This window comes from Delphinus delphis, chromosome 13 (assembly GCF_949987515.2).
Source record: "Delphinus delphis chromosome 13, mDelDel1.2, whole genome shotgun sequence".
NCBI lineage: Eukaryota > Metazoa > Chordata > Mammalia > Artiodactyla > Delphinidae > Delphinus > Delphinus delphis.
Window position 1 is genome coordinate 14,840,122 of NC_082695.1, and position 138,934 is coordinate 14,979,055.

General features: G+C 53.0%; 6 protein-coding genes and 1 pseudogene across 16 annotated transcripts; 4 read left to right on the forward strand and 3 right to left on the reverse strand.

The window, feature by feature from the left end:
* The first annotated feature begins 7,165 nt into the window (after nucleotides 1–7,165).
* On the forward strand, nucleotides 7,166–7,539 carry LOC132436482 (small ribosomal subunit protein uS8 pseudogene; annotated as a pseudogene).
* Nucleotides 7,540–9,836: 2,297 nt separating this feature from the next.
* Nucleotides 9,837–46,713, forward strand: DTX1 (deltex E3 ubiquitin ligase 1). The gene is made up of 10 exons (XM_060028133.1): nucleotides 9,837–10,039; nucleotides 10,536–11,488; nucleotides 28,696–29,374; nucleotides 42,984–43,045; nucleotides 43,404–43,565; nucleotides 43,868–43,929; nucleotides 44,557–44,715; nucleotides 44,810–44,971; nucleotides 45,062–45,151; nucleotides 45,880–46,713. Exons 2-10 carry the CDS (start codon nucleotides 11,230–11,232, stop codon nucleotides 46,102–46,104), a joined length of 1,860 nt encoding a protein of 619 aa, XP_059884116.1. The 5' UTR covers nucleotides 9,837–10,039; nucleotides 10,536–11,229; the 3' UTR covers nucleotides 46,105–46,713.
* A 736-nt stretch (nucleotides 46,714–47,449) lies between these two features.
* Nucleotides 47,450–78,160, reverse strand: RASAL1 (RAS protein activator like 1). Of its 7 annotated transcripts, none has more exons than XM_060028130.1 (21): nucleotides 77,828–78,160; nucleotides 73,691–73,747; nucleotides 71,132–71,245; nucleotides 70,912–70,973; nucleotides 65,786–65,915; nucleotides 63,416–63,497; nucleotides 63,141–63,272; nucleotides 61,263–61,351; nucleotides 60,886–61,003; nucleotides 60,599–60,752; nucleotides 60,157–60,221; nucleotides 59,751–59,863; nucleotides 57,497–57,689; nucleotides 54,672–54,809; nucleotides 53,966–54,110; nucleotides 52,588–52,760; nucleotides 51,351–51,488; nucleotides 51,128–51,263; nucleotides 50,272–50,392; nucleotides 49,217–49,293; nucleotides 47,450–48,956 (listed from the first exon to the last, which is right to left on the reverse strand). In XM_060028130.1, exons 1-21 carry the CDS (start codon nucleotides 77,890–77,892, stop codon nucleotides 48,817–48,819), a joined length of 2,442 nt encoding a protein of 813 aa, XP_059884113.1. In that variant the 5' UTR covers nucleotides 77,893–78,160; the 3' UTR covers nucleotides 47,450–48,816. The 7 variants fall into 7 exon arrangements, 5 of the variants coding, with proteins under 5 accessions (XP_059884113.1, XP_069397410.1, XP_069397409.1 ...); XR_009521677.2 differs by lacking the exon at nucleotides 47,450–48,956 and adding an exon at nucleotides 49,505–49,559 and having other exon boundaries at nucleotides 49,239–49,293; XM_069541309.1 differs by lacking the exons at nucleotides 47,450–48,956; nucleotides 49,217–49,293 and adding an exon at nucleotides 49,295–49,559.
* A 10,109-nt stretch (nucleotides 78,161–88,269) lies between these two features.
* On the forward strand, nucleotides 88,270–97,801 carry CFAP73 (cilia and flagella associated protein 73). Its single transcript, XM_060029387.1, has 7 exons — nucleotides 88,270–88,325; nucleotides 89,886–89,994; nucleotides 90,910–91,014; nucleotides 91,334–91,534; nucleotides 92,053–92,274; nucleotides 92,558–92,716; nucleotides 97,453–97,801. The coding sequence occupies exons 1-7, from the start codon at nucleotides 88,270–88,272 to the stop codon at nucleotides 97,528–97,530; spliced, it is 930 nt and encodes a 309-aa protein (XP_059885370.1). The 3' UTR covers nucleotides 97,531–97,801.
* A 949-nt stretch (nucleotides 97,802–98,750) lies between these two features.
* DDX54 (DEAD-box helicase 54) lies at nucleotides 98,751–119,952 on the reverse strand. 2 transcript variants are annotated; one of them, XM_060028135.1, is made up of 20 exons: nucleotides 119,751–119,952; nucleotides 116,953–117,082; nucleotides 113,633–113,703; nucleotides 112,843–113,031; nucleotides 112,673–112,722; nucleotides 111,531–111,572; nucleotides 111,310–111,405; nucleotides 110,500–110,621; nucleotides 110,329–110,390; nucleotides 110,120–110,251; nucleotides 108,748–108,958; nucleotides 106,215–106,349; nucleotides 105,010–105,240; nucleotides 104,850–104,923; nucleotides 104,035–104,247; nucleotides 102,763–102,902; nucleotides 102,561–102,674; nucleotides 101,841–101,945; nucleotides 101,451–101,542; nucleotides 98,751–99,363 (listed from the first exon to the last, which is right to left on the reverse strand). In XM_060028135.1, exons 1-20 carry the CDS (start codon nucleotides 119,922–119,924, stop codon nucleotides 99,131–99,133), a joined length of 2,616 nt encoding a protein of 871 aa, XP_059884118.1. In that variant the 5' UTR covers nucleotides 119,925–119,952; the 3' UTR covers nucleotides 98,751–99,130. The 2 variants fall into 2 exon arrangements, with proteins under 2 accessions (XP_059884118.1, XP_059884117.1); XM_060028134.1 differs by having other exon boundaries at nucleotides 101,430–101,542; nucleotides 119,751–119,951.
* A 158-nt stretch (nucleotides 119,953–120,110) lies between these two features.
* Nucleotides 120,111–134,486, forward strand: RITA1 (RBPJ interacting and tubulin associated 1). 4 transcript variants are annotated; one of them, XM_060028140.1, is made up of 4 exons: nucleotides 120,111–120,475; nucleotides 120,649–120,788; nucleotides 121,204–121,569; nucleotides 124,314–125,377. In XM_060028140.1, the coding sequence occupies exons 3-4, from the start codon at nucleotides 121,259–121,261 to the stop codon at nucleotides 124,819–124,821; spliced, it is 819 nt and encodes a 272-aa protein (XP_059884123.1). In that variant the 5' UTR covers nucleotides 120,111–120,475; nucleotides 120,649–120,788; nucleotides 121,204–121,258; the 3' UTR covers nucleotides 124,822–125,377. The 4 variants fall into 4 exon arrangements, with proteins under 4 accessions (XP_059884123.1, XP_059884124.1, XP_059884122.1 ...); XM_060028141.1 differs by lacking the exons at nucleotides 120,649–120,788; nucleotides 124,314–125,377 and adding an exon at nucleotides 134,372–134,486; XM_060028139.1 differs by lacking the exon at nucleotides 120,649–120,788.
* Nucleotides 127,153–134,732, reverse strand: IQCD (IQ motif containing D). The gene is made up of 2 exons (XM_060028137.1): nucleotides 133,964–134,732; nucleotides 127,153–127,560 (listed from the first exon to the last, which is right to left on the reverse strand). Exons 1-2 carry the CDS (start codon nucleotides 134,690–134,692, stop codon nucleotides 127,243–127,245), a joined length of 1,047 nt encoding a protein of 348 aa, XP_059884120.1. The 5' UTR covers nucleotides 134,693–134,732; the 3' UTR covers nucleotides 127,153–127,242.
* Nucleotides 134,733–138,934: the final 4,202 nt, after the last annotated feature.

Here is a 138,934-nt window from a genome sequence, read left to right on the forward strand (position 1 = left end):
ATCCTGTGTCCCCTTTCCAGTGATTGGTCTAGAGGTGGACATGTGACCTTATTCGGTCCAATTAAACCTAGAGAGAAGTCTGCTAAGGGATTCTGGGAAGACTGTCTTCCAGTCTATTCCCAGACTGTCTATTAAGAGAGAGATGGGCAAAGAAAAGACTTCCACTGCTCTGGACAGTATTGTTGTCTGAGATTGTGATTTCTGGAGTTCAGCAGCCATCTTGTAACCTTGAGGTGACAATGCTAAGGCTGAAATGTCAACACATCCAGGACAGAAAAGCAGAAGGATGAAAGAAACTTGATAGCTGGGATGGGTAATTTTATGTGTTCCCTTGGCCTGGCTATAGTGCCCACATGTTTGGTTATACACCAGTTGAGATGTTGCTGTGAAGGTATTTTTAGACGTGATTAGCATTTAAATTGGAAGACTTTGAGTAAAGCAGATTACTTTCTGTAATGAGGGTGGGCCTCATCCAATCAACTGGAGAGAGAGAGATAAAGAAAGTAAATACGGTAAAATGGTAATATTTGAAGACTCTGAGTGAAGGATATACAATAATTCATTGAATTCTTTGCAACTTCTCTTTAAGTCCAAAATGAATTTTTTAAAATAATTTTCTTTTAATCTATTTATTATTTATTTATTTTTGGCTGCATTGGGTCTTCGTTGCTGCACATGGGCTTTCTCTAGTTGCAGTGAGCAAGGGCTACTCTTCGTTGCAGTACGTGGGCTTCTTATTGCGGTGGCTTCTCTTGTTGCAGAGCACAGGCTCTAGGCGTGCGGGCTTCAGTAGTTGTGGCACACGGGCTCAGTAGTTGTGGCTCGCGGGCTCTAGAGCGCAGGCTCAGTAGTTGTGGCTCACAGGCTTAGTTGCTCCGCAGCATGTGGGATCTTCCCGGACCAGGGCTCGAACCCGTGTCCCCTGCATTTGCAAGTGGATTCTTAACCACTGTGCCACCAGGGAAGCCCCCCAAAATGAATTTAAAATAAAAATTTAAACAAAAAAGAAAAAGGGAGCCAGGTACAAACTTGATTTGTTTGATACAAATGCCTGAGCTTTCCTTGGGAGCCCAGGGTTGGAGTACCAGCTCCCAGAAACCCAGAGATGATCTCAGATCAGTCACGGCCCCTTTCATACTCAAAACCAGTCCTTTTTCAACAAAGGTGGCATGAGGATTAATCCCTCTGAGCCGTGAGAATCCTTTGCAAACTGTACAGCATCACATACACACCAGGAGGGAGAGTTGTGGTAGTGATGCTTTTATTACAGCAAATACTCCTTCCCTCATTTTTACTCTGGGAGGATTTGGATTTTCATAAACAGGATTTGCTGGAAGCTATGTGTGCCCATAGGAAGGCAGAATAGGACACTGGCTTCAAATCCTGGCCACTATTTAGTGGCCATCTGACATTGAGCATGCAACTTGAGTTTTCTGTGCTTCCGTTTCACCATCTGTTAAATGGGGATAGTAATATATCTCATAGTATTGTTGTAAAACTTAAATGGGTTAAAATATATGTTAAAAAGTGGAGGACAGCACCTGGCACAGGCATAATGCTCTGTGACCACTAGCTGTCATCATCACCACCATCATCACCAAGATGAATAGGATTGCTGTCAAGATCCTGGGCTGTAGAGAGACACACAACTAAGTTTGAGGCCTTGATGTAAATATTACTGGCTGGTGACATTAAAGTTAGTTACTTGTCCCTTCAACCTCTGTGCCTCAGTTTCCTCATCTGTAAATGTGGACGATGCTAACACTTTCACTTGCTAACATGAGGATTAAATGACAGCAAACATGGAACCCACTTGGTCCGGTACTGGGCACATGTAAGCCTTCACTGAATGGTCAGGAGGAAAATTACCTGGAACACCCATGAGGATGGTTACTATCAACAAAATAGGAAATAACAAGTGTTGGGGAGGATGCAGAGAAATTGGAACCCTTTTGCACTGTTGGTGGAAGTGTAAAATGGTGCAGCTGCGCTTCCTCAAAAACTGAAAGTAGATTTACCAAACTGTAATAGTCAGTCCAGGCTGCCATAACAAAATACCATAGACTGGGGGGCTTAAACAACAGAAATGTATGCCTGGAAATCTAAGATCAGGGTGCCAGTTTGGTGAGGTTCTGGTGAGAGCTCTCTTCCTGGCTTGTAAATGACCACTTTCCCTGGTGGCGCAGTGGTTGAGAGTCCGCCTGCCGATGCAGGGGACGCGGGTTCGTGCCCTGGTCCAGGAAGATCCCACATGCCACGGAGCAGCTGGGCCCGTGAGCCGTGGCCGCTGAGCCTGCGCGTCTGGAGCCTGTGCTCCGCAACGGAAGAGGCCACAACAGTGAGAGACCCGCGTACCACAAAAAAAAAAAAAAAGACCGTTTTCTCGCTGTGTCCTCATGGCCTTTCCTCAATGTGTGAATGAAGACCGGGAAAAGAGAGAGAGAACTCTGTCTCTTCCTCTTTTTATAAGGCCGCCCGTCCTATCAGATCAGGACCCCAATATGACCTTGTTCAACCTTAATTACCTCCTAAAAGCCATGTCTCCAAATAGAGTCACATTGTGGGGTTAGGGCTTCAGCAAATGCATTGGGGGAGGGGAAGGAGACACAAGTCAGTCCATAGCACGTATGATCCAGCAATTCCACTTCCGGGTATAGATTGGAAAGAATTGAAAGTTTGATCTCAGATATTTGCACACGCTTGTTCATGGCAGTACTATTTACAATAACCAAGAGGTGGAAGCAAACAAAATGTGGTGTGTACATACAGTGGACTATTACTCAGCCTTAAAAAGGAAGGAGATTCTGACACAGGCTACAGTATGAAAGAATCCTGGGGAAGTTATGCTAAGTGAAATAAGCCAATCACAGAAAGACAAATACTGTATGAGGCCATTTATAGGAGGTCCCTAGAGCAGTCAAATTCATAGAGACAAAGTAAAAAGGTGATTGCCAGGGCCTGGGGGGAGGGAGGAATGGGGAGTTGTTTAATGGGTATAGAATTTCAGTTTTATGAAATTTCAGTTTTATGAGATGAAAACGTTCTGAAGATTGGTTGAACAACAATTTGAATATGCTTAACACTACTGAGCTGTATGCTTACAAGTGGTTAAGGCGATAAATTTTATGTTATGCGTTTTTACCACGACAAAAATAAAACGAATTACCTGGAAATCCCTCCAGCATTAGCGCAATGGCCCAAAATAGGCCACCAGGGGGCGCTATGCTTCCATTTCAATTCGCAGCCCTCCCCGCCCTTCCCTCCCCTGGACGAAACTGGCCGTTTCTAGAGGGGGAAAAAATGCACTAGGATCCTGGAGAAAGTCAGAGCTCCTCTCTGCTCCCCGGCTTCCTCAGATGGACCAGCTTTGCATAAACCCCAGAGCTGCACCGCATCCCTGCCACATGCCCGCCACAGCCGACTCTGAACTCTGTTCTTTCTCTGGGTCCCTTCCCTCCCTCCGTGCTGGAGACACAGCGGGTCCTGGGATGGCCTGCGCCCACCACGCCTAGCTGCCCGCGGGCCTCCAGATTGCCCAGGGGCTGGAGAAGAGGGAGAAGTGACAAGGACTCACCTGCCCCCAAGTTACCCAAAGATGAGGGGACACACCAATGGAAAAGAGTCAGAAACCTCGTATCCCAGGTGCAGGGGCTTCACCGTCAAACAGACATGGGGTTTTCCCACTCGGCTGCTCACTTTGTATGTCATAACCTCCCTGGGTCTCAGTCTCCTCACCTGTAAAATCTATATTAATACCCAGGAGGCTGGAAAGAAGTTAATAAAATCCCTGATGCTTAAAAAGCACTCAGTGGATGGGCTAATCACCATTCCATGCCCCGTATCTGATGCTGGCCTGGGTCTCCTCCCATCTCCGGGTGGTTTTCTACTGCACAGCATCCACTCTCGAGTTTGCACTTATCTCTTGAGAAACCTCTCCCGAAGTAACCCGCACCACAGTCTTCTGGACCAGACAGGGTCAGTGATTTAACCAAGTAGGACTCACTGGGTTGCAAGTAACAGAAACTCAGTTAAACTACCTCAAGGAAACTGAAGTGTCTCATGGAATCCAAGAAAAAAAATCGAAAGGCAAATTGCTGAGAAGAGCAGATCCAGGATCTGGGCTCTTCGGGGAACTCTGGACCATGCTCCCTGTCCCCTCCCCGAAGCCTGCTTTATTCTCTCCTCCATGCAGGACAAGTGCCCACACTCCCTCCCTCCAGCCCACGGACCCCGCTGCCATGCCTAGAGCATGCCAAGCACACTCCCACCTCAGGGCGTTTGCACCTGCTTTGTCCTCTGCCTAGGACACCCTTCCCTACATCTCTCCTGTGGTTCACTACCCCCTCCCTCAAGTCTCGGCTCAGATGTCACCCCATGGCGCCTTCCTTGATTAACTGATTGAAAATTGCAAACTGGGACTTCCCTGACGGTCCAGTGGTTAAGATTCTGCACTTCCACTGCAAGGGGCTCCACTGTAAGGGGCGCGGGTTCGATCCCTGGTTGGGGAACTAAGATCCCACATGCCAAAAAAAGAAAGAAAATTGCAATCCACCTCCCACCAGCAGCGTGCTCTAGCCCCTCCTGCTTGCTTGCTTTTTTTTCTTTAACCCAAGTTCACAAAAAATAAAGAGGGGGTAATCATAACCCTTGATTCACAGCCTACTCTCATCAGCATTTAATTATTAAATTTAATAATACAATAAACACCTGTGAAACCACCACTCGAAACAAAAACTATAGCCTTGACAATAACCTGCATCTAACCAGATGGTTCCCCCCCACCATGATAATCCCCTCACCACAATCTTCATCCTGAATCCTATAGTGATACTTCCCTTGTTTCCTCTTTATAGTTTATTATTACATATGTGTGTGTATGCTTTTAGTTGCTTTTAACTTGATAGGAAGGATATCGTGTTTACGTAATGGGACGTTTTTCATTGGCTATTCTATCTCAGAGATCCATCCACATTGCAATGTGTGGCTATAGTTCCTGTGTTTTGACTGCCGAGTAATATTTCATCATGGGAATTTATTCATTTGCTCTCCCATAGATGGGCATGTGGGTGTTTCCCAATTTTGGACACTTAGTGGACAGCGCCCCTATGAATATTCTTCCAGGTGATTCCTGGTGTAGATGGGCCAGCATTTCCCCACGGTGCCTACTTCGGAGTAGGATTGCTGGGTCGTAGGATACGTACATGCTCGGCTTTAGGAGATAAAGCCAGACTGTTTTCCAACACGGTAGCACCAATTCACATCCCCACCAGCAATGTTAAGAAGGTTTTATTTTTCTCCACAGCACTTACACTTTCTGATATACTATGTATTTTACTTATGTCTTTGTTTACTGTCTATCTCTGCCCTCCACCCCACTAGAATGTCAGCACCAGGAGGGCAGAGGTTTTTGACTCTTTTGTTTATTATTGTATTCCCAGTGCCTAGATCAGTGTGTGGCACATAGTAGATGCTCGATAAACATCTTCTGATTGGACGAACAAGCGGATGGCCCAGAACGAGAGCTGAGAGCTCATACTCTGTATTATCGGCCCAGTTACCTGGGCTGATTTAACCCTCTCTCAGTTCCAATCACCCCAATCCAGGAAAGGACCACTGGCCAAAAACTACTGATGCCAGGACCCCCAGTCCAGCTAACTCAGAGTTCCTGAAGGTGGGGCTTGGGACATGGACAGTTTTTAACCACTCCCCAGGAGATTCTCCTATGCATCCGGAGTGAGGCCCAGAGCTCTAAGGTAAGCCATTTGTCTCACTGAGAGATACTCAAGCCCCACGCAAGTCCCGCTGGATCCAAATGTTAGGGTGAGGCTCAGGGATCTGTGTTCACCCGGCAGCAACCCCACGACCTGGACGTGCGGCCATCAGAGCAGCTCCCACCCTGGCCGCTGTGCCCGTGGACGCTCCTCGCCCACCAGGGCCGGCTGTGTATGTTACCATTCTGGGGTTTCTCTAATTCCACCACCGGTTCTCGGCTGGCAGCAAATGACCTTGTACCACTCGCCACCCCACCTGCATCCTGCAAGCCGGAGGAAGTCCCCTGTTTTCAGCAGAACGCTCTGAGTTCCAGGGGCCCTGTTTCAGTCCCCAAGACACCCAAACAATCTTTCTTGCTCTGTTTCTTATTTCCCACTTAAACTTTCCCCCCGCTGCTGTAGGAAAGGTCACAGCTGGTCCACGCACCAGGATGTAGGGAGCTGGAGAGAAGAATTCGGAAAAGTCTGAACTCACTTGGCCCTTCGGGGTGCAGGGCAGGGGTGCCATCTGCCTCGCAGGACTCATGCCCCGATTATACCTGACCTTGGTATGGTCTTCAGGGTCACCCATCCTGTTCTGTGTCCCAGAGAAAACGGTTCCCACATCTTCACTTCCCCCTCTGGGGCACTTAGCCCAGCACTGGGCATACAGTAGGTGCTCAATAAAGTCTAGTTACTGTCGGGCTCTTTCAGACACAACTCAGATTGCATTAAATCCCCTTCAGTAACTCCCCATGGCTCTCAGGATAAAAATCCCAAACCCATGCTAGGCTCTGCATGGTGGCCCTGCCCACCTCGATTTGCCCCACGCTCACCCCTGATCCATTCTCAGTGGCCACTCCAGCCTCCTCTCTGTTGCTTTAACACACCAAGCTCTTTCCCACCTCTGGGCCTTCGCACATTCCTGCTCCTCCTCCCACTGGCTTAGCCACATTAAGACTATGGATCCTTCAGGGAGTAGCTGAAATGTCACCTCCTCTGAGAAGCCCTCCCTGACTCCCTAGACCTGGTAGGACCCCTGGTAGAGGCCCTCATGATATCCTGAACTTCTTCATGGCTCTTGCAAATTTTTAATCATACTTTATGTGATTCTTTGATTCACAGCTCACTCTCCCACTAGAGTCTGAGAAACAGGAGAGCAAGAACCATGCTATTTGGGTTAGATAGCCTAGTGCCTGGCTCATGGGCTGGGTCTGGTATTTTTTGGATGGATAGATGGACAGATAGATGAGTGGATAGATGGACGGAGGGATGGGTAGGTAGGAGAAAGGGAGGGAGGGAGGGTACTTGTACAGATGAATGGATGGATGGATGGCTGGATGGTTGGATGGACAGATGGATGGACAGGAGAACAAAAAGTGAGTCATCTCTTTCTGCCGTACTCCCATGCTGCTATAATGGTGCACATGAACATCCTGGCCAATGCTCTTAAGAGCATCAACAATGCTGAGAAGAAAGAAAAACTCCAAGTTCCTTTAGGTCATGCTCCAGAGTCATCGTCTGGTTTCTAATTGTGATGATGAAGCATGGCTACATCAGCAAATTTGAAATCACTGATGATCACAGAGCAAGAAAGTCAGTGTGAAACTCACACACAGGTTAAATAAGTGGGATCAGCCTCGGATTTGACGTGTCACTCAAAGATCTGGAAAAGTGGCAGAATCATCTTTTCCCAACTCACTGTACTGATGACCTCAGCTAGTATCATGGCCTCAAGGAAGCAAGACAGAAACACACAGAAGACAAAATCCTGGGATTCTTCTACTAGGGATGTCATACATACACACAATACATTTTTAAAAGAGTTCATGATGGATTGCTTCTCCTCTGTTGGCTTCCCCACTGGTGTCTGAGTATCTCCCCAGTGGACTGTGAGCTCCTTGAAGGCCAGATTCCTTTCCCCTCCTTGGAATCCCTTTCTCCCAGGATGCCTGGGGAGCAGGGCTTTGTACTTCCAGATGCTCCACAATCTAGCTGAGAGGGGCCATGAGGGCCACGCTGCACCAGATCCTCAGGTGGTTGCCATTCATTCGTCACTGAACAGACACCATGGCAGTATGGTGATGTGGGTGGTGCCAAAGGGTTTGGGATTCAAATCCCAGCTCTGCCACTCACTCCCTGTGGGACTTGGGCAAGCCACTTAACCCCTTTGAGCTCCAGGAGAGTTTTTCTACCTGTAAAATGAGGACAATATTACCTACCTTGCAGGACAACTGTGAAGAGGAGTGAGCATTATGTAAGTGCCTTGGCACATAATAGGCACTCAATAAACGACAATGCTTATGTAATACACACCAGCCACACCACACAAAGATGAATAAGACACAGTCTCTGATCTCATGGCTGTCTCACCCTAGCAGGGACAGATTCCACTGAAGCGGCTAGTTGTGATATAGGGTGTCACATCAAGGTATGTGCAAAGGAACACAGAGGAAGATGGGATGAGTTCAGAGAAGGTTTCCTGGAGGAGGTGACATTTAGTCAGACCTTAAATAGCATTATACAGTCTGGAGTCTTGGCTTCTTCTTTCCAACTTGCTGCTAAATTTCCATGTGACCTTGAGCCAGTCTCTTCTCTACCCTGAGGTCCAGATCCCCTTCTGTAACATAAGGTTGTTTAGCATCAGCTCCAAATCTTTTGGGTCACAGCCTCCTTTGAGAAAAATCTGATGAAAGCCAGAGCCCTTCTAGAAAAAATGCACAGACATCTAAGTTTGCCTGTAAATGGGAGGACAGGGCTCGTGGACCCCTGCAAAGCCATCGGTGAGCCCTAGACTAAAATCCCAGAGCTCAGCCATCCTGTTGGAGCGGTAGCACTGCAGAGCTGGCTCTATACAGAGCCTCTGTCTTTAGCCTGCAGCAGGCAGAAGCAAACAGAATCATGCCCAACCGGGAAAAGCCCCTTGAGCACTGGACAGCAGGAGATAGCAGGGGCCCCGGGGCGCGGTGTCGGGGGGAGATCCCTCCAGCTGTCTGGGGAGCCAGAACTCGGTTCTGGGAAAGCTCCCCTGAGCAATCTGCCCCTGACCTTTTCTAGTTTATCACCAGCTGCCCTGGAGAGGAAGAGGAGCGTGGGCTGCTCTGGACAGACTCCCAAACAGGCCGCTGACCTCTGTCTGCCACCCAGGCTGGAGTTCCCGGACGCATCCTTCATCTTCCCTAATCTAAACACCCGCGGGCCCCGGGTGGTCCATCCCCCTCCAAGATGATGTGTGTTCTCAGTTGCATTCAGCCTGCCAGAGGAGGGAGAGCTGGTCATCCCATTAACACTTGAGCTGCTGCCACCACCTGCCTCCTTTTCCATCCAGCCAACCCTCACCAAGCATTTATCGAGCACCTGTTGTTTGCAGGCATCCCTTAATGAGATGACGGAGGGCCTACCCTTACCTTCCTCCAAGTTCTCTGCCTCCTGGCCTAGGTCCACCCCACCCTCCTGGAGGCAAGATGTTGTTGCCATCACACTTACCTGGAGTGGGTTTGTTGCCTTGGGGAAGTGGGCTCTCGGCTGGCTAATTGGGTACTGGGAGGAGAATCAGTGCTGCGTGCTGTCTGGGCACTGCCCCAAGCTGCGGTGTGATCCTGGGCCTATTTCTTACCCTCTATGGGCCTCAGTTGTCCCATACTTACACTTCAGATTCTATGATTCCCTCTGCCAGCCCCTCCTCACTCCCCTCCCCCAGAATAGCGGAAGAAGAAAAGAAGCCTACCCTAGAAGGCTTTAAGATCTTTCTTCAAACAATCTCTGGATCGTATTCCATTCATTCAAGCATTTATTGAGCATCTATTCTGTACCAGGCCCTGGACTGGGCAACTAGAATGTAAAGATGACTAAGATTCAAGCAGGCGTTCCAGTGGACACCCCACTCCATGCCTTGCATCCTGCTTGGGTCAGGAGGCCTCGCGGGGTCCCAGGTGGGCCTAGCCGAGGATATGGGGCGCCCGGCGACTCGCGTGTCAGCGCCGCTGGCGCTTAGGGCCGCGATCTGTCTCCTCCCCTTCCTCCTTCTCCGCCCCCTCCCCCTTCCCTCCTCTGAGCACTGCCGAGGCCGCCTCCCACCCGCGGGATCCCGGCGGCCGGCAGCAGGCTCACGCGTCCGTCGGTCGGCGGGGTAGTCTGTAAGCGTGCGGAAAGCCCAGCGCCCCGGCGCGCGGCCTGGGAGGCAAAGGGCACGGAGGGGGGACAGCGGCTCCCTCCCACTCCGGGGGGAGCCCAGGAGGCGGCGGTGCTGAAGCGTGAACCGGAGAACGAGGCAGAGCAGAGGAGAGGCGGTGAGAGCGCGGGGCGCTTAGGGACCCCACCCCCGGCTCCTTTGGGAGGCCCGCGCGCGCTCTGGGGAGGTCTGGGCTGGGGAAGGAGGGCTGTTCCCCCAGGGAGGGAGGCATAGACGATCCAGCTCCCGGCTTCGCCTCCTCGGTGACGCGACCCCCGAGGGGCCCTGGGCCGAGCCTGCAGCGCGGCGCATCCTGGCACATCCCCGCGCACCCTGCATCCCTCGGCCAGGAGCGGGCCCCGGGGGAGGGGAGCGCTCAGGGAACTGAGGAGGGGGCGCAGCAGGCGAGGAGTTTCGGGAAATCGCGCCCCCGGCCCCAGCCCTCCCTTCAGGCCTGCCCCAAGGGAGCGCGACCAGGCGACCCCCTTTAGCCCCCCTTGCTGCCCCCCCCATCTGTTCCCCATTGTTCTCAACCCATCGCTCTCCCGGGAAGGGGGGAGGGGGTGCCGCGCTCTATTCTTAAAGGGCCCTCTCCCCTTCTTGTCTCCTGGCAGGTCGCGAGCACGAGTGGGGTGGGGCGTGCCCACGGGCCCCCGCCCCCCTCTTCCCCCAGCCCAGCTCCGGAGCCGTAGCCCCGGCCGGAGGGCAGGGAGTACGCGCCGCATCCCTCCCCCGTGCGTTCTTCAGCCACCCAGGCCTTCCAGGACGCCGTGGATCGGGGACAACGGGGACAGGGACGCCCCCTTCAGCGGGAGCCGTCGGGGGGCGCGGACCTGAGACAAGGCAAGCAGCCCCACTGGAGCCAGGCGCAGGGTCTGGGACGCAGTGGGGAGCGCAGAGGGCCGGGGCCGGGCCGCCTGGTGACAGGCCCTGCTCGGCCAGGAAGAACGGGAGACCAGCAGTACAGAGCCCGGACCTAGAGTAGAGGCGGCTGCTTCACTCCCCTATCGGAGCCCAGGGAACCGAGGAATCTAGAGCACCGTTTCCCATCGTAAGAAAGACACTCGCTCCCCGGAGCAGCACCTTTACCTGAGACGGCTCTGCGGGAAGGGGTCTTGGCGCCCGGAACACCAGCCCACACGCCTTTAACTGAGGCCTCTGGGCCTCAGAGAGGGCCGGCAGTTAGAAAGGAGGCCGGAGAGTCCTTGCTGCCGCCCTGGGGAGAGAGGAAGTTCCCCACCTGCTCCCAGGCCCAGGAGGAGCTGAGCCAGTAACAGTAGGGTCCTGGCCCCTGAGGCAGCAGCGGCCATGTCACGACCAGGCCAGGGTGTGATGATGCCCGTGAACGGGCTGGGCTTCCCACCGCAGAATGTAGCCCGGGTGGTGGTGTGGGAGTGGCTGAATGAGCACAGCCGCTGGCGGCCCTACACAGCCACCGTGTGCCACCACATCGAGAACGTGCTCAAGGAGGATGCCCGTGGTTCTGTGGTCCTGGGGCAAGTGGATGCCCAGCTGGTGCCCTACATCATCGACCTGCAGTCCATGCACCAGTTTCGCCAGGACACAGGTGAGTGGACTCGCTACCCTCCCCACCCCACCACCACCATCACCACCACAATACCGCCTTTCATGGCGGGATGCTGAAATGCCCCCCGGCATCCCTGAAGAGGGAGCACAGAACTGCGGAAGGCCAATCTGTTAATCCGACCCCCTCCCCCGAAAAGGGACAGTCTAGCAAAGTCCTGTTGAAGACCTGGGTTCCAGTCCAGCCTCTCATATTAGGAGTGGGGCTGTTGGCAAGTTACATCACCTCTCTGAGCCTCAGTTTCCTCATCTGCAAGATGGATGGGTCAGTGTCTCTCACAGCTGTGTGAGGGTTCAATAAAATTGTGCTCACTGAGCAAAGAACCTAGAAGATCATTAGCGCTCAATCATCATAGTAAAAAGGCTTTTCATGCACTTCCTCATTTGATTTTTTCCAACTGTTACAGCCAGTCTCACTATTATGTTAGTGGTAGTAGTGGTAGTAGTAGCCATCCCATTTTACAGATGAAGAAACTGAGTCTCACAGAAGTTGAGTGATTTAAACTTAAAGCTGGGATTTAAGCCCAATTGATTTCCAGAACCGAAACTCTTTAACTGGCATCTTATATTGGCTCTAAGTATTGGTATTGTTGGGGTGATGTGATGGTGGTTGTAATGATGGGGGGGTGAGGGTGTTGGTGGTGTTGATGGTGGGGGGCGGGTAATGTTGGAGAAGATAGTGTCAGTGGTAGTATTGATTGTGAAATTTGTGGTGGTGGTGTTGATGGCTGTGTTGGTGGTGGTCTTGGGAGTGGTGTGATGGTAATGATGGAGAGGATAAGGTTGGTGGCAGTCTTGGTGCTGTGTGACAGGTGATGATGGTGGTAAAAATGGGGATGTCCCACTCTCAGCATTTCTGTTTGCCACCACTGCGGAGATCTCCCTAGTCATTGTTGCCTGGTGGTCTCTACGACAAGCTCGGTGGGCAGTGGGGAATGGTGAGGTCCTGCCTCATGGAAGCTACCAAGGAATCCTTGGCATGTTCACCCCCAAGGACCAGCTGATGGAGGTTTGAGGGAATTACAGTGAATCCCTAGATGACAAAACTGCATGTAGCAACCTTGGGGACAGGAGGACACTTTCCTTCTCTCTTAGAGCTGGGCTGTCCAATATGGTAGCCACTAAGCCCACGTGGCAATTTAAATTTACATTTAATTAAAATTAAGTAAAATTTAATTCCTCGGTCCCACTAGCCACATTTCAAGTGCTCAATAGCTGCGTGTGTCTCGTGGCTACTGTATTGGACAGCATAGATCCAGAACATCACCATCACCAAAGAAAGCTCTAGTAGATAGCTCTGCTCTAGAACATTGCTTGGTGCCTACAGGGTGGTCACCAAGTGTGGAAACACAGGCAAAATCATAACAGATGGTTTGTTGATGTTACTTTTCAGTACGTCTGTGTTCCAAAACACCAGGTATTGGCAGCAGTCACTGGTGGTACCAATCGTTCATTCATGCCATCATCGATTTACTGACCTCCTGTTGTGTGTTCGACCCCGTGCTAAGCCCTAGAATACTGCAAGGAGCAAGACAGCCAAGGTCAGGGAATTCCCTGGTGGTCCAGCGGTTAGGACTTGGTGCTTTCACTGCCGTGGCCCCGGTTCGATCCCTGGTCAAGGAACTAAGATCCTGCAAGCCACGCAGCACGGCCAAAAGAAAAAAGAAAAAAAAAAGACAGCCAGGGTCCTTAGTAGAGGTCTATTTGTGGAGGACTTATGCTGGAGATTCCAATGTAGTCGGTAAGCAGGCAAACACATAACCACATAGATAATCAGTTGCAGGTCTGAGAACATGAAATGAACTTGGTCTAGGAGTGGTCAGAAAGGCTAATCTGAGGAAGTCAGGTTTGAATAGAAATCTAAGGAATGAGTGTGGGAGACAGTGCTCCCAGCAGAGGGAACAGTCAGTGCAAAGGCCCTGTGGTGGGAAGGAGCAGAGTACGTTCAAATCCATTGCGTTTGGAGTGCAGTGGATGAGGGAAAGGTGGTACAAGATGAGGCTGGGGCAGGGACCAGACGTACAGCACTGGACAGCCGTGAAAAGGGCTTTGGATTTTATCCTGAGAGTAGAGGAAGTCACCATTGAATCCTGGTGCCAATCCTTCCAGAGAGGCAGAGTCCCTGGTGGCGAATTGCTAGGCGTCCCCTGCCCCATTCTCTCTGGTTTATCCTGGAACCGTCTCTGGTGGAGGGCAGGGGTCTGACAGCAGAAGGAGTGTGTCTTCTCCTTGGCTCGGTGGTCTGCGTTCTGTAGGTTCAAAGCTATTGGGGGGGTGGGGGCGGATTTTCCAGGGCGTGACTTATGGTCCCTCAGAAGCAGCGAAAGCCCCACCCAAGGTTGCCAACTTGGCCACTTTGCCTTTGATCTCCACACTCCTGTTCGGGGCTCCTTTTCTATCCCCACACCCCCACTTGGGCTCCTAACGCCCCAAACTCCCTCCATTCCCCCTTTCAGCAGGTCCCTTACTCTCAATGGCACCCCTCTTATGGGTCAGCCTCGCCGGATCCCCCAGAAGTTCAGCTTCAGTCGTCTTCCCACTGCCCCCTCCGGGAGCTGCTCACTCCACACCTGCCCCCTGTTTGCCGGAAAAGGGAAAAAAAAATACTCATCCCTCCACAGGCCCCTGGGAGCCTGCCAAGACCCCCAACAAGGGAGGAAGGCCTGGAAACCTACGGGGCCGGCAGGGGACCTAGGATGCCTGGAAAACTGCTAGAGGGAGGGGCAAGATGTCTCCCACCAGACGTGTAATAACATGATCGCCCAGTTCTCCCAGGAGCAATACAAAGTCAAGGAAGGACATCTTGTCCTCATAATTAATGGTCCAGGAAAGAGCCTCAAGCAGGTGTTGTCACCTGTCCAGACCTCAGTTTCCACATCTGTGAAATGGGCAAGAGTATCGCTTTGCTAGCAGGACTGTTGAGTTGATGGAGAGAACCACACGTTATTTTATCCCACAGACCTTAACTAATTACCCACCATGAGCCTAGCATGTGCTGAACACTACGGATGCGTGAAAGATGAGTCGGAGATCCTGCATCTTGAAGATCATGGTACACAGACACACACACGCACAAACAATATAACGTTGTAAAACCCAAAGCTCACATGCATGTACTGAAATGGACACAACCTCTCTCTAGATTTTCTAATTGTAAAATTCTCGATAGGTTCATTGAAGCCAAACTTTAAGTTTTTGTGGGAGGTAGCAGCATGCCCCAGTGCCCTGACTTCGGAGCTGCAGACTTTCTGATAAGGTCAGATAGTAAATAGTTTAGCCTCTGTGGGCCCTACAGTCTCTATTGTAACTGCTGCTATAGCTTAACTCTCCTGCTGTAGTTTGAAAGCAGCCAGACAGTATGCAAATGAATGAATGTGTCTGTGTCCTGATAAAACTAGTTGCAGCCGCTGACATTTGAATTTCATATCATTTTCACGGGTCATGAACTCTTTTTTTTTTTCCCCAAACATTTGAAAATGTAAAAACCACTCAGCTCGTGAGCTGTGCAAAGGCAGGCAGCGGGTGGATTTGACCCGCGGGCTGCAGTTCACCAACCCCTGCCCTAATACATTTTTAAGCTGCCCATAGGGTAGGACAGCAGTGGTCCCACGGCATGCCCAGCGTGGCCTGTACAGAAATACTCGCCTCGTGGCGTGTGCCGAGGTGCACACGTGTGTGCATACACGCACACAGCACCAATCTGCTTGACCCACAAATGCCCTGTCTATATGCCTGTCATGCGGCCAGCGGAAGAAAGCCCAGATGTCAGGCTTGGACCACAAGGGAAGGGCCAGGCCTGCTCCCATGGGGGCTGCTGTTTGTTCAGCTGGTGCCCCGTCACCTCTCCCCTGCTGGGCTGTTTTCATCACTCTCTACACGGGGTGAGGTTCCCTTTGAAGCCCAGCAGGTCTGGAACCCAAGTGGCAGGGATGCTGTGACCCTGGTGTTCCTTTCACAGGCATATGACCTAACCAATTCCTAGGCAATTTCCAGATTTCTCCCTGAGCTCACACGGCTGGGGGCAGAGGGAGGGCCACCTTTCCGACTGACTGGCGACGCCCATTCTCTTCTCCCACTGCCGCTGGGGGCACTTATGGCAGCCTTCTGCCCATTCTGTAGATGGGACAGCTGAGGCTGGGTGAGGCCAGGCTGGGGACCATCCACAACTACTGTCCCCACGACTCAAAGCACAGCTGTGCCTGGCACTCCCAAGCTGTCAGGCTGGAGTCACAGGTGGCGGCTGGTTTCAGCATCTTCCAAGCCTACATCATCCCTTCTCTGGGTAGCTGGAGTACCACTCAGCCCTGGTGCCCTTATGGGAACATCCTGTCTGAAGACACACTTAGGCTGCTGGAGACCAGGTGGGGCCACCCAGTGGGAAGAGCAGCCATCACTGGGGAAGGCACCGCCAGAACTGAGACTCCTAGGCAGGTCGTTGTATCGATGGAGAGATAGAGGCCCAGAGAGGGTGAGTGACTTGCCCAAAGTCACACAGTCGATCACTCTTCTGGAACCCAGGCCTCTCAGACAGGTCTCAAGGTGGAGAATAAGGTGACATTCAACGAGCCAGCTGAGAGAGTCCCCTCCCCCTTCTCCCTTGAGAGCTCTGGCTTGTTGCCGGATTCTGTACCAAAGCAGAAACAGCCTGTGCAACCCCAGAGGCCTCCAGGGCCCAGCTACCCGGTTACAGGACCCCTTGGGACTCTCTCGCAGACAACCTGGAGGGCCCCAGGGGGCCGGGCCTGACACCAGGGGCAAGAAGGATGTGCGTTTGGACTAGGAAGGGTCCGTCCACTGGTGGCCGCAGGTCCAACTAGTCCGTACGGGGGTGTCTCCCACCACCACCTGTCACACTGCCTGCACCTCCACCCTTACAGGCCCATCCTGTTGCCTCTGGCTGCTTGTCTGGCTCCTGGAGTCTCTTCTGGTACCATAAATTCATCATCACTTTTATTTGACAGTCACTGGTGCCTGCTCAGTACCAGGCCCTGGGCTGGTTCCTAGGAACTCAGAAAGAAGGACAAGGCCGCTGCCAAACTGATTTCAGGGTCTAGTGAAGGCAAAGACAAATATCAATACATATCATGGGAACGGCAGTTGAACTCTTGGATTCAGATATAGATCTGAATTCCAGCCTGGCCCCTTGCTGGCTGTGTGACCATGCGCAAGCCCCTTAACCTCTCTGAGCCTCAGATTCCTGCTCTGTAAAATGGGAATAAGAATAGTTCCTACCTGAGAGGATTATTACCGTGAGGACTGAATGAGGTAATGTAGGTAAAAGCATGGGGAATATTGCTTTGCTCGTAGTACTCATGCTGAAGTAGGAAAAAGATCTAAGTACCTCATAGGAGAGGTACAGGTTACCCTTGGCCAAGTGATGTGGGCAGTGTGTGCCTGGGGCCTCTGATAGGGAGGACTTCCTGGAGGAGGACTCCTCCAAGACTTTGTATGGTTTGAGGAACACTTCTGGCTAGAGGAAACCCAGGCCTGAGTGGAAAACGGAGGCAGTGACAGAAGTGGGAAGAGGTAAGGAGCGGAAGGGAGGCCTCTTGAGTCCCACCGGGCATGGCCGGGCTGCCAGCTGTCACCCTTTAGCGGCCAGGCCCCAGGGGACCCAGAGTCACACTGCAGGACCAGCCTCGTTAATCAAGGGCCCTTGGAGGCCAGAGCTGAAGCAGGCTGGGCAGGGGCTGACGTAGGCCCTTCCTGACCCATTTTATACATAGCAAAGGTGAGGCTCAGCGGGTGGGGAGCCACCTGCCCAAGCTAGGAAGAGATGGATCAGAGATTCAGATCTAGGTGGTCTGCAGCGCCCACTGCGCCAGGCCTGGCTGCCCCAGCACCTTGGACAGCGCCCACCCACGGCTGGACCAGTCCTGTGGGGTGTGGGTGTGAGAGATCCCGGGTCAAATCCTCCCCATAGCCTCTTCTCTCTCCTCTCATGTACCCTGCCTCCCCTCTCCATCCTTTCCTGCTCTCTCCAACGCCCCCGCCCCCCCACCCCCACATCCGTCCAAGGGAGCTAGGGTCTGACCTAGAGATGAAGGAGGTGACGGAAGCTGTGATGCGGAAGTGTGGGGCTGGAGTAGGCGAGGTGATAGGGAAGGTGATGAGAGCCGTGGAGGGGGGAGGGGCCGGGGAGGCGTTGGGGACCATGACTGGGGCTATTGATGGTGGGGTGGAGTTGGGGGTGTGATAAAGGGGACCGTGATGGGGAGGGTAATAACGGCTGTGATGGAGGGGAGTGAAGGGGGAGGCATGGGGGTTCTACAGAGGGGGTGATGGGGGATGTGATGGGAGGGTAATGAGGAGGGGACAGGATGGGGAGGTGATGGGGCAGGACTGGTCACAGTGGAGCTGCCCATTCAGGCTGTGGGCAGTGGGATCCCTAGCTCCCTCCTCAGGGTGGTATTCTCAGGGTATGGAAGGTGCCCAGAGCCCTCCCACGCCTCCCTCCCCGCACACCTGTGTCTCCCTGGGCCTCCCTCCTTCCTCTCACTCCTGCATCACACCCAGTGGTAGCCACTCTGCAGGACAGACTCCAGGTCCCAAGACAGTTGCCCCCACCATGAGTCCCCCTGGCCTCCCAGTCCACAGAGGCACCCCACCAGCTGCCAGCTGCCCTTGCTGATACCAGCTGAAAACAGGGGGCCCCAAATCTGGAACTGGCTGCCTCAGGGAGCCTTGTTGGTGCGGCCCAGGCTCTAGATTCCCTCCTTCGCAGCCCTCTGGTAACTGTGGGGTGGGGTGAGGGGGTGAGGGGGTGCTGGCTTTTGACTCTGGGTAAACCACACTCTCTCCATGAGCCTCAGTTTCCTCCTCTGTAATATGGGTCCAACAGCAGGACTCTCTCATGGGATTGTGGTCAGTACTAATTTGTTCATTCATTCAGCAGGAATTTAATGAGTACCTACTATGGGCCAGACACCGTCCTAGGCACTAGGGATGCAGCGGTGAACAGGACACATACAAATCGCTGGCCTCAAAGCCCTTGTGTTTTGGTAGGGGTGATGGGCACGATACAGGCGGCCGGACGCCGAGGAGGTCGGGGATATGGGGCTGTTCCTGACCTCTGGGCTCCAGGAGCAGGCAGGCTGGAGACTGAGTCTCCCCCAGGTCCTGTGTAGCTGCATCCTTGCTCTGTCACCCTGGCCAAGCACCTCTCCCTCTCTGGGCTCCTCCCATCGTCCCTCTGGAGCTGCTCCAGGCTGCCACCTCCACCTGCCTGAATAGGAGTGGCAGGCGGGTGATGGGCAATGGGAGGGAGTCTGGCACTGGGCCGTGGAGCTGAACGCCCTGAAATGCAGAACAAAGGAGGAAGCAATCAAAGAAGGCAGCGCTGGTGACCGGGACAGTCCTGCCAGCAGCTGCAGCGTAGCCACCTCTTCTGCCGATGACAGGCTGGGCCCCGCCGCCACTGAGCCTTTGTGCCCTCTCCTGCCCACTGCAAGCAGAGCAAGCAGGGCACGCCAGGGGAAGCGTAGGGTTCACCTGAAATTGCACGTTATGGAGCCCTCCCCAGGTTCCTCTCTTCTAGGGAACAAAGGTTCATTCATGCCAAGGCGTTAGTCACCTGGGGCTGTGAAAATAAGAGTCAAGGAGCCTGGGGTCAACATCTATCTCTAAGTTGTAAGTGATTTGGACAAAGCCGCTTTCGTTTTCTGGGTTCCAATTTCTCCATCTAGAAAGAGGCTGAAAATTCAGATGCTTCCAGGACCCGGGCAGCCAATAGAAGTGTGTGCCGTGGCTGGGAAGGCAACGGCGTTCAACTGTTGTTCTCTAGCGCCTGGTACACAGTAGCCACTCAGTAAATACTTGAAAACATGAACGGAGTGACTGTGACTCAGCTTCTGCTAACTGTTGCCGTGGGGCTGCCTCTTTGGATACTTGGTGATTTTTGAAATCCAGACTTGAGTGAGTCCACCCCAGTTTTTAAATGCCTGGTCATTATATTTACAAGATGCAAATAGCGTGTGGCGCCCAAGACAATATCAAATTCCCCCTCAACTTGCAATCTCCAGCCTAGTCATTTGTAGTCCTCAGGTAGGTTCACTTGTGTGTATTCGGTCATTCATTCATTCACTGACTCATTCATTCATTTAGCTAGCATTTTCCAAGTACCTACTTCCCTGTGCTCCTGGCTATAAAGGGATGCTAAGGTGGCTGAAAGCCAGCCCAACCTTTGAGAGGCTTCCAAGTTGGAGGGCACAGACGCCTCAACACTTAGTGAGCTCTGTGCTTTAAGGGCGGTACTGTAGGTGGAAGGTGCTGTGTGAGTCCCAAGGAGGAAGTGATTCTCCCTGAGGGCGGCAGAGACGATTTTAAGAGGCCAGTGCTTGAGCTGAACCGTGACAAGTGTGTAGGAACTCGGCAGGGAGGGAAGTGGGGTGGTGTGGGTTGCAGGACATTCCAGACAGAGGGAACAGCATATGCGCAGATACACCGAGGCATAGCCATGCGTGATGTGTTCAGAGAATAACTAGAAGTTTGGTGTCGTTAGAGTGTGAAGCTGTGCGGACAGCTTGTAATGGGCCTTGAAGATGAGCTAAAGAGCTTAGACTGATTCATTCCTAAGGGCACTAGGGAGCTATTGATGGGTGTTGGGCAGAGGAGTGATGTGGTCAGACCTGAGTCTGTGGAAGATCCTCTGGCTGCCTTGGGAGAATGCATTACGGGGTGCGAAAGGTGGAAACCGGGACATAGGACGGAGGCTGCTGCAGTAGTCTGTGCAGGCAGTCATGGTGGCTTGGACCAGGGTGGTGGCAGTGGAAGCGGGGAGAAGTTCAAATCTGGCTGGGTTGAATCCTGGCTTAATAACTTAGCTGTGTGATTTGGGTAAATCACTTCACCTCTCTGTTTTGGCAATTGTACAAGGCAATGATAATAACGGTACCTGTTCTGTAGAGTGTCATGTGGATTAAGAATTAACATGTGGGGCTTCCCTGGTGGTGCAGTGGTTGGGAGTCTCCCTGCCGATGCAGGGGACGCGGGTTTGTGCCCCGGTCTGGGAAGATCCCACATGCCGCGGAGCGGCTAGGCCCGTGAGCCATGGCCGCTGAGCCTGCGCGTCCGGAGCCTGTGCGCCGCAACGGGAGAGGCCACAGCAGTGAGAGGCCTGCGTACCGAAAAAAAAAAAAAAGATTTAACATGTGAAACACTTAGCTCAGTACCTGGCACAGAGCAGACCCTCTGTGAGTGTTTACCATCGTGATGATGAGGATGTCTGTTTCACAGATGAGGAAGCAGAGGCTTGGCAGGGTCAGGGCAGCTGCCCAACACCATGAGGGCTCCAGGGGATAGAGGACTCTCTGCTCCTTCTGCTTCCTACCCTCTCGTTTCCGTCTCTCAGCTGCTGCTGCCATGCCTGGGGGTCTGCACCCGAGTGTGTTGGAAGCCAGGTGACTGGGAAGACACACACACAGCCCATAAAGTGGGCAAAGCCAGCTTGCAGCTGCCAGCAGCCTCCAGAGCGAGGGCCTTTTGAAACCAAGTTGAAGGTGGTAGCCTCTCCGAGTGCCGTGCAGCCCCTCAGCCTTCCCCAGGCAGGGCTGGAGACCCCCTCCCCTCGCCTGCCCAGCTGCCAGCAGACCCTGGGGAGCCTGGGCCAGCTTCAAATGTGCAGAAACCGCTAATGGGCCGTGGCTCTGTTGACAAGTCCCCTGGGAGAGTCTGGAGGGAAACAGAACACTGCGGGATTATTGATCACAGGGCGGGAGGGAGAGGGAGGTGCCCCAGGTCCGCAGACTGCAGTTCGAATCCCAGCCCAGCCACCACCCCCAGGTGGACCTCCAAGTCCTCCCAAGGAGCCTCAGTTTCCCCATCTGCCAAATGGGGCTAACAGTAGTGCACAAAACCTCTAGGGCTATTGCGAGGACTGGAGGGCGCACATAAGCCCTTAGCACAGTAGCTGGCACAGAAGAATTCGATAAAGCAGGATGGTTACTGTTATTGCTGTCAGGGAGTTGGCCAGCCACGCAGATAATCTGTCGAGGGGTTAAGGGAGAGGGCCGCTATTCCAGAAGGCCATATAACAGTCTGGGTTTGAACCTCAGCTGTGTCCCTTACTTACTGTGTAACCTCCGTGCCTCAGTTTCCTCCCCTGGAACATGGGCTAGTACAAGTGGAGCAGTGAAGGGAACGTCTGGAACCGGGTGGTCTTGGGATGGCTTCTGGCTGGACCACTTCCTTGCAGATAACCTTGGACACGTTCCTACCCTGTTCTGTGCCTCTATTTCTTTGCCTCTAAAATGGGACGGTAAATTCCCTGGTAGTCCAGTGGTTAAGACTCGGCGCTTTCACTGCCGGGGCCTAAGTTCCATCCCTCGTCAGGGAACTAAGACCCCTCACGCTCCGCAGCGCGGCCAAAAAAAATAAAATGGGATGGTAATACCCCTACCTCATAGGGCCACTGTGAGGATTAAATGAGTTCACGTGAGCCTGGGCCACAAAAGTGTGTTCTCTGAGCGAGAATGATGGTTATGATGACTTCTGGGTTGGGGGAGGAATCAGGAAACTACCCCATTGGGGCCTGGCATCCAGTGGGTGTTGAACTCATGCTTAACCCACTGCCCAACCCCCAGTCACAGGCCTCAGCCAGCAGTGGGACTCCCCCCACCTGACAGGATGTCCCATGACTGCCTCCCACGGGCCCCCCTTCCCGTCAGGGTCTGGGTGCCCCCAAACTGAGGTCACTTCCCTCCGGGAAGCCACCCCCAGAGGGAGTGGTTTGTTGCTGGGCCTTAGGACTGGCTCAGCCCAGGGAGGAACACTTTGGAGACTAGAGAGGCAGACAGGAGGGCTCAGAACCCTCCCGTCTCTCTACAGAGTCAGCTTTTTCTTAAAGCCAAAAGCTGGAGGGCTGAGACACCCACACACCCCGCCTCCAGGCAGAGGGGTCAGATCAGGACCACGTTCTCCAGCCAGAAACCTCTCACAGCAAAACAACTGAGGGCAAAGCTGAGGTAGTGAGTTCCCCGTCGCTGGAGGTATCCTAGGCTGGGCTACCACTTGGCTGAGTTAAACCCCTTAGAACCAGTCTAACCTGGCCTTTCCTTGGCTCCATGAATAAAGCATTATCCCCAACCCTCCCAAGATTTCACTATTCTGGGACCTCAGTTGTCTCCTGTAAAATGGGAATAATTCTGGTCCCTCCCTAGAAGGAACCGTGTGAGGATAAAATGAGTTAGTGCAAGGAAAGTACTGAACACAGCCTCTGGCACAGAGTGGGGACTCAGTAAACGTTAGCTTTATTGGTATTGCTGTAGCTGCGGTCTTCCCCCCCACCCCGTCCCCCCTCTCTGCTCCTCCGTTTCCTGGCCTAGCTCTCTCATTCTCCCTGACTGTCCCTGACTGTCTCAGTCTCTAGGCTTCAGGATTCTGTTTCTTTGTTTTAATATTTATTTATTTATGTATTTATTCTGGTTGCACTGGGTCTTAGTTGCAGCATGCCGGATCTAGTTCCCCGACCAGGGATCGAACATGGGCCCCCTGCACTGGAAGCGTGGAGTCTTACCCACCGGACCACCAGGAAAGTCCTAGGATTCTGTTTCTTTAAGTCTCTCTGCCCCCCATCCTCCTGTATCTGCCTTAGCATTTCCCATTTTGATCTCGGCCCTCTGTGCATGTGTGTCTCTGTCTCTGTGCCTTTCTCTCCCTCTCTTTTTCTTTTTTTAAGGTTTTTTTTTTTAATGTGGACCATTTTTTTTAAGTCTATTGAATTTGTTACAATATTGTTTCTGTTTTATGCTTTGGTTTTTTTGGCTGCGAGGCATGTGGGATCTTAGCTCCCTGACCAGGGATCGAACCCGCACCCCCTGCATTGGAAGGTGAAGTCTTAACCACTGGACCTCCAGGGAAGTCCCCTCTCTCCCTGTCTCTTGCTCTCCCCACCTGTGTCTCGATCTCTCTTTGGTTGTCTCTGCCCCAGGCACGAACTGGTCACTGGCTGCAGTGGCCGCGGCCGTCCCCACACCCGGTCTCCAGGGGCCCAGCTCCTGCAATCTTCCAGCTGACATTTGGCCAAAGCCCCTTTCCCCTCAGTTCATCTGGAACAAGATTGGAATTTTTCAACCAAACATTCCTAAGAAGCGAAGGAGGGGGTGGGGGGACAGGGAACAAAAGCAGACACAGAAACAGGCCCAGAAATAGTACGTGCTTGACACAGGTTCCTAACTGCCATGGGGACACGGACCCTGGTGGCCAGTGCAGCTGGGTACCCGTGAGGCCAGAGAAGGGGAGTGGACCCAGCAGAGCCGGTCCATGTTAGAAGGACCAGCCGTGCATTCAGGCCACCAGTCTGAGGCCCTTCCCATCTCCCAGGCTGAGGAACCTCCAGCCTCATCTTAGACCCATTGTTCTGGCCAAAAATCTAGGCCAGGGCCACTGGGGAAGAGAAAGAGTGTTTCCGCCGCTGCTCCCTTGGAAATCTCGAAATCGCAGCCCAGGCAGGTCACCAGGGAACCAGCTGGCCCCCCTCGGCCTGGTCCACGGCCAGCGTGAGCTGGGAGGTGGACGGACAGGCAGGCAGGCAACACTGGGCGCTTCAGGGTGCAGGGCCCAGCGGGGAGGACGGCAGCTGCCCTAATTACTCCAGCTCACCAGGTTCCGATCTCGTTTGAAAAGGACCCCAGGGACGCAGCCTTTAATAACTACCAGTAAACAGGCAGGAAAATCAATACCGGCTAAATAGAGCCCTGGAGAGAGGGACGCCTGGGCTGGTTGGCCCTGAGCTGGCTGGGAGGAGCTCCCAGAGTCCTTTGTTACAGAGCTGGCCAATGCTGACCTTAGGAACCCTGTCCCTCCTTCCCTGGGGACCCCTTGTGCACTTTGGCCTCTGCTCCAGTCTGCACTCCCTCTCTAGCAAGACCAACCCCTCCGGGCTTCCCTGGTGGCGCAGTGGTTGAGAGTCCGCCTGCCGATGCAGGGGATGCAGGTTCATGCCCCGGTCCAGGAAGATCCCACATGCCGCAGAGCGGCTGGGCCCGTGAGCCATGGCCGCTGGGCCTGCACGTCCGGAGCCTGTGCTCCGCAATGGGAGAGGCCACAACAGTAAGAGGCCCCCGTACCGCAAAAAGAAAAGAAAAAAAAAAAAGACCAACCCCTCCTCTTTCCCACTCCCTCTGAGCCCCGACCTATGCCAAGTAGGTTGCCTGTTTCAGTTGCAGATGCCTCATTTGCGCCTTGTGCCTAGTGCTGGGAACAAAAACATAGATCTGACCTGGTCCTTGTCCTCCTGAAAGTCATCAGCCAGTGAGGGAGATTAAGAACAAAAACAAATCACTTAATGATAGTGCACAGATATACATGCAGTAAAAAGCAGCATGTGCTAGCTATAGCAGCAGAACGGAAAAGCGCTTCCTGGAGGAGGTGGGCATGTAGAGGGTTTTTTTGGGTGAATAGGAGTTTGCCAAGTGACCAAGGGCTGGGAAAAGGTGGGTAATGTATATAATAATAACAGCGTCTTAGCTAACATTCCTCAAGCACTTACCGTAGCCAAGCGCTCCGCCAAGCACCTGTGATGTGCAGTATCTTACTTTGCCCCACAGTCATCCCTTGGGGGTGGGTATTAATACCCCATTTGACAGATGAGGACACTGAGGCTAAATGTGGAGCCAGGACTGGCACATGGCCTGTGAGACTTCTGAGTTGTTTCTCTCAACCACTTCACTCTGCCCCTCCCGCCCCTGACCCTGCCCTGCCCAGCTCAAGACCTGGCACACGGAGGTGATTAGATATAGCAAGTTCCCACCCCCTGCCTTCCCATTCAGGGGTCACACCTTCCATGTAACACAGCACCCCAACCCTTAACTGGGAGGCTAATGGTGGTACTTTGGACACATCGGACCTGAAGATCATCTGTCACGAGCCCTCATTTTGCAGATGAGGAAACTGAGGCTCTGAGAGGGGAAGACCAGGACTTGGGAGCAGATGGGAACAGGATCCCAGATTTTCCCTCTAACTAATCCCCTCTCAGGCCTGCCCTGGAAGAACACCGTTGTCAAGGAAAAAGTCAATATGCACACGCTAAATTAAAACGATAAACAGACTGGAGAATGAGGCTGCCCTGGAGGCCTGGGAGGGGGGAGTTTTCATACGACTGACTGGCACAGGAGCCCGGGGACTCCACGCCCACCACACCTCTCTCATTACAGCTACAGCTCTGTGCCTCGACTTCCCCAGCTCTCGGAGTCTGGGAGGTTGACAGAGAGCAGGGGGTAGCCCGTAGCCCTTGGGATTCAAACAGAGGGAGCAGAGGACTAGATGTTTCGGCCCTGGGTCAGGACCCAAGTGAAGGTCAGATAGAGTCTGTGCCCAGGAGAGAGAAGCTTAAGCAAGGCAGGGGAAGGAGGGGGTCCTCAGGATGGACCATGATGGGTCCTCATCCATCTGGCTGCAGATTCCAGGGCCAGGCACCCTGGGGTTGTGCCAGTTGACAGTGGAAACACTCCCCACGTAGGGAGGGCCCACTGCGTGCTAGGCACTGTGCTAGGCGCAAGGGATAGAGCCAGGAGTAAAGCAGGCAAGATCCCTGACCTTGTACGGGGGAGACAGAGAGTAAAGCAAGTCTGCAGGTGAATGTATCATGCAGGTAGCACTGAGTGCCAGGAAGAGAGATAGAGCAAGGGAAGAGGGTGGCAATGGAGGGCCATGGAAGGGTGGCATTTCCAATGAGGGGATGTTTGAACAGAGACCTAAAAGAAAGGAGGGGGAAAACTGTGAGAACGTCTGGGAGTGGCTAGGTCATATTCCAGGGGGAGGGGACAGCAAATGCAAAGGGCCCGAGGCTGGACATTGCTTCAGTTGTTTGAGGAACAGCAATGGGGCCAGGGAGTGAGTGAGAGGTGGGCTCTATAGACCCGTGGGACTTTGTAGAGGCTTTATGGACAATGTGGTGCTTTGTAGGTCATGGCCAGGACTTTGACTTTGACTCCAAGTAAGCAGGGAACCATGGGAGAATTTTGAGTCAAAGAAGAACGTGATCTGACTTGCACTGAATGAGATCCCTCTGGCTGCTGTGTGGGGAAGAGACGACAGAAGGCAAGGACAGAAGCAGTGACCAGTAATGAGTCTACTGCAATAGTCCAGGCAAGAGAAACACAGTGGCTTGGACCAGGTAGATTTGGTGCAATGGGGAGAGGGAGAAGTGGTCAGATGTGGGATGTATTTGAAGATAGAGACCACTGGATTTACTGATAGACTGGACGTGGGGTATGACATGAGAAGTCAGGGATGGGTCCAAGGATTGGGGGTTTGGGGCTTGAGCAAAAGGAAGGATGGAGCTGCCAGTAACCGCAACAAGGGAGGCTTCAGGAGGAGCAGGTTTGGGGCGGAGGAAGACCACAGCTCTGCTTTGGCAGAGCTGAGTTTGGGAAGCCCATTGGACCTGCATCGGAAGGTGCAGAGGGAGCACTTGGATACACAAGTCTGGCTCTAAGGGGAGAGGACATTGGAATCATCAGAGTAGAGACACTATTTGTCTTGATGGATCCTTTTAGCAACCTTGTGCCCATTTTAGAGATGATAAAACTGAGGCTCAGAGCCATTGAGTTGCCTGATCACAGACACACAGCTGGAAAGTTGGGCAGTTGGGGCTTGAAATGAGGTCTGTCTGCCTCCCAGCCCTGGTGACCCACCCAGACCCTGTGCTCTGTGGTTCTTCTCACCAAATCCTCCCAGCAGCCCCGTGTGAGAGGGGAGGGGTGGCTCATGGATTACCATCACCTTCATTTTCGAGATGGGGCCACCGAGACTTAGGGAGACTTAAGGGACTTGCCCACAGTTGAGGAGCAGTCAAGCGTGCAGCCTTCCTGCCGGTGTGCCACGTGAACCAAAAGAATCTCTCCACGCTGGCCCCAAGGCACAGGGCAGCCTAAAGGCACTGAAAAGTCTTGCAGCCTGGACCTTGTTCATCTCTTTTTAACCCAGTGTCCATGGAGCCTTGCTCTCAGAAAGCATCTAGAATTGGGAAGCACGGAGCAGAGGCTGGGAGCCAAATTTCAGGGCCCCTGTTTTTAAAATGGGAGCATGATTACCCACCTGGATGGGGCTGTCACGTGGTTATGTTCATTTTGAATGACCGCTCAGCGCGAAGCCCTCCACAGAGCAGAGAGGCAGCATGTTTGCTAAAAGAAGGAACAAATAAACAAACAGACGCATGAAAAAAGGAATAGATAAGTGGATGAAGGAATGGACCAATGCAAGGATAGCAAAAGGCATGAAAGAATAAAATAACCGAACTCAGAATGGATCGATATCTGAACGAATGAATTCATTCACACATTCAGCAAATATCCAGTGAACACCTACTGTGTGCAGGCGCTGGGGATACAGCAGTGAATAAAACGAAGTCCTTGCCTTGTGGCAGTGACATTCTAGTGGGAGGAGACAGACAGAAAGCAAGATATATATGTAACATATAAAGTATACCAGATGGAACAGGGAAGGAGAGAAGGGAAGGTAGGAATGTGGAAGGGTGCACATTTTTATATAGGATGGTCGTAAGTGAGGGAATGATTGAAATCATGGATAAAGTTGCTGAAGGAGAATAAGTGCAGGTATGAATGGTGGCAGGCACGGGTGAATGAGCTGAGAGAATTATTGAATGAATGAACTGAGGAAGGCATGAATAAAGGAATGCACGAATGAAAGAATTAAGGAATGCATAAATGAACTTGTGCTTGAAGTAATTAATGAATGGATGGGCTGATGAACGGATTACTGAATGAGTGAACTAATGAAGGAAAGAAGGACCGTCAGTGTCGGCACGGTCGTGGCCTCTGTGGATCCCGGCTCCCACCCCAGGCTCTGACTCTGCTTCCCACCCCCTCCTTGTCTAAACAGCCCACACCCCCTTCTCCCTTCTCCTCCCCCAGGGCCTGTGATGGGCCACTGCTTCAGTGCCTGTGTTGACCGTTCAGTGGTGGGGGCAGCTTGCGACCCCTGCCCCCCTTGCTGACTTGCATCCCCGTCCTGACACCCCGCTTCCTTGCCTTCCACGCCCCCCTCCCCGGGCCCGCTCTCCTCTCGCCCCAACCCATATGTGCTGACCCTCCAGCTCGCCCCTGCCGTACTGACCCTCCAGCCCGTGCTGACCCCGGTGTTGTCCCCCGCCCCTCCGGCCTGTCCCGATCCCCCTGGCCGCGGATGTTAACGGCCCTCCGGTCCTGACTCCCGTCCCCCTTGTGAGCACAGGCACCATGCGGCCGGTGCGGCGCAACTTCTACGACCCGTCGTCGGCGCCGGGCAAGGGCATCGTGTGGGAGTGGGAGAACGACGGCGGCGCGTGGACGGCCTACGACATGGACATCTGCATCACCATCCAGAACGCCTACGAGAAGCAGCACCCGTGGCTCGACCTCTCGTCGCTCGGCTTCTGCTACCTCATCTACTTCAACAGCATGTCGCAGATGAACCGCCAGACGCGCCGGCGCCGCCGCCTGCGCCGCCGCCTGGACCTCGCCTACCCGCTCACCGTCGGCTCCATCCCCAAGTCGCAGTCGTGGCCCGTGGGCGCCAGCTCGGGCCAGCCCTGCTCGTGCCAGCAGTGCCTGCTGGTCAACAGCACGCGCGCCGCTTCCAACGCCATCTTGGCTTCGCAGCGCCGCAAGGCGCCCCCCGCGCCCCCGCCGCCCCAGCCGCCGCCCGGAGGACCAGCGGGCACGCTCGCCGTGCGCCCCAGCGCCACCTTTGCAGGCGCCGCGCTCTGGGCCGCGCCCGCCGCTGGCCCCGCCGAGCCCGCGCAGCCCCTCAGCGCGTCCCCGCGGAGCCCGAGCGCCCCCAGCGGCGCGCCCACCCCGGGGCAGAACAACCTCAACCGGCCCGGGCCCCAGCGCGCCACCAGCGTGAGCGCACGCGCCTCCATCCCGCCGGGGTAAGCCGGGCCCTGGGCGCAGGGGTAGCTGCCCACTGGGGCTAGGACCAAAGAATTACAATAATAATTATAATAACCACAAGTAATATCTAGCATCTATTAAGTATTCACTTTGTGCCAAGCGTTAACTAAGCACCTTAACGCTCATTTATCTCCAGGCGTAAGGACCCTGTGAGGTAGGGAGAGTCATCATCCCCGATTTACAGATGAGGAAACTGAAGCACGGGGAGAGTTAGTAACATTTCCCAGATCGCACAATTCACAGTGATGGGTCCATAGCAGCAACTATAATGGTGTACAGTCCATGTTTATTATTTACTAAACTCCTTATCTACACCACCTCACTTATTACACACACACACACCCCAAAATTCCACCATGCCCCTGCTACAGATGGAGAGGCTGAGGCTGGGAGAGGTACGGCGCCTTCTGAGGGCCACCCAGGTGGAGAGCAGGGATTGGAATTCACACCAATTCCAGGATTCTGTGCTGTGTTGTCTTCGAATTTTTGGAGGGTTTCCACCCCTGCCCCAGTCCATACCCATCTCATGTGGAGGCTCAAAGCAAGCATTAGGCCCTTGTCCGAAACATTTCCCCTATAGGCCACGTCTAAATATCACCATCACTTGGGGCTAATACTGTGATTTTCAAGCTGGGCTTTAGGGACTCCTGGGGTGACCCGAGATAGTGGCAGGAGAGGGTGGTGGTTAAGAGGTCAGGCACACAAGAGCCAGCCTCTCTGCTCTTGTTTTAACCAGAGCAGCCCTTTTTGGAATCTCTTTTGTGAACTGGCTTTCCCAGCAGGATTTCACTGAGGAAGGGAACCCGGCTCACACCAACTTTGGAAGTCCCTGGGTTAAGGCATCCAGGCCCCGGGATGGGGACCCAGCGAGCCTGTCAGCTCCCCACCCTGGAGCCCAGGTTCAGTTGATCTCAGCAGAGGGCCAGACCCTGAAGTGGTGGGAGAGAGAGGGAGGGCCCCAGGGGCCTTTGCAGCAAGAATTCAAGAACCTTCTCTCTGGGGCTATATTGTTGAAACCCACTAGTGGATTATGAAATCAGAAGGTTGTAACCAGAATTTTCTGGCAATGGAATGGAATAGAATAGAATAGAAAAGAAAATATTGGCATGTGTCATACATAGTAACAGTAAGAATTGTTCCGTGAACCTTTCGCATGATTTCTACATGTGTTTAATGGGTCGCCAGGTGAAATGAATTTCTTAGTCACTGATGAAAGTTTTGAAAGCCACTGTTTCAGGGCAAGCTGGGAATTGCTCAGTATCGGTTCTCCACATGTGTACTGTGGGTGCATGTTTACAGAGACCAACAAGACAGACAGGGTCCAAACTGCCAGACGTACAGCCAGCAAACGAGTAAATGAACACAATTGCTGGAGAGAGAGGGAAGTGCTGGGGAAGGTGGTGGGATGGGGTGGTGTGGTTGAGAGGGAACGGGATAGTCAAGGCAGACCCCACCGAGGAGGTAGGTAGCCGGGCCTGGAGAAAGGCCGTTCCAGACAGAGGGAACAGCAAGCCCAGCTTCAATGGGGCTTAGAGGACACGGCGCGTTTAGAGAAGGGCTAGAGGTGTGGGGAGGCCTGGAGTGTGAGATGCCAGTGAGAACAGAAAAGGGCATCCCAGGCAGGGGCAGTGCAAGCGCAAAGGGGCGGGGGTGGGAATGAATCCAGCAGGTTCTGGAGACTGCGCAGGGATAGAGGTGGAACGGCAGGGGCTGAGATTTTTTCCATGTTGGGAGTAAGAGCCTGATGGCAGGGCCTGAGGTGGGGCCTGGGCTTGGTGCTGCCGGCAGTAGGGAGCTATAGAGTGTGCTTGAGCTCACGAGGGCTCTGGAGAGAAGAAAGATTTCTCCCTGGGGTTGCTGATCATTAAACATGTCCTCCTCTGACCTGCCAGCACCCTGCTCTCCCCAGCCATGTGCCCCCTACCCAGTCTGTATCACTCCCCCTCCCCTTCCTGGGAGCTCTTTCTGACCCTCTCTGAGACCAGACATTGGCCTGGAAAGGGGACGTGGGGGACTGATGGGGCTCCCTCGTCCCTCCCTGGCCATGTAGACCCTGCCCAGTCTCACCCCTGCCCCTCTAACAGACCCTCCCCAGCCAGACAAGCCTGGGTGGAGGCCCCCCAACCCTCATCTCCAAGGAACTCCAGCTAAAAATACCCCTGGTTCAGAGTGGGGGGGTAGGTACAGGACACGTGGAGTCTCCTGCTGAGTGAGGGGAGTGGGAGGAAGGAGGCATGGGGATGGCAGACCCTGGTTCCTCCAGACTGAAGCTTCCCGTTGCCAAGGCAACTGAGGCCCTGGCGCAGCCCATGATGGGAAAGGGATGGGGTCTCTGAGGAGCTAGGCAGCCAGGCCCCCCACTCCACCCTGATCCCCAAACCCCACAGAGCCCCTCATGGCCCTTCTCACGGTCTCTCTGCCTCTGTGTCTGTCTGTCACTGTGCCTGGGCTGCCACAGGCTGGGGGCCCAAACAACAGAAATGTGTTGTCTCGTACTCTGGGGGCTGGAGGTCTGAGATCAAGGTGTCAGTAGGGTGGGTTTCTGGTGGGGCCTCTCTCCTTCGGCTTACAGATGGGCCCCTTCTCCCTGTGTCTTCATGTCACCTACCCTCTGTACCCCTGTGTCCAAATTCCCTCTTTATAAGGGCACCAGCCATATTGATTAGGGCCCAAGCTAATGACCTTGTTCATGACTTGATCACCTCTTCAGAGATCCTGTCTCCAAAGTGTCTGGGGGCTTGGGGGGCGTTAGGACTTCGACACCTGAGTTCTGGGGTGAACACAATTCAAGCCACAGCCGTGTGTCTGTGACTTTCCTGTTACACTTTCTGAGTCTCAGCCTCCCTTTCAGTCTCTCTCTTTCTCCCTGTGACTGTGTCTCCCTGTCTCTGTCTGTCTCTGTCTCTTGTTCCTTCTCTCCTGCCTTTTTCTTTCCCTCTCATCAGCTCTCTCCCTCCCCTGCTCCCTTCTCTCCACCCTACCTCTCTCCTGCCGAGAGAGGTGCATGGCTTCACCCTCCCTGGCCTCAGTTTCCCCATCTGCCAAACGGAGCTAAAATCGCCCCAGTCCACACGTGCTGGCTCAGCAGAGCTGATGCGCGTGCAAATGCATTTCAAATCACCGCACACGATCCGTGTGCAAGGGAGGGGTGAACTCTGACATCATTCTTTGTCATCCTTCTTACCTCCCATCCTCATCTCAGGACAGAGGTCCAGAGAGGGGCACTGACTTGCCCCCAGGCCACACAGCCAGTGGGGCCAGAGTGTCCCCCGGCCAGGGTTTTTTTCCACTCCCCCTGTGACGGGGCGAGAAGCCAGCTGGCAGCCGGGGCCTGGGGGACAGACACAGAGGGGTGGGAAAGACCCACCCTGTCACCTGAGAGGGCAGCATCCAGCACTTTGGAACACAGCTGTGGGACAGACTCAGAGTTTCCAGCCCACGTGGTGGAGGGGAGAGGGAGGGGGACAGCTGCAGGCCTGTTTCCATTTACTGAGCGCTCAGTACGTCCCAGGCTCCATCTCACGGCTTTTACATGCATCGCCTCTCTTGATGCACACAGAAACCCAAGGTGGCAGGTCCTATTATCCCCATTTTTCAGATGAGGAAACTGAGGCTCTGAAAGGCTGGCCCTTGATCAAGGTCACGTGATTAGGACTCTGATTCAAAAACCCCAGTCGGCCACGGTACTGGGATACCCCACCCCGCTGTCTACCCACTCCAAGTTTCCAGCCAGGGTCCCAGAGAGACCTGGCCCTGATTCTACAAGGTGTTGAGGAGTCCAGGGAGTAGATGGACCCACAGAGGCTGAGTTTGGGCCCAGCTTCTGTGTCTCCTCTCACTGTGTGGCCCCAGTGGAGCTTATCGCCCTCTCTGGACCTGTCTTGGCACCTATGGAGTGGGGCTGGCAACAAAGACCAACGTGGGGGCAGATATCAGAGCGCCTGCATTTTCAAATCTGGCCCTGCCCGTACGTCCCTATCAGACTACAGTGTTGCCACACTAATCAGAGCCATCGAGATGCCATTTGAGTTTTGTTTTGTTTTTTTAACTATTTATTTATTTATTTATTTTTGGCCGCGTCGGGTCTTAGTCGCCACATGTGGGATCTTTCGTTCTGGTGCATGGGCTCTTGGTTGCGGTGCGCAGGCTCCAGAGCGCATGGGCTCTGTAATTGCAGCACGTGGGCTCACTCGTTGTGGCGCATGGGCTCAGTTGCCCCACGGCATATGGGATCTTAGTTCCCCGACCAGGGATCGAACCCGCGTCCCCTGCATTGGAAGGCGGATTCTTAACCACTGGACCAGCAGGGAAGTCCTGCCATTTGAGTTTTCATACCTCTGGTTCTTAGCCTGAGAGCCTCTTCCTGTTTACTGGCCACCAGTGATTCCTTCTTTTACCAATCACTTGTTTCTTTCTTTTGCGTCTCCTTCTCTTGGGCTCTTTATTACTTCCTTATTGATTTGCAAGCGCTTCTCCTGCATTAAGGGTATTAACCCTTTAACTGTCATCTTTCCCCAGTTTGCTATTTCTTTTTATCTTCTTTATAGCCTATGTTTGCTTTTTAATTAGTTAATCTTTTTATGTTCAGCAACTACTGTGCGCCAGGCACTGTTTGGAGCCCTGGAGATACAACCATGAGCAAAACAGACAATCCCTGCCCTCCTGGAGCTCACATTCTAGTGAGAGACAAACAATAAACAAAATAAATAAATTCTAGAATATGGTAGAGAGTAGTCATGATTACAGAGGTAAAATAAAGAAAGGAAGGGGTGTAGGGGGTGGTGGGAGGGATGTAATTGTAAACGAAGAGGTCAGAAAAGGCCTCACTGAGAATATAACATTTGAGAAAGGATTGAAGGAGGTTGAGAAGCAAGCCACGCAGAGAACTGGGGGGAGAGCATTGCAGACAGAGGGGACAGCTTGTGCAAAGGCCCTGAGGCAGGAGCAGGCCTGGTATGTTCGAGGAGGCCAGTGTGGCTGGAGAGGCTACAGGGGATGTGGGGTGGGAGAAGAGGCCAAAGATGAAATGGGGCCAGTCCTGCAGGGCCCCGAAGGCTGTGCTGAGGACTTCGGCTTTCACTCTGCGTGGGATGGTAGTCAGCGGGGTTGGGAGCTGGAGCCAGACTGGCGTGACTCTGTTGTCACAGGTTCGATCTGGATGTGGAGAATAGGTGGGGAGGTGGGCTTTGATGTGGTGGGTGTGTTTGGGTGTTTTCCTTCTTCTTTTTATTTCCTGCAGTGATTTTACGTTTATGTTCTGAAGAATCCACATTTTGTTTCTCCGGCTCTTTCCTGGGTATTACTTTTAAATGCTTCAAAAGTAACAAAGTCCCGAAAGGCACAACATGAAAAGTCTCACCCTCACCACGTCCTCAGGGGGCCCCTGGCCTGCCCACCCTCCCCCTTTTCCTGTCCTGGCTGGAGTGCCTTGGCTGTCACCCTGCCTCTCCTCTCGCTGGGCTCCCCCAGCGCCTCACCGCAAGGTCAAACCAAACTGCCCCATTCCCCCACCCCCCAGACCTGAAGCACTTCCTGCCCTGCTCCCTGGGAGGCCAAACCACACACTCCTGTCTACGTGTCTGCCCCCGGCCCGGCCGTGGGAACCAACCGACAGCCCGCCCCTCCCCTCCCTTCCCTTGCCTGGGCTCCACCCCGGGCCGCGCCGACGGAGCAGGGAGACCAGGAGGGTGGGGGAGGGTGACACGGAGCCCCCAGGCCTCTGGATAAACCTGGGCCCTAAATGACAGCCACCCCTCAAAATATCGCTCTAGGGGGACTTTAGTACCGTTGAACCCCTAGGAGTGGACGGGGTCAGGGGTGAGAGGTCCCAGTTGACAGAGGGGAAACTGAGGCCCATAGAAGCTCAGCAGCTTGTTCAGGCAGGGGGTGGGCGGGGATGGCTGGAGCGAGGAAAGGGGAAGCGAGCCAGGCCGCTTGATGGTTTGTGGCTTTTGCTGGACCCATGGGGCACCCTGTCTCCCTGGAGCTTGCCGTGATGTTCTCAGGCTCTGCAGAGGGGTTGGGGGTGCAGACCTGGCTGACCCCGGACTGTGGGGGTCAGGGGTTCAGGTACAGGACGAGTGGGCACTGAATGGGGGCAGGTGACAGGAGCAGGCCCAAGGAACAGGGGAGGGGGGGCCCATGCACTATTCAACTTCCTTCTCCCCATGACATGGTGCTCTCACTTCTGCCCCCTCCTCACCCACTTGGACCCATATGACTGAGGCATGACCCTCCAGAGGCTCCCCAAGGGGCCATGGGGTAAGTGCCAGGTGTCTGGAGAGCATCTGAGGCCAATCAGAGGACCTGAAACCACCATCAGAGAATGTGACATGCCTGGGGCCTGCCAGGGGCATGGAGGAGAGGGAGAGGACAGGGAGGCCAGCCTAGGTTGTGACTTCCTGCGTTTCTGGGGTCCTGAACCCCCTTGTTGCTTGGGACAGAGAAGAGTGGCCAGAGCAGGCAAATGTATCCACTCGCGAAGCCCTCAATGCAGGCCCCCCAAACCTGAGCCAGCTCCAGGGTCCAGGTCAAAGGCTTTGGCCCACCTCTAGGGCACAGAGGGCTCAGAAGGCTGGCTCAACTCCAGGTGACCCCACAGATCCGCCTGGTGGGCTCAGCTCTGGCCTCTGACTCAGAAACTCCAGGACCACTAACCAGCTGGTTGACCATCGTGAAGCCACTTCCCCTCTCTGGGCCTCATTCCGATCATTTGCAAGATAAATGACAAACAGATTTCAGTTCATGGGCTGGCTCTGCTTGAATGGAAATGACTTCCTGGAGCACTCTTGACAAGGATTCTGAAGTTGCATTTTAGCTTAGTGGAAAGGAGTGCTAGGATTGATTGGTGATGCCTGCCATGGGTGCTAGATAGGCAGTAATGGTATCTATGTCATGTATTTGCCATTCCTGCTCCAACCTTGTCTCTGGGGGCACATTTGGTGTTAGAACTACTGATTCTTTTTCTTTTCCTTTTTTCTTTTTTTTAAATTAATTTTTATTGGAGTATGGTTGCTTTACAATGTTGTGTTAGCCTCCACTGCACAACAAAATGAATCAACCATACGAGTACAGATATCCCCTCCCTTTTGGACTTCCCTCCCATTTATGTTACCACAGTGCATTAGGTAGTTCTATACAGTATGTTCCCATCAGTTGTCTATTTTATACATAGTATCAATAATGTATATGTGTCAATCCCAGTCTCCCAATTCCTCCTCCCATCCCACCCCTTTCCCCCTTGGTATCCATACATTTGTTCTGTACATCTGAGTCTCTATTTCTGCTTTGCAAATAAGATCATCTGTATCATTTTTCTAGATTCCACATTTATGCATTATTATACAATATTTGCTTTTCTCTTTCTGACTTACTTCACTCTGTATGACGCTTTCTAGGTCCATCCACATCTCTGCAAATTACCCAATTTCATTCCTTTTTATGGCTGAGTAATACCCGTTGTATATATGTGCCACATCTTCTTTATCCATTCCTCTGTTGATGGACGTTTAGGTTGCTTCCATGTCCTGGCTATTGTAAGTAGTGCTGCTATGAACATTGGGGTGCATGTGTTTTGTTTTTTTAAAAAATAAATAAATAAATAAATAAATTTATTTATTTATTTTTGGCTGCATTGGGTCTTCGTTGCTGCGCATGGGCTTTCTCTAAGTTGTGGCAAGCGGGGGCTACTCTTCGTTGCAGTGCGTGGGCTTCTCATTGCAGTGGCTTCTCTTGTTTTTTTGAATTATGGTTTTCTCTGGATATACGCCCAGTAGTGGGATTGCTGGGTCATATGGTAGTTCTATTTTTAAGAACTACTGTTTCTAAGGACACGAGGCACCCCTCTGAAGAGACCAGAGAACTAGTAGACTGATTCCTTAATTGGCTCAACTCCTCCATTCAGTGCTTACTGAGTACCGATTTGCACCACGTTTCATCCTCAATCCTGGGGTCACAGGACTGGGTCAGAAGCTCACAGTCTGGTGGAAGAGATAAGAGTGGAACCCCACAACTAGGAAGCAAGACAGGAAATGTGTCCTCAAAAAAACAAAAGATAAACACAGTCCCCTGGGAATTCAAAGAAGGAGTGGTTATGTATTTGCTTGAGGTCGATCAGAAAAAGCCTCATGAAGACAGTGACCTTTGAACCTGTCTTCAAAGGGAAGATGTGAATTGGGAATAGACAGTATGGACAGGCAGGGGAAACAGGTGTGACAAAGGTACGCAGACAGGAAAGGGCAGGGAACAGTGTGAGGAACAGCAACTAGGAAAATCTCCCCAAGTTATCTCATCCTGCCTTTGAACATTGCCTCCCAGCCAGGGCAGGTATGAGGCATCTCTGTTTGCTCTTCTGTGGCAGAGGAAAGAGAGGGAAGCCAAACACCCTAACCCTCTTCCCCAAACTCGTCCTGGGGAGATTTTTTTCCTCAGATAACAGCCTCCTGCCTCAGTCTCTGAGCCAGGGTGAGAGAACTTGGTTTCGTGTCACATGGCTGAGAAAATAGACTCTGGAGTCTGACATCCTGGGCTCACATTTGGGCTCTACCACTTACTGGCAAGTTACTTCATCTCTCTGGGCCTCAGTCTCCCCCTCTGTAGAATGGGATATCACAGACTTATTGGGACGATTAGATGAGGGAGGGAAGGTCTACAACAGAATCTGGGACATAGAGAGCTCTTGGAATTATTGACCCCTGGCCCATCTCAGTGTGGCATGTTCAGTGAGACAGTTTCCGGGAAATGTCTGGGTTCCCCCAAACCTTGCCATGGAATCTCTGCCTTGAGTTGGATGGGGAGCATTTCTGGGAACTTCTTAGAGAAGCTTTGCTCGTGCTGTTCCCACGGATGCCCACTTAGTGTGCTCACTTCAGAATGAAAGTTGGCACAGAGTCTCTGAGGGCCTAAAGGCTTCAGAGGGGCTTCTCTGGGGCAGCTGCTTCAAGGCTCACTTCCAATGTGTGCAAAAAATGCACGGGGAGACGGCGCCCAAGCACGTGAGCGTGAGTCATCGGCTTGGAACATCCCCGCAAAATCCAGTCTTCCTTCCTTCCTTCATGCAACAAGTGTTTCTTGACAATCTACTATGTGCCATGTACTCGCGGCGATGGCAGGTGGTGAGGAAGGTCTTTCTACCGAGGCAGCGCTGAAGCAGACCTCAGGGAGCCACTCAGCATCTGCGGGAAAAGCCTTCAGGCGGAGGGCACAGCAAGTGAAAAGGCCTTGAAAGGGCTCAGCATTTTAGAGCAGAGGTGTGTGGAGTAGAGAGATGGAGGGGGTGGAGATGAGGTCACAGAGGCAGGGAGGGCCTGGTCATGCTGAAGACTTTATAATATCAGGCTGTGATTAATGCAATGACAAAAAACATTAAGTAAGGTAAAGGCAAAGGCAGAGGGCTTCTCTAGAATAAAGTGGAAGGGAAGATCTTGGATAGGGTGACATTTGAGCAGAAACCTGTGTTAAGTGAGGGAGCAGAGCATGAGGATAATCTGGGGGAGAGCATTCTGGGAGAGGAATCAGCGAGTGCAAAGGCCCTGGGGTGAGGACGGGCCTGGTATGTTTGCAGAATGGCAGGGAGACCAGGGAGGCTGGGGTGGAGTGGGTGAGGGGTGAGCACAGGAGAAACAGAGTTCAAGGGGTAGGTACTGGCTATACTGCATATGGTAAAGAGGTTGGATTTCACTCTAAGCAAGGTAAGAGCCACAGGGGATTGAGGGCAGCGGGAGGAACAGGATCTGATGCAGGGGTGGGGCTGGCTTCTGGTCTGAGCAGATTTCAAGGCCTGAAGGATTCCTCTGACCCTTTGCCAGGCAGGGCCTCAAGAGGGCGGAGCAGAGAGTGAAGGCCGGCCCCCCTTCCGGGAGGCCTGTGGGCAGCAGTCTCCTGTCCAGGGCAGGAGGATGTTCTCACTGACTCGGAGGAAACAGCGCATCCCACATCAAAAAGGGGCCTGGGTGGCTCCCACGCTCTGGCATCGTGGGAACCCAGCAACCCTGTGTTCTCGCAGGGGGCCCGCAGATTGAGAGAGGCTGGGGGCCACCTGGGGACTGTCCCCCAGCTTGCCGACGGGTAAATAAAAAACAGCCCCACCATCACGCCCCACTCACAACCCTCCTCCCAGGAGCAAGACTGACTTTTGTAACCCAGGGCTCCGTGGTTTTTAAAGCGTGCCTGAGATTGAAGGGCTGCTAAGATCTAAAATATTCCCCTTCTGGGGTCCCTCCTGCCTAACTCCCTGGCAAAGGCTCAGCAAGACCCGTGTCATGAGCTGGACCAGACTTCGGGCATTATATAGACCTGGGGTAGCCAACTGTCCTTGCTGATTGGTAGAGGCTGCCTGGAGAGCTGTGCTGATGATTCTGCTTGGCTTGAGAAAGTGCTGTGATGGATTAGTGATGCCTGCCACAGGTAGGAGACAAGAAGTGGTGGTACTTGTGCCAAATACTTTTCTTTCCACCATTTTACAGATAGCCCTGGAGAGAAGGAAGGATGTTTTCTCATGAGATAGACATGAAGGAAGGAAGGGGATGGGAAGACCTGGATATGTAGAGGACCTTAACAGTGTGTCTACACTAGAAGTGTTTTAGGGACTTCCCTGGTGGTCCAGTGGTTAGGACTATGCATTTCCACCGCAGGGGGCATGGGTTCAAACCCTGGTCAGGGAACTAAGATCCTGCATGCCTAATAATAATAATAATACACTAGAAGGGCTTCCCTGGTGGCACAGTGGTTGAGAGTCTGCCTGCCAATGCAGGGGACACGGATTCAAGCCCTGGTCTGGGAAGATCCCACATGCTGCGGAGCAACTAGGCCCGTGAGCCACAACTACTGAGCCTGCACATCTGGAGCCTGTGCTCCGCAACAAGAGAGGCCACGACAGTGAGAGGCCCGCGAACCGCGATGAAGAGTGGCCCCCACTTGCCGCAACTAAAGAAAGCCCTCGCACAGAAACGAAGACCCAACACAGCCAAAAATAAATAAATTTTAAAAATAAATAAAATAATAATACACTAGTAGTGTTTTGAAGGACAGTTCAGGAGGAGGAGAAGCTGGAGGTGCCTCCACGCTTTCCTGTAAGAGGACGGGGAGGGATGAGACTAGGGTGGTAATGCCCCTGCAAGGAAGGTCCTGGGGGATTATGACGAACCCTGTGAAGGGGCAGATGGGTACTCAGCCCCCATCCCTTGGGTCCCAGCAGGCTGCTGAAGGAGAAAATTAGGACACCTCCGCTCTCACCCCTGCACCAAACTATGAACTTTATGTGTTTTAACTCATTGAACCTCCACAAGACTCTATCCCCATTACAGATGGGGAAACCGAGGCACAGCATCTTTCCCCCCTCCCACACCTCAGCTGTCCAGCCCCTGGGGGCCCCCAGGGGTACTTACCCTCCGCTGCACCTCCCTCACAACTCTGGGTCACCAGAGTGTTTGGTGACCCTGATGTCTGCTCCAGATGCTGCCACCCCCAGTAAGAGGGGTCTGGGAGGAGTGCCCTGGCCGACCAGGTGTAAGCCCGTGCCGCTGGGCAGCCACAGAGTGGACGGCTATGTGTAGTGCGTGTGCGTGTGTTACTGTGTGTGTAAAGTGGAAGTCCCCCAGCCGAGCGTCTACCTGTCATTGTTGGGGAGCATGGGTCATGGTGTCTGTGTGTCCCCACGTGCAGGTGGCAGGGTCCCTTTGCAGGCTGCAGACTGCTGGGTGCTTGTGAGGACCAAGGTGCCTTTACCCCGAATTGGGGGAGGGGCGGCTGTGGCACGAGAAGAGTCCATTGACTCTTCTCCTGTCCAGTTCATTGTCCTCATGGTGTGTGCACGTGGTATCTCTGTGTGTGCTGTTCCCTGGAGTGTGTGTGTACATGTTTGTATGGTGTTCTCCATGCAGAGGTGTGTGTATCTGTATGAACCTGTGTGTGTTCATGGGGGTGTTCCCTGAGGTGTGTCTCTGTGTACCTCTGTATGTATGCATGCATGGTGTGTACTGCCTGGTGTGTGTGTGTGTATGTGTGTGTGTGTGTCCTTGTGCATTTGGCGTGTTCTCCAAGTGTACGTGTGCATGTATATATAGCCCATGTTCCCCAGGGGTATGTGTGTGTGTGTTTCTGGACCCACTGCAGCAGCATGAAAACCTGCCAAACGTACTATTTGCTTAAAGGCACTTTCCAGCCAGCTTCCTGGTGCCGACTGTACCTGCTGGGGCAGGTGTCCAGGCAGCACTGGCCAGGCTCAGACCTGAGCAGGCAGGCAAAGGGGGCTGCAGCAGCTCCTTCCCCAGCTGTCACTGCCCGCATCCCTTCCTGCACTTCCTCCTGGCACATCCCCAAGCCCCTCAGGCTGCCCTGTGGCTTTTATTACACTCCTTCTCTTCATCAAAACTTACCCTTCCATGCCCATCAACAGGAAGATACCAGTTCATCCACAAAACTAAGCCCTGAAGTCTAGACTCAGGCGGGCACACTGTACAGATCACAACAAGATTTCTCCTTTATTGTCATCCCCATTTTACAGATAAGAAAACAGAGGATCACAGAGGTTAAGTGACTCTCCCAAGCTTATCACTGCAATACTTTCATGGTTTCCTATCCAAGATGGAGAGAAGTTACACTGTAACTTAACTGGGTTCAGGTGCAAGAGAGGTGAAATTAGCCAGGATTACACAGCGATAGTGATGATGGTGGTGATGATGGTTAAAGCTATTAGAGTCTTTATTAGGTACCAGGAATTGTGCTCAGCCCTTGACATGCAGAATTTCATTGACTCTTCACAGCAAACTTAAGGAAGGCGCCACATTATCCCCATTTTACTGATGGGGAAACAGGTTTATGAGAGGTGTGATGACGTGTCATCCAGCTGCTTAACGGTCGAGCTGAAATATGAAAGTAGCTCTGGATGATTCCAAAAGCCAGGCCTCTTTGGAGGGAAGGGCAAAGAGGGGAAGCAGGCTACATTTTCCTAGGGCCTCTTCATTTGAAGAGGTGACAGTGCCTTAGTCACAGGAACTGACATCAGTAAATATTCCAGAGGGGGGAAATGGTCATCATCAAATGTCTTTGGGAAACCTGGATTTACCATTGCTAACCATATTTCCTTATGCAGGACTTATCAGAGCCTTTAATATGCCCATATGTGTTGTGAATTTCCAAGTGGGACAGTGAAGTGTTTCCTAACTGATCCCTAAATCCTCCTTTCCCAGAACCTTTTATGGGGATCAGTGCTCCATATAGCAAAGCTTGAGAGCAGCTAGAATGGCTAAATCACAAATAGTTGGGTTTCAGGCGCAGTGGCCAATGAAAGGGAGCAGTTGGGAGCCAAGTGCGCTCACCAGGGAGGAGGCCAGCTGTGGAGTAGGGGAGGGTCAGTACTAAGTCTAGGGGTTCATTCCGTTATCACAGGCGCGGAGGTCCTGCTCACACCGAACTCCATAATAGAAGGATGTCAGAGTAGGAATGGAGTTCCCTGGTGGTCGTTCTAGATAACTGGGACAGGCACAAACGGGTCAGAGTATGGCCACGAGCCAGAGCCAGAAGGCAAAGCAGAGTCCCCTGATCTTCTGGTGCGGGGGGGGGCTGCAGCCTCTTCTCTTCTCCCCTCAGGGTCCCTGCGCTCCCGGTGAAGAACTTGAATGGTACGGGGCCAGTCCACCCGGCCCTGGCAGGTGAGTCCAGTCCAGGACGGGAAAGAAGGGCGGGGCCCACAAGGTGGCAGCCCCACCTGTCGGCCCCTTGGCCCGTCCCCTTGGAGGGCGTGGCCAAGAGGACACACCCCCTGCCTTTGGGCCATAACACTGGGGTCCATGGGGCCCGCAGAAGGGACTCCACTTGGCTTCAACCGTGGGTGGGAGCTAAGTGGGCGGGGCCCATCGGGCACCCCACCCACCCATCTGAGGATTCCTGGGCTTACCAGATGGGCGGAGTCTGGGGAGAGACCCCATGGGTCCACGCGATGTTGGGAGAGCAGGGCGGGCGGGACCTGGATGAGCATCCCGCCCCCTGACTGTCGCCGCCGCCCCCCAGGGATGACCGGGATTCTGCTCTGCGCTGCGGGGCTGCCCGTGTGCCTGACGCGGGCCCCCAAGCCCATCCTGCACCCACCGCCCGTGAGCAAGAGCGACGTGAAGCCCGTGCCAGGTGTGCCCGGGGTGTGCCGCAAGACCAAGAAGAAGCACCTCAAGAGGAGTATGCCTCCCGCGCCCGATCCTGACCCCGAACTTGACCCCACTAACCTTTGACCGCAACCCCTCTGGCCCTTCAACTCCAATTTGGTCTAAAGACTTGTGACCCCATCTCAGTTCTGGTTCCCTGGCACCATTCGCCACCAACTCCGATTACATCAAACCTCGAGCAACCCTTGACATGTGACTCCTGCCAACCCTTACAGCTTCTGACCCCACCCCTCTGACCCGTGACCCTGTCCTCGGCCAAGCCCTCAGGACTAGACTCTGGGTACCCTCAAGCCCACCCCCACTCTGTCCTTGCAGGTAAGAACCCTGAGGATGTGGTCCGAAGGTACATGCAGAAGGTGAAGAACCCACCTGATGAGGTGAGCCCCTAGGGGAGGGTACCTGTGCGGGGGACAGGCAGCCTCACCTCCAGAGATGGAGAGCCCAGCCCTCACCTCCTCACCTGGTTCTAGGTGTTACAGTCTCTTCTCCCAGTTTGTGGGTTTGCCTTCTCACTTTCTTACAGCGTCTTTTGATGAACAGAAATGCTACGTTTAACAGAATCACACTGATCAATCTTAGTTTTGCAGCTTTTTTTTTTTTTTTGGCTGCGTTGGGTCTTCATTGCTGCGCGTGGGTCCTTTCCAGCCGCAGCGAGCGGGGGCCACTCCTGCCTCGGCGCGCAGGCCTCTCGCCGCAGCAGCCCCTCCCGTTTGCAGCTTATTTTTACCCATATTTTCCACCAAATGTGTTTAAGTTTTGCTTTTGATCGTTAAGCCTTTAATCCTTCTGGAGGGGGGTGTGAGCAAGCCATCTCTTCCTCTGCATGTGTCTGAATTCAGTACCTGGGGGTGTCCTCTCCTTCTGATAGATGGGGACCAGAGAGGGGGTGGTCTCTTGCCCTTGGGGGATAGGGTGTCTGGCCCCTGCCCAGGAGCAGCGCTGACTGGGGAAGGGTGTCCCGCCCTCCCCAGTCCTCAGTCTCCCGTCTGTGCCCCCTCCCCCAGGACTGTACCATCTGCATGGAGCGGCTGGTCACAGCCTCCGGCTACGAGGGCGTGCTTCGGCACAAGGGCGTCCGACCTGAGCTCGTGGGCCGCCTGGGCCGCTGTGGCCACATGTACCACCTGCTGTGCCTCGTGGCCATGTACTCCAATGGCAACAAGGTGGGCTGGGTGGGGCAGTGGGTGGGGAGTAGGCAGGGGGGCCGGGCGGGGCCAGGACACCTGGGGACTTCACGGCCACTCTCCCCCACCCCAGGATGGCAGCCTGCAGTGCCCCACCTGCAAGGCCATCTACGGGGAGAAGACGGGCACTCAGCCACCCGGGAAGATGGAGTTTCACCTCATCCCCCACTCGCTGCCTGGCTTCGCTGACACCCAGACCATCCGCATCGTCTACGACATCCCCACAGGCATCCAGGTAAGCCCCCAGGCCCCTAGCGTTGAGCCCTCCCGAGGCCACTGCCACCGCCGCTGTCTGTGGTTCAAGCCCCTGCTGCCTCTCCCACAGGGCCCCGAGCACCCCAACCCAGGCAAGAAGTTCACTGCAAGAGGCTTCCCACGCCACTGCTATCTGCCCAACAATGAGAAGGGCCGGAAGGTGGGTGCTTGAGGGCGCGGGGATATGGGAGCAGGCTGGGCCCCCAGCCGCCATCAGCTGGACCTGTGGTCCCCGTTCTCCCCAGTCCCTGCACCAGCACTGACCATAACCACCCAGTGTGTGAGTGTGTGTCTGTGTTTGTGTGTCTAGCCCTGCCAGTCGCCTCACACACCTCATCTCGTTCACCAGCCCACCTCACACACCTCATCTCATTCACCAGCCCGCTGAAGTCAAGGTCTTGACCTCATTTTAGAGATAAAGAAACGAAGCCTCAGAGAGGGCAAGTAACTTGCCCAAGGTCACACAGCTAGCAAACAGTGGAGCCTGGATTTGAACCCAAGCAGTCTAGGTTCTTCACTGCCACGCTAGAGACTGTCTGCTTTTACTTTTTGTTTTTCAAGAGAAGCCAGAAATTCTGATTTTCACGTGAGATCCCCGGGTTTTTGAATATTGCCAACAAAGTCACAAAGTGGCTCTTTGATACAGCATGAGGTCCAAACCAAACACAGCTGAGGGCCATCAGTTTGAGACCCTTCGCCCCAGAGAAACAGGCTGATAACATGGAAAGTGCTTTTACTGAGGGAGCTCAGAGTGGGAGCCAGTCTAGGGAAGGAAGTGGCCAAGCCGGGCAGCCACAGGGAATCCTGCAGGGGAGCCACAGTGTGGTCAGGGAGGGACTCCGGCTGTGGGTGGGGCTGGCTGTGACCCTTGCCTGCCCCGCCCTCCAGGTGCTGAGGCTGCTCATCACCGCCTGGGAGCGGAGACTTATCTTCACCATCGGCACATCCAACACCACGGGCGAGTCGGACACCGTGGTGTGGAACGAGATCCACCACAAGACCGAGTTTGGATCCAACCTCACGGGCCACGGCTACCCAGACGCTAGCTACCTAGACAACGTGCTGGCAGAGCTCACAGCCCAGGGTGTGTCCGAGGCTGTGGCCAAGGCCTGAGGCCCAAGGCTGTCCACCTTCCCTCCTGCTTTGCCCCTGGTCCAGCACATGCAGCACATGCCTCCCCTCCGCCAGGTGTGTCCTGGCGGCCCAGGTTCAGGGCTGGGGAGGAGCCTGCAGGAGGAACCAGAAGCGTTCCCAGGATTTGGCTGGTAGCAGTTGGGATGATGGGAGGATGGCGGGCCAGCCGGCTTCGACCCTAGCTACCTGAGAGGGTCGCAAGGGTGTACCGGAAACCACAGCAACCTCCCTACCAAAAAGACAGAGAGCCCCACCCCCTCACGCAAACACACGTGTCCTGTTGAACACATGCACGCACACCCACGTGCCTCTACTTACCCCCAGACTGGGGGGGAAGAGACAGAAAGACCCCTGTGGTGATACTCCATGTGGATTCCCATCTGTGTCTATCGCATCTGTACAGGCTTGTCTGCAAACAAAAGGACTCGGGTCAAGCACTTGGGGGCTTGGTGAGGGTCCGGGAGAAAAGGGGGCACTTGGGAGCCTCAGCCTCCCCCCATCTCTGCCACCCGCTGATGGGCAGCTGTGGGCCCACAGGGTGGAAGCTCCCAGAATATTCAGCAGTTTTGCAAAGGGGCGGGCCAGGGAGACAGACGAGGAGAATCTTATTTTGTGCTTGTGTCTCTTCATCCTTCCGCGACCCTGACCTCCTTCTTCTCCCCTGCCATCCCCAGGCCTTATGTCTGTCCCTGATAAAGGCACTGTTTTCCTTTCCTCCCCACCCCATTCTCTCCACCAAATCGCTCCCAATGTCAAGATCCAAAGGCTGGAGCATCTGGCTTCAGGAGTGAGACAAGGAGGGCCTGGCTTAGGCCAGCAGGTTTAAAAAGCAGACCGGACAGCAAAGAGTCCATTTCCCTTTCCTTGGAAGTGGGCAGCGGGGTGGCTGATGGTCTCGGCCAACCAGGGGCCTGTTGCCCAGGCAACTCACCAGCTCTGCCTCTGTTGATTGGCTGCCACGGCGGAAGTCAGCCAAGATTTAAAGGGACGCCAGTGATTGCTCTTTTGAAAATCTACCAGTCCCACTGTGGGTGGAGAAATAAATGGTCTTTCTCCTCCTCCGCTGGGTCTTTTCCTGTCAAGAAGGGGTGTGCGTGGCTCTGTTTCTGGGGGCTTTCGGTCCATCCCATGGGGGCGCTTGCAACAAAATGACCCAGGACCATTGCCCCGTCAGCCTTGGGCAGCTGGAGATGGAGGGTCCCCATACTTCTCTTGTCCTGGGGCAGGCAGGGAGTGTGATGGTGGCAGAGGCAGACCCTCCCAATCCTAGTCCCCAAGAGGGCACAGGTGAAAGCTCTGCTCTCAAGCACGCGCACGGCAATGCACACAGCTGCTCCCTGGTACAATTACTAGGAACCAGGAACTCAGGCTGGGAGCTGCCAGCCTCCTGGAAAATATGGAGGAGCTGGGAGACGCCGTGATCGGCTCGTTGGAACCTCAGCGCCCCAGCCTCTGCCCTCAGGGAGGAGGACCAGGTTCTGTCTAGGGAGAGACAGGGACGTATCCCGGGATCTGCAGCAAGTCTCCTGTCAGTCTCTGCAACATTCCAGGATGCTAGGAAGCTGTGGTGGACGCCACGGCTCCAGGCGACCCCTTCCGGCCACGCTCAGGGTAGCACTGCATCTGGTCCATGTTACCGCCACCACACCCCACTCCCCCAGCCAGATAGGCTTAGGTTTCTGTCCTACCCTCTAGTCACACAAAACTGGAAATGAGTCTTTGGAGGCCCTTCCAATTCTGCCAGTTGGGTGTTCCCAAACACTTTACCTTCTGTGATTAATTCTCAAACAAAATCTCACCTCAATGTACAAAACCACCCAGCCCCATGGTCCTCAAATCTCATGTGCAACCACATCACCTGTGGAACTTGTTTCAAACCCTGATTCCTGCCCTCACGCTCCCTCAGATGCTGATTCAGAAGATCTGGGGGCGGTCCCAGGAATCTGCATTTCTAGCAGACAACCTGAGGGTGGGCTTTGAACCACAGTCTGAGAAATCCCTCCCTGGCTCCCACGCTATCCCCATGGAACCCATTTTGAAAACCACACATCTAGACTCACTCCCTCCTCATTTTATACAGGGTAAACTGAGGCTCAAAGAGAGGGAAAGAGCCTGGTCCAAAGTCTCCCGAGGGTCTGAGTCACGCACGCTGGGCTCTCGGCCTCAGTTATTCCTGAGGGCACCTGATTCTGGAGGCTTGTGGTTAGGATTCTCGGCCAAGGACAGGGTTCAGGAGGATCAATGTGGCTACAGGGATTGGCAGACATGAAAACAGAAGGGCTGAGCCTGTTTAGTGCCTATCTGGGCCAACAAGGCCACATGGGCATCAGGGATTCAGGTACAGCCGTATCCAGCAGCTCGGGGCCAGGCTGGCCATGTCAGTGTGGGGCCAGTCCTGTGAAGCAGAAACCTCAGGCTGAGACAAGTGGGTCAGGTTCCTTATTCCATCCACTCCAGAGTGCCTCAACCCAGAGGGTAAGACTCATTCAGTGCAAGGATGGTACCCTGCCAAAGGGTTTCCATGCCTGGGTTCTCAGCTTAGGACACATGGGATTAGGATATCTCCAGGGGCCTGCAAGCCACAGCAGCCACGAGGTACCAGACAGCCACGAGGAGACTCCTGGGCCAGGGGACGCTGAGAAGGGCCCACCGGCTCTTTTCGCCTCCTTTCAGGCTGGCTCTGGCGTGTCCTCAGGGCCTCAGGGGGCCCGGGGCCACCTTCCGCTGCTCCTGAGGCTGGAACTCCTCGTGGGCTTGATCCAGGTCTGCGAGCACCTCCAGCAGACGGGCAGCTGCCTCTCTCTGGTGAGCCAGGGCAGCAGGACAGGCCCCTGGGAGAAAGAAAAGGAGGCCACAGGGGCTCAGCGAGGCCAGGGCAGGCTGCTGTAATTCAGATCCAGTGGCTTCCTCAGGCCCCATATGTGCCTGGTGCCCTGAGATCCTAAAATGTGCCTGGGCCGCATACACACAGCCACTGGCCTGCTGGTGGACTGGAAAGAGGAGAGTGGGAGGGGAGGACAGGGCGGGGTGCTGAGCAAGTTGTGGGAGGTATCAGAGAGGGCAAAGAAGAGGGACCTCCTTATCCCCTTACCTTCCGTGGCACTGGAGCCCTTCTCTGTGTCTGCCTCGGGAGTCGTATCCAGGGTGGAATCCTCCAGGAATTTCATCCTGAAAGTTAAGAGGGGGAAAACCAAGCTGGTTCCTGAGTCCCAATGCTGCTCTCGAACCCAGAGATTCTGCTGGTTGACGGAGACATTACAGGTTCCCACTAAACCATCCTCATCATCACAGCAAACATTTATAGCATGTCAGATCCTATTCTAAGCCCTTTACATGTTTAAACTCATTTAATTAGCACAAAACACATGTAGGTACTTACTGTTAGCGCCGTTATACAGATGATCACTGAGACACAGAGAAGTAATGTAACTTACCTAAGGTCACAGAGCATAATAATAATTGTTACCCTTTATTGAAAGTTAATTATGTGGCCAGGCACCTACAAAGTGCTTTACCTGTATTAGCTCATTTGTTCCTTAGGACAACACCATGAGGTATGTACAATTGGTACCCTTATTTTCCAGATGAGGAAACTGAGGTAGAGAAGGTAAGCAACTCGCCCGAGATCACACAGCCAGTGAGTAGCCAGTCCAGGATTTGAACCCAGGCAGGCCAGCTTCAGAACCCACACTATGAGTTGGAACACATCTCCGTCACTGAATGACAGTGATCCTGAGGCCAGCCAGCAAGGTGGAGGGACACATCCAAGCTCTGTGCCCTCTGTCTCTGGAGTCCTGGGTATAAAAAGATCCCAAGATGCATGGGACTTCCCTGGCGGTCCAGTGGTTAAGATTCTGTGCTTCCAATGCAGTGGGTGCGGGTTCGATCCCTCATCAGGGAACTAAGACCCCACATGCTGCGTAGCATGACCAAAAAGTAAAAATTAAAAAAAAAAAAAGATCCCAAGATCCAGTTCCACATTAGGGTCCACCTGAGGATGCTTCCCCGTCCTTCCCTGGAGCCTGCACCCCCAGAAGCTCATCAGATGCACATGGAAAGAAAGAACATGTGGACATGGGGAGGGCACAGTGGGTAGCTGCCCCAGCAGGGCATAGTGAAGTGGGCTGGGTGGTGGGGAGGACCCACCTGAGCCGGTCCCGCCCTAGAAGCAACTGCCGATACACCATTTGGGTCTCAGCATCGGGATCCAGCGGGTCACTCCAGTCCCCCAGGGTGACGGCTGAGTGTGTGCGGCTGCAACCGGCAGCTGAGGGGAACACGGCATCATCATTAACCTCCCATTCCCCTTTCAGAAGCCCCATGGCCAAGCCCTGCCCCTTCTGCCTCTAAAGTCACCCTTCAAACCTACTACTTCCCTCAGCCCCACCGCCTCAACCTTCGCCCAGAAGAGCCATAGTCTCACTTCTCTCCATCCCCCTCCCACATTCTATGCTCCAGCCACAGATCTTTTTCAATCCTTCAGTCCACGTTTGCTCTGCCTGAAACACTCTTCCTTCCTCCAACTTCACTACTTAACTCTTATCCTTCTCAGGTCACATTTAAGTGGCACCTACTCCAGGAAGCCCTCCTTGCTGTCCTACCCTGGGGCTGGGTCAGAGGTGTTCTCTGGAGTCTCAAAAGCCGCACCTTGGCACTTGTAACACTGTATTACATGGTCTGGTTATTCACTTGTTTTCCTTGAGAGCAAGCCTGATGTCTGTGAACCACTAGACGCCCGGTGTTTAGTGGCTGCTTGAAAGATATCTGTGTGCCAGGCAGTGTTCTAATTGCTTTGCATATGTCAACTTATTTACTCCTCACAGCAACCCTACAAGGTGGACACTATTATCAACCCCATTTCACACTTGGGGAGACTTCAAGGCAAGAGAGAGGTTAAGGAACTCGCCCAAAGTTGCAGCGCCAACCCAGGATGAGGTGGGACACTCTCTGATTGGCAGGTGTGGAGGGCGGGGCCTGAGTCCGCCCCTCCCCGCCCCCTCACCTGAGCGCTCGGCCTGGTGGCAGCAGGTCCAGTGAGCGCTGCGGAACGCACCGGGGTGCCAAGCGGCCAGCTTGTCCGGATTGGGGGCGCTGGCCTTGCGCAGGGCCGATAGCCACTGGTTGAGCTCGTTCACGTTCTTCAGGGAGTTGGTGGGCGGCGGTCAGAGGTGGGGTGGGACCCAAGGGGCTCCCTCCGCTCCTCCCTCATATTCGCAGCGCCTCACCTTGCACTGGAGGTAGGTGGTGTGCAGCGCTCCCGCGCCGTCCTGCGTCACCACCTGCATCACGTGCGGCAGCTGGAAGGCGCCCTCGTCCACGCGCTCCACGGCGCGGATGTGCGACACCGGCATGGAGGATCGCGTCTGTGAGAGAGGACTGTCGCTGCCGGGCCGGCCGGGGGCTGGGGCTGGCGTGGCTGTGCCCAGGGACAGCTTTCCTGTGGGTGTGTGCCTTGGCGTGGGGACATTCACCCCGCGCATCTGTGCTATGTGCGTGTCCACTTGGCAGTTCCGTGAGTCCTGCAGTCCTGGCCCATCACTCTCTAAGTGACAACGTCTCTGGACAGCAGTTTCCACCATCGCAACCCCGACACAGCGCTTGAGATGTAGTTTAAGCACGATACATTTCTCCACTTATTTCATCATTACAACACATTTCTGAGGCTGGGTCTATTATTCCTCCCAACTTATAGATGAGGAAACTGAGGCACAGGAGGATTAAAGGACCCTCCTGTGGTCACTCAGCTGGTGGAGCCAGAATTGAAACCCAGAGAGTTGAACTCTAGAATCTACACTCTGCTGACAAAGTAGAAAGAAGAAGTTGTGGGCACCCTCTCCAGTGTTAGCTATTATGGTCTGTAGCTGTGCAGACACAGAAATGGGTAGATCCAGTGTGTGTCTCAGTTTGTGCTAGGCTTGAATGGCAGCCCCATGAGGGCAGGGAGTTTATGTCTTGTTTACTATGGTATCTCCAGTGACTAGAACACTGCATGGTACACAGTAGGTGCTCGAATAAAGGCTTGATGGATGAATGAATGAGTGAACAAATGTCTGGATGTGAGTGCCTGTCCAGCCGGGCATGTACCTCTGGGTGAACAGATCCAATTGTGAGTCTCTGTGGTATGTGGGCAGAGACCTGGGTGGTCACATCTGAGTGGGCTTAAGCAGTGCCCATGCCCTGTGCATGTCCACATCTGGGAGGATACGTCCCAGCCACCAGAGGTGCATGTTCTGAAGAATGTTTGATGCTATGTGTAGGCGTTTGCCTGTCCGTGTCCTGTGCCCACACTGACCCAAAGATATGAGCAGAGCCTGGCCTCAGAGTTTGGACTTGCTAAGCTGCCACGGGGCCTTGGGCAGTCCTTGTCCCCTCCTGGACCTCAGTATCTCCCTGGGTACAAAGAGGCAGCTCTGTGAGTGAGGCCACCCCTGGAAAACCCTCCACAGTGGGCTGGAGCCCCACCTGACACTCAGGACTCCTAGAGTAGGAGAGCATCTCCCCGCTGAGCCGGAAGTAGCGCTTCTTGAACGCAAAGCGTGTGGCCAGGCCGGCGGGCTCTTCCTTGCGCTTGAGCAGGTAGCCTTCTCGAACGGTCACCGAGGGCGGGACCAGGGCCCTGGCTGGGCCCCCAGGCTCTGGGAAATGGGGAGGGGGGACTGTGAACCCTTCCCACCCGGGCTCAACCTGCCGAGGGCCTCATGGAGGAGTGTGATTCTTGGCTCCCCTAGAGGCAGGAGGATGGAGAAGATGACTTTGGACTCCACTTTCTCCATAGGGAATGGGGACTGGGGGTGTCAGGGAGTGGGGGGCCCAGAGCTGGCCTTGGCGATCCCTTTCCAGCTTGAGGGGTGTGCAGGCAGCCAGCAGGGGGAGCCACGCCTTATGGAGTCAGTCCAGGGAGTGCCCTGGATCTAGCCACCCTTAGGGGTCCAGACACAGGCCCTCCCCAGCACACAGGGACCTCATCAGGCCACAACCAGGCCTCCACATTTTGACAGGCTGCTCCTATGTGACTTGGACCCAACTGTCTCATAACCCGGGCCCCACACTCTGATACAGACTCACCCCCAACTCCTCTGCTTAAAACTATCCCGTAGTTCCATTTCACTCCAGGTGAAAGCCAAAATCCTTCCAGCAACCCCACATGATCTGCCCCCCTCACCTCTCTTTCACTCCCTCTCATTCATTCTTCTTCACTGGCCCCCTCACTGTCACTCTCTGTCCCCACCTCAGGGCCTTTGCACATGCTGTGCCCAGCCTGGAACACTTCCCCAGGATCCTCATGGCTTGCTCTCTGTCCTCTTTCAGGTCTTATTCTAATATCACCCTAGTGAGGCCATTCCTGGCCACCCTCTCTAAAAGAATGACCTGCCACCCCCAGCCCAATATTCCCTTCCCTCTTTTATTTTTTCTCCTAAGCACTTATCACTCCATTAACACATGTGATTTGGTAATTAATCTTGTTCACAGCTTGTTGTCTCCACTAGAATAAAACTTCCAAGAGAGCAGGACTTTCTTCTGTTTCGTCCACTGCTGTTTCCCCAGCACCTGGAACAGTGGCTATTACAAAGTAGGCACTTAATAGATATTTGTCAATTGCATGAGTACCATGCCACGATTCCCACTCACATCTCCACACGGGCTGGAATGGTCTGGAGGGCCTGAGTCTGTTCGTCTGTGGGACCTAGCACGGTATGTGCCAGGAAATGTTTGTTGACTGACTAGCTGACCCACAGGTCCACGGTCTCAGTGCTAGGGGTGGAGGAGGGGTGGTAGAAGGGCAGGTCCCGAGGGTCCAGTGGAATGACAAGCTGGCTGTGGCAGGGCCACAGGAACTCACCCTCCTTCCCATCCACATCCACCAGCTGGTCCAGGAAGTCTCTCACACGTGAAATACTCTGCAGCAGGAAGGGGTGTAGGGGGGCCATCCACAGCTCCTTGCCCTGGCCCAGCTGCTGGCCCAGGTTTCCAATGCTCTGCACAGCCTGGAGCAAAGAAGCAGGGGATGCCAGCACCAAGGTCACTGCAGTGAGGAAGGCCCTCTGTAGATCCAGAACAGAGCCCCAGAGTCCTGGCTCCCAAATCAGTGCTCAATAAAAGGAGAAAACTCCTAGCAGCACCTGCTTTAGATGATATCTGTCCCTCTCTGTGCACAGATATGTATCCCCAGTGCTTTTATTTTGTCCCCTCCTGAACCCAGATAACCCCATTCAGGACTGCTTGATGCCATCATGCATACTCGAGCCCATCAGAACCTCAGAATGTGGCCCCTTTGCAAAGGATGGTCTAATTCATACTAAGGCATAAATGACTGCTAGCCTGCTTCCCGCTTTCCCCCTGGAAGGGTAGGGGTTTTGTTCCAAAGAGGGAATTAGAAAGAGAAATGAATGCTTTCACATTCAGGATGGAAAGCTAATGGTGCCGTTTCAAACAGAGGTTTCTCTGGGCCTCATTTGGGTCTTCCATGGGTCCGGCCTCCACTCTGTTCCTCCCATGCTTCTCACTGGCTAAGGGCACCCGAGATGGGGGGGCTCCACTGCCGGCACCTTGGCAAGCAGCAGCAGTGAGCGTCTGGTCTGGGGATCTGCGTGCTGGTCCCGAAGGTCAAACAGCTTCGGGGTGAGGATGGCAGGAGCGAAGAATCGCAGGAAGAGAAAGCCACTTATGGCCAGGTTCTTCACATCCTGCGGAGAGGAGCGGCAGGTGAGAGGGGCCCCTCAAATCCACTTCTCAGCTGGGGAAACTGAGGCAGCAAGGACTAAAGATTGGTGGTACAAGGGGAAGTAGAATGGGAGACAGGTCAGGAGGCCATCCTGGTCTGCCGAGGAGGCTTTTCCTCTCTGGGCCTCAGTTTCCCCACCTGGAAAATGGAGTAATAATACCAATCCTGCACGATCAGAATTAGCCAAACAGCCTCAGAGTCTGCTTTGTGCCAAGCACTGTGCTACGGGCACAGCCCTATGAAAGAGGCATCATCATTATTCCCAGTTTACAGCTGAGGAACCAGAGGCTCAGAGGTGTCAGGTGACTTGCCCAAGGCCACACAGCTATAAGTGGCAGAGCCAGGATTTGAACCCAGGCAGGATTTGAACTCTGCTCTTCACCACACTCTCCTGAATTCAACACTAGCTACGGAGTGTCAAAAACTAAGCCTGAACTGTCACCTTTACTCCTAAAGCAATCCCATGGGGGTAGATACTATTATCTCTGTTTTCCAGATGAGGAAACTGAGGCTCAGTGGTGAACCCAGTTCAGCTGGCTCCCTTGCCAGCCTCTGCCCCCTGCAAACTGTAAAGCATGGCGCCCCTCTGTGTGAGACCCAGGCCTGGCCCACCTGCATGCACGTAAGGCTGGTGCCCCCAGCTCCAGCAGAGGGGACTTGGGGAGAAGGTGTCTCTCTATCCTGGGTGCAAGCTCCCCCCAGGGGGCTCCTCACCTACCCCTCACACTCACCAAGCTATATTTAGCCCGAGAATGTGCTGCAGTGTTTATTTACGGGTTGTATTCACACATAAGACAATACCCTCTCTGGGTGTGTGCCAACTTCCCGGGGGCATCTCTGCCGTTGACAGTGAGCCCTGACAGCAGCTGGGCACCTGGAGCTGCCCAGAGGTGAGGGTGGAGGTCCCACTCATCTGGAACCCTGAACTGCCCCCAAGGCTGCCCCCCCCAGCCCACCATGTTCCAGGGTAATTTTAGCCTTTGATATCAGCTCATCAACTTCCTCCTTTCTTAAGAAGGAGGAACAAGTATCAGAGCGGCAAAGAAAGGGGCTCCCTTGGGTTCCTGCGACCCCACCCATCCTCGTGGGCCTGAGGAAGTCCCTGCTCCCTGCCCATGGCCTCTGCCTACCATGGAGGCTGAAAACTGGGGGACACTTGGGTGTCATTGATCTTGGTTCCTCCCACAAGGGCCAGGCTGTCTGGGGCGCTGGCCTCCCGCTTCCCTCCCTTCCTCCCTGACTTGGCTGTGTCCCACTTAGCACCTCCACTGGCAACCCAGGCAAGAGCCCTGCAGCTGTGGGGTAAATCACCCATGTCCCAGTTTGGAGGCCCAGAGCTCAACCCTCAGGCGGGGATGAGGGAAGAAGGAAGAGGTTCCCACTGCGAGTCTGGAGGCCTAGCCTTGAGTCCACGACTCTTGGCCAAGGTGCCTCACCTCTCTGGGCCTCGGTTTCCCCATCTGTAAGTGGGGAGAGGTGTGGCATAAATCAGGACCTCTTAACCCAGGCTCTAGGGGTTGGGCCATTACATCTCCAACATTTAGCAGGTCCTAGACCTTTCTGCAAAGCGAACCCCAGTCTGCATTTCTATTATGTCAGTGCTGCGTAAGACCTAGCCTCACTCGGTGTCATTTGTAAGCAAGGACCGTGACTGCCACCTCGGAAGGCATGCTGAGCATTAAACCTGGGGGTCTCAAACTGGCAACCCACAGGCCAGTCCAGCTGCAAACGTGTAATGATTGGCTCAAAGTATTATTGTTGTGTTATTGTTGTTAGGTAAACTAGTGCCAAAATTTAAAAAATAAGATTCCACACATAAAATCCAGACTGTTGGATTAAAAAACAAAAAAACTCTGAAGATCAGGCAATATTGGGTCCCCATTCCTACATGGCAATAATTGATTGTCTGGATCTGCCCCTTTAAGACAAGCTGTGGGAGCTCCAGTTTGCCACAGTCCCTACCACTCCCTACTGTCCAACACCTTGACTGCTCTGTTCATTTACCTCACCTGCCTGAACCCTACAGCACCTAGAGTTCAATTTTGTATCAGTATTAGAAAAGCACTAGCATGTGCAGGGATTTCTTTTTAGACTTTATGTTAGGTGTCTGCTACTGAGTCCTGTGTGCCAGCCATCTCTGTCTCTCTGTCTCTCTAATAGCTGGAATTTAAGAAGCACTTGCTTTGCGCCAGACTGTATTATTTGGTGGTTATGAGCACAGGTTCAGGAGTCTGCCTGGGTGGGTGCCTATCCCATCACTACCCGCTCCTAGCTGTGTAACTTAACCTCCCTGGGCCTCAGTTTCCTCCTCTGTAAAATGGAATAATACTGGCACCCGGCTCGTAGGGTGGAAGCGAAGACTAGACGAGGTAATAAATATGTAAAACAAGGTCTGACTCCTAGAAAGGGCTATATATAGTGTTAACTGCTATTATTATTATCATCATCATCATCATCATCATCATCACCCCTGGGTCCCAGATCCTATCAGAACACTGTCCCCGCTTCTGCCAAGACACACAGCACGTCAGCGTAGGCAGCTCAGGTTTTGTCCCGCCCCTGCCCTTCCTCTCCCTGTGACCCTGGACAAGCTACTGCCCCTCCCCAGCCTCAGTCTCCCCATCTGCCCAATGCGAGTGCCTGGCCCACCTTGTGCTCTGCCTGGGGAAAGCGCTCCTCCACACACTGGCGCAGCTGCTTGAAGGCGAGACGGATGGCGGGCGGGCAGCGCCCCACGGAGCCCACAATGGTATCCACGATGGGCTCCAGGTAGCCCGTCAGCAGTCCCAGGCTGGCCTCCCGCACGTGCTCCTCGGAGGGCGCACCCTTGAAGGAGATTCTCCTGGGGGAGCAAGTGGAGGGCTCCGCCTCAGAGCCTGGCATCTGCCTGCTCAAAACCCTCCATGGGCCCCAACTGAGCTCAGAGAGCACCCACCTTCCCATCCCATCTCCATGGTCTCCCCTCCTACCACCCACTGCAGCTGCTTCAACACACGGAGCTTATTTCTGTCTTGGGGCCTTTGTACCTGCTGATCCCCCTGCTGGGAATCACCTCCTCAAAGAGGCCATCCCTCCCCCACTGCTCATCATCACGGACCCTGGTTCAGTGCATTTTCAGCATGGACCTGCCAGACACACACTCCTGCCCCAGGGCCTTTGCACTTGCGGTTCCCCTTGCCTGGAACACTCTTCCAGCAGATCTGTGCACGACTCCCTCCCTCAACTCCTCCAAGTCTTTGCTTCCATGTCCCCTTCTCTGGGAGGCTGTCCCTGTGACACCCTACGGAATATCGCAAGCCCCTCCCCTGCTCCTGGCTCTTGCCAGGACCCTCCCTCACTTTATCTCCCTCCTTTCCACTGATCGCCTGCAATAACCTTCTTCTTTAGTTTATTATCTGTCTCCCCCGAGAAGAGGGACTTGTGTCCATTTTCTCCCTGCTACGAACTCAGCTTTCAGCCCAGTGCCTGGCACATAGTAGGTGCTTAACAATTGTTTCGTTGAATAGACGATGGAATAGCACTTTTCTACCTGCAATGATCTTGCTCCCTTCCTTCCTGTCCCCATGCAGGTTTAGGGTCTGTCTTATCTACCCTCAGATTGTGAATTCCATGGAAGCCAGACTGGGGGTTCTCAGCCCCACTGTGCCCTGGACCCAACAAGCTAAGCCCTGAACTAATTGTCTCTGGCATTGAATCATTTAATCCTAATGGCAACCCAATGTTAGATTAAGTAGGCTGATTGTTCCCATTTAACAGATGAGGAAACTGAGGCTCAGAGAGGTCCCCTTGCAAATAGGTGGCAGAACAGAGATTATAACTCAAGACTGCCGGTTCCAGAGTCTGCCCAGTTTCCTGGATGCTCCAGCTCCCTGCGGGCGCCCACTGACTCCCACCATCCTTGCCAGGGGTGCCGGGAAAAGCCCTGGCCTAGGGGTTTCACAGATGGACTCTGCCCTTCTGCTCAGGGCCTGGATTCAAATCCCCACTTTGCAACTTCCCAACTGTGCAAGCTTAGGCAGGTGACCTCCCCTCTCTGAGCCTCAGTTTCCTCATCTGTAAAAAGGGTCCTAATACCTGCCTCCGGGGTGGTTGGAAGGTGAGGGCAGCACTTGTTGGGCAAGGCCCAAAGTGAAGGAAAGACCCTCTCCTGCCTCCACCATGGTCCCCAATGGACTGCCCAGCAACCGGCTCGGATGGCTTGGCAGGAACAAGCCCGCCCACCCTAGCTGGAGGAGGAAAGTCCTGGCAATAAAGGAGGAGCCCATGGGCTTCCCTGGCGGTCCACTGGTTAAGACTCTGCACTTGCACTGCAGGGGGCGCGGGTTCGATCCCTGGTCAGGGAACTAAGATCCCGTATGCTACACGGCACGGCCAAAACAAAAAAAGAAAGGAGGAGCCCAGGGAGGCATGAACTGACTCCCCTGACCCCATCACTGCCCTGCTCCCTAACCCCATGTCATCGAGCGCTGCAGGATGCCACCTCTGCTCGCAGACCCACGCGGGGCCCTCCCCCAAGGGCCTCAGCCACCACCACCACGATAACAGAAATAACTAGTACTTATGGAGTATTAGTTAATGCTGGGCTTTGTGCATATAACTCAATTAATTCTCATGACAATCCATCAGGTAGATATTCACGGGGGTTTAAGTAACTTGCCCAGCAGGTGTGGCAGAGCTGGGATTTGGACCCCGGGAGCTCATGTCTCAGAGTCCTGCCCATAACCACTGCATGACACCGTCTGAGGGGCTGGGCGCTTGCAGGGGAGGCTTTGAGGTAGAATGCGGGGCTCCTGAGCAGTCGTGCTGGAGGGAGGGGTGGGGGGCAGTCGGCAGAGACCCGGCCTGACAAGGCTGCAGGCAGACAAGGGGCCCGTGGACGGTTCACCCCTCAGGCTTGGCTCACCTGGTGCGGCCCAGGTCCATCTTGCACGGGTCCAGCTCCATGTACTTCTTCTCCTCGAAGACGCGGTTAATCACCGGCCTCAGGACCTCGTGCAGGTAGGGCATGCCCACGAGCTGGGGGCAGGGGGGCACCACACGGGGCGGGGCTGAGGGCGAGGCCAGGGTGTGCCCGTGAGCGAGGGTCAGGGGGACCACGCAGGGAGAGGTTCAGAGCGAGGCGGGGGCCTGCCCAAGGGCTGGGGTTGGGGTGCGACTCAGGGCTAGGCCAGCCACCAGCCACCAGCACCGCAGCTCAGTCACCCAGTGCTACCTGAGGCTGGCCAAGCTCTGGGGTCCGAGTAAGCACTGGGAAGGGAGTTCCCTTGAGGAAGCTGCTGTCGGGCCCCCCTAGGCCTTCACCAACTCACCTTCAGAAACTGTTCCATTGACTTGGATGCCAGGGAGTTAGAACGGAAGAGGGTGTTGGGGTCAGCTGGGAGGACAGAGGGAAGTGTTTGCTGGGATTTGGGTGGCTGAATCCACCTCACCCCACCCACCCAAGGTGGGGGTCATGATTCTTCCAGCCTCAGGAATTGAGGAGATTTGCAACGTCAACTCCGTTCACAGTACAAAGGCCCAGAGTGGTTAAGTGAGCTGCCTAGGGTCACACAGCTCATGAGTAGCAAAACCAGGGCCTGAACCCAGGACCATGCTCCCAGCTGACTGGGAGTGCACAGCTCGTGCCACCTCCGACACATACAGACACAGCAGCCCCTGCCCTCTGCCTGAGGCCCCCCCATTTCTCTCCCAGAGACGCGCTGCAGACTCATCCTTGGGGAGTGATGCATGAGGGTCATGCAGGCAACTCACTGGTCCGTGCCACCTCACGCCGGGTGAGATAGTCCAGAAAGGGCCCAGCCAGGCCCTGGCCAAGAAAGAGCTTCACCAGCTTGGTGGCAAGCTCCTGGCGGCAGTCCCCCGAGGTCAGCTCCTCCAGGACAGCCAGGGGGCTGGCAGCATCTTCCTGCACAAGGACAGGAGGCAGGAGAGGTGGCCTGGGGCCCTGGGACCCCAAAGCAGAAAAGCCCAGCTAGACATCCCTGAAGCAAGGGGAGGCCATGATCCAGATCCCTGCCCACCCGCAGTGACGCACCCACCTCTGCCGGCCCCAGCACAGACTCCATGAGCAACTCCCTGAGTGGCTGGTAGTACTGGGAGGGCAGGACGCGGTCCTCGGTCAGGCGCACCTTCAGCCGAAGAGCACCCAGGCTCCCCCTGGCCAGGGCCAGATCACAGGTGAAGGAACGTAAGTATGTATGGGCCAGCGCGGTGAGCCAAGATAGTCAGGTGTGAGTACAGGTAAAGAGCATAGATATTTGTAAAACAAGACAGGTGTGGACAGGTGTGGGCAGGTGTGGCCAGTATAAACAGGTGTGAACAGATATCAACCGGTATAAATACTGTAATAATACAAGCTGAAGGTGGTACCCAACATGGTTCCAGCCCAGCCTCCTCCTTCTGCACCCACGTTTACCCAGAATCCTCCTCCGCTCTGGGAAAGGGCAGGAGGTGGAACCAGCCATTGGGCGGATTCTGCTGGAGGACCTGCGGGGGGAACTCCACCTGTGGGGGGGGACACACAGACCCTCAGCAGAGCTCTGCCCCACCCAGCCCTGGAAGAAGAGGTCGGGCTGCCCACCCAAGGAGGGGCGGCAAAGCCCCCCAAGGGCTACCTCCTCCTCCCATACCGTATCCTGAGGGCCTCCAGGGGACACTTAATTTACAGTTGAGGAAACTGAGGTTCAGAGAAGTGGAGTGACTTGCCCGAGGTTACACAGCTGCTAGAGACAGCATGTCTGGACTGAGTGTATTTTCAGCTCTGTTTAGGGACGAAACTTGCATCTATCAAAAGGCATAAAGGGAATTCCCTGGTGGTCCAGTGGCGCGGCCAAAGGTAACTAAATAAATAATAAAGACAGTCCAGAAGGCCCGCAAGCCCCACCTCCCTCTCTTTTTAAATAACAACTTTACAGAGATATAATTCACATCCCATACAATTCACTGATTTAAAGCGTGTAATTCAGTGGTTTTTAGTATATTCACAGAGTTGTGTGACCATCACCACTAATTTCAGTCCGCTTTCTATCAGTTCCCCCACCAAAAAAAGGCCTATACCCATTAGCAATCACTCCCCATCCCCCAGCCCCTGGCAACAACTTATCTACTTTATGTCTTTATAGATTCGCTCGTATTAGACATCTCATATAAATTAAATCATATAAGATGTGGGAGGTTTGGGACGGACTTCTTTCGCTTAGCATTGTGTTTTCAAAGTTCATCCACGTTGTAGCATGTGTCAGTACTTTGTTCCTTTTTATGGCTGAATAATATTCCATTGTGTAGATATACTACATTTTGTTTATTCGTTCATCTGTTGATAGACATTTGGGCTGTTTCTACTTTTGGTTATTATGAACGATGCTGCTATGAACATTAATGTAACCTATTTGGTGTGGATATAAATTTTCATTTCTCTTTGGTACACACCTAGGAGTAGAACTGCCGGGTCATGTGGTAACTCTATCTTTAATCATTTGAGGAATTGCCAGACCATTTTCCAAAGCCGCTGCACCATTTTATAGTCCCACCAGGAGTGCATAACCAAGTCTTCCTCTTATTTGCTCTAATATCGCCTCCTTTTAAAAACTGTCAGCCTTTGGAGTTCCCTGGTGGCCTAGTGGTTAGGATTTAGTGTTTTCACTGCCGCAGCCCAGGTTCAACCCCTGATTACGCAGTGCGGCTGAAAAAAACCCAAAAACTGTCAAGTCTGAGTATACATCCACTACTACTGAGAGGCAAGAAAAATCACGCATTTTACAGATGGGAAGACTGAGGTTCCAAGAGAAAGACCTTGAGCCCAGTGCTTCCAGGAGTAAGAGTTAGACTTAGATTCTGGAATCAGAGAGACCTGAACTCAAATCTTGACTCTGCCATTTCTTAATCATATGACCTTGGGAAAGCCACTTAACCTCTCTGAACCTTCATTTTCCCATCTGTAAAACGGGGACAACAATGGTCCTAGCCTCTTAACAGTGGTCATCAGGTGATGATGACCAATGAGGTGATGCTGGAGAAGCACTTAGCACAGGGCTAGCACACAGTCATCCTGGGTACTCTCATCCCAGAATAAGAATCTGGGCCCACCCTGTGACCTTGGACAGGTTCCTGCACCAATGGAACAATGGCACTCCATCACCCAGGCCTGGCCAGGGGACCTGATGAGGCAGCCTTCACATCTACCCTTCCAAGCAAGCCCGAAGATGCCCAGCCCATCTCCCCCTTCCCCCCTGGAGGCAATGGGAAGCCATGGAGGGTGTCAGGGGAGGGGGGTGTTGGGGGGGGGCGTGCTCACCATGCCCAAGAAGTCATTCTTGCCAACCATGTCCCAGTCCCAGAGCTCCACCCGCAGCGGGGATGGGGGACCTGGCATCTCCCGCAGCTCCAGCACCTCATCCCAGTGTGGGAAGCGAGTCTTCTTGATGGTCTGGGAAAGGAGGGAGTGAGAGAGAGAGCTAATGCGACCACTGTCCCCATTTTACAGATGGTAAAACTGAGCTTCAGAGAGGTTAAGTGGCTTTCCCAAGGTCACCTGATGCCCCACTCTCCCAGCTCCGCTACACCACTTACCGAAGTCTCCAAGCTCTGGCTGCCCCAAAACACACGTGCAAATGGGTCAGATGTGCCGGAGATGTCTCGAGGGGCCAGGTCCCTGGGGACAGATGAAGTAAGGGGTGGGGGGGGTCACAGGACCCTTGAGGAGCAAGACCCAAGCTGGACCTTGGAAAGGGGGTTCAGGGTAGACCATTCAAAGGCTGCTGGTTTCCAAGGCAACGAACTACCCCATTGTAGGGATCCAGTGAGGAGCATCCCTCACCAGAGCCATCCAAGCCCAGTATCTTCCTATTGACTAATGCTACCCTACGAGGACACACTACTATGCCCCTAGTATCTCCCTATTGACTAATGCTACCCTACGAGGACACACTACTATGCCCCTAGTATCTCCCTATTGACTAATGCTACCCTACGAGGACACACTACTATGCCCCTAGTATCTTCCTATTGACTAATGCTACCCTACGAGGACACACTACTATGCCCCTAGTATCTTCCTATTGACTAATGCTACCCTACGAGGACACACTACTACGCCCCTATTTTCTAGGGAAGGAAACTGAGGCACCGAAAGGTCAAGTTGAACATCACAAAGCAGCAGGTGAAGGTGCAGTGAGGAGGGGGAAGGGAGCCTCAGTTTCCCTGGAGCCCCTGGATGGGAGACCAGATGCCAGATGCCAGGGTTCAAAACCTGACTCTCCCATTCACTGGCTGGGTGACACTGGGAAAATTTACTTCACCTCCCTGAGCCTCAGTTTCTTCATCTGGAAAATTGGAGTAATAACAGACCAACGTCACAGGGCCAAGGGTTAAATGTGACAATATGTGTAAAGGGCTCAGCATAGCAGCCGGCAGGTGGTAAGTGCTCAGCTCACTCATTCACTCAACAAACACTCATGCCCACACTGTGCCTAGGACGAAGAAAAGGCATGAAGCAGGGACCGCCTGCCTCTGGTTGCCATGACAACTCAAAGGCTCACCCCAGTCAGCCTCTCCCACCCCTCCTTCCCAAGGTCCCCCAAATCCAGGGACATTCCCACACACACACACCCAGGGGCTGCTTGTTTCCTCCCGCTGCTCCTCTCCCACCCCTGCTCGGCATCCAAAGCCTTCTTTGGTTTCCTAGGAGCCAGCCTAGTTGCTAAGCGACTGCAATCAGTCCCTCTCCTGCTTGCAAGGATCCTGCACAGCTTTGTGGCTGGGGAGGAGGTCATAGGCACACAGCAGATGAGGTGTCCCTGCCCCATACTGAGTCCTTTTGTTTGTCCTATGCCTGCCTGCTACTTCATCCAGACTCCAGGGAGCCCCAGCTGGGGACAGAAATCTGGAGGTTGTAGGAGAGGCACAGAGAGGGCAAGATAGGGCTTTAAGGTCACAGAGCAAACTAGAAACAGAGATCCAGCCCAACCTGGGCAAGGACTGGCCTAAAAGTAAGGGTCGAGGGAGTAAGGTGTTGAAATAAAAGGCAGAAAACAAGATAGGAGATGGGAGGGAAAAGAGGAGTGGAAGTATTTAAGGAAATAGAGGAATGGGGGAGCTGAGAAACAGAGAGGAGTGATAAATAGGCAAGAAGGAAGATGAATATCCCAGAAGCTGCTGCCCCTGGAGGTTCATCTGTGGGTTTTACTGGTCCTGCATCCGTCTTCCTTCTTATGTTTCTTTGGGACAGGACCTATCCCTCCCTCTCTCCCAGTCCACATGACTTATGTGAGTTGATCCCTCCTTCCACTACAGGAATGGGCTTGGAACTCAGGCCTGACCAGTCAGAGTCAGTGTAATTGGTTTAGTGATAGGCATGTACCCCAGATTGGGTCAATAAGAATTAGTCCCAGGATATTGGTTGGAAATGGTGAAAGACAGAAGTTCTTTCTCCATTGGAGCTGCCAAGTTGATAGCATGCCAGTCTGGGGCTTCTGGGGTCATCTTTGCCCCTACCTGGGGGAGAGACTGTCTGAGGATGAAGTTAATACAAAAGACATCCAAGGAATCTATTTCTACAGAGTCCTGATGTCACTGTTGGAGCACCTGGATCCAGCCATGCCTGAAGCTACATGCCATTCATACAAGCCAATCTGCTTAAGCCAGTATGAACTGGGTGTCTATCACTTACAATTTGATTAATACACCTCCACACTCATCTGTCTGGTCATCCTGAGTATCTGGCCTTTGGTTGCTAGTCACTGGGGCCCCAACAAAGATTTTGTTTGTGCTTTAACCCAAGAAATTTGCAACCTGGTGAGCTTGGACCGTTTGCCTGCCAAGGATCCTGGTTGTGAGCCCAGAAGTGTGCCAGGAGAGAGGTGGTCTCAAGGCAGGAGGACCCAGTGGATTTCTGCTCAATCCCAGACCATCCTCCCATCCAATCCCCCATCATGACCATACCTGGCCTGGAGCACGTGACAGCGAAGACAACGGCCCCTCACATCCTCCAGCATCTGCACGGCCAGGCAGATCTCACCCTGCACCTCTGCATCAGGGTCCACATGGCTCAGGTTGATCCAGCTATCAATTCCTGGAGGGCGCAGGCACTAACATTCATTAAGCACCTACCGTGGTCTAGACAGTGCATTAACTTAAAAATTCAATTAACATTAAAAAGGTATTGAGTCTTGGACCTCTCATGTTAGCTTTCTGTTGTAGGTACTGTAATTATCCCTACTTCCAGATGAGGAAAATGAGGCACAGCGAGGAAGGAGCTTTGCCCATGATCCCACAGCTAGTAAACAGCAGAGCTAGGATTTAAACACAGGCAGTATAGTTCTAGGGCCAATGCCCCTAACCATGTACTATCACACTCTTCATCCTGATACATAAAGCCCCGCATCATTTAGTCCCAATATACTCCCCCCTCAATAAAAACCTTGGGGGCTTCCCTGGTGGCGCAGTGGTTGAAAGTCCGCCTGCCGATGCAGGGAACACGGGTTCGTGCCCCGGTCCGGGAAGATCCCACATGCCGCGGAGTGGCTAGGCCCGTGAGCCATGGCCGCTGAGCCTGCGCGTCCAGAGCCTGTGCATCCGGAGCCTGTGCTCCGCAACGGGAGAGGCTGCAACAGTGAGAGGCCGGTGTACCACGGAAAAAAACAAAAAACAAAAAAAACTTGGACATTCCTATCTCTGAGCCTTCATTCAGGCTCTCTGCTTGAATCAATCAAGTCAATCTTAGTCTCAGTCTTAACCTCTCCCTCTCTCCTTCTCCCTCTCTCTCATTTCCCTCAACACTTTAGAGATATTGTTCACTGACTTCCAGCTTTGATTGTAGTTATTGGGAAGTCATTTCAGTCTAATAATTGATCTTGTGTGAATAGTCTATCTTTCCCAAGTTTAAGGACTATGGCTTTGATGTTTGCTGCAGTTTCCCCACAATGTGTCTAGGTAAGGATTTTTTTTTTTTTTTTTTTATCCTGCTTAGTACAGGTTGTGCTTCTCCTGCTTATGGACTCATGCCCTTCCTTGAGTTTTGGAAAATTACAGGTGGTCAATTTTTTTTATCATTTCCTCTCCCCAGCTTTTTCTATTTTCTGCTTCTAGGACTCCAATTAAATGAATGTTAGACCTTCTCAGTTATTTTCTATGCCTTCAACTTCTCTTTTATACTTTCCTTCTCATTTCTCTGCGCTAAGGTTTAAATAATTTCTTTCTGAATGAACGATCTGCTGTTGAACTCAGCCACTCAGTTTTCAGTGTCAACAACTGTACTTTTTATCTCTAAAAGTTTGATTTGGTTCTTTTCCAAGTCAGTCTATTTTTTTAAGGTATTGCTTTAATTTATCATGGTTATTGCTGGCCCTTTCTGGTGATTAACTTATTGAATTTTTTAAATTTCTATCATCATAAATACAAAATCTAAAGCCTTTATGGGTCTAGATCTGAGGGCCATTGTCTCTGCTGATTCTCGCTCATGGTGGCATGGCACACTTCCTTGAGTGTGTGGTGTTCTTTGATTGTGAAGCCATGCTTGTTGGAGCTCACTCTGTGGGAAATTCAACGTGAAGATGCTTATCCCTGGAGGGCAGTGGTGGCTGCTTATTCTGGAACCTTTTAAGGGTCTCAATCTAATGGGGAATTCTCAGATACAGTAATATCTGCCTTCCCCCTAGCCTAAGATTCAGTCTGTTTGTTGACTGTGAGTTTGATATTGACATTTACTTTCAGGGAAATCCTTCCTGATTTCCTTTCTTGTTGCTCACCACTCCCCGTTAGGTTTTAGCTCATGATTTGCAGGAGGTGGGGGGAGGAACGCTGAGGGATTTTTCCTTCTTTACATCCTTCCAACAGTGTATTAGGAATTGCATGTAATTCCGGATCTCACTGTTATGTGGCAGGAGGGCCCTTCTGAGGATCTAGTTCCCTCATGCTGCTGGAAGTGTAAGTTGCATCTCACCTCTCTAGCTCCACCGCTACCCCCAAGTCCAGGATGCCATCAGTTTTTCTCACTTGATTATTGCAACAGATAGCTAATTGATCTCCCACATCTACTCCTGTCCCACTGTGATCCCATATCCACACAGCAGCACAGAAACCTTCTGAAAATGTATCTAATCTCTTCTGTCAGTGCATCCTCTGATATTATGGCTCCAATCTCTTCACTGTCTTACTCAGGGACCATCGATGACTCCCTAGTGTCTCCAGAAGAAAGTCCAGACTCTGGCCTCCTCCCCAATCAACCCCCATCGAGTATTCCATCTGGCCTGGCTCACACCTGACCTCAGAAGAGGATCCATGGAGATGTGCCTTAGCATCTTTGCCAAAGCATCTTTAAGAACTAACTCATTCCCCTTCCTCCAGGAAGCCTTCCTTGACCACACTAGCCCTCACTGCCCTCTATCATGCCAGTGATGCCTCACATACCTCCACCCCACATTGCAGTCGTTTTAAAAAATAAAAGGCACCCACAGACACAAGACAGTTTCGATTTTGTCTTCCTCCCTGTTCTGGGTAAATGTGTTTTATTTTTCTATCTGTCCATAAGTTCCTTGAAGTTAAGCCTTAGATGTCATTAATTTAATTCCACCCCCTTGGGTGGATGTTTGAGGCACACTGGGGACAGCTCAGTGGACAGGTTAAGAACACAGACTTAGGAGGCAGGCACAGCCTGGTGTCAATTGCCACCTCTGCAACATCTAGGAGGGACAAGTCACCCCACCTCTCCAAGCCTCACTTCCCATCAGCTGTGAATTTGAGATCATTCTGGTGCGTACTTCATTTGGTGTCGTGAGGACTAAATGTAAAGTACTTAGCATTGTGCCTGGCACGTAATAAGCCCTCATTAAACAGGAGTGATGATTATGATGATTGGCACATAGGCTGTCAACTAACGCTCACTAATGAAAAAATACATTATTATATTATTCAATAAATGGTGTCAAGACAAGTAGTAGTCATCTAGACAAAAAATAGTAAAGTTTAGTCCCTACCCCATACTTTGTATCTGGGTAAATTCCAAATAGATGAAAGGCTTAACTGCAAAAAAAAAAAAATGGAAACAAAAAATAATTGTCTTAATCTTAGGGTTGAGAAAGCCTTTTAGGTATCACAGAAAATCAAAAGCCAAAAAAAATTGTTGACTACACAAAAAGAAACAAATTTTCTTCTGGAAAAAATTGTAATCAAAGTCAAAATATAAGCCACAAGGGAGAAAAACATTTTGCAGCTAATATGACATTTTCCTCACATGTAAAGGGCTCCTACAAATCAGTAAGAAAAGGCAACAACTCAGTGGGTGAACAATACACATACAATGTGAATAGACAATAGACAAAAAAGGAAATAAAGTGACTCTTGAATATATAAAAAGGTCTTCAATCTCACTCATAGATTCAGAACTCTAATGGAAAACTGATGAATTCATAAAAGTGCTAACAAAAGATCAAGATGAAAAAAACTTAATTACATGGGACTCAGTGAACTGATGAGGATGATTATAATTTCTGTGACTTTCTGTTTGAATAAAAAAAAAAAATCTCACTCATAGAGAAATGCAAAATAACCCACGCTAAGAGGCAATTTTTTTTTACCTATCAGATACAAGATCCAAGCGTTTGGTATTTGTTGGCAAGGGTACAGGATGGGTTAAACTGTTAACTCCTCCAGGGAGGGTAACTTAATTACTATAATAACTATCAAATGTGCTAAGGTGGGTACGCTTTGATCCAGCAAATCCACCTCTAGGAATTTATCAAGCTGATTGATGTAACTTGCATATATGTGTGCAGTCACGTTTGTACAAGGCTAGTCATTGCAGCATTGTTTGAACTAGGAAAAGACTGTCAACAACCCAAGTGTCCATCACGAGGGGACCAGACAAATAAATGACGGCACAGCCAGCACTGGGTGGCGCAATGGAGCGCCACGGAGTCATACGAAGATCAAAGAATGCGGAAGCTCTGGGGACACCATTAGGGAAAGATCTCCAAGGTACATGGTGAAGTGAAAAGACAGGGTACAGAACAGATGAGTTTCATAGGCTACCATTCCTATAAGCAGAGAATAAAAACACATATAGTATAGAGTTAAGATCACAGACTCTGGGTCTTCCCTGGTGGTGCAGTGGTTGAGAATCTGCCTGCTAATGCAGGGGACACGGGTTCGAGCCCTGGCCTGGGAGGATCCCACATGCCGCGGAGCAACTAGGCCCGTGAGCCACAACTGCTGAGCCTGTGCGTCTGGAGCCTGTGCTCTGCAACAAGAGAGGCCGCGACAGTGAGAGGCCCGCGCACCGTGATGAAGAGTGGCCCCCTCTTGCCACAACTAGAGAAAGCCCTCGCACAGAAACGAAGACCCAGCACAGCCAAAATAAATAAATTAATTAAAATTAAGATCACAGACTCTGGAACTAGACAACTTGGTTCAAATCCCAGCTGTCCCACTTAATAACTTTGTGATCTTGGGCAAGTTATTTAACCCCCTGTGCCTCAGTTTGTTCACCTATAGAGTGGGCATAACAAGGGTACCTATCTCTTAGGGTTATCACGATAATTAAAGTGAATTGATACGTGTAAAGCACTTAGAAAGTGTTCAGCATACAGTAAGCACTATATAAGTGTTTGCTGCTATTACTATTGTTACTTGCTTGCATATATTTAAAATGTCCCTAGAAGGACATACAAGAAACTGACAACACTGAGGATGAGAATGGAGTAGCTGGGGGGACTTCCCCGGCAGTCCAGTGGTTAAGACTCCCCGCTCCCACTGCAGGGGGTGTGGGCTGGATCCCTGGTTGGGGAACTAAGATCCGGCATGCCGTGCAGTGCGGCCAAAAAAAAAAAAAAAAGAATGGAGTAGCTGGGGTAAGAGGGACAGTTTCATGGCTAATTGTATCTTCTGAATATTGACCTATGTAAATAAGCTAACCACTCAATACACGAACTAAATTAAAATGAAAAACAAAAGCAACAACCAAAATAATTTTCCCCTGAAGGCTCTGTGTTGCCCCGTGCTGCTGGCTACGCCCTTACAACTGCCACCCGCTCTGCCCTCTGCCCGACTGGGGGCCAGTGCCCCTCACCCACCTCGGGGGTCAGCTGTAATGGCCTCCCTGCTCAGTGAGATCTTGCCTATGATGTCGTCGTGCCTGCAGAAAGGCAGGCAGATGAGGGTCCAACTTAGCGACCCCTGCCCCGCCCGTGGAGAGGTGGAGGCAAGGCGTCAATGGCTGGGTGGGTGGGTACTGTGTATTGGGGTGTCCCGCCTTCCCTCAGATGCCCAGGCTTGGGTCCCCAGCACACACACCCCACGGTATCCTCGTCCAGCACATAGAAGGCCAGATGGTGGAAATCCAGGGGCAGGTGCACTGTGTACTCCTCCCCCCAGAAGGGGCTCAGGCTTCGCCAGATGGTTGCTGTCCTGCAAAAGGGGACATGGGGGGCTGGGGGCCTTCAGGCCACACAGGCAGCAGATACCTGGGGACACACACACACACACACACGGATCCAGACACATACACACCCAGAGCTACTCAAATACACTCAAATACAGCTACAAACACACACACTCATACACTCAAGAATCCAGGCATGGAAACACACACAAATACACACACAAACCCTGACCCTCACACACCCAGGGACCTCAACACACACACACACACACACACACAAACACACCACACACTCCCATGGGGATACACACTGAAACAGAAATATTCACAGATATACCAAGGAAGCCAGAGACACAAAGAGACACATTCACACATATACAGATATACATATGCATCCTCAAAATTTTCTAGAAACACATATCTGTGTGTTTCTACATATAGACACGTGCAGACGCACAGAGAGAAAACAGAAACATTCACACAGAGACACAGAGAAAAGAAATGCCCGAACATGGAGACACACATAGACCCACAGACACACACTCACATACAGAGGGTGATATGCAGCAGAGATACACACGCAGAATCACACTGTCACACAGTAACTGACAAGACACACAATTCCATCCATCCATTCATTCATTCACTCCATAAACACTCACCCTGACCTATGTGCCAAGTCTTGGGGGCTATGGAGAATCAGAGGAAGAGGTGCCAAGGTCCCCACCCCCACAGAGCCTGGCTCAGCAGACTGGTGTTCCCTCCTGAGCCCTTGTGACACAGTGAAAGAAGTTCTGTGATGGGCTAGCTCAGTGGTGCCCACTGGGGTGAGGACAGGAGGGGTCAGGAAAGGCTTCCTGCAGGAGCTAGCCAGGCAAAGCAGGGAGAAAGGATGAGAACAAGTATTCCGCATGGCTGGAAGAGCACGAGCACATGCAAAGGCCCTGAGGCAGGAATGGTGAGTTTGAGGAACAAGAAGATGGTGGTTGGGAGGCAGGGATGTGTGAGGGACCAGGAGACCATGAAGTCAGCAGAGGCCAGAGCACTCAGTAAGCAAGGGGAACCCCAGGAGGGTCGGGGACCAAGACAAAACCAGAAACAGACACACATACATCTTCACCCCAACACCTCTGCAGATGCACTTCCCTTTACACAATGGGGAAAAAAGAACCTACTTTGCCCAGTGAAGACACACCAAAATTTACGGTTGCAAAATTTGGTCTGCACACCTGCCACTGTCTTCCTCCTTCCTTCCACACATCCTTCCCCAGCAAAGAGTATGAACGTGGACACACACACACACACACACACACAGCCCAGGGCCCCCCCATCGGACGGACTCTTCTCTCCAAACACCCTCTTCCCGCTACCCTGACCTCTTCCCGGCTGGAAGGCCCCTCAGGCTCCCCAGCCCCCGAGCTGAGAAGCTCCTCAGAGCCCAGAGAGGGTGAGAGCCTGGGGTCACACGGAAAGTCAGTCTGTGGGTTTGGGGGTGGTGTCACAGCATGTGATAAGGGGCAACACAAGCACAGAGAGAATGATGGGGGTTGGTCGGCTGGTGCGCTGCAGGCTACCCTTCTCCACCCGGGCTCCCTGCCCCCAGCTCCCGGCCCATCTGGACCAGAACTGGTGCCAGGAGGATGCTGAATCCTGCTGTCTCCATAGGAACCGAGGCCTCAGCCGCCGGCCCACCCACACCCTTCAGGCCTGCGGGGGCTGAGAGCCGTCCTTCAGCCCAGCACAGCACAGCACAGCCCGATGTCTCCCCAGCCCGAGACTCGCTCACACACACCAAACATCTTCACATCCTCACATGTGTTCACAGTGGCGCCTGTGTACCCAAATAAGCAGGCATTGGTGCACACGTGCATGTACACGGCAGCCCACGTGTGCACACACACGTATACCCCCCCCACGCTGGTACACAACATGAACCTCTGAGCCTGCACACCCCCAGGGACACGCACCAGTGGTCGCAGGCATTCACACCAGCCCTCCGACACCCCGACACACACTCACAAGCAGGCCCAGCCGGGCGCACATGCACGCCCCCCACCCCCCGCACACACACACGTACACACCCCGGTGCCCGCAGCACCCAGCAGGCCCGGAACCAGCCAGCCCAGCCAAGCGTGAGATGCCCATCCCCGGGGAGGCCACTGCGGAAGGTACAATCTGGCCGCCACTGAGTCAGCCCCAGGACGCCAGCAGGGACATCATCAGGACAAGGGGGAAGGGGGAAGATGTCGGCCAGTTGGTGGGACCAGATGGAGAGGGGAGCCGGCGCCCCCTCTGTCTGGGCCCATGGCCAGGGTACAAAGCACCCACCATCAGGCCCGCGAGTACCCCCTTGGGGTAAATGTTGCCCTCCCCCAGGTCCTCTTTTCAACGTGAATTCTTGTGCCTGGACTCCCCAGGTCAAGATGGAGCCCCGTCCCCTGGCCCTGCTCCCTTTGCCCTCCCCTCCTTACCTGGCCACCACTTCGTCGTCCACTTTCACTATGCAGTAGGGGTCACTGCTCCCAGACCTGCGGAAGGAGGAGGTTTGGGGAGCGGGCTTGGGGGAGCAGCCCTGGGTGGGGATCCCAATCTGCCTTCATTTTACAGATGGGGGCAACTAAGGCCCAGAGAGGGGAGGGGATTTGCCCAGGGTCACACAGCAAGTTCAGTGGAGGCAGGACCTCTGGGGACCAGCAGACGATGTCATGGCTGTCCAGCCCACCCACTGCGGACCTCCTTGAATGGGCCCTGGGCTTCCACCCAAAGAAATAGAACATTGAGACATGAAGCCAGAAAATTTGGAGTCCCGGTCACAGGAAGCCCGAAGCGGTGGTCCAGAGCACGTGCTCTGCTGGGGAATCATCCCTGGCCCCAAGTTTACTAACTGTGGAACCCTGGCAAGACCCCTTCCCTCTGTGGGCCTCAGTTTCTCTGCTCCGTAAGTTGGGTGTAATATTTTCACATACCCCCTAGGGCGGTTGGAGGAGCTAAAGAAGCTAATGCACGGTGCGATGCATCATGGGCGACCCCAGAGCTTTCCCCACAGGTGCCTGAACGCCACCCTCAGGGTAAGCATTGCCCTCTCCATTGGGAGTTTCCCTGGGACGGGACTCCCCGTAGCTCAGCCTTCAGTGAGGATGGACAGCTGCTCTCACTGCAGGCACAGACCAGGGCACCCAGACCTCAAAACTCAACCAGTAGGAGAAATGGGCTCCATCCCCTTGAGTAGCCATGAGCCATAGGCCAACCAAAGCCAGTTCCAGCCCCGCTTCATAGTAAGAGTTACTAGTCCATCCCAAGCTATCGACCAGGGGCCCTCATCTCTTTCCCCGACCCCCGCCCCCTTCCCATCGCACAGGCTTCCTTTGTCTTCCACTAAGCTCAGTCCAGCCTCAGGGCCTTTGCACTTGCTGTTCCACCTAACTAAGACACCCGCTCTGTTCCTGATCTTGTCATGGCTGGCTTCATCCTATTATTCAAACCTCAGCCCAAAAGTCACCGCCTCAGAGAGGTGGTCCTTGATCACCACTGTCCTCCAACAGTAGACAGTGCAAAATTGATCTCCGATCCCTCTGAGCATGTGAAATCATCTTGCTCCGTTTCTCTCCGTTTAGTGTCTGTCTCCATGGCTACCTGCAACTTCCGAAATCTGATTTCCTGGGGGGAGGAGCTGTATTTCCCCACCCTCACCTCCTCCCACCACCACAGAGTCAGAATTCGAACCCAGGTCTGTGGGGTTCGGCACACATGTTCTTCACCAATGCCTGCACCCCAGCTCATGATCCCTTGTCCAAATGGCCCCCTCCCCTGACACCCCAGCCCCCAACCTCTCTCTGTCCCCTCTCTCAGCTCAGTTTGTCACTCATCCACAAATGCCTCGGGGATTCCCAGGAAGAGGGCCGCTGGCACCGGGAGCTGCTCCAACCTCGTCTGCTGGCTGAGCCCTCCCCATGCCTCGGTTCCCTCTGTGGACTCTTTCCTCTAGTTCCCTCCGCCGGGTGTACCTTCATTTCCCCATCTGCTCTCCATCCCTGCACACCTCAGACTGGTTGGTGTCCTGTGTCCCTGAACTCCTCTCTGGGTTCTACCTCTGACCTCCCTTCTGCGTAATGCCCCAGGCCTCGGTTTTCCCATCTGATCTATCCCAAACCCATCGGGCTCAGTAACCCTGCGAGCCTCAGTTTTCCCATCGGGCTCCACCCCCCTGGATGCCCGTGGCTGGTAACCCCCTCTATCTCATTTCTCTCTCTGGGTCCTCTCTCCCTGAGCTTCTTTTAGGCGGGCTCCAATCCCTCAGTTTCCCCAGCAGCAGACGTGGGGCAAATGGGCTGGGATCCATAGAAAAGGGCTGGGAGCCACGCCTCCTCCCATCTACCCGGCCTGACCCCTGGGTCCCTCATGGGAGCCAAGCACGTCAGCTCCAGGACTCTGACGCACAAGGGCCTTATCAGGCTCCTATCAGGCAGGGGCAACAGTGGCGGAAGGGAGCTGCCCCTTCCAGACCCTCAATCTCTCTAGACCCTTGGCCTCTCCCACGGCTCCTGCCCCACCTCAAGCATGGGAAAGCAGGCCCATCTGCCGTTGCCTGCCCAGTCTGGTTGGGGCATGGGGGCAGTCAGGGTTCAAATCCCAGCTCTGTGACCTTGGGCAAGTGACTTTGCCTCTCTGAGCCTCGGTTTGCCCATTCGTAAAATGGAAATGCTAATAGGACTGCAGGAAGTGTTAAACACAGGACCTGGCCCATAGGAAGCCGTCAAAGACGTAACAGCTGCTACTATTAACGACAGAAATAACTCTCAAATTATCAGCTGAGGCCTCCTCCCAAGCCAGGCCCAAACCCCCTCAAACCTGGTGAGGCTTCAGGAAGAATCTGGGCCCTCTCCCTTAGGAGAGGGAAGAGAGGACATATCCATCTAAGAGTCCCCACAGGTGTGGAGATCCCAGCACGCTCTGAGGGAGCCCCTCTGAAGGGCACCAACAGCCAGGGAAACTGAGGCAGTGTGGCTGGATCCCCCACTGGGGCTTAGTCACTCTCCTCTCTGGTTCTGGGGCATGGCCCACCTCAGAGCTCACCTTGGCCCGGGAACTTGGGGGAGGAGGGGTGGCCAAGAGACGCAGGGACCAGGTATGAGTCAACTCCCTCCCCAGAAGAGGCAGAGGGAGCCCTGCGAGCCATGTCCAGGTCCAAGGACAACATCCATCACTCTTTCATGGCCCTCACCCAGGACTGGTGGAGGGGCCGGAGCAGCTGGCCAGGTCAGCAGCTGGCAGGTCCCCACTCCTGACCTCACTGCCTCGACAGTTCCAGAATCACTGATTGTCGGGTGCTCTGAGAGGGCATCTCATAAGAGGGGAATCAGGGGGCTTGTCCAGATGCTGCATTTGCACAGCAAGCGAGCTCTCTGCCTTCCTCAGGTGCGTGTTTTCTTGAGGTCGCTGATGAGGATGCGGGGAGCTAGAACTGCTCTGTGCACTTCCCCCTTGGCATAGCTGCAGGGTTGGGGAGGGGGGATGTTCATGAAGTCAAAGGCAGGATACTCCTCACCGGGGGCCCACAGCTGGGGGAGTCAGAGCATAGCTAAGCCCCAGCCTGTGCGAAGCCTCAGAATCCACGGTCCTGCTCACCTGGCCAGCAGGTAAATGCTAAGAGGTTCTCCACCCTCAGCTGCATGCGGCTTGGAGACTCCTGTCCAGGGTTTCCATTGCCCAGATGGGAAATCCAAACCCAAACAGGACTAGGTTCAAGGTCACACAGCCAATGTCCTGCCAAGGATCCCACACCTGTTTCAGGTGCTGACACCCTTAGAACCCCTTCTGGGCTCCAGGCCAGGCAGGAGGGGGCCCCCTCCCCCCATTCTGCTGATTCGGCAACTGCTGACTCAGCCCTGAGGGAAGCACAGCAGAGGACTGGTACTAAGGGGAAACTGAGGGTCCTCCAGCCCCATCGCACCTGCCTAGGGAGGGGGCTGCAGGGGGAAGTTGGCTCTTCAAGCGGCTTAGCATCCAGGGAAGGTCCCCATTGGGCTGGGAGCTGCTGGCTGGGGAGCTTAGGGTTTTGGGTCAAGAGGACCCCAGTTTCCCCCAGGCCTGGCCGGTGGGCCACTTGGTGACACTCTGCAAACCTAAATACCAGATGCACACAGAGGAATCCTGGGGCCACCTGGATCCCAGGCCCTCTGGGGCTCCTCCCCAGGGTTCTCTTAACAGGTGCCCACCCAGGCCTGGAGAAACCCCACCTCCAACATCTGCCTGGACTAAGAAAGAGAGCCCCCCACCCCTAAAGCCCCTCCCCAGCTCTGACAGAATCCGACCCTCTAATCCCCAGGGCTGAAGCCCCGGAAGACCCCCTTTAGTACGTCCCAGGAACAAAGACACCCCTTTCCTGGGGGCGGGGCGGGGCATCTGCTAAGTCTTGGTGTCCCCTCCCACCATGAAGCGATGGGCGTGGGGCCTCTCGCCCCATGAAGGTGGATCTGCCTCAATACTCGGTCTCAGACAAGAACCCCCGCCCACTTCACCGACCTTCCCTGGCACGCGGAATGAGCGACCCCCGCCCCATCCCATGCCTGGAACGCCCCCCATCCCCGACTGGCCCCGGGGGTACTCACACGTCCTTGGCGGGCAGCGCCCGGCCCTCCACGACACGGACATTCAGGGAGCTGCTCTTGGCCATGGCGCCCAGCCCCAAACTTTCCGGCCAGGAGGACGTCCAGGTTCCGAGGCTGTACCGCGGCGGGGAGGGCGTCTACGTGTCACAAACAGCGAGCCTGGCACCCTGTCCCGGGATCCCAGCGCCGCCTGTCCGACACGCGGGTAGCTGAGCGAGAGGTTTCCGAAGGAGGAGAAAGGACAGGTGTCCGGGGAGGGGGCGCCCCCGCCAGACTCTACAGGTAGGAGCTGGGCGCCGAGCCGGCTGAGCGCGCGGTGGACACCGCCAGCCCTTGCCTCCTAGTCCAGCGCTCCCGGTGGGCAGGCGGGGAGGACAGGGGGCGGGAGGGGCGGCCCAGGGCCCTCCCCGCAATCCCGCCTCCCGCGGGGCACCCCGCCCGCCAGTTCCCGGGCCCCCTCGCGCGCCCTCTGCCGGCACCCCAGCCAAGCGTGCCAGAGCGCACCGGCCTCGGAGCCCCAGGCGCCTGGAGGCTGGGACTGCCAGGTGGAGAGCCGCCCACGGCCATGATGGGCGTGGCCGCAGGCTCCTAGTGAGTTGGCATCGGGCTCAGAAGACACAGTATGTCCCCTGCCTGCCCTGCCTCCAGCACGTTCACACCTCCCCGGCTCTCCCCTGCCTACCATCCCGGCGCCGCCTTCTCGGTCCGACCTCGTTGTCCCATCCCGGAGCAGTATCGGAGATGGCGGGAGGCGTCGCTAGAGAGAGTCACACCCTCCCTGGGGGTCCTTTTCAGAGTCAAGGGAGGGGCCGCGAACATCCCCTTCCATCTCTTTTAGTTTCCAATTAAACGCAGACTGTGCGTGTGGCAGATCCCGCGTCACTGGCTGGCACTGCGGGGGAGGAAGCCGCGGCCGGAGGGGGAGGGGAGGGCTTGAAGATCACCACGGCAATGATAAAAGTCATCTACAATTGTTTGAACGCTTACTGTGTGCCGGGCACTGTTCTAAGCGTTTTACAAGGATTAGCTCACCTTCGTCCTCACAATAATTCTATGCATTACTTACTATTGTACTAGTCCCCCCGCCCCCTTGTATGGATACACAACCTGAGGTTCAGAGGGATTAAATAGCACTCGGAAGGTCTTACAGTCAGTCATTGATTTGCCTCTCTGGATTTGAATGCTGACTCTGCCATTGGTAGCTGTGTGGTCTTGGGCAAGTCTCTTAACCTCTCTGTGCCCTGGTTTGGTTTTCTCATCGGTTCATATGTTATTATAGTATCTCGCTCACAGGGTTTTGAGAGAATTAGATGAGATAAAACAGATATGAAGGAAGCAGATACAGATCTCAGAACACCGACAGGCACATAAGAAGTTTTCAGAAAGTGTTTGCTATTATTATTATTGTTCTTCAAGGCATAGTTCAAATATCACCTCTACAAGGAAGTCTTCCAGGATGTCCTCCCATGCCAGGCAGAGGTTTTCTCCCCTTTTTCTCTGCTCCCACAGCTCCAGGTTTGCACAGTTTTCGAGTTTTAAATGTGATAATGTGACTGGAAAGGCCTGTCCCGGACAGATACACACACACTCTCTCTCCCCATGAGTTTGTTGTTTACCTGTCTAAGAGTTCTCAGAAGGGACTCTTTCCGGTCAGGTCAACCCAGGGCTGGGCACCAACGCGAAGGCTCTACTTACTGATTTCAGGAGTCAACGCCCAGACTGGCAATTCCGGAAGGGCCCTGCCCAGCCACAGGAGTAGCCCCGTGATCTGCTTCCCCGTCTCCCTCCTTGACTTCCCATCCAGCACCCCAGCCAGGCTGGTGAGGAATTCAGATCCCTGGAACTCTTTCCCTGGCTGGCCTCCATCTGGTGAGTCCTTCCAAAGTCTGGGCCTCAGTTACCCCATCTGGGAAATGGGCCTAGCAGGGCTGGCCCCAAGGCTTAGAAGTATTGCAACATCCTTCAGCAGGGTATGAGGGGTGATGCACCATTGATTCCAGAGCAGTGGTAGCCCTGAGGGAGTAGTTAAAGCCCTCCCATAATCTTTATCAGTTACCCCAGATCCTCAGGAGGGGAAAATGGTACTTGTTATGCGACTGCTACTTCAAGACAGGTGTCCTGCCTCTCCCCGCCCCCACTCACCTAGGTGGGAGCTTGTGGCAAAATCTTTTCTTCTTAAAAAGAGACCTCAGATAGGCTATCCAGCCCCCAGGGACCCTTGATGGAACCTGGGGGCCTTGTCCTAGGGCCACCTGGGATGCCAACCAAACCACCACCAGCCATCTTGGCCCAACTTCCGGAGCTGAGCAGGAAGCCACATTCCCAGACGCCCCTCCCCAGGCTCCCAGGGGGGTTACAAAGGCTATGGACTGTGCCAGCCAGGCCTCCAGGGAGCTAGCTCTGTCACCTATCCAATATCCAGCGTCTGGCCCTGCAATTTGCCTGGAGTTGTGGCCACAGTCTCCATACTTTCCAAATGGCCTGGCTACCTCCTGTTGTTCTGAGAAGCTTTGACCTGTAACTGGCAGAGGGTTTGAGGTCTCCTAGGGCAGTTCCTGTCAAGGAACCAGAGGGGGAAATGTGGCCCAGAGGAGTGTGACCTGCTAGAGGCCATTTGGGAAAGAAGAAGACAGGCTCCTGAGAGCCCAGGCCTGGGCTGTCACGTGGAAAGGGTCTCACCTTTCTCGTGAGATTGTTGTAGAGTTAATCAAGACGGCTGTGTAAGGCACCTGGCATCTTTCCTGGCACATAGTAGGTGCTCAAGAAATGGTTAGCTGCCTCCCCTTCCCCATCCTCTAAGCCTCTTCAAGACAAACCCACTATCATCTTCTTGTCAACTCTGTACAGTCTACCGCCCACGGGATGCACAGAGCAGGTGCTTCGTAAAGCCAAGTGGGAGGAGATACTGGGCTGAGGATTTAAGAGCAGAGGTTTTAGCGTTCAGCCAACCTGGGATTGAATCCTGGCACCTACAGGTATGAGCTGGATGCTCTTGGGCAAGTGAGTTACCCTCTCAGTGCCTCAGTTTCCTCATCAGTAAATTGGGAATAAAACCAGCGCCCACCTCATAGGCTGGGTGTGAAGATGCGATGAATGAAACGTCAAACGTTCAGCACAGCCTGGCATACAGCAAGTGCTCATAAGTGTCACGGCCGTAATGGAACATCCTGATCCCACCACTGGGCCTGACCTTGAGCCCCACTGGGTGACTGAGCTCTGAGGCTGGGTCCTAAGGGCTCTGTGGCTGGGGCAGAGCACCAGGCCCAGCCCTAAATTCCACGGATGGATGGAGCAGCCACACTTCAGTGGAGCCAGTGCGGCTCCAAGTTGCTGAGCTGGGGGAATCTGGGGGTTTGCATCCCAGCTGTGAAATCTGATAGCAAGATCTCAAGATTGGGCTCCTGCACCCCGATGGGCCTCACTACCGAGGACGAGTCCCACCCCCTTCGTCTGAGATGCTGGGCCTGGGGCCCAGGGAGGGCTCACAGACACAGAGTGGAGAGGCCTCCTCATACCAGAGTGGGGATCAGGCCTGGGCACTGACAGGGCTGTGCTGAAGCTTGCGCCTACTGGTCCCTGAGAGCCGGCTGCGCCCACGCCCTTCCAACCCCGTATTCAGCAATGCCGCATCAGGAAATTGAAATCAACCACAGGAGGAGAATTTGCACCATGGAAATCAGCAAATAAACACTACGATTTGTTTTGGAGAGGCAATTTAACAACACACCACTGGGTCCAGGATTCCCTGGCCGCATGGCCCTCTCGACCCCATTCCTGAAATCAACACCTTTAAGATTTTATTCATATTACCCCCAGCCCACCCCCTGATCCTACCTTTGCCCTATCCTTCCACCAGGAAAGCCTTTACATCCCTTTATCTATCTATTTCCTGGTTTAAGTCCCACAGATACAATTAAATAAAAATTAGGACGGGTGGGGTGAAATAAAGTGCAGATAATGTAAGAGCAGTGCCATGGAACACTAGATAGCTGTGTGGGTTGTTTTCAATATTTGTTTATTTATTTGGCTGCGCCAGGTCTTACTTGTGGCACGTGGGATCTTCGTTGCGGCATGCAGGATCTTTAGTTGCGGCATGCAGGATCTAGTTCCCTGACCGGGCATCGAACCCGGGCCCTCTGCATTGGGAGCACAGAGTCTTAGACCACCAGGGAAGTCCCAGCTATATATAGCTGCAAATGGCATTATGTTCTTGAACACTATTTAATAACAGGAAAAGTGCTTTAAAAAAAAAAAAAAAAGCACGTCATAGGGAATTCCCTGGTGGTTCAGTGGTTAGGACTCCGTGCTTTCACTGCCAAGGGCATGGGTTTGATCCCTGGTCTGGGAACTCAGATCCCACTAGCAGAGTGGTGCAGCCAAAAAGAAATGCAAGTCGTGGGAAAAACACAGTATATACAACCTTATATAGGCATGATACTGATGCCATAAAGTATTATATATACATATAAAATTCTTTTCTTGTATTATTCCTTTCATATATATAAAATGTTTACATATTATATATGAAATTCTCTTCTTATTTAACAGATGTGTATTGAGCACCTACTATGTACTAGGCAGTGGGGATACAATGAGGTACACACAGCCCAGCCCTGCTCTCATGGGCTCTCAGGAGGGTGATACAGACAAAAGTAATGGGCAGCTAGGAACAGACTCTCAGTGGGCAGTACGAAGTGATATGTAGACAATATAGCAAGCACAGAACTGGAGGGCTTTCTCTGACATAATGGCATGTGCTTCTTTTTAATCAGAAATTATAATCAGAAAATAATTCATACTTCCTCTGGTCTCTGAAAGCCCCGCTGCCCTTGCTTTGTAGCTCTGCTCACAGCCTCCGGGAAGCCTGGAAGGTGGCAGGGAAGGCAGTGATGACCGCCCCCCACTGCCTGCCTGTTGGCACCTCTCTGTGACCTTGGTCTCTTGTTCTCTTGTTTTGTGGGGATTTACATGCTTGTCTTATCTCCTAAATGTCAGGGACAATGACTGATTCATGCAGTGCCTCCCACACCAGTTGGCACATAAGAAGGACTCAAAAGACACTCTCTGGGTTGCATAGTATCCAATTCCCCTCGAGGGCTGGAATCTGGCCTCTCTCCTTGTGGCAATGGTCATATTCCTTTTTACTTCCTTTCTCCCCACGGCGCCCTAACACTGCCAACTCACCACCTCTTCGCTACACCTTCACCCCCAAAGCGGGAGACAGACCCCTCCTCTGGCTCCGCAGACCTGTGCATCTCTAGACGTCGGTTTCCCCTGCTGGGAAGTGGCACCATCCCTTCTGAGGCCACCAAGATCGGGACAAGACAGACCAACCCGGGACCAGTTTGGGGGTGAGGAGCGTGTTCTTTATCTCGGGAACACAAAGCCTCGTTGGTGAGTGCCAGGCACGATTCCAGGCAGGAAGCCACGTGGGACAGGAGGCGGCAGTGGGAGGAGTGGGCAGGATTTCCAAAGCCCCTCTTGCGGGCTGGCTGCCAGGAAGCAGGGCCTGTAAGTCCCCTCCTCCCACAGCCTGAAGACGAGGTGTGCGTCTGCAGGCTGCACCCCGGCTTCCTCCTTCCTCAGCCCTACTCCACAAAGTGCCCTCCCCTGCCCCCGCTTTGGAATGGAGAAGTAGGAAGGGGGAAGCTGCCCAAGCGTGAGACTGGGGGTTGGGGGAATGCGGGGGCGGGGAGAGTGGATATTTCCAGAGCTTGTGGCTTTGTGGCCAAGGGCAAGGCCAGCTGAGAAGTTGTGTCTTGCTGTCACTCAGCAGCTCCGCCCACCCCATCCCCCAGGACATGGAGACAGAGACAGGGGGGAGGCCTGCCTCAGCAGCTTGGCAGGGGAGCCCCGGAAGGAAGCGTTTGGAAGCAATGCCCCATTTAACAGAGAGGAATGCTGTGGCCTGGGGTGGGGAGGTAGATCCACTGGCCGCAGAGCTGAAGCCACAGCTCCAGCCTCTGAAGACAAGTGTGTAGGGACCTCACCTCCTCCAAGCCATGAGCAGTTCCAAAGCAGGGATGGGTTATCTCTATATAAACACACTCCAGGGCCCAGCACCTCTCAGCCTGTGTGCTCTCGGAGGAGTCACTTATCCCCCCTGAACCTCCATCTCCTGTTTGTCACTTCTAGCCCAGGTATTGCCCTTCCTTGGCCCTGTGCAGTCCTGACCTGCACCCTCATCCTAGAATTCTGCACACCAGCCTACAGACCTTTGTTCTCTTCTAGGAGGGGCCATATCCTCTTGCCTCAGGGCCTTTGCACATGCTGTTCCCAATACTTGGAATACCCCTCCTCTCCTCTACTCACCCCTCCTCACCCTTCAGGGTTTACATGTCACTTCCTCAAGCAGGCCTCCCTGACTCCCTCCTTGCACTTCTGCACCTCCCCTGGCAATCCTGTCAGCATCTAATGACATATTTGCAGGGCGATTTGATTCATCTGGCATCCCCATTAGCCTCTAAGACCCATGAAGACAGGTTTTGTCTTATCCACTGCTGTATCCTCACACAGTGCCTGGCACATAGAAGGTGCTCAATAAACACTGTTAAAAAAACCACCTCCAAAAGAAGAGAAATTAAGAAGGGAAGATTCACACCAGCTTCAAGATGATGGTATTCTCTAGGGATGGAAGGAAGGGAATGGGTCTAAGGAGGACAAGATCCAAAAAGGGCTCAACTCTATGTGGAGTGTTGTGGCTAAGAGGGTGGACTCCACACCCAGATGGACTGAGTTCAAAACCCACCTTAGACTTGACACCAAAAGCACAATCCACAAAGGAAAAAGTGGCAAGTTGGATCTCATCACAATTTCAAACTTTGCAAAAGACCATGTGAAGAGAATAAAAAGAGAAGCTACAGACTGGGAGAAAATATCCAACAGAGGGCTATCTGGAACATCCAGACCCGTATCTAGAATACTCAGAGAAGTCTCAAAACTCAACAGTTAAAAAAAATCCAGTTAGAACATAGGCAACAGACTCGAACAGATATTTTGCTGAAGAGGATATACAGATGGCAAATAAGCACATAAAAATATGTTCATCATCATTAGCCAGTAGAGAGATGCAACGTAAGACCACAAAGATATCGCTCCACACCGATCAGAATGGCTAAAACAAAAAATAGTGATGGCAGCGAGGATGTAGGAAAAAACTGGATCACTTATACATTGCTAGTGGGAATATAAAATGGGACAGCCATTCTGGAAAAGAATACGGCAGTTTCTTAATTTAAAACAAAAGCAAAAACCCTAAACAGGCACTTACCATATGACCCAGCAATTGTGCCCTTGGGCTTCTATACCAGAGAAATGAAAACTTACGTTCACTCAAAAACCAGGACAGGAATCTTCACAGTGGCCGTATTCATAATAGCCAAAGATAGGAAACAACCCAAATACCCTCCAACATGAGTGATTAAACAAACTGAGGCATATCCATCCCATGGAATGCTACTCAGCAATCAAAAAAACAAACACCTGTAACAACCAGCATGGATCTCAAGAGAATGATGTTGAGGGACTTCCCTGGTGGTCCAGTGGGTGACTCCATGCCCCCCAATGCAAGGGCTCCAGGTTCATTCCCTGGTCGAGGAACTAGATCCCACATGCATGCCGCAACTACGAGTCCACATGCCACAACTAAAAGGTCCCACATGCTGCAGTGAAGATTCCACGTGCTGCAGTGAAGATTCCACGTGCCACAGTGAAGACCCGGCGCAGCCGTAATAAATAAATAAATATTTTTTAAAAAATAAAATTTCTTCATCCATTAAAAAAAGAGAGAGAATGATGCTAAGTTGAAAAAAGCCCATCTCAGAAGGTTACATAGTATATGATTCCAATTACTATACAACACCCCTGACATGACAAAGTAATACAGATGGAGAACAGATGAATGGTTGCCAGGTATTAGGAAGGCAGGAGGGAGGGGATGGGTGTGGCTATATAAGGTTAGCTTGAAGCATCCTCGTGATGAATGCTCTGTATCTGGACTGTGGCAGTCATAGGAATGGACATGTGATAAAACTGCATAGAATGAGGGAATTCCCTGGCGGTCCAGTGGTTAGGACTCCGGTCTTCCACTGCCAGGGGCCCAGGTTTGATCCCTTGTCAGGGAACTAAGATCCCATAAGCCGGCTATATGGCCAAATAAATAAATAAAATTGTAAAAATTGCATAGAACTAAATACACACACACATGAGTGATTATAAAACTAAGCATTTTGAATAAGGTGGGGGGATTGTATCAATGTCAATATCCTTGTTGTGATCTGGACCGTTGCTGTGCAAGATGTCACCACTGGGGGAAACTGGGTGAAGCAGTATGGAATCTCTCTTTTTATTTCTTAAACTGCACAGGAATCTACAATTATCTGTAAATAAAAAAGCTGGGGCTTCCCTGGTGGCACAGTGGTTAAGAATCCACCTGCCAATGCAGAGGACGTGTTCGAGCCCTGGTCTGGGAAGATCCCACATGCTGCGGAGCAACTAAGCCCGCACACCACAACTACTGAGCCAGAGTGCCACAACTACTGAAGCTTGCATGCCTAGAGCCCATGCTCTGCAACAAGAGAAGCCACCGCAATGAGAAGCCCGTGCGCCACAATGAAGAGTATCCCTGCTCGCTGCAACTAGAGAAAGGCCGCATGCAGCAATGAAGACCCAATGCAGCCAAAAATAAATAAATAAATAAATAAAATTTATGGAAAAAACCGAAACAAACGCTGGAGAGGGTCTGGAGAAGAGGAAACCCTCCTACCCTGTTGGTAGGAACGTAAATTGGTGCAGTCACTATGGAAAACAGTATGGAGAGACCTCAAAAAACTAAAAATAGAGTTACCAAATGATCCAGCAATTCTACTCCTGGGCATATATCCGGACAAAACTCTAATTTGAAAAATACATGCACTCCAGTGTTCATAGCAGCACTATTTACAATAGTCAAGACATGGAAACAACCTAAATGTTCATCAGCAGATGAATGGATAAAGAAGATGTGGTGTACATATATACAGTGGAATACTACTCAGCCATAAAAAAGAATGAAATAATGCCATTTGCAGCAACACGGATGAACGTAGAGATTATCACACTAAGTGAAATAAGTCAGAAAGGGAAAGACAAATACCATATGATATCACATATATGTGGAATCTAAAATATGACACAAATGAACTTATCCAAGAAACAGAAACAGACCCACAGATATAGAGAACAGACTTATGGTTGCCAAAGGGGAGGGGGGTAGGGGAGGGATGGATTGGAAGTTTGGGATTAGCAGATGCAAACAATTATATATAGAATGGATAAACAACAAAGTCCTACTTTGTTCCCCTACCACAGGGAACTATATTCAATATCCTGTGATAAACCATAATGGAAAAGAGTATGAAAAAGTATACATATATATGTACAACTGAATCATATATAACTGAATCACTTTGCCGTGCAGAAAAATTAACACAACAGTATAAATCAATTATACCTCAATAAAAAGTTTTTTTAAATAGTGTTACTCTACAAAAAGAAAATACATTTCCTTACATGAAAAAACAAATTATTTAAAAAGGAAAAATAAGACGCTTGGAAGCAAAGAGGACAAGACGCTCGTGTTTGTTATTTCCAGTTGGCGGACGCATGAGTATTTGTAATATTACTCTGGGTACTTTTCTCTATTACCACTCCCGGCAGTGCTGTTTTAAAGATTAAATTAGATACCGTAAGTAGAGTACTCAGGACAGTGTCTGACCCACTGTAATTGCGCAAGCTATGTCACCTCCTCCCCTACCCCCCATCCTCCAAATGCAGATTCTGGGTCCCTCCAAGCTGGTTTCCACAGGGTAGTGCTGATGGCCCCTCTGCTCTATCTCCCTAACCAGGCTGGGGGCTCCGTGAGACAAGGCTAGGGTAGCCAGCAATGGGAGTGGACCATCAAAGGGCTGGAACATAGTAGGACCTCAGCACCTTGCCAGGGAGTGAATGCCTGCCCCCCAAGGACCTGGCAAACAGTGGGTGTCCAATAATTACTCATTTGAACAGACATCTGAGCACACAGCCACATTAGTGAGGCCCCATCCCACCCATCCAGGAAGAGGTTTGACCAGACATGGGGCACCGAGGGGCAAATTATTGGCCAAGAGACCCACGTCCTGTTCACTGCACCCCAATTTAGATTGGGAGTTCAAGCCTCCTCCAGACCGGGCAGAAGATGCTCCCCTCCCTGCAGCCCCCTCTCTCTCCCTCTCCGGGTGGATTCTCCAGGCCTCAGGCAGGCAATGGAATGTTGTGTCGTTGGTTGCCCGGGCGACCGAGGCTGGCTGGGTGGCTGCCTTCCGGGAATACTGAGCGTGTAAACCCTCCATCAGAACCCTCCAGGGCCTCCTCTAGGCTAGTGCAAACTCCAGAAAGAAAGCAAGCCTGGGGCAATTGCCAGGAGAATGGCAGTGCCCTGGGAGAAATACTTCCGACTGGCCTTGCAAGAGAAACTGTCTACGTGAGTGGCGTGGGGTGGCAGGGGGGGCTGAAAGGAGGGCAGGAGCAGGTGGGAAGATCCCTCCCTTCCCCCTGCCCCTGGGTTCTGGCTTCCTCGGGCAGTTCTTGGTGGGGGATTATTGCCCCCACTTCATAGAGGAAGAAACTGAAGCTCCGAAGGAAATGGCAATTTCCTCAAGGTCTCACGGGTAGTTAGGGCAGAGCTGGGTCAAAGGCCCAGGTCTCTAACCTGTTCTCGATCCCCATCCCTAGTTGATATCCAGCTGAGATTATATATCATTTGATCCAAGGTGGGAAGGAATTACTCTTCGAGCTCTTGCCCACTCTCACTGCAAACTGCATTTTAAAGGAAGAGTGGAGGAAGCTTGTCCGGTGCCTGCCTTGTTTCAGCAGTGTGGCCGGGGGTCCCATCTTCAGTCTCAGAATCAGTAAAATGGGAGGGTTTCCCCTGGACCAGAGCTGGGAGAGCCTTGCCTAGTGGAATGGCAGTGCATCCCTTCTGCTCCCTACAGGGCCGACCCTGCGGAGCTGTGTCCAGCCCCTCCTCTCCCCTGTGAGCCTGGCTCCAGATCCCAGCCTCCCCCTGGATCCTTCCCGCAGAGGTCAATAGGCAGCTCAGTCTCAACTTGGCCTTAGCGAAGAGCTGATCTCCCTGCTTCCCACTCAGCCCGCTATCAGCAACAACCTTCCAGCATCTAGGTTCCCCTTCGACTCCTTTCTCCCCCTCTCGTCACCCCATCAGCTCTGCTCTCCAGTGGTATCCAGAACCGCCCCCTCCTTACCTCTCTACTGCACCCACCCAGATCAGAGCCCCATCCTCTCCGCATTATCTTGTGACCCGTCCCTCGTCCCCCCTGCAGCTGCCCTGCCCCTCCTGTTGTTCTTGCTCCCCACAGGAGCCAGAGGGGATTCCCTCCTCTGCTCCAAACCCTCCCAGGCCTCCCACCTCACTCAGAGTCAAGGCCAAAGTACCCCCTCATCACGGCCCACCGCAGTCACCCTCACAACTTCCCTGATCTCAGTTCCCGTCTCTCTGCTCCTTCCTCCCCTCCAACTGCACTGGCCTCCTGGCAGCTCCTTCTACACACCAAGGTCCTTCCCTCGGGGTTTGTCATAGGCCATTCCCTCGGCCTAGAATCTGTTCCCTGCGGTATCCTCATGGCTCCCTCCCTCTTCCCCTTCAAGCTTCTGCTCAGATGTCCCCCCCACAGAGACTTTTCTATCTTCCTATTGAGAGAGTCCCTTCAGTCTGCTGAATTTTTCATCTTAGCACCTGCCATGTCCTAGCATTATTTATTATTATTTGCTAGCTTTTTTTCTGTGGTCCCCAGCAGGACGGCAGCTCCTGGAGGGCAGGGATCTGTCTGTCTTGATCAGGGCTGCATCCCCAGTGCCCAGAACAGTGCCTGGTACAGAGTAGGTGCTCGGGACAATTTGTTGAATGAATGAAAAATTCAACAGCCAGGAGGTAGCTAGTTGGGGTATGTCAGGCACCAGTGGGGAGTTTGGGGGCCCTGACTCTTGCCTCCTTCACCCTCACCTCTTCCTCGAGCCCCTCCAGGAAGATCCAGGGGCAGAATGTGGACCACGTCCCACCGCCACTGCTGCGTCTCTTGGAGAAGAGGCAGGAACTGGTGGATGCGGACCAGGGCCTTCAGGCCCAGAAGGAGGTGAGCCACTCAATGCAGTCCCTGAAACTTTTGGGGACAAAAAGTTAAAAAAAGATGGGAAGAAAAAGATGGGAAAGTGATGGAGCCAACTTATTCCTACAAGGTCTGAGACAAATCACCGTCCTGAGCCTTGGTTTCCTCGTCTGTCAAATGGGGGATCAAATGAGATCAGTGGTTTGTGCAAATAAATGTGCGTTGAGCAGCTACTGCATGCAGGGCACTGCGCTGGGATCTAGAGGTCTCACCACAGTCCCTGCCCTCATGGGCTCACAGCTTAGAGAAGGGGACAGACAAGTGTCCAGGTGGTGATGGCTGTGAGGGGGGAAGCACTGAGCAGGGGCTGTGGGAGCCCAGAGAAAGCCCCTATCTCTACACAGGGGTGGTCATGGAGGACTTCCTGGAGGAAGTGATGTCTTAGGGAATGCTGAAGGGCAAGTCGGCTTATCCAGCAAAGGGGGACAGGGTGAGGAGGGAGAAACAGGCAGAGGGAGCAACATATACAAAGACAGGAAGGCAAGGACAAAACACAGGTGGGTAAGAGGCTAGAAGACAGTGTCAGAGGAGAGAGGGTAAGATGAGGCCCCAAGGAAGAGCAGGGATGCTGACACGCAGGGGCTACAGGAGGGAATTTGGGCTTCATCGTGGGTGGTGAGAGCCACGGGTGGATTTGAGCAAGGGTGCAGTGACAAGATTAAGGGCAAAAGGGACTTCCCTGGTGGTCCAGTGGTTAGGACTCCGCGCTTCCACTGCAGGGGGCATGGGAACTAAGATGCTACATGCCGCAAGGCGCAGCAAAAAAAAAAAAAGAAAAGAAAAGATTAAGGGCAAAAGGTGAGCGAGGTTAAGTGTGAGCGTGAAAGCGCTGGATGACTTGAAACCCCAAACAAACACAGACACCCACTCCTTACCCCCCAGGTGTTCCAGACTATACAGGCATCCCTGAAACAGCGGTGGGAACAATTGGAACAGAAAGAGCAGGAGTTAAAGGGGTCCTTTGTCCGCTTTGAAAAATTTTTGCAGGTAGGTGGAGCCTGCTGGGGGGAGGCAGGGCAGAGGGTCACAAAGTCACAATCCTAAAGGAGCCAGACATAAACTTAAAAAGTGGGCTTACCAATACAAAAGGGAGTGGTGGGAAATACACACTACTGCCTGAAGCATTTTAAAAAGCGTGGGAGAGGAGTGGGACCAAAATCAGAGATTCTGGCTGGATTTGGCCCGTGGGCCATCTATTTGCAACCCGTGACTCAGCGTGCGAATGTTGGGGTGGAGTGGATGCGGCAAGCTCCGCAGACTCCCAAGTCCTGGGGGTCGTCGCCTCCTCTCCATCCCTCCTTCCCAGGATGCGGAGGCCCGGCGCAGCCGCGCACTGCGGAGGGCGGCGGAGGAGCGGCAACTGGCGGGCCGCCGGGAGGCGGAGGCGCTGCGGCTTCGGGCTCAGCTGGAGGAGCTGCAGCGGGAGCGCGCGCGGCTGCAGCGCCTGCTTTGGCGCCTCGAGCCTTGCGCGCGCCTGCTGGGGCAAGTACTGGAGCAGCTGCCCGAGGTGAGCGCCCTGCAGGAGGTTTTGGTGTTCAGCGCCACGTGCAGCCCCAGGCAGCCTCAGGGACGGCTTTGGAAGTGTGCACTACTGGAGCGCTGACTGTATGCCAGGAGTCACCACTTATTGAGCACTAACTGTATGTCAGGAACACGCTTTGTTCTTGAATTCTTTCCAAGGTCCAGTGAAGTGAGTCTTGTTATTGCCAACCCCATTTTACAGATGGGCAACTGAGGCTCAGAAAGATAACTTACTCAAGGACACACAGGCAGGTGGGGGGAGGGGGAATCCAAACACTCAGTATTAGTTGAATGAAACAGTGACTTAGTATTAATCACAGGCAGTGAAGCTTAGCTAGGTTTGATGGTGGAGGTGGGGTGGGGCCGGAGTAATCACACTTCTGGGGCAGGGGCTGTGTGATGCCCCTATTTCACAGTTGGGTTGAGGAGGCGCGGGGGGTGGTAGGGCGAGGAAGGGCAGGGGGGCTGCAGTCCCGGTGAGTCCCCCTCCCGACCCCATCCCAGTTCCAAGAGGTCCCCGAGCTGGTGGCGCGCTTCGACGGCCTGGCCGACACGCAGGCGGCGCTGAGGCTCACGGAGCGCCAGAGGCTCGCGGAGCTGGAGGAGGCGCGCGCGCGGCTGCGGCGGCTGCGGGACACCTGGCAGGACGAGCTGCTGCGGCAGGGCCAGCGGCGAGCGCAACTGCTGGAGCAACTGGAGGCGGCGCGGGAGCGCACGCTGCACTGGGTACCGCCGCCGGGAGGAGTTGGGCGCCCGGGACCCCAGCCTCCCACCGCCGGGAGGAGTGCCATATGGGGCAACGCTACGCTCATGGGCAGGTTTCAGGCATCGGAAAGCACTTTAGGGCGCAGGAGGCCCTTCCTATGAGAACTTGACACCCGAGTCCAGCACTCCTCTCCCTGATAGCACCTAGGGGCATCTATGACTGGTGGGAAGTGGACGCGAATGTGGTCCCAGCCCTCCTCAGGCCAGCTCACACCTTAATGGGGAAGGGGGCGGTGTTCTCCAGGAATCCAAGTGTATTCAGATCCAGAACACCGCGGCTGAGAAGACCCTGCTCCTGGGACGCACCAGGATGGCCGCACTCAACCTGTTCCAGCTAGTGTGCCAGCACCAGAGGCGGCCACCTGCCCTGGACATCGAGGACACCGAGGGGCAGCTGGAGCAGGTGAGGATCTCTTTATGTCACCTCCAGCCCCCTAAGGGTTGGGAACATCATGGTGTCTGAAATCCCGCCTTCTCTGGGTTAAGCATGACCCTCTGCGATCAAAGCCCAGTCTCCTAGCTCCGTGGCCGCCCGGGCCCCTGCCCGGGAGCCCTGGGTTGGTCTCGGCTCTGCTGGTCACCTGCTATGAGGTCAGAAGATCTCCTCTGGGTCTCAGTGCCCTCACTGTGCAGGAGGCCGGGGTATATACTGATGGGTACAATACAGTTATGCCAAGAGTTCTTCTGTCTCAGGATCAAAAGCACAAACGTGCCATCGATAAGAAACCAGGAGGTGGAGACTCACCTTTAATTAGTCCCTGACCCTCTGGCTCCCACACAGTCAGGCCTTGGCTTCCCTGGGAAGCGTGAGGGCAGCGTTGTACAGTGGTTTTTCTTTCTGTACGATGGCATTACAAATGTCATTGTGTACCAAGTACGCCCGGCTTTTCTATTCACTCGGGTTTGCAAGGTGGTAGAACATGTGACATGGTTTACAACAGAGGCAGGGGGTTTCTGACTTTGGACACTTCTGTTGATTCTAGTGGGTTCCCAAAGCATGGCCCCTTTGAGAAGTGGAGGAAACACCCCTGCCTTTAACCCATCCCATCCCACTCCTGTCCTGCAGCCAGAATTCCAACCAAATGCCAAGAACTGGGTCCCCAGAGCCTACCTTTGTGCCACATCCTGAGTCGGGTGGATTCGTATGTACACCACTGTTCTCTCAAGTGTTGCCCGGGTACCCCAAGGTACAAAAGACGAGTCTAGGAGGGACAGAGGCTTGATATGAAGCAACAGGCAAAAGCCAGTCCTTTTTATCTTATATTTTAATAGAGCTTTATGGAGTGTAATTGCTTTATTGGAGTATAATCTTTATTGGAGTATAATTGCTTTATTGGAGCATAATTGGAGTATAATTGCAATACTGTGTTAGTTTCTGTTGCACAACAAAGCGAATCAGCCATATGCATACACATGTCCCCACATCCCCTCCCTCTTGAGCCTCCCTCCCATCCTCCCTATCCCACCCTCTACGTCATCGCAAAGCACCGATTTCCCTGTGCTATGCTGCTGCTTCCCACCAGCCAACTATTTTACATTCCATAGTGTGTATATGTCGATGCTACTCTCACTTCGTCCCAGCTTCGCCCTCCCACCCCATGTCCTCAAGTTCACTTTCTATGTCTACCTCTTTATTCCTGCCTTGCAACTAGGTTCATCAGTACCATTTTTTTTTTTTTTAGATTCCATATATATCCATTAGCATATGGCATTTCTTTTTCTGACTTACTTCACTCTGTATGACAGACTCTAGGTCCATCCACCTCACTACAAATAACTCAATTTCGTTTTTTTTTATGGCTGAGTAATATTCCATTGTATGTATGTGCCACATCTTCTTTATCCATTCATCTGTTGATGGACATTTAGGTTGGTTCCATGTCCTGGCTATTGTAAATAGTGCTGCAGTGAACATTTTGGTACATGACTCTTTTTGAATTATGGTTTTCTCAGGGTATATGCCCAGTAGTGGGATTGCTGGGTCATATGGTAGTTCTATTTTTAGTTTTTTAAGGAACCTCCATACTGTTTTCCATAGTGGCTGTATCAATTTACATTCCCACCAACAGTGCAGGAGGGTTCCCTTTTCACCACACCCTTTCCAGCTTTTTTTTTTTTTTTTTTTTTTTTTTTATTTTACCGGTACGCGGGCCTCTCACTGTTGTGGCCTCTCCCGTTGCGGAGCACAGGCTCCGGACGCGCAGGTTCAGCAGCCATGGCTCACAGGCCCAGCCGCTCCACGGCATGTGGGATCTTCCCGGACCGGGTCATGAACCCATGTCCCCTGCATCGGCAGGCGGACTCTCAACCACTGCGCCACCTGGGAAGCCCTCCAGCATTTATTGTTTCTAGATTTTTTGATAATGGCTATTCTGACTGGCATGAGGGGGTATCTCATTGTAGTTTTGATTTGCATTTCTCTAATAATTAGTGATGCTGAGCATCTTTTCATGTATGTCTTCCTTGGTGAAATGTCTATTCAGGTCTTCTGCCCATTTTTTAACTGGATTGTTTGTGTTTTTGATATTGAGCTCCATATGTTGTTTGTATATTTTGGAGATTAATCCTTTGTCTATTGTTTCATTTGCAAATATTTTCTCCCATTCTGAGGATTGTCTTTTTGTCTTGTTTATGGTTTCCTTTGCTGTGCAAAAGCTCTTAAGTTTAATTAAGTCCCATTTGTTTATTTTTGTTTTTATTTCCGTTACTCTAGGAGGTGGGTCAAAAAGATCTTGCTGCGGTTTATGTCAAAGAGTGTTTTTCCTATGTTTTCCTCTAAGAGTTTTATAGTGTCTGGTCTTACATTTAAGTCTCTAATCCATTTGGAGTTTATTTTTGTTTATGGTGTTAGGTAGTGTTCTAATTTCATTCTTTTACATGTAGCTGTCCAAGTTTTCCCAGCACCACTTATCAAAGAAGCTGTCTTTTCTCCACTGTATGTTCTTGTAATTTGTCATAAATTAGGTGGCCATATGTGCGTGGATTTATCTCTGGGCGTTCTATCCTGTACCATTGATCTATATTTCTGTTTTTGTGCCAGTACCATACTGTCTTGATTACTGTAGCTTTGTGGTATAGTTTGAAGTTGGGGAGCCTGATTCCTCCAACTCCATTTTCCTTTCCCAAGAGTGCTTTGGCTATTCGGGGTCTTTTGTGTTTCCACACGAATTGTAAAATTTTTTGTTCTAATTCTGTGAAGGATGTCATTGGTAGTTTGCTAGGGATTGCATTGAATCTGTAGATTGCTTTGGGCAGTATAGCCATTTTCACAATATTGATTCTTCCAATCCAAGAACATGGTGTATTTCTCCATCTGTTTATATCATCTTTGATTTCTTTCATCAGTGTTTTATAGTTTTCTGAGTACAAGTCTTTCACCTCCTTCGGCAGGTTTATTCCTAGGTATTTTATTCTTTTTGTTGCAATGGTAAATGGGAATGTTTCCTTAACTTCTTTCTGATTTTTCGTTGTTGGTGTATGGGAATGCCAGAGATTTCTGTGCATTAATTTTGTGTTCTGCAACCTTACCAAATTCATTGATTAGCTCTAGTAGTTTTCTGGTGGCATCTTTAGGATTTTCTATGTATAGTAACATGTCATCGGCAAACTGACAGTTTTACTTCTTCTTTCCCAATTTGTATTCCTTTTATTTCTTTTTCTTCTCTGATTGCTGTGAATAGGACTTCAAAAACTATGTTGAATAAGAGTGGTGAGAGTGGACAGCCTTGTCTTGTTCCTGATCTTAGTGGAAATGCTTTTTCACCATTGAGTACGATGCTTGCTGTGGGTTTGTCATATATGGCCTTCATTATGTTGAGGTAGGTTCCCTCTATGCCCACTTTCTGGAGAGTTTTTATCATAAATGGGTGTTGAATTTTGTCAAAAGCTTTTTCTGTGTCTATTGAGAGGATCATTTGGTTTTTATTCCTTAATTTGTTAATGTGGTGTATCACATTGATTGGTGTATATTGAAGAATCCTTGCATCCCTGGGATAAATCCCTCTTGATCATGGTGTATGATCCTTTCAATGTGCTGTTGGATTCTGTTTGCTAGTATTTTGTTCAGGATTTTTGCGTCTGTGTTCATCAGTGATATTGGTCTATAATTTTTTTTGTGATATCTTTTTCTGGTTTTGGTATCAGAGTGATGGAAAGCCAGTGCTTTTTGAACCAACCATCTGATCTTACCAAGGAGAAAGGTTCAATGGCGGCGGGGGGGGGCAGCAACTATGCCTTTAGCCTCATAATACTCCCTGGTCTCCAGGGCCTGGGGGCTCACACCCTGTGTGGGTAATGGTAGCTGCCAGAATTGAGTAACCAGGCTTCATTTTCATTGTGTTATTTTTCCAGTTACCCCTTACTTACGGCAAGGAGTAATTTAATCTCTTTCCACTTTTGGTAGAGATAGAATTTCCTTGTCAGATGTTTATGTCAGTGACAAATGTGAAGGAAGAGCCCAAGGATAAGTTTGCATCAAGTTCTAGGTCTTGGCAGTGGATCCGTGGGTGTTCACTAAGTTTGTACCAATAAATAGGTTAATTAAAATAAAGGAGGGTGCCCCATGGAGAAGATAAGAGTAGGTCATATACCAGTGAACACGACTAATCCAATTAAAAGGAATAAAAATTGATGCAAGTGAAAATACTAATTCAACTATAATGCAGGTGATAGCCATCTAGAAAACTGAAGGTGCCCGCGAATCAACTGTTTGGGAAGCTTGGACTGAGGCTTCAAAAACCCAGAATGGGGGCTTCCCTGGTGGCGCAGTGGTTGGGAGTCCGCCTGCCGATGCAGGGGACACGGGTTCGTGCCCCGGTCCAGGAAGATCCCACATGCCGTGGAGAGGCTGGGCCCATGAGCCATGGCCACTGAGCCTGCGCGTCCGGAGCCTGTGCTCCGCGACAGGAGAGGCCACAACAGTGAGAGGCCCACGTACCGCCAAAAAAAACAAAAACAAAAAAACAAAAAAACCAGAATGGTTTAGGCCAGGTTCACTGCCCCAGGGAACCACCATCATTGCTGTCTAATAAGGGTCTCTATCCCCCACCCCTGCTTTGCAGCCTCTGGGGTTTTGGGGGGGGGTGGGTACTGGACACTCAAGAGGCTGGGATTTGACTCTGGCTGTGTTGGAACCCCCAGGTGAAGCTCTTCATCCTGGACCTCTCCGCCATGCTGGCCAGCCTCCATCAGGCCAAGCCCGCCGTCCCCGTCTCCTGACCCTGACCCAGGTGAGCAGTGGGGGAGGGGCCCCCAGGAGGTACACAATTCCTGCGGGGTACAGGCTGGGTGGCTCTCACCAGAAAGACAGGAGGGCTGTGCCCGCTCAGATTGCAGTGGGGTGGGCATGAGGAGCACACAGCAAATACTAAATGAATGTGGGCTACATGGAGGGCACCAATCCCACATCCACCATGGGACCTGGGACCTGGTCCTCCCACCCAGGGCAGATGGGGGATTTTTTTCCTCTTAATAAATTTATTTACTTATTTATTTCTGGCTGCATTGGGTCTTTGTTGCTGCACAGGCTTTCTCTAGTTGTGGCGAGCAGGGGCTACTCTTCATTGCGGTATGCAGGCTTCTCATTGCAGTGGCTTCTCTTGTTGTGGAGCACGGGCTCTAGGTGCACGAGCTTCAGTAGTTGTGTCTCACGGGCTCTAGAGCCCAGGCTCAGTAGCTGTGGCACACAGGCTCAGTTGCTCTGCGGCATGTGGGATCTTCCTGGACCAGGGATCAAACCCATGTCCCCTGCATTGGCAGGCGGATTCTTAACCACTGCGCCACCAGGGAGGTCCCCAGTTGGGGGTATTTAAACAAGCTGATGTTTGTCAGATGCTTGGAATGGGGCCTGGTGCATAATTTCCGGTAAATTTTAGATGAGTGTTTGGTAAGTAAAGGAAAATAAAGGAGGACCAGCAAGAGGGTCACGCGGCAGACACCCAATCCTGGGGCGCTTGCTCACAAAGGCTCCTCCGTCGTGGACTGGCGCTGAGTGATGGCCATTCTGAGAATCCAGCTACCGGAGGCTGCCCTTGACCTTCCCAGGACCCCCAACAGGGGCTGAGGAGAACAGGGCTTAAAGCAGGACAGAGGCCAGGACAGGTTTTGACCTCTGGGTGTGTGGGGATAGTGTGAACTCCTTCACATCCAGGAAGCGCACTGCACCCTCTGCCCCCAGACTCTACGTGTCTCCCTCCCACCGTCCAGTCCCAGCTGCAAGCCTGTCCTGGTGGGAGGAAGGGGACCGACTGCCAGCTTTGGGGCGTTCCCATCTGAGCAACCGACCCACCCTCTGAGCCTGACTTTCCTCATCTGCAAAATGGAGATTCCAGCAGAACCCACTCAGGACTTGCCCACATGCTCTTGGCTCATCCGCACACTAGCTGGGACTCTAGTACCCGGGTCTGTCCCTTCCAACTCAATGCTCCTGGTCCACTGGAGGCGCTCAATAAAGGTTTATTACATTAAAAATACATCACTAGGCCTCAGGCACTCAGGGCTCACACCCATGTGGCCACCACCTCTGAATCCAGAACACAGCAGCAGCAGCCGAGTTGCCAACTCAGATCGTGGCCTGCCTGGCCTTGCTGGCAAACTCCTATGAACCCTTCAACACCCTGCTCAAACGTGCCCTGTCTTAGGCAGAGGCAGCTGCTGCCCCTTTGCGGCCGTATAGCTAGCACTCCTTTGCAGGGACCACGGCTTCTGCAGGGAGCCCCCCAGCATCCAGCTCAGGGCCAGGCACACAGTGGTACACGGGGAACATTGCTTATGTCCATGCTTGGACCAGGTGAGGAACCACGGGGCTGTATCACCTTCCTTACAGGCTCTTCCTCATCTTGCCCTTCTTGGAGTGGGCGCCCCGGCCGAAGGCGCCCTGCTGCAGCTCCCGGGCGCGGCGCCGGTTGCGGGCAGAGAGCTGCTTGAGGCCTCCACGCTGCAGGAAGCGCAGCTTCTGGGCTCGGCACCGCTGCTTCAGGATCTGCTGCTTGGTCTTGAGCTCTGAGCGCACGCGGCCTGTGGGGGCACCAGGGGTGCGGGGCTGGGATGCACCTGCCAGGATGGAGATTCAGGGAGTTCAGGCTTTGGGTCGACTCCCAATGTCTCCTCCTCCCAGAAGCCTCCGGGATGCTCCCCTGTCCCCGCTCTCGTTCTGTGTTCACTGCTGTGGCCCCAACATGTGGCAGATGGTAAGTGCTTAATAAAGCTTAAGTAGTCTACTGTAATGGGCAATAGCATGGACCCTCTAGCCCAAACTGCCAGGGATCAAGTCCCAGCTGTGACCTCTTGGACCTGGGGCCAACTACCTTACTTCTCTGTGCCTCTGTTTCCTCTCCTATGAATTACGAATAAGAGCACCTACCTCATAAGTCCTAATGTGGAGTAAATGGGTTACTATGTGTGCAGGGTTCAGAACAAGGCCTAGCCCACAGTATGGCCTCCTAAGTGTAACTATTACAATCATAAATCATTCAACAAAGGCTTTTCAGTGCCTCCTCTATGCCAGGCACTGGGGACCCAGACAGACTCTAAACCCTGTCTCTCTGGACTACATGCTCTAGGCTTGTTAGATGAAAACAGGCTGTAGCTTAACCTCCCTCTGGCAGGAGAGAAATCAGAGAAGGCCAGCGAGGGGAAGGGACTTATCCAAGGTCACCCAGCAAAGCGGCACCAGCAGCAGCAGCAGTGGTTGGTGGCCCCGCCCGCCACCTCCCGGCTCTCTGGGCGGGCAGGTCTGCCCCCCAGCCCCTGGCTCCCCACTAAGGCCTGGCCCCTCCTCTTCTGTACTGACTTGCCTCACCCAGCTCCTCCCCTCCCACAGCAGTGGCCTTGCAGGGCTCCCACACAGATGGCCATTAAGGCCACCCCAGATGTCTCCACAGGGGCCAGGCCACCTGACAGGGACCCCCCCCGCCCCCCCAGTGAGGACAAAGCACAGGGGGAGAACAGCTGCTTTTTCCCGAAGCTCACAGGCCACCCTCACCACCCCGGGTCCAGCAAGCCCACAGCGGCAGCCGGCTTCACTCCAGATAAAACTGGGAGCTGAGGACTGAGGGATGAGGGGGTCCGGGGGAGGCAGGGACACGCCCACAGGAAGACAAAGAGAGGAGGAGAGACAGAGACCGGGAGGGGTGTGTGTGTGCGTGCCATGTGTGTGCGTGTGTGTGGAGAGAAAGGAACAGGAACAATGAGAGAGATGGAGAGAGATACAGAAAGACAGACAGATGGGGAGAAACAGAGACAAAGAAAGAGACAGAGAGATGGACAGGGACACAGAGTCAGAGGCAAAAAGAGAAACAGAGACCCGGAGAGAAAGACACCTACAGAACAACAGAGAGAGGATGCGTCGGAGAAAATCCAAGACAGAAACAGGGAGAAACAGAAGAGGTATCCACCGTCAGAGGAAATGTCAACGAGGACAGGGGGAACGTGCAGAGAACAGAGGCGGCCCTGGGAGAGGCAGAGCAGAGGGCCACCTGGAGCCGTGACAGACAGCGTCCCCAGGCTGAAGGACACAGACTCGGATGCTGAAGAGGCAGTGAGCAGCCCTGCGGGCTCGGGGGAGACAAGCAGGGCCAGGGCCCAGGGGAAAGAGGCCCAGGACAGGTTCAAGCTCCCCAACCCTGGCGGGGGTGGCCGGGGGAGGCAGCAGGCAGGCGGGGGACCCAGGGCCAGTCACTGCGACTTGTTTCCTGGCCTGAAAGCTGGCCATTCTCAGTCTTCTCGCCCCCAGGTCATGTGCGGCGAGGCTCCAGCACGCAGACTGGCCCCAGACAGCAAGCGGGAGCCCCTCTCTGACGGCAAGCTTGGCCCCAAAGGTGGGGCTGCAGTGGGACGGGGCCCAGGCTCCAGTCTCCTCCCTTCAGAGTCACGAGTGTCACCACTCCCAAGGTGCTCCTCTGCCCTGAGGGGCTGACCGAGGTCCTGGCACGCGGGGCAGCTGGCCCAAGCCGAGGTCACTGAGCACAAGCTCCTGCAGCAGAGCTGAGTTCAAATCCCACCTTAGCGTGTCACCCACTGAGGGACCCAGGCCAGATCAAGGGGACCAAGCCCCCAAGATGACCAAATGTGCTACTTGGCAACCTGCGTTTTAAGGACGATCCTACCCCGGCTCTCACCTTGCCCTCGGCCGCGCTTACCACCTCTTCGCTCTGGGCCACGCCGTTCAAATGTCCCTTCTTCTTCTGAGTCACGATCATCAATTTTCTGCTTCTGTTTCCACTTTTGGTAGCTGGGAGGCTGCATTAAGGAGGCTGCGTGCAGCATCCAGAGAAAGATGCCCTAGACAACCGTGGGCTGGGAGCAGGGCCCCCCCGCCCACCCCCCAGAGGATACAGGCCTTACCTATAGGGGGTCTGGTGGCTGAATCCGCTCGACCCCGCCCCCCCTCTAGCCCCCACCTGTAGGAGCTGGGGTGGTTGAGGAGCCAGACCACGCCCCTTCCTAACCCCGCCCCCCACCCACAATAGATGTGGATATAGAAGGCGCTTGGCTCCACCCCCTCTGCCCCCCGCCCCGCTCCAGGATACAGGTCCCTCTTGTAGGAGCTGCTGATGTAGCGGCCACTCTCCGTCTTGATCTTTTTCTTGTCCTCCTGTCCCGACTGTCCCACAAACCGCTTCTTCTTCCGGTCCCTGTGGGAAGAGTTGGGAGGTGTGCTGTGGAGGGAGGTGGCCCGCTTCCCCTCCGGGCCTGTTTCCCCCTGACCCTCTCATTGGGTTGTTGGAGGATTCAAGGAAAGCAGCGTGCCGGGCGTCTGGCAGGCAGCAGGTGCCCCATAAAGGCCCATTCCCTGGCCCTCCTCACCACTCCCTGGCAGCCCAGGTCTCAAAAGGCAGTGTGGCAGTCAGGGGATTAGCTCCAACCTGGGGGCCTGGGTCAGGGACAAGGGACCCTGGAGGGTTCCCAACCCCCACCTGGCCACCTCCTGGCTCTGTGACCCTGGGTTGAGCCACATCACTTCTCCAGAACCAGAGTCCAAATGGGCAAACTGGGTCATGAGCCCCTGTCTAGCAAGACTAGCCCCCCAAAAGGACAGATGGGGTCAAGATCCCTGTTGTGTATGACCACATGGGGGCAGGACAGGGTGGGCGTCATAATCTGTGCTGAGGACCAAATGAGGGGTGAGGATGTCATAATTCCTGCTCTAGGGGATCAAACAGGAGTTAGGATAGGAGGGGGTCACCTTTTGTGGGGACCAAGCGGCAGACAGGTGGGCATGGAAGAGGTGTGTCCACTGGCTCACTCACCACTTGAGCTGCTGCTGGCCCTTGGTCAGGCTCTGGCCTTCGTCCCCCATCAGGTCCAAGACAGCGCCAGCCACCTGCTGCTCGAAGGCACCCCCGTCCCCACCGATGCTCAGGCTGCAGAGGGAGGGTGGGGAGATACCACGGGGTTGGGAGGGGGGCCCATCAGGCCCGCCTGCCCCACCCGGGACCAGCGGCCACTCACCCCCGCTCGCTGTCGAAGTCCTTGGGCCGGTAGGGGATGTAGAACACCTGGTCCCGCTGCCGGGCCTCCTCCCTCCGCCTCTTGGCTCCTCGGTCGGGTCCTGGCTGCTGCCGCTTCCGGCCCACAACCTCTGTGAAGTCCTGGTGGACCGGGGCCCAGTGTCACCTGTAGGCCCCAGGGAGTGGACTGGCCTCCCCACCCACCAGCCCAGCTAGGGTTGAGGGTCAGGGGCTGCTGGGACTTTGAAAGCTTGGTGTTGCCATTGAGACCCTCCGTTTCCTCATCTGCACATGCAGCACAACAACCCCTGCCTCAAGCACCAGCAGAGGCAGGACAGGTGGGAGTGGGGGAGGGCAGAGTGCCAACTAGGATGAGACCCACCACGTTCCAGTCCCAGCTTGGTCCCCCAGGTCATCTGACCAAGGCAAGGCCCTGTCCCTCTCTGGGTCTGGACTTGCTCTCTATGACGTGGACTAGTCCAGGGGTTTTCAAGTGCATTTTTTTGCCTACTGTACCCTCTGTCCAAATCAAACATAAGACGAGCAGGCCCAGGGCCCTACCCACCAGGCGAACGGGACACTCTGGCCCCCCTGCCCTGCTTTTCGCCATGAAGACCCAGTGCCTGACCCTGCCTGAGTCATGCCCCCACTGCCACCAACAGTCCCGGCTCTGCCCCTTCCCACCTGCCGGACCCCAAGCTGAGGCAAGGCGATGATGATGACAATGACAGGGCTACCTAGGCTTGTGGGAATCCTCCACGTACTATCCTGAATCTGCCCAGCGGACCCAGGAGCGGGTACCACAGCCACTTGGCTGCAAAGCCCTAGTCCACAGCATCCTGAAAACAAACTTTCCTGAGATTCACTTGGTGGCAAAGCTGACCTGAGCTGCAAAGAGGCTTTGTCCATCGTCTCGGTGTGGGTCTCACTGTGGAAACTGATGCATTTGACGACCGTGACACCCCAGACCCTGCTGAGGGTGTTACATCATACACAGTGGACCCACCGTAAAGATTCTGAATCCTGAATCACATCTGGCCCCCAGGGCTTCAGGCAAGGAATGGTGGACGAGACTATGATCCCATTCCGCAGATGGGGAGGCTGAGGCTGGGTCACTGATTTCCACAAGTGTCGGAGATGGGACTGGAATCACTGCATCCACCCCCAGTGACTGCTCAGAGCCCTGAGGTCTGCCCCATGGGCTGCTGGGACTTGACCCACTGCTCCCCCAGCCCCAGGCCAGACGCCAGGGTCCCCAGGGTGGGGCCTGCACCTCCACACTGTCTCCTGCCGCCTCCTCCTTCTCAGGCTGCTCCTCCTGCGGTGCTGGGAGGCTCGGGGCTGGGATGGCCGGGCCCTCCTGCTGCTCCTGCCGCTTCTGCCGCTTCTGCCGGAAGCTGGCGATGCATTTACGATCCTTCTGCCGCTTGGCACGCATCACCTGGCTGCTCAGGTCCCGGCTGGAAGCGTTGATCTCAAAGATCGTCTGTGGAGGGGACACCCAAGGCCTTCACCCACTGGCCGCTTCTTCCCCAACTCTACCCTCCCCAGCTTGGTGTGCTCTCTCCAGCATTCCTCCCAATTCCCTTACACTAGTTACCTGCTTTTCACAATTACAAAGGGAGGCCCAGAGAAGGCGAGTAGCCTGCCTAAGGTCACACAGCTGGGACAAGCCAGATTTGGGATTTCAACCCAGGTTCATTGGCTCCAAAACCAGTGCCCTTAACCACAACAGGCTCCAGCCCCTTTCTCCTGACGCTGGCTGGCAGGCCTTTCCTGCTTTTGGGTACACCTCCCAGAGGCACAAGATGGGGCACCCGATGGGAATCAGGAGGAGAGGAGAGGCTATCGAAAGCCAGCTCCTCAGGCCTCTGACAGCCTAGGGTGTGTCATTGCCCTCTGTGAGCCTCAGTCTACCCAACTGTATGGAAGGGGTGGGAAACCTGCTGTGGACCAGCAGGGATGGTTCCAGAACAAGGGGTGGCTACAGAGGTGCTGACACGGCCAGAGCCGCGGGTTGAGAAAATCCCTGCTGGGGACCTGCAGGGGGTCAGGAGCTCAACCGGAGCCCCGAGGCCCCGCACTCACCGCCCGGGAGCGGTAGTTCCTGATGCTGTCCACCAGCCGCAGCTGCTGCAGCTCCTCCTCCTGGAAGCTCGAGCCTGGGGGGGACGGAGGGACACGTGAAGCTGCAGTGGGCTCCACGGGGCCTGCCGCCAGCCCCCGCCCGCCCGACGCAGGGACTCACTGAAGAGGGGGTGCAGGCCCAGGCCCGAGAGGTCCAGCTCCTTGGCCCTCTTGATGGACTCGGGTGAGGGCGCTGGCCGTGAGCGCACATACTGCTGCTGGGCGTTGTCGGCCACGCGGCCCAGGCCCCGAAGCTCCAGCGACGTCTCCAGGCTGGTCCGCAGACCGCAGTCCTCATCGTCCACCACGCCCTGCGGCACCCGGCCCAGCACGCCGTCCCCGCCGCCCGCACCTGCCTCCCCGCCAGGAGCTCGGTCAGAGGCCTGGTCAGAGGCCTTCCGGCCCAGCCACCTGCCCAGGGCCCCACCTCCCCTCCCCAGCCCCACTCTGGGTCCTGAATTACAAAATAATCCCCACAACAGAAACCATCACTTACCGAGCAGCTCCTACTGCTTTTACAAGTACAGTTTTATGGAACATGGCCCCATCTACTCATTTCTGTGTTGTCTGTGACTAATTTTGCACTACAAGGGCACGGGTGAGGAGCTGCCACGGATCATGTGATCTGCAGAGCCTAAGATATTTACTATCTGGCTCTTTACTGACTTTAAATTACAGGAATCTTGGGCTTCTCTGGTGGTGCAGTGGTTGAGAGCCCACCTGCCGATGCAGGGGACACGGGTTCGTGCCCCGGTCCGGGAAGATCCCACATGCCACAGAGTGGCTGGGCCCGTGAGCCATGGCCGCTGAGCCTATGCATCCAGAGCCTGTGCTCCGCAGCGGGAGAGGCCACAACAGTGAGAGGCCCGCGTACCGCAAATAAATAAATAAAAGAATCCGCCTGCCAATGCAGGGGACACGGGTTCGAGCCCTGGTCCAGGAAGATCCCACATGCCACGGAGCAACTAAGCCCGTGAGCCACAACCACTGAGCCTGCACTCCAGAAACCGCCAGCCACAACTCCTGAAGCCCACGCGCCTAGAGCCCATGCTCTGCAACAAGAGAAGCCACCGCAATAAGAAGGCCGCGCACCGCAACAAAGAGTAGCCCCCGCTCGCCGCAACTAGAGAAAGCCTGCATGCACAGCAACAAAGACACAATGCAGCCAAAAATAAATGAATAAAATAAATAAATTAAAAAAAAACAACAACAGGGATCTGCCTCTGGGGTCAAGTTCCCAAGCCAGGACAGCTTGGCCCACCTCCAACCCCCATCCATACCATGAACTCCAGGGGGGACCCCAGCCCCTCCCCAGCCTCCACTCACCGGAGAGCTCCTCGTGGGGACGGGCGAGGGTCAGCGCACGGCCCAGGAACAGGTGCAGGTCCAGTAGGTAGGGGACCTCATCTGGGGCCACCAAGGAGTAGGCCGTGCCGCTTCGGCCAGCCCGGGCCACACGGCCTGCGGGAGAAGGTAGTCAAGCAGGAGCAAAGGCAAAGGACCCCACAGCCCAGCACGAGTCCCACGTGCCAGACCCTAAAGGTGCAAGCCAGGCCACAGCCCCACCTCCTTGAGCAGTGTCCCACCTACAAAAGAGGGCAAGGCAGTGACAGTCACCAGGGCTACCTGCCTGAGAGTACGTGAGCCCCCATGGTGCTCTGGGAGGCTGGCAGGAATAGAGGCAAGACACTGCTCTTTATCAGCATCACAAGTTTCAGCAGCCCCACTTTGGGGGATTTTTACCCACAGAAATAACCCAGGGTGCAAAGATTCACCCACAGGACACCTACTCCAGCTCTGCCCAGAACAGCCCCCAAATGGAAACCACTTAAAGACTTAAGGACAGAGCGTTAGTTAATTAGCTGATGACCACATGGTGGGAATTACACAGCTGAGCAAAGGAGTTGCGAGCCGTGGCCCCTGGCCAAATCCAGCGCCACCCCCCCCCCCCCCGCCCCCGCAAGCCTGTGTAAATAAAGTTTTATTGGCACACGGCTGTGCTCCTTCATTTACATATTGCCTGTGGCTGCTTTCATGCTCCCAGGGCTGAGATGTCTAAGAGACTAAACTGTTTCAAAGCCTAAAATATTTACCATCTGGCCCTTTACAGAAACAATTTGCTGACCCCTGTTACAGAATGATGCTTAAATGGCGAATGAAAAACATGCATGATGTATACAGAGGCAAGAAGAATGTCCAGGGTGATTCTAATTTTGTGGTCAGTCAGTCCATGAATAGCATTACGCTTTGGCTTGTTTCTGCATCTTGCAGAAACCAAGTGTCACCACATTCGGAAGATTCGTTTGCGGTAGTCCGATTCGCACTGCTGGTCACGCGGCACATGAGAAATTCCCTTTGGGGGTTCTGAGGACGCCTCAGGGGATGTGCAGGGCCAGCCCTCCCAAAGCAACAGAATTCAGGGCACAGCATGCAGCTGCCAACAGGGAGAAGAGGATGGAGACCCAGGTGGAGGCCTCCCTCGCACCCCGAAGGTCTGCCCACCGCCAGCCCACTGTGGGCAGCCAGAATTTACTCATTTGACGATGTTCAATCATCCGCAGAACAATTCCAAGGAACTTGCCCGCCAGATGCTTCTCTCACACGCACTTATTTAACTTACTTGTATTTATAAACATGGCACGCGCATTTATGAGTTAAAAAAAGACAAAGAAAGTAGACTGGTGGTTACCAGGGGCTGGGGGAGGTGGACGAGGGAATGAGTTTAATGGGTCCAGGGTTTCAGTTTGTCAAGACGAAAATGTTCTAGAGGTGGAAGCTGGGTGATGGTTGCACGTTCGTATGAATGTACTAAACGCCACTGAACTTACACCTGTAAGTGGTGAAAATGGTAACTGCATGTTATGTGTATTTCACCACAATTGAAGAAAAGAATGCCAGCGGCCCCCCTTTGCTACGTCTGAGACACCTGACCAGTTCGTAACCTCCCTGCTTTGGTTTCCTCATCTGTAAGATGGAGCTGACGCTGCTGATACCCACTGCACAGGGTTGTTGTGAAGACCAGTGGAGCAAGTAGAACACGTGGACCAGGGCCCACCAGGAGTGCTGGGTGAGCACCTGTGGCCGTCACATCACCAGTGAGGGGAGGGTGACTTCCTGCCTTCTCGGTGCTTTGCTCCACTTTCAAATTTTCCTACTACGTGCGGGCCTTACTTTTTTTTTTTTTTTAGAGGTACGCGGGCCTCTCACTGTTGTGGCCTCTCCCGTTGCGGAGCCAACAGGCTCCGGACGCGCAGGCTCAGCGGCCATGGCTCACGCGCAGCCGCTCCACGGCATGTGGGATCTTCCTGGACTGGGGCACGAACCCGTGTCCCCTGCATCGGCAGGCAGGCTCTCAACCACTGCGCCACCAGGGAAGCCCGGGCCTTACTTTTATAACTGAAAAATTAAATGGAGTGAGCTGGCCTGGGTGGGCTGAGGGGAAGGTGGGGCCCGACAGGCTGACGGGACAAGGCCGGGAGTCAGGAGACTGTCTGCAGTTGATGGAGCAGGAGGCAGAGGGGGGTCGGGATGCTGTTTAAAGGCTGCTCCCAGGAGAGGAGCTAGAAAGAGCGAGCTGTAGGGAGACGACTGTGGGGAGGAGGGGCCGCGTCATCAAGGTCCTGATGGGAAAGCTAAGCACCAGCCTGGGGAACCCAGAAAGCGGGAGCATCCCCTCCTTAGAGTCTAGGGCTGCCCACTAGAGCGGGCCTGGGCCACGCTCCCCAGAGACTCCGATTTACTGGTGCCCTCCCTGGGCCTCAGTTCCCCACCTGCAGTGGCAGGAGTTGAGCCCTGTGCCCTCAGCTCCCGCTGGGACCCCCCCCCCCGCCGGTGCCCAGTGCAGCCACAGGCTCCTTACCCACGCGGTGCAAGAAGAGCTTGCCCTTGGCGGGGAAGCTGTAGTTGATGACGTTGTCCAGCAGTGGGATGTCCAGGCCCCGGGCTGCCAGGTCAGTCACGATGAGGGCCGAGCACTTGCCGTGCATGAACTTGGCCAGGTTGATCTTGCGGGCCGTCTGGTCCAGGGCACTGTAGATGTGGGCGCAGCTCACCCGCTGGGTCGTCAGCAGCTGCCCAGAGTGAAGACCAGAGGGAGGGAAAGGGGTGAGGAGGAGACGGACAGGGGAGAGGACAGGAGGCTGGGCCGTGGCAGTGGGCGCCACGACATGGCGGTAAGACCACGGGCTCTGGAGTCGGGCGCCCTCAATATAAACCCCAGCTCAGCTGGGTGACCTCGGTTTGGTCTTCATCAGTATAAATGGGGCTCATATCACCTCTCACCTCTGCAGGGTTGTCTGAATGTCAAAAAAAGATGGCACGTGCAGAGGTCTCCCTCAGGGAGGCTGCAAGTGCCGCCCCAAGACACAAGTCTCATCCTGCCTCTGCCACTAACAGGCTTTGTGACCTTGCCCAAGTTCCCTAACCTCTCTGTGCCTTCACTTTCCTTGTCGGTAGAACAGGGAGAATAACAGTTGCCTCTCTGTAGCTTTGTTATGAGAATTAAATGAGCCAATATACATACAGTGCTGAGAAGAGGGCCCGGAAAACAGGAAGCACCGTGAAAGTGTTAACTGCTCTTTAAAAACTACTACTTTGGTTTTATTCATCAGTGACCCCAGCAGCTACACAGAGGAAGCACCGGTAAATGTGTGTCATATAAGTGAAACCCAGTGAACTGTGTCCTCAGATAACAGAACTCAGGTGTGGTTGACCCAAGGCAGCCGCATTGACTCAGGAGGGGCCCTGGCAGCCTTGGGGGTTCGTGGACCTCTTCCCAGGAGGGTCACAGATATACACGTGTGGAAAAGCTCATCGAGCTGCTCATGTAAGATCAGGGCACTTTACACAGGTTACAGCGTGCAGGCTATTCCTCAATTGAAAAACGTGAAACACATGGGACACTAAATATCTACAGAAAAATGACAGGACGGCTGGGATACACTTCAAAATACCCTGCATGGAACGGGGAATATTAGATGAATCAAGACTGGATGTGAGTTGATAACTGAGTACCTGAGAGCTCATTATGCTGTCTTCTGACTTTGCTACATGTCTGAAATTTTTTATAAGAAAAACTTAACAGAATAAAAAAGCACAGAGCCCTGGCCAGGCCTCAGCCCTGCTCTGGTGCTGCTCTCTGGTGGCTGAGCATGGAGCCGCAGCTCAGAGGTGGTGATGCAGTCCGTGCTGGTCCCCAGGCCCGGGGCAGGTGCGGGCCTCCCCCAGCTCACCTCACTGAGATACTCCGCGTGGTGCTTGGTGGCCACAAATACCACTGTCTGGTCCTGGGGCCGCACCAGGCTGCGCAGCAGGTGGAGCAGCACAGCAGCCTTGGCATCCTCCCGCACGAGGAAGAAGGAGGTCTGCAGGGAGAAGGGTCACTCGGTTGGCTCACGGGGTCCAGGCCATGGGCCGGGAAGGGGCACGGGTGGAGCCTCACCTTAAGCTGCTCGTTGAGTTTGGAGTCCACGTCTAGCCGGATGAGCACGGGCTCCATGAGGCCTGAAGTGGGCAAGAGAGGAGGATGGGAGGGGGAGTCGCTGAGGGACAAGCCCCTCCCAGGCGCCGACACGCGTCCCAGCCCCCGGCCCCACTCCTGTGGCTCCCTCACCAGCCCGGGCGAACTCCACCAGCAGCTTGGGCAGCGTGGCAGAGAACAGGACAGTCTGGTGGCCCCCAGGGAGGCGGGCAATGATTTCCTGCAGCTGCTCTGCGAACCCCATTTCAAAGAGCCTGGGAGGGCAGAGGGCAGCACAGGGTCAGGAGAGGGGCTTCCATTCCAGTGAGTTCCAAACCTGTCATCCTTGCCCCCATCACACTTTCTGTTACGTGGACAAGTGCTTCCTAAACTCAGCTCACTTTTTCGCTATTCAACAACCTCATCCTAAGCAATAATGACCTTGAAATCTTAGGTCTGGTCTCAGTTATGTTTCTTACAAATTCATGTTGAAATAAATGACAGCAGCCCTCACTCTGGGCCCGGCATGGTTCTAAGCACTTTATAAAATATCAACCCCTTTAGTCCTCACGGCAGCCCTGTGAGGTACATGCTATTTTATCCCCACTTTGTAGGTGAGGCCACCAAGGCCCGCATACTCTCAGGGATTTACCCAAGTTCATAGAGCTGGGATTTGATCCCACCTGTCTGGCTCCAGTCTGTGCTTTCAATCTTGTGCTATTTTTTATCTCTTTCAAATCATGTGTTTGTTGTTTTACTATTCTTTTCAATATTCCTAAAAGTAATACAAAAGAAAAAAAACTGTTGGTCCAGGGAGCCCCATCAGCTCTGGCACTGCCTACAGTCTGTGGCCCTCTTTGGGGAAACGCTGCTTTGATCTCGACTGCATAGGTCTCTTCTGGCAGAGCCCTTCCTCCTGGCCAACCCTGACACAAGTGCCCGGGGATGCACCTGCAGCCTTACCTGTCAGCCTCATCAAATACCACATATTCCACGCTCTGCAGCTTTAGGTTCATCTCCACAGCCACATGCACCAAGCGCCCAGGGGTAGCAATGATTCTGGAAGTGATTGTGCAGGCCAGGTCACCCAGGGCCAGGGCACCAGCATAGCCCTCCTCTCACTCCCCAGACCCTGGCCATCTGGGAAGGGACCCCAGAGCATCTTCCCCAATCCACACACTCACATGTCGGGATTTTCGTGCAGGGCTGCAAACTGGTCTTCCATCCTAGGAAGAAGAAGAGGTGTTAGCTTGATAGAACAGGTCTCTTTTATCTCTCTCCCTTCCCATCTCCAAATGCTCAGCTGAGTCCCACACCTTGACCCCAGGCTCAGAAATGGGGAAAAGCTATTGCTGAGCTACTAGGCAAAAGCATTGCCCTGACAAGAACTACAAGTTCAAACACACAAAAGGCCTGATAACAACAAAGTTCTCCAAAGATAGACTCAGCCACGGAACCCATCTCATTCACTCCGTTCATACTTTGACCCACAGCACCACCTAGCAACTAACCCTGGAACTGCCAGCTCCACCTAGAAGCAGGTTTCCTGGATCTGTGTCCTTGTTCCCAAACCGTTTGAGCACACATCCCTAACTTTAGTTCTCCTCTGAAAACACCCCTGGGACACCTGTAGGAACCAGGAGTCAGAATTCTGGGCCAGGTCCAGCTTATGGAGGTATTTCTGACAGTCACAACAATAGAGATAATAAATTATAATGTAGGCAAAAGAGCACTGAAAAACAAAACACTCTCAGTGAGAATAAAAACGACTGGTGACAGTGATATTCTGAGAAAAGAATGAGGAAGGGGCTGCGCTTTGAGGGAGAAACTGTGGGGCGGGGCGCAGGGGTTCTAATCTTAGCTCTACTACCAGACCACTGTGCGGCTCTCTGAGCCCATCACTTCCTCAGTTAGCTCATCTGTAAAACAGGTGTGGTGCCTGCTACCTTAGAAGGATGGGGCAAGCACATCAGGAAAACTATAGTATTCTGCAGATTTGAGCTATTACAAACGTCCTCCATCTGTGTGCATTCCACTTTAAATAGCCCCAAATCAAGCATATTAAAACATACACAACTAAGTGACCCATTTGGGTGACCCAGTGCATTACCAGCTCTCTTTTAGAAGCATCAGAACCTGTGTCAGAGTTTTGTGTGTGAAATTCCTTTCGGTATTTTACTGTATATTTCCCCTTGTTGGTACTTTAAGAATGTGCAGAGAAGTTGCTGTTATTAATGAGCAGCGCAAGCTCAGTCCATCTGATGGGGAGGCACGGGGCACGTTTGCTTTGGGGGACCACTGCACAGGGCACCGAGGGGGCTCTTACTTGTCCCCGCCCAGTATCAGGGCAGTCTTGAGGCCAGTGAACTTGCCCAGCTGTGGAGAGAAAGAAAGAGAGAGATTGAGAGCCAACGATGGGAGCTGACTCAGCCCACTCGGGCCTCACTGACTGGTCCCAGCTCAGCCCAGCCACCCTGTCCCTGCGCCCGGACATACCTCCTTGGTGAACTTCATGGTCTGCAGGGCCAGCTCTCGGGTGGGTGAGAGGATGAGGGCGCGGGCCCCGGTCTGGGCGCTGCGGGTCTTGAGCCTCTCGAACATGGGGATGAGGAAGCAGGCCGTCTTACCACTGCCTGTCCGGGCCATGGCTACCACATCCTTGCCATCCAGGATCACTGGGATGGTCTGCAGGGGAATGAGCGGGGGAGGGGAGGGGTCAGCTCCTGCACCCAAGCACCACATGATCCAGAGCTTCAAGTCTGCAGGGAGTGGGCAAACCAGAGCATCTCAGCGAAAGGGCTGGGGCCTGTCCCCCAGCCCCGATCCCACTCTTGCTAAAGCCTGTTTGCACACCTCCGGGGATGAGCAGCCTGTTACCCCCAACTCTTTCTACTGTTGGAACAACCTTCTTCAGGTTAAGCCAGACTCTATCTCCCCATCTAGTCACCCTCCTCAGGATCCCAGAGAAACGTTATCTCTCTCTTGGCTAAATGTCTGAGGACAACAAAGATGAGACCCAGGTGATGATGGGGTGCCTGCGAGTTGCCCGGGCAGGGACTCAGCAGTGGGCAGCTTAAGTGGCAAAGAGGCACAGGGTCGAACCTCTGCTCTGCCGTGCCTGACTTTCTCCACCTGTGAAATGGGCAGGCTCGTGGGGCTTCGGCCAGAGTAAGAGGGGACGACAGATATGACAGATGGGACAAGGGGTGGAGGTCAAGAGGCCAGGCAGGAGGGCCAGGTTGGCCATCCCCACCTCCCGACCCGCATCAGCTTCCCCGCCCCGTACCTTCCTCTGGATGGGTGTTGGCACCTTGTAGCCCTTCTTCATGATGCCTTTGAACACTGGGTAGCTCAAGCCTGGGAAAGACATGGGAATGGCCAGGGGGCTAGAGGAGCCCCTATGACACATGACAGAAAACTACACAGGACAAATGACAGTTTCATCAACAAATAAATAGCAAGAAAAAAAGAAAAGTGATAGAGCAAAGCTGATCGGTTAACTGACACTTAGAAAACAAATCTACTGATTGTGGGGTATGAACCACATTTGGATTCTGATTTGAAAGCTTTTTTTTTTCACTGACATAACAATTTTAATGGACAAAACAAACCAAAAACAACCCACCTTAATAAGCATTTTACAAACGAAGCTGTATAAATGGCTAATAAGTCTATGAAAAGCTGGCCAACATCATTAGTCACTAGAGAACTATCAATACGAATGAAAACCACAATGAGCTACCACTACGCGCTCAGCAAAACAGCTAAAAGGAAGAAAGATCACAATTTTAGGTATTAGCACCTGGAACTTTCATTCACTGTGCTGAGAAATAATTGTGCTATGTTCATAAAATGAAATATTATACATCAATGAAACTGAACAGTTTGAAAAAGCTAATAACATGGTTAGATTTCACAAACCTAGGTTTGAAAGAGACAGGCGACACGTAAATTGTCACATACTGAGTGAGTCATTTTATGTAAAGTTACAAATATAGGCAAAACAAATCTATGGTGACAGAAGTTGAACTAGTGGTTACATTTGATGACAGTAATAACTGGAAGGGCCACGGAAACTCTGGGGTGCTGGTAATGCTCTTTATCTTGATCTGGATAGTGGTTACACAAGTGCATTCACTTTGTAAAACTTCATTCAGCTGGACACTTATGATTTGTGCATTTTTTGTCAGTATGTTATATTCAAGTCAAAAGTTTACATTAAAAAAAAAAAGTCTGGGCTCCCCTGGTGGCGCAGTGGTTGAGAGTCCGCCTGCCGATGCAGGGGACACAGGTTCGTGCCCCGGTCCGGAAAGATCCCACATGCCGCGGAGCGGCTGGGCCCGTGAGCCATGGCCGCTGAGTCTGAGCAACCGGAGCCTGTGCTCTGCAACGGAAGAGGCCACAGCAGTGAGAGGCCTGTGTACCACACACACAAAAAAAAGCCCATCTTTTTTTTTCTTAGCATATTCAAATTTTAGTGTCATTTAATGATTTTTTTTAACATCTTTTTTTTTTTTTTGCGGTACGCGGGCCTCTCACTGTTGTGGCCTCTCCCGTTGCGGAGCACAGGCTCCGGACGCGCAGGCCCAGCAGCCGTGGCTCACGGGCCTAGCTGCTCTGCGGCACGTGGGATCTTCCCGCACCGGGGCACGAACCCGTGTCCCCTGCATCGGCAGGCGGACTCTCAACCACTGCGCCACCAGGGAAGCCCTTTTTTAACATCTTTATTGGAGTACAATTGCTTTACGATGGTGTGTTAGTTTCTGCTGTATAACAAAGTGAATCAGCTATACATATACATATTTCCCTGTATCTCCTCCCTCTTGCGTCTCCCTCCCACCCTCCCTATCCCACCCCTCTAGGTGGTCACAAAGCACAGAGCTGATCTCCCTGTGCTATGCGGCTGCTTCCCACTAGCTATCTATTTTACATTTGGTAGTATATATAAGTCCATGCCACTCTCTCACTTCGTCCCAGCTTCCCCTTCCCCCTCCCCGTGTCCTCAAGTTCATTCTCTACGTCTGCGTCTTTATTCCTGTGATTTGAAAGCTCTTAATGCCATGAGACAATGGGAGTCTGAATGCTGATGGGACCTTGGATTATACTGAGGAACTGTGTTTGTTTTAGGTGTAGGAGGGTCCTGCTCTCTTGGAGGCAGGTGGGAAGTATTTCGGGATAGAAGGAGGGGGTGCCTGGGATTCGCTTCAGAATCCTCTGGGATGGTGGCCATGAGTGGGTAGGGTGTGGATAAAACAACACCAGTGGTTAAAACTGCTGAAGCTGGTGATGGGTATGTGGAGACTCACTGTTTTCTAATTTTTATATGCTTGAAATTTTTCATAATTAAAAGAAAAAGGTGTCGGAAAGTCCCTGGTGGTCCAGTGGTTAGGGCTCCATGCTTCCACTGCAGGGGGCACGGGTTCGATCCCTGGGCGGGGAACTAGGATCCCACATGCTGTGCAGCGTGGCCAAAAGAAAAAAAAAGTTGAAAGAAAGGAAGGAAGGGAGGGAGGGAGGGAGGGAGGGAGAGAGAGACAGAGAAAGAAAGACAGAAAGGAAGGAAGGAAGGGAGGGAGGGAGGGAGGGAGAGAGAAAGAAAGAAAGAAGGAAGGAAAGAAGAAAGAAAGAGAAGAAGGGAGGGAGAAAGAAAGAAAGGAAGGAAAGAGGAAGAAAAGGATCTTAAGTGACAAGGGCCTGTGATGGGTGCAGGCACGGGTGTGACAGCTGAAGCACGTGGTACTGCGAGAGGGAGAAGGTGGCCTTTGGAGCCTCCATGTGACCTGGGCTTGTGGAGATGGGAGGACAGTGGGAGGCCTGGAGACAGGGAAGCACCATGGTTTTAGCTGCTTTTTGGTCAATCCTTCATCTTAGAGATTCAGAAAGGCCAAAAATAGCCACATGTAGATGTTTTGGCTTTTTCCTTTGATTTTGATGAATGTTAGCACACTTGGCTGTCTAGATTCCTTTTGTGAGCTATTTTCTTTGCCCAGTTCTCTATCGGGTGTCTGTCTTTTTCTTCTTGATTTGTAAAAGCTTTTTGTATATTAGGGTTATCAGCCCTTTGTCCCATAGTTGCAAATATATTCCTGGTACAGTGTTTACTTAAGTCTACAGTGTTTTTTTGGCATACACACATCTAAATAGAAAAAAAGTCAAATAAAACAGTGCTCAGGTCACACTTAGGCTTCTTTTCCTTTCAGGTTATACAACTATTCACCTTGATGTTTCAATCTTCACTCCAGATGCTACTGATATGTAAAGAGCCAAGAAAGAGTCCGGCTTTCCTTCCGGCTGGCCAGGTGTACCAACAGCACCCAACTATCTCATCTCTTACCCTCGGCTCTGAAATGCGGCTCTGTCACGCCGCTCAATCCCCAGACATCTGAGCCTGTTACTGCACCAGCATCGCCCTGAGTCCGGCCCTAACTGTTCTCTCATCGTGTCAGGCCCGTTGCCCCCACGAGAAGGCCGTGAGTGGCTTGGAGACTATCTGCTGCCTCCAACCCCCCAAACCCATCACAGTGTTGGGTCCAGAGCAGAGCACGGAAGGTCATAAGCCCCCACTGCTCCCCACACACAGAGTCCCCGGATGCCTGGCTCACCCACCCATGGACTGGAAGCCTCCCGACTTCTTCTTCTTCTTGTTCTGGGCTCGTACCATCTCCCGTGTGTCCGGCTCCACGTCCGAGGTGCATTCCGAGGTGGGGAAGGTGGGTAGGGGTCTGCCGGGTCCCAGCTGGGAGGGAGCAACAGAGAGGCAGCATCATTCCAGGTAGAGTGAGTCCACTTGGGGCAAGGAAGGGGGCTGTCCTGTTGCCAGTGCCCGCCCCTGACCTTGCTCCATTCAAGATGATGATGCTCCTGCCAGATCACATGACTTCTCTGCTAAAGGGCTCTCCTTTGACCGGACCAGGACAGGGCACAGGGTCAGAGAGCTGGCTCTGCAGACAGACAGCCTGCGTTTCAATCCCAACTCTGTCACTTCCAGCTGTGAGACCTCAGACCAGGGACTTCGTCTCCCAGAGCTGCGTTCCCACATTGGGAAAATGGGGATGACAAGAGCGTATGCCTCATAGCATGTTGTGAAGACTAAATGGGTGCGTGTAAAGCTTAGAACTGTGCCCAGGTGGTGGTATCATCATAATTATCATCCTGGCCTGGCATTCAAAGCCCTCCAAACTTTAGGGAGCCAATCAAAGCATCTACTATGTGTGAGATACTAGACTCTTCCAATCTGCCCAGCTCCCCTCTCCCCAATCCCCTTTCTGATCCATCATCCCTCCCCAGCTCTGGTCTCTCTCATTCCTGTCCTCGTCTCTGCCACCCACTTGTTCTAGCAATAGCTAAATCAAACTCAGACACCGCCTCTGGGGAGTCTTCTTGGACTACAGCGCTGTCCCTTTCTTCTCAGAAATAACATTTATAAAAGCACTAATTCATAATAATGGCTAAAACTTACCTGGTACTTACTATAAGCCAGGTGCTGTGCTAAGCATTCATATAAATTAACCCACTTGGGGCTTCCCTGGTGGCGCAGTGGTTAAGAACCTGCCTGCCAATGCAGGGGACACAGGTTTGAGCCCTGGTCCGGGAAGATCCCACGTGCCGCGGAGCAACTAAGCCCATACCCCACAGCTACTGAACCTGCACTCTAGAGCCCGCGAGCCACACCTACTGAGCCCGCGAGGCACAACTACTGAAGCCCATACGCCTAGGGCCCGGGCTCCGCAACAAGAGAAGCCACTACAATGAGAAGTCCACGCACTGCAACAGAGAGTAGCCCCTTCTCGCCACAACTACAGAAAGCACGCGTGCAGCTACAAAGACCCAATGCAGCCAAAATAAAATAAAATAAAATAAATTAAAAAAATAAATTAACCCACTTAATCCTCACAACAACTCTGTGAAGTAGGTGCTATTACTTAGTCCCTTTTACAGAGAAGGAAACTGAAGCACAAGAGGTGAAGTGACCTGCCAAAGTCACACGGCCAGCAAGGGATTTGAACCCTGGCTTCGGAGTCTATATTCTTTCCTATGAGACCCTCTATGGTCCTCCACCAACCCTCTAGGTCAGAGCTGCACCTGTCTTGTACAGTCTGTGAGGTAAGAATGGTTTTTAAATTTTAAAAGATTGTAAAAAGTCAAACAAAGAAGACAGCGACCTTATATGGCCCTGCAAAGCCAAAATATTTACCATCTGGTCCTTTACAGGAAAAGCTTGCCAACCTTGCCAACCCCCATTCTAGACACATGATAACAAAGTGCCTGGAACACACTGGTGCCCCAGCAATATTTACTGTAGAGTAGAATGTGTGAACACTGTCATTCCATCCTTTCCACAGTTTTTGAGGCATACATAATCAACAGCTTTCTACACATGTGGAAACTGAGGCACAGAGAGGTTAAGCAACTTCTCCCATGTCCCACAGCCAGTACAAGGTTGGGTTGAACTTGAACACAGGGCTGTGCCTTGGTCCATATTTACAGAGCACCTACTGTGTGAGACTCGGATGGTGTGGAATAAGGTCCCCATCTGGTCCCTGCCTCAGAGGAGCGTAGACCTCTCTCTTCATATAAAGCCCCACTCATTCATCTACTTACCCAGAGTCTTCTCTGTGCCAGGTACCCGCTAAGCACAAGGCTGTGAGAAATAATGGGCTACAACTCTTTTGCCCCCTTGGTGCTCACACCTGACCCCCCCTCATTTGCATACAGTTGGCATTCAGTAGTGAAAATAACACAGGGCCTGGAACCATACAGTCCGGGATTTGAATCCTGGCTCTCCCACTCACAAGCTGTGAGGTCTTGGTCAAGTTCCTTCACCCCTCCAGGCTTCTGTTTCCTCCTCTGGAAAATGAGTGTGACTACTTAGCTCACAGGGTTGGTGTGGGGATTAAATGATAAGGCTTGCAAAGCTCTTAGCACGGAGGATAGCACACTGTAAGCTATCTACAAACCCAAGTTTAACTTAGTTTCCCAGAGGTTTGGGGGCGTCACTGTCTCAAGCCAAGAGGTGCAGCCTTCTCTTAATTCATCCTCCCAAGAATCCCCCTCTCAAAGTCTGATCTTCATCACCCGCACTTTTCATTGGACGAATGGGAACCGGGACCCGCCCCTGGCCAGGAAGTAGCCAATGAGAAGCGCGAGACCAAGAGCCGGCCCGGAAGGCCGGAAGGCCCGCAGGCCCCAGCCTCCGTAGCACAGAGGCTCGGGACGTCAGGACCCTGGGCGTGTCGGACACCGAAACACGTGCTCAGGCCGGAGGTCCTGCCCCGACCCCCGGCCAGCCGACCTCTCCCCACCCTCAGCCGTGCCCACTCCCCAGCTGGGAAAACTGAGGCCGCGGGACGCTATGCGGAGCCGGGACTCGGGCTCTGACGTATGTCCAAGCCCAGCGCTACTACCTTCTGGGCCCGGGCGTCATCTTCTGCCTGAATCTCAAACTCGCCGTCCTCCGAGTCGCTGCTGCGGGACTGAGAGGCCGCGCCCCGGCGCTTCCGGAGCCCCTTCTTCTTCCTCCACTGGGCCATGGCAGCTCGGGACCGCGGTGCGGCCGCCGGACGCGTTCCGCCAGCCATGCGGGCCGGGGCGCAGGGAACCGGGAGGGGGCGGGGTTTGCGGGTACGTACCAACGGTGCTGCAGGACGTGGGGGGGGCGCCTCTACGCGCCCCAGACTGCGTTCCCTCACCTTCTGGAGCCTCCGGAGGCTTGGCATGCATGCACGCATACGCACACACTCCTCTCATTGGCGCGGAAGACCCCTCTCCGAGGCTTTGGGGAGCTCCGGGGGCATCTGGAACAGGGTGACCTAATCCCCCCCCCGGGAGAGAATGGTTCTGGCCGCCCCGCCCCGCCTTACCGCTCGCGGGTTGCTGTTTGATGCGCGCGTGGAGCATACATAGCTAGGGCTGGGTTTCCCGGGAAGAGTCGGCCCGCGCGGTCCCCCGTGCGGGGGCTGGGGGCGGCCTGAGCTGCCAGGGGTCGCGTGCTCCCGGGATTCAGAGCTGCAGATCTCGGATGTACCGCGCTCCACAGGTGCCCAAACGTCCCCGCAAAGGAGTCCAGGCCTGGACTGGGAGGAGGGGGCGCTGTGGGTGGCCGCCGACGTCAGCCAACCAAGATGCTCAGGTAGGAAAATAACTCCAGAATGCGGGCACCTCGAACATCAGCCGGGACATTGACTTGGGGATCGGTGAATGTGGGGCAGTTGGCGGGCTGAGTGTAATCCCCCAGTAGTAGAATGGTTAAGTACACAAGCTCTAGACTCCTATCAGGTTCACATTCTATTTCCACTGTTTTAGCTTTATAGGTGGGACTTAAACTTGTGACTTCATCCTTTGGAGCCTCAGTTTTGTCATCTGTAGAATGGACATAGTGGAAGCTACCTCACAGGACTGCTGAGAAGATTAAATGAGAATACTTGTAGAGATCTTTGCAGGAGGTAGGCACGGGATCTATGCAGGTTATTATTCCTGCCCCATAGATACGTACAGGATATAGGAGCCTGCCCTGTCTGCCCCCCGCCACCATAGTTTGTCTTCTGGTTGGTGCTAAAGTAGGCACAGGCCCAATCTATTCTTCACCCCCTTAGCATTCTATAAATATCTACTGAGTACACACTGTATGCTAGGAATGCATATTTACTCACTAAATATTTGCCAGTAGCACCCTTCTCCCCGTCATTACAACAACTCAAAAAAAGTCAATTTTCCGAAATGTCCCCTGGGATTGGCAGCTCCCCTTTGAAGAGGACTGGTTGAGGGAGGACGTGACCTTTTTGCCCTGGGGACGGGGACTTAAGAGATTGCCAGTCTTTGCTGATGACAGATGGTTGCCACCGTGACCACTTTTCATAGGGAGACCTGGAAGCAGGGGCTGGCAGGCAGAGCACACCTGCTGTCACCCAGGACCATGAACAGCGTGAAGACCCCGGTGGAGCTGGCCGTGAGTGGGATGCAGACCCTCCACGTTCAGCACCGCTGCCGGGGCAGCTGCCGGGTCAAGGTTAGGCCGTCATATGTGGATGAGACTTTGTTTGGCAGTCCTGCAGGCACCCAGCCCACACCACCAGCCTTTGACCCACCGTGGATGGGGAAGGCCAACAGAACCAGAGGAGTGGGTACAGGGGCATCACAGGCCTCAGGGGCCAACGGGAGCTGTGAGACTACCTCCTCCAGGGACAAGACCCTGACCCTCGCACCAAGGAAGAAGAACAAATACAGGTAACAGGATGGGGAGATGCCCTGTTGTTCACATGCCGTGTGACTTTGGGCAAGCACTTTGACCTCTCTGAGCCACAGTTTCCTCACAGTGGAAGGTGGGACCTGATGGGGTTATTGACAAGGTTAAATGGGATGAGACATGTACAGTGCTGGGCACGGTAACCCGACACTTAGGAAGCTCTCAGTAAATGGTAGTGATAATGGTTGTGATGGTGGAATACCCATCCCCAAATGTCTTAGAATGGGCTTCTGAGGCCCAGAGGGGTCAGGTGATTTGCCCAAGATCACACAGCAATTTGCATGAAATTATTAGTTTGGTTGATCCATGAAATGACATAAATGTGATGATTCCAAACTTCAGCAAGTCATTTTGAAAATGGTTCTTGCTGCATTTTCACGAACAATTTAGAAAAACAGGATCTAATGCCAGTGGTTATTGTAGGTTCCAGTTAGATTATTTGGATTATTTCGATTAATATCAGCCTGGAGGGAGGTCTCAGGGCTCTATCTTATTTATTGTCATCAGTGTCTTGAACTAAAACATGGAAGACTAGTATATTAGTCAATCAGGGTTGTTATAACAAAATACCATAGACTGGGGGGCTTAAACAACAGAAATTTATTTTTTCACAGTTCTGGAGGCTTGAAGTCCAAGGTCAAGACGCCAGCAGGGCTGCTTTCTCCTGAAGGCTACCTATCCTTGGGTTGCAGATGGCCACCTATTCACTGGGAACTCACATGGGCTTTTCTCTGTGAGCATGTACACTCCTGGTGCCTCTTCCTCTTCTTATAAGGACACAAATCCTATTGGATTAGGACCTCACCTTTATGGCCTCATTTAACCTTAATTACCTCTTTAAAATTCAGCATGAATTTTGGGAGGATGCAATTCAGTCCATAATAACTAGCCAATCATATTTAGGATCCATTCTGAGCCAAGAGGCACATATAGTAGTTGAGAATGGGAATAGTGTTTATTTAAGTAGATAAAATTCAACAGAGATAAAAGCAAGTCCCCATTATTATCATGTCCACCTGGCAATTGCCGTGGACCACAAGGCAGGCTCAGGTTGACATTAGCGGCACTGACAGCTACAACATGGCTGAAAACGCTGGTGTCAGCGTAGGCTGTATGAACAGAAGTATGGTTTCCTAAACAAGGCAGATAACAGTCAACCGCATGCTCTCCTGGAGGATGGAGTTTTATGCTGGACGCTGACAAGTAGAGGGTGTCAAGTTAGAAGGTACGTAAGAGTTAGAGATGCTATTGAGCAGCAACTTTGGTACCAGACAGACATAGGTATCAACCAGGTATGGTTTTGAACAGCTAAATCAAGTGACTTTTCAAAGACTTGCAGTTTGGGAATGGAAGCACTTTTAGTCCTGGCCAAAAACCATGGACCTGACACCTCATAGGTATGCCATGAATATTTGTGGGACTAATAAAAAAAAAATTGCTGGGCTTCCCTGGTGGCGCAGTGGTTGGGAGTCCGCCTGCCGATGCAGGGGACGCGGGTTCGTGCCCCGGTCCGGGAGGATCCCACGTGCCGCGGAGCGGCTGGGCCCATGTGCCATGGCCGCTGGGCCTGCGCTTCCGGAGCCTGTGCTCTGCAACGGGAGAGGCCACGGCAGTGGGAGGCCCGCATACCGCAAAAAAAAAAAAAAAAAAAAATTGCTGAATGAATCTAATTAAAGGTGAGAGGCCTAGAAGGCACTTAAGTCTGACTTAGTGATCAAGAGCTTGGGTCTTTGAGCAGGGCGCTGGATTTGAATCTTGTCTGTACCCTCCTTTTTACCCTCCCTATGCCTCAGTTTTCTTGTCTGTAAAATGGGATTATATCGCCCTCCTTGTGGGTGTTGTGAGAAATGAGATGACACACAAGTGACATGCTGAGTCCTGGACCTACACATGAAAAGCCCTGAGTAAATATGCAAAAATTTTAAAAGCTGCTCTGGTGGTGAGGCCAGACCACAGAAGTTCAAACTGAGAACCCTCTACATGCCAGATGCTGGGCTGTGCAATTTCAAATATAGTTGGAAGGGCCACATGACTGCAGAGGGTTCGGCTGACGAGGCCACTACAAAAAGGGAAAAGTGGTGGGTTAAGAGAAAAAGTGAAAGCTATAAAGACTAAGGTTATATTAATCAGGACTCTTGGTTGCAAGTGACAGAAGACTTACCCAAACTGGCTTCAGCAGAAAAAGGGCATTTGGGGCTCATATAACAGGGGCTCAAAACGTTCTTGGGATTTTGTCTCTGTTTTAGTGCAGCTTTCCCCTACACATCCCAGGGGAGATGGCCACTGGCGCTTAGCCCTTATATCCTGCCAGTTCTTCAGGGCTAGGTGGAAGAAAAACATTTCTCTCCTAGTAGTTTCTGCAAAGGTCCTAAGGCAGACCCTTATTGTGCAGAATGGGTCATGTGGTTATTCCTGAGCCAATCAGTGTGGTCAGGAGGATGGGATATGCAAACTGGCCTGGCCTGGGGCACATGCCAGGGAGTGGGGGTGGGGTGGGGCAGGATGCAGGGGGACTGGGTACTTGGCAGGGGAAAAATAGCAGAGATGGGGGTAGTGGTACATGAGGGCTGTGGCCTCGCTGCAGGTGCCAGGCTGGGAGACAAGGACTTCTGGGACCTGTAGGCAACCCTCTGCTGCTGCAGCTGCCTGGCAGGGGGTGCGGGTGGGGGTGGGCAAGGTTTTTAGGGTTTATTTCCCCAGCTCACTGTTTCTCTTCCCTTGCCAGACTGATTGGCCACACTCCTTCTTACTGCGATGAGTCGCTCTTTGGCTCCCGACCTGAGGGCGCCGGCTGGGAGGCCTCGTGGATGGCGAAGGGGGATGCTGCAAAGCTCCATGCCCTCTTCTGGACACCCCCAGCTACCCCTAGGGGCAGCCACTCACCCCGCCCCAGGGAGACTCCAGTGAGAGCCATTCACCCAGCTAGTCCCTCAAAGACAGAGCGCCGGCTGGTGGCAGATTCCCGGAGGTTGTCCGTGGACGGGTTAGACTCTCCACGCCCTCCGAGGCGGGAGCGTTCTTATTCCCTCACCCACCTTAATGTCCCCAGCACGAGTCACCCACCCACCAGTACCCCCTGCACAAATGGGCCTCGAGATCCCAGACCTTCCCCGTCAGGAGTGACCTTCCGGAGCCCCCTGGTGACTCCCAGGGCTCATTCAGTCAGTGTTTCAGTGCCAGTTACCCCCCGACGAGGCGGAGCCATCCAGAAACCAAAGCCACCTTGGAAATGAATTTCTTGGTCCTTTCTGCAGGTTTGCCCATGGGGTCACAGCAAAGGGCAGAGTTTCAGAGGATGGCACTGGTGGGCGGGCCTTTGGGGAGACCACCAGGCATTGGCAAAGCACTCCTGGGGGCAGACAGAGAGAGGGTGGGCAGTGCCGCCCTTTCTTCTGACAACCTCTGGTTGCTCCCTGCTTTTGCCGCTGGTGTGGATATGAGGGCCGCCTCTGGAGATCCCTGTTTCAAGTTCTGTCATAGCCACACGGCATATCAGTGCCAACCCAGGGGTGTCCCCCGGGAGGGTCCCCCCACTCCCTCCATCACACCCACAACCTTGTCTCGCCACCAAGTGTGAATAAATGGTATGATCGCCAACCCGGAGGGTTCCTTCTCCCTCCCTTCAAGCCAAGCTTCTGCTCAGGATGAGTTTCCAGCTGAGTCTGGACGCCTCAGGAATTTTCCCAGGCACAGTATGTGGACCAGCAGGGAACACGAGGTGATATGTGGGTGGACATTTAAAATTTTAATAGTCATGTATTTATTTTCATGTATTAAATATATCAGCTCATCGAAGCCGTGAGTTTTGCTAATTTTTTCCTTAGGATAAAGGCCAGTGTTAGGTCTGAGTTGATTTAAATAACAAAGGTAAATAACATAGCAATCATGACAGTGGCAGGTGGGCGACTAATCCTCCTGTGTTGGTTTCTAGCTAATACCACTAATTGGGGGGTTAGCTGATTCTTCCTGAGCTCAGAATATGGGCTATAGTTGACTTGTTTTGAAATCATATGTATATATATATATATGATATACATTTCCTACCGTAAAAAAAAAAAAAAAAACCCACAGTGACTAGGATTTGCTTGGACTTTGAGGGGTCCAAGAAGACCAGAAATTTCCACATGGCACCTGGAGAGCACTCGGGGAGAAAGCCTAAGTGGTCAGGGCCCGCCTGCCTCCTGCCCCGCACCATCCTGGGTCAGGCCCCTCAGGAGGAACAGCAAAGCCTTTGTTCTGATGGAGCTGCACCCAGAATCCCAGCATCCTGGTGGATTGCACCTCCGGGAAGCACCGGGATTCCAGAGAGGCCAGCTGGAAGCCACATCTTTGGTTCTGTGCCTCCACCTTTGGGGAAGGGAAGAGCAGACACTCCCGGGGAACAGTCTGGGAGGGACCAACAGTGCCTAGGACCAGGGGCGCACATTCAGACGCCTACACGGCTCCGGTGGGCCGTGAGGGACGCAAGCGAGCCATGCTCTTGGCACAGACAGCATTTTAAACATGTAGGGTGTTTAAAATTCCTAGAACACTTGCAAAGAATTAGTTCCCTCCCTCCTCAGTTTTACTTGAAACATTCAGCTCTCATTTGCCTTTATCCCTTGCCCCTATGTTTTAGTAGACATTGGCCACAAATACCTCTTTCCTCCAAACTGTACTAAAAAAGGGAAGCAACCGCCCAAGTATGATGATAAGGGGTGACTGACGCTGAGGCCATGATGGCTGGAAGACAATTGGGAGTGGTGGCGACTGGGACAACCTGTCTGCCACCCAAAGGGGGCGCTCCTCACCTTTAGAAGACACGCAGGCCCGGGCTATCTGGATGATGAGATTTTTCCAGAAAAGTCATTTTTAAGCAGTAGCCTCTGATTTTTTAAATGCCGGCAGTGGGGATTTCCCTGGTGGTCCAGTGGTTAAGACTTTGCCTTCCAGTGCAGGGAGTGCGGGTTGGATCCCTGGCCAGGGAGCTAAGATCTCACATGCCTCACGGCCAAAGAACCAAAACATAAAACAGAAGCAGTATTGTAACAAATTCAATAAAGACTTAAAAAAAAAACACCAGTAGTGAATTAAAAAATATATTCTTCAACTACCTGGACACCAAATAAGGCTAATGTGAGGTTGCTGGTTTATGACCTCAGGACCCCTGAGCTTTCACGGTGCTAAACCAGGGAGAGGTTGTGGGCAAATTGATATCCAGAGCAGGGGCAGAGTGCAGCCTGAAACCCTCCCTCTTCCTCCTGGAGTTCTCTGCCTGCCCCGCCCTCCCCTGGGGGCAGCTGTGACCCACACCCAGCTGTCCTGGTGGGTGATGTGTCCATCGCAGTCATGGCAGCTTCTGGGCTGGGACCGAGGGAGATGCAGCCCAAGGTCCAGCTTCCCAGCGAGGCTAAAGGAAGGAATGGTTACGTGCTGACACCCAGCCTGTGTGTTCCCCTCGTGGAAACGGCACCTGCAGCATGGACACGCACCCAATGGCCCTGGGTAAAGTGAAGTTTATTTGTAGGCTGTGGTTTAAAAGTGTTTTTAATTTTGAAAAAGTGTTAAGGCCATGAATCGCAGGGCTCCACATCCCAGGGGCTTCCAGGCCGGCTCTTGAGTGAGAGGTAAGATCTTGGTGAGGGCAGGGGTCTGGGCAGGCTGGGGGGAGGGACTCATTTCTTGCCCTTGCCCTTGCCCTTGCCCTTGCCCTCGCCCTTGCCCTTGTCCTTCCCTCTGCTCTTGCTCCACTTCCTCTTCTTGGACCTGAGCATGGAGCGGACCAGGTAGCCCCTCCACAGGGCCTGGATGAGCATGGCAGCCCGCACCATGTGCACCATCTCCTGCTCGGCTTCCAGCCTCTTCTTGGCGTTGATCTCCTGCTCGGCCTGGATCTGGGAGAACTCTTCCACCAGCACGTCATGCCGTCTCTTCAGCTCCTCCAGCTGCAGCTTCTCCTCCTTGTGGATGATATCCAACTCCTCGTACTCATCCTGGGGTGACAGGCAGGGGGTAGGTGTCTCCAGGCACAGAGCACCGCCTGCCACCCTCTTCTGTTCCCACCCTTCCCGAAGGCGCTTCCGCCCCCAGCAATACCGCCTACGCTAAGCCTTTCTGCATCTGAGGCCCAGATGAGAAAGGGAGAGCTGATGCGGTCCATCTGAGTTTGCGGTGGGACCCAGCTGAAATAGGTCAGGAAGGAGGAAAGAACACGGCTCGTGGGCTGGGCAGGCTGGGCTTCCAATCCCAGCTCAGCCACATCTCGAGGGGCTTCACCTTTCAAGCCGTCATTTTTCCTCATCTGAAACATGGGGACAATTCCAAACCCAGGAGCAGGGGTGGGAGCTATTTCCAGGATTAAATGACAGGATGGATGCAACGTCCATCCCCCCCGCTCCCACCAGGCATCTACCAGAAGAAAAGTACTTCCAGAAAACACAGAGCTAAGTGGACTCGGTCTCTGCCATCATTCACCCACCACCCTCATTGGGAACAGAGAAACAAGAGCACAGCCTCCAGTCTCCCCCTTCATAGAGCACTCAGGATCAGACAGCACACCTGACATTGACCACTCAGAGGCTTATGTCACTTCCAGTGCTCACCAGGCCTCCCTGCCCCAAAGTCGGGGCTGTGGGCCACCGATGTTATCACAGAGCTGGGTGGAGGCTTAAGGGCACCCCGTTTTTAGGCTACTATTCCCTGGAGCACCTCCTCCAGGCCAGATCCTGTGCTGTACAAGCACCTGTGACAACAGTGACTCGTTAAATCCCCACCATGGTTCCAGCGTGGGTGTTACTGTGATCACATGCAGAAATGGGCTCAGAAAGGTCAAGTTCCTTGCTTAGGGTCACACAGCGAGTAAGTGCCACTAGAGTAGACCCTCCAGATGACAATGGGGACTTTGTTGACCGCTGGAGCCCAGCACCGGGCACATCTAAACACTCGGTAGAAAGTTCCTGAGTGAAGTGGTGGAGGTGAATGCTTGAACCCCATGGGGATGAGTCCCTGCTTAGGGGGCTGCTAGCAGGAGCTGAGCAGAAGGGAACAGGGAGTCTAGGATATTGACAGTAGATGGAGCCAGGATCTTCGGGCCTGGTGTCAAGCACATCTTAGTGGCTCACAGCTTCTGGCTCCTTCCCTTCCCATGGCTCCCCTTACTGCCCCAGGCTAGACAAACCCTTGAGCCTAAGGAAGGGGCAGGGAAGCCACTCTGGAGAGGCCCAGAACTTGGCATAGACCATGGACCATACTAGGGCTTCTCTTCTCCACCCCTCACCCCCATTCCTAGAGGATCTTGGGAAACACACTTGAGAGAGACTTAGGCAGACAGATACCTGCTTTTCACTCATCTCCAAATCGTATTTCTGGATCCAGTTCTCAATTTCCGTTTCCACTTTATATTTTTTCTAAAAAAAATTCAATTAGTCATTGTGTGATGGACTAATATTAACAATAAAAAGCACTCAGCCCGCTCTGCGTCAGCAGGCCCTGCCTCACGCCTCGCCTCCTGAATCCACATCACAAGGTATGTTCTCCATTTCACAGGCAAGGACACGGAGGATCAGATGTGCTAACTCACTTGGCCCAAGATTACAGAGCTGATGGGTGGTGGAGCTTGGATTTGAAGCCAGCAGTCCAGCTCCAGAACATTGTAGGCAGAGGGAGCAGCAGGTGCAAAGGCCCTGTGGTGGGAACAAGCTGGTGATGTTTAAAGAGTAGGAACTGAGCCAGTGTGGCTGGAATGGCGTGGCCGGGGAGGAGAATGGTCCCATTGAGCTCAGAGTGAGAAGCTGTGTCACAGAGGGAGTGTCAGCAGTGGAAGGAGTTTGGTTTCTAACGTAAGGGAGAGTGGAAGCTGTTGGGTGGATTTAGATACAGTGGAGGAACGTGATCTAATTTTGTTTTTAAAAGATCAGCTCCTGTACGTACAGTGGAATGCTATTCTGCCATAAAAAGGAGTGAAGTATTGGTAAATGCTACGTGGATGAACCTTGAAAGTGCAAGGCTAAGTGAAAGAAGCCAGACACGAAAGACCACATATGGTATGATTCCATTTACGTGAAGAGTCCAGCATAGGCAAATCCATAGAGATAAAAAGTAGATGAGTGGTTGCCAGGGACTGGGGGGAGGCGGGTGGAGAAGCTACTTAATGAGTACAGGGTTTTATCTGGAGGTGATGAAAATATCTTGGAACTAGATAAAGGTTGTGGTTGTCCGACATTGTGAATATACTAAGTGCCACTGAATAACTTTAAACGGTTATATTTTATGTTATGTGAATTTCACCTCAATTAAAAAAAAAAATCAGCTCCTTAGTCCTACAGTGCAAGAGGTCATAACTTGGGCACCACGGATGGGCTGGCTTCAGGGGGCCTGTAACCCAAGCATTGCCCCCCACCATGGGTATGTGCTTCTGTGCCTTTTCATGGGGGAGAGGCCCGGTGCTTCCATTAGATGCTCAAAAGTGTAGTGAAACAAAAACGAATCTGAGAACAAGTGTTAGAAAGGGTGCCCTTTGTGAGGAAAGGGATTCGGAAGCAAACTGGGTGCATGCTGGGCCTGGGTCCTGGCTGAGACGATGGAGAAGGCAGTTGAAAAAAGGATATTTATTGAGCACCGACTAGGTGCTGCCAGCTGCCTCCCCATCATCCCATCTAATTCTCATAGCAACTCATTAAGGCCTATTCAATCACTTTCATTTTAAAAATGTGAAAACTAAGGCTCAGAGGGAGTTAAGAGATTTGCCAGAGGTTTCTGTGCGCCTTCATTTCCTTTGCAGGACAGGTGGGTATCATCCTCCTTGTGGGGCCCAGAGGAGTTCAGGAACTTGCCCAAGGTCACAGAGCTGGCCTGCAGCAGGGCCTGATCTCTCTGCCCCCAGTCCCTGGCCTGTGTGCTGCTCCCTCCTGCCTCCCGAGGGATACTGTGTCCATCCTGGGCTTCCCTGCACCCTTCTCCCCAGGGAGCTGCGCCCCGGGCGGCTGAAGCAGCCCTGCCCCCCACCCCAAGCCCTGCGCCTGGCCCTCCCTTCGCCCCCTCCCCTGCCCCAGTGGCCCCATTGCCCCCACCGCCCCGCTTCCCCGGGGCACCTTCCTCAGCGCCTGCTCTGCCTCCCAGTTCTCCATGACCAGGCTGTTGAACTGCGCCTGCAGCAGCAGGATCTCTTGCTGGGTCTTGGCCACCCGGGCCTGCGAGGCCCGGAAGTCCGCCTTCTGCTGCTTCTTGGCCTCCTTCTTGGTGCGAAGGAGGCTGTTCTCTGAGAGCTTGGGCAGCTGGTGCAGGTGGTTTTTCAGTTCTTGGATCACGACGTTCTCCTTCTCCACCTGGGCCAGGAAGAAGAGAGGCTCCAGGATACCTCCGCGATCATGAGCCATCGCAGGAGAGGTTGGCGTGCCTGCAGCCCCCTCAGGACGGGGCGCTACTACCTCACCAAATCCCAGCCCTGGCCCCGGAGGACGGGGACAGCCTGCCTAGAGACCGGGAAACTGAGGCTCACGGGGGTTGAGTCTGTCTGGGGTTGTGCAGCTGAGATGGAATTTGAAGCCGGGTCTGTCTGATCCAGACAGGCTGTCTGGCCACCGTCCTCTATTTCCCGGCGTGTGTGAAGTGCACAGGCGCGCCTGAGCGGGGTCACAGGAGGAGAGGTCTGCGACAGCGCGACGCTCCTGCCGGGGCACAGCAGGGGAGTGCCTAGTTGCCAGGGACACTTGGCGCGATGCATGAAAGTGTGAGATAAACACACACCACAGGGATTGCCCCCCCCCCACCCCGCTCTCCCCTTGAGGGCCTGGCTTGGCTCGTGACCCTCAGTCGGTTCTAAAACAGGAATTGGTTGTAGTAAGGTGGATGGACCTAGAGTCCGTCATGCAGAGTGAAGTAAGTCAGAAGGAGAAAAAAAATTACCGTATGCTAACACATATATATGGAATCTAAAAAAAAAAAAAAGGTTCTGAAGAACCTAGGGGTAAGACGGGCATAGACACAGACCTACTAGAGAATGGACTTGAGGATATGGGGAGGGGGCAGGGTAAGCTGGGACGAAGTGAGAGAGTGGCATGGACATATATGTACACTACCAAACGTAAGATAGATAGCTAGTGGGAAGCAGCCGCATAGCACAGGGAGATTAGCTCGGTGCTTTGTGACCACCTAGAGGGGTGGGATAGGGAGGGTGGGAGGGAGACGCAAGCGGGAGGAGATATGGGAACATATGTATATGTATAACTGATTCACTTTGTTATAAAGCAGAAACTAACACACCAGTGTAAAGCAGTTATACTCCAACAAAGATGTTAAAAATAAATAAATAAAAATAAAATAAAGTAAAATAAAACAGGAATTGGGGTTGGGGGGCACCGCTGTTTCGTAAATAAACTCCAAAGGCTGATCACAAGTGCTAGGGTGTCCCTCTGAACACACCGGTGCTGTGGCTGGCTCAGGCCAGCAGCCTCGGGCTGGGGGCAGCTGGCAGCAGGGCTGCAGCGGGTCTGAGCTCACTTCCTGTACTCAGGGAGTGGGAGGCGGGGTGGGGAGGGGTTTGAGGCAAGCCTGTCCTGTGGGCAAGTCTTCAGCCTTCAGGGGTTGGGTTTGAAGCAGGCAGTACTATTCGCAGTCAGAGCTTTTCTTGTGGACCCCTCAACATGCCTTATTGGTGTCAGCCTCTCATTTTACACTGAGATCCAGTGACCTGATGAAATCTGCCCACCTGGCAGAAATGGAATTTGACCCCAGATCTGTCCAACTTGGCAGCCCCAAGCTGTTTCCACTACCCGAATGAGACCAGCAAAGCCACTTGGAAGTCCTCTTCCTTTCCCTAGGTGACACCCCTCCAACCTATGAGTGGTCTCCCCTGAGCACCCAGGAGCCTGTCATCTTTCTACTCAGCAGATAATTACCTTGTCCCCCTTTTTGTGCCAGGCCCACTAGGGACCCAGTGGAGGGCCAAGAGAGACAAGGTCCCTGTTCTCTTGTGGGGGAGCCAGACCCCAATCATATCATCAAATCATCACACAGTCATCAACAAACCCTGATGAATGCTGTACAGGACAAAGTCGGAGAGAACATAAGGAAGGGGGGACCCCCCGAGCTAGTACATCAGGGAGGGAGCGTGGCCTTGATCTCTCATCTATCACAGGGCGATGAAAATGTGACAGTGCTGGCTGGCTGTCCCCCAGGACCTGTTCTCCCCAGAAAGGCTGTAGAGCAGAATGTTTCACTGGGAAGGCGGCCCCAGCTACAGACCACTTTCCCAGCATCTCCAGCACTGGGTGTAGCTAAGAACTATATGAACGCTGCTTCTAGGTGATGTCCCAAAAGGGTAGGACAAAGTCCCCTCCTCCCCTTTCCTCCTTCCTGCTGGCTGGACCAGTGGTGACATGACGGTGGAAGGCTGGAGCAACCTTCTGGGTCCACAGTTAGAAGCCCCATGTGGGGGGCAGCAGAGAAGCCAGCAGCAAGGAACCTGGGCCCCTGACGAGTTTACGAAGCAGAGCTTCCATGCCAGCTCTCTGTTAAACAGAAATACACCACCAGCTTGACTAAGCCACTATTATTTGGGGTCTCTGATTTAGCAGCCAAACCTATACTTACACGCCACTTCCCAGGGACTTTCCTAGCTGTTAGTGCGAAACTGTGTGTAAAGAATAACACATAGGGGCTTCCCTGGTGGCGCCGTGGTTGAGAGTCCGCCTGCCGATGCAGGGGACACGGGTTCGTGCCCCGGTCCGGGAAGATCCCACATGCCACGGGGCGGCTGGGCCCGTGAGCCATGGCCACTGAGCCTGCGCGTCCGGAGCCTGTGCTCCGCAAAAGAAGAATAACACGTAGTATGTGTCTTGTTAGGTTGGGATCATGTTATCCTTTCCCCTCTTAAAAATTCTTCTAGAGCTTCCACCCCTCCTACCTGCCCCTTACCCTCAGGACAAAGACCACATTCCTCGATTAGGCCTCAAAGGCCCTGTGTAATCTGCGAGCAAAGCCTTAAGTTAAGTATTTACTACCCAGCCTTGGCCTGGAAGGTCTCTCTCTACCTCACTCGCCTGGTTCACTCCCTCTCATTCTCCATGTCTTGGCTTCAACATCCCTGAGTTCCAAGTTCAGGTCTCCTATAACACTCTCTTATAGCACCCTATACTTACCCTTCCTTGTACTTCTCAAAACTGTAATTAAATCAGCTCTTTAAGACCTACCTTCCCTATCATGAACTCCATGAGGCTGGGACCATGTGGACTCATCATTTATAAGACCTGGCATCCGGTAAGTGCTCAAAACAATATTTATGGAGTAAAAGAATGAAAACAGCTATTTAAATCACTGAGGAAAAAACCCAACTGCCGAAAGATTTGGACTCCTCCCTGGGGCTCCTCCTATAACCTGACCAATACTGTGCAGTGATACCTCTGCATCCCTGTTCCTCACGCAGGCTGCCAATTCATTTTCCAGAGTATCGATGATTTCTTGGTTCCTCTGATTCCGTCTGGTGATGTCCTGGATGAACTGAGTCTTGTCTCTGGCTTCCATGGGACTAGTGAGTAGCTTCTCAAACAGGAAACCTCGGAGTTCTACCAGGCTATCAATAAAACTCTGGGCTTCCACACTTCTGCCCAGGGTCTGCACCTGCAACAGCCTGGCAGCCTGGGGGCTACTGAGCAGGAGTCTCACGATGTTCTTGGTGGATCCTTTGATCTGCTGCATAAGGGGTGGGAGGTGGGATTTCTGCACCTCTATGGAGAGGACACGGTCTCGGAACGACGGTTCATCCTCGAACTCTTCTTCCTCCTGCAACTGCCTTTCTTCCTCCTGCAGGTAACTGACACGATCCACGAGGATCTGGCAAAGGTCCTGGTGCTCTCTCACTGCTTTCATGATGTCCTCCCCCAGCATCCCCTCCGAATTCTTGGAACTGGATGCCACGTATGACAGCAGGGTCACCAACTCCACCTTGTGAATGGTCTCATCCAGGACGGACATGATCCTCTTGGTCTCGATGGTGGTGAGTTTGGTCTTGATAGGAGGCAAGCGTTTTGGCGGGGCGGTGGAGTTTTTGGTTGTCTGTGCTATCAGCCTTACTCTGTTGACGTCAGGGTCTTCGTAGAGAGGGCCCACGGCAAGGATGTCCAAAGCCATTTTATGAGCGGTCTTCTTCGCCTTTGTACGCCCTGAGAGATTGAGACTTTGGTAGACTATCTGGGCTTCCTGCTTTTATTGTCTCTGGCAACCCTGAAAAAGGAAGGAGTAGGTAGTCAGCAGAGTCAGGCTGACTTCGGGACGGCTGGTGTGGCCACAGCAGCCGTAAACTGTTGACGTGGAGAGTTTGTCTTAGGTGCTCTGCAGCCTTTACACAGAACCTCTCAAGGAAAGCCGCGTTTAGCTTTGTAACAGTGCTCAGGGCCCCAAGGGTAAGGGGACCATATGTGGAGCTGGGTCTCAGGCACATGTGTCAGGCAGGGACCAACCAGGAATACAGACATCATTCTAGGTATTCAAACACAGCAACCAGTTACGTGGGTGATGGAAGAATTGAGAGGCCAATCAGGGGAAGGGAAAGCCACCCAGCGATTGTCAATTGCAGGAAACCACGAAGGAGGAGGAAGCGGTGGGTTTGGGGATCAGGGCCACCCAGGGGAAGCTGGAGCCACAGCCATTTCCTGTCCAGGAGTCACTATAGCCCCAGTGGAGCTGTGGCCACTGCCGGAAATGCAGCCCAAAGCAGAGAGAAGAGGAGAAATCTGGTTTCTCCCTTTGTCCAGCCTTCCAATCTAACACCAGTGCCTCCCACTGACCAAATCCAGTGGGAAACCAGCGACAAGGGAGCCTGGGCAATGCAGCCCGCAGGGGTCAGCAGCTGGAGACAGAGCAGAAGAGGGACAAGCAAATAATGGTGCCGAGAGCGAACAGCATGAGGACCAGCACGGCGCATTTGCATTGGCTTTTAAGAATGGATTAAAAAAATCGGGGTGGGGGTCTTCCCTGGTGGCGCAGTGGTTGAGAGTCCGCCTGCCGATGCAGGGGACACGGGTTCGTGCCCCGGTCCGGGAAGATCCCACATGCCGCGGAGCAACTAAGCCCATGAGCCACAACTACTGAGCCCACATGCCGCAACTACTGAAGCCCGTGCGCTGGGAGCCCATGCTCCACAACAAGAGAAGCCACCGCAATGAGAAGCCTGTGCACTGCAATGAAGAGTAGCCCCCGTTCGCCGCAACTAGAGAAAGCCCGCATGCAGCAACGAAGCCCCAATGCATGCAAAAATATAAATAAATAAATTTATTTAAAAAAAAAACAAACCAGAAGCCTCTGGGGGCTGAGGACTGGGGCAGAGGGCATTATCTTGCATCTCCTTGATTCCCACCTGCTTCCTGTTCCCCAATCAATCTCGTGAGTTCCTTAAGACTTTTCCTGAAAATAACATTTTAGGGACAGCCATGGAGCTTCCTCAGCCTCCCCGGGGAATGAAGGATCTCTGCCCTATGGGCCACAGAACGAATGTGAACCAAGTGTTTAATGAACTCACTTCTCCCCATGGTCCCCCAAGGCTCTCAAGCATAAATCAAAACTCTCAAATTCTTTAGAGATTGCGGCTGCAAATGCAACGTTATGGGAAATGTTTCCAATTTGCTTTCAGCCAAATTACCTCTTTGCTTTAAAGGGCAAACTTGTTTTCTTTGATTATGATGACGCCCGTCAGTTTCTGACAGCTCATTTGGGTGAACAAGAAAAAGCTGGTGGAACTGGAATTGGGGGAAATGCATCTGACTCTGATTACAAAAATCACTGGAGAATCTCCTTTCCTTGAATTCTAATATGATCACTTCATTAATGCCACGAACCTTAATATTTCAGTCATTTCCAACTTAAGCCTCTCCTTTTAAAATTCTTGCCCTAAGAGTGAAACAAGGTTGTTAATGGAGGGGGGACTTTAATTGGATCTTCCCTTTATTTGTCATTAATTCTGCTGATGAACTTTATAAATGGAAATATATCTTTTTTTTTTTTTTTTTTTTTTTTTTTGCGGTACGCAGGCCTCTCACTGTTGTGGCCTCTCCCGTTGCGGAGCACAGGCTCCGGAAGCACAGGCTCAGCGGCCATGGCTCACGGGCCCAGCCGCTCCGCAACATGTGGGATCTTCCCGGACCGGGGCACGAACCCGTGTCCCCTGCATCGGCAGGCGGACTCTCAACCACTGCGCCACCAGGGAAGCCCGGAAATATATCTTTATCATGCAAATTATACCTGTTTTCACTCAGATAAGCTTGTTGGATGTTTTACTTTCCCTCTCGGAACATTTTGAAGAAAAAAAAAAAGGTTTGAGGTAAATTATATTTTGTTCCCCCGGGGAGAAAAAGGAGAAGAAAACCCAACTACCCTACAAGTACCCTGCAAATCCAACACTGGTCCATGGAGAAGTCAGAGGGTGTGAAAAAACAAATTGAAGGGAGAGAGGGAGAGAGAGGGAGAGAGAGAGGGAGGGGGGGAGAGAGAAAGAGAGAGGGAGAGAGAGAGAGAGAGAGGGAGAGGGAGAGAGGGAGAAAGAGAGGTTTATGTGGGGGTGGGGAGCATCTCATTTTAAGAAATGCCATTAAATTCTAGCTAATTCCTGGGACTTCCCTGGCGTCCAGTGCTTAGGACTCCACACTCTCGCTGCAGGGGCCTGGGTTTGATCCCTGGTCAGGGAACTAAGATCCCACAAGCCACGCGGTGTGGCCCCGAAAAAACAAAAAACAAACAAAAAAACGAACTAACTCTTGAGAACCTACTATGTACCGACCACTGTTCTAAATGCTTTACACAAATTAACTCCTTTATTCTTCACAACAGCCTCCTGGGGTAGGTGTTTTCATTACGTCCATTTTCCAGAAGAGGAAAGGAAGGCAGAGGGAGGTTAGCTGTTTCTACTAGTTTACAGCATGTAAGTCACAGAGCTGGGATTTCAGCCCAGGCAGTCTGTCTTAGGAGTCCACATCCCATAACCACTATTCTGTCCAGCCTCTTGATTTTAAGATTGACTTCTATGGTGGAAAAATTAGAATCATGATTTATAGACTAATTCTTTGCTGGTCCAGTTTCAGTGAGTCCTGTTAAGTAGAGGTGTAGAGAAGAGATGGGTTCACAACTCGATTCCTATAGCATTCAATCTATTTAACACGAATATGCATATTTGTTGTTATATGTGCATATATAATATAATACGTTATATTATATTGCATTACTTCATATTATATTATACTACTTATAAATATAAATGCTAGACTTGATTCACCTTTCTGTCTAGTGCCTCACAGTCTTCCTCCCGGTGTCACGTTCCCATGGGTACACCTGGGATTAGACACAGTTCACAGTGCAGAGCTGCCACCCCATTGCTTTCTCCTCACTTAAGAAAGCTTATCAGGAATTCTCTGGCGGTTCAGTGGTCAAGACTCGGCACTTTCACTGCCATGGGCCTGGGTTCGATCCCTGGTTGGGGAACTAAGATCCCACAAGCCACGTGGCAAAAAAAAAAAAAAGCTTATCAGAATGCGGGTGAAGGAGGGAGAGGGATTAAATTATTTTAGGGTAAGCTTTGAATCATCTCTCATTGATTTTTATATTTTGGAGTCAATCATTCACATACTTTGGAACTTTATTATCAGCGAATTACCAAGACATACCTTGTAACTGATCACGACATGGGGATTGTTGGAGCAGAACTGATGGGGCAAGAAAGATGCCTTCATGATGGCTGGTTCTAATTCAGTGTTGCCCAAATCTCTCTCGCTGGAATGCCACCTTTGTGATTTCTGCCAAATCTCTAGACCAAGCTGTACTATTATCAACTCAATTGTTTTCTTTAAATACATGTTCATGTTCCTCCTTAAGTACTTTTCCTTAAAAAGGAAACTTTATACCTTGCTATAACTGGAAAATCTGTTTCACTTTCATGAAACAGAAGATAACAATGTCTACATCCTGGTGTTATTTCATTCCAGCTAGATACTGTGACCCAGGAAGGATGGGTCTGAGACCAGATCTCTGTCTTGCTAAAAAAGCAAGATTAGCAAACAGTAGGGAGATGTTAAAGACACACTAAGAAAAAGAGAGTAGAGACAAGGTACTAATATCAGGAAAGAAAGAGGGGCCATTTCTACTGATCCTGTGGATGTTAAAATGATAACAAAGGAATAGTATGAACTTTATGGCCATCAATTTGATAACACATTGTGGATGTTATAATTTGCTTAGCTGACTTCATGTGCTTTTGACAGTTCTGTCATGTTTCTGAGAGGCACAATTCTCACCCACCCCACGACTTCAAGACCTACACTCCGTGCTTTCACCTGTATCCTGATGTTCTGCTTATGACTCAGAGGAGTCCTTGATGGCTAAGGGACT

Coding starts and splice junctions, on each gene's coding strand:
- DTX1 (XM_060028133.1), top strand. CDS start 11,230: ATGTCACGACCAGGCCAGGGTGTGATGATGCCCGTGAACGGGCTGGGC. Junction 11,489..28,695: donor CCAGTTTCGCCAGGACACAG/GTGAGTGGACTC, acceptor TTGTGAGCACAG/GCACCATGCGGCCGGTGCGG. Junction 43,930..44,556: donor TGAAGAACCCACCTGATGAG/GTGAGCCCCTAG, acceptor CCCCTCCCCCAG/GACTGTACCATCTGCATGGA.
- RASAL1 (XM_069541308.1), bottom strand. CDS start 77,892: ATGGCCAAGAGCAGCTCCCTGAATGTCCGTGTCGTGGAGGGCCGGGCG. Junction 63,273..63,415: donor GCCAGAGCTTGGAGACTTCG/GTAAGTGGTGTA, acceptor CTCCTTTCCCAG/ACCATCAAGAAGACTCGCTT. Junction 51,489..52,587: donor CTAGGAGTCCTGAGTGTCAG/GTGGGGCTCCAG, acceptor CCTCTCTCACAG/ACGCGATCCTCCATGCCGGT.
- CFAP73 (XM_060029387.1), top strand. CDS start 88,270: ATGGCAGTGCCCTGGGAGAAATACTTCCGACTGGCCTTGCAAGAGAAA. Junction 89,995..90,909: donor GCCTTCAGGCCCAGAAGGAG/GTGAGCCACTCA, acceptor CTTACCCCCCAG/GTGTTCCAGACTATACAGGC. Junction 91,015..91,333: donor GCTTTGAAAAATTTTTGCAG/GTAGGTGGAGCC, acceptor CCTCCTTCCCAG/GATGCGGAGGCCCGGCGCAG.
- DDX54 (XM_060028134.1), bottom strand. CDS start 119,924: ATGGCTGGCGGAACGCGTCCGGCGGCCGCACCGCGGTCCCGAGCTGCC. Junction 113,704..116,952: donor GGGAGGCTTCCAGTCCATGG/GTGGGTGAGCCA, acceptor TGTCTTTCCCAG/GCTTGAGCTACCCAGTGTTC. Junction 101,543..101,840: donor AGCTCCTACAAGAGGGACCT/GTATCCTGGAGC, acceptor GCAGCCTCCCAG/CTACCAAAAGTGGAAACAGA.
- RITA1 (XM_060028138.1), top strand. CDS start 121,175: ATGGTTGCCACCGTGACCACTTTTCATAGGGAGACCTGGAAGCAGGGG. Junction 121,570..124,313: donor AGGAAGAAGAACAAATACAG/GTAACAGGATGG, acceptor TTCCCTTGCCAG/ACTGATTGGCCACACTCCTT.
- IQCD (XM_060028137.1), bottom strand. CDS start 134,692: ATGGCTTTGGACATCCTTGCCGTGGGCCCTCTCTACGAAGACCCTGAC. Junction 127,561..133,963: donor TGAGGAACAGGGATGCAGAG/GTATCACTGCAC, acceptor CTGTCACCCCAG/GATGAGTACGAGGAGTTGGA.